General features: G+C 42.9%; 3 protein-coding genes across 11 annotated transcripts; 2 read left to right on the plus strand and 1 right to left on the minus strand.

The window, feature by feature from the left end:
• Positions 1–27,521: 27,521 nt before the first annotated feature.
• On the minus strand, positions 27,522–49,047 carry TMC8 (transmembrane channel like 8). The gene is made up of 16 exons (XM_054978421.1): positions 48,963–49,047; positions 47,839–48,011; positions 47,034–47,182; positions 46,232–46,384; positions 46,020–46,099; positions 45,590–45,729; positions 44,263–44,410; positions 42,822–42,980; positions 42,010–42,158; positions 36,003–36,126; positions 35,244–35,341; positions 33,365–33,548; positions 32,056–32,186; positions 31,813–31,968; positions 30,450–30,528; positions 27,522–30,306 (listed from the first exon to the last, which is right to left on the minus strand). The coding sequence occupies exons 2-16, from the start codon at positions 47,997–47,999 to the stop codon at positions 30,244–30,246; spliced, it is 1,974 nt and encodes a 657-aa protein (XP_054834396.1). The 5' UTR covers positions 48,000–48,011; positions 48,963–49,047; the 3' UTR covers positions 27,522–30,243.
• Positions 49,048–51,179: 2,132 nt separating this feature from the next.
• Positions 51,180–91,631, plus strand: TMC6 (transmembrane channel like 6). 7 transcript variants are annotated; one of them, XM_054977008.1, is made up of 21 exons: positions 51,180–51,256; positions 56,563–56,833; positions 61,528–61,661; positions 63,550–63,672; positions 63,863–64,021; positions 65,227–65,332; positions 65,694–65,787; positions 67,272–67,526; positions 68,527–68,720; positions 68,981–69,125; positions 73,058–73,213; positions 75,425–75,597; positions 77,683–77,764; positions 80,528–80,625; positions 81,305–81,400; positions 82,929–83,004; positions 83,798–83,931; positions 86,885–87,061; positions 88,466–88,544; positions 89,812–89,890; positions 90,866–91,631. In XM_054977008.1, exons 2-20 carry the CDS (start codon positions 56,790–56,792, stop codon positions 89,866–89,868), a joined length of 2,382 nt encoding a protein of 793 aa, XP_054832983.1. In that variant the 5' UTR covers positions 51,180–51,256; positions 56,563–56,789; the 3' UTR covers positions 89,869–89,890; positions 90,866–91,631. The 7 variants fall into 7 exon arrangements, 6 of the variants coding, with proteins under 6 accessions (XP_054832983.1, XP_054832986.1, XP_054832987.1 ...); XM_054977011.1 differs by having other exon boundaries at positions 51,234–51,252; XM_054977012.1 differs by lacking the exon at positions 51,180–51,256 and adding an exon at positions 51,380–51,397.
• Positions 91,632–101,252: 9,621 nt separating this feature from the next.
• LOC129328491 (uncharacterized) lies at positions 101,253–110,916 on the plus strand. 3 transcript variants are annotated; one of them, XM_054977595.1, is made up of 5 exons: positions 101,253–101,386; positions 103,489–103,608; positions 105,091–105,149; positions 106,828–107,213; positions 107,691–110,915. In XM_054977595.1, the coding sequence occupies exons 2-5, from the start codon at positions 103,547–103,549 to the stop codon at positions 107,760–107,762; spliced, it is 579 nt and encodes a 192-aa protein (XP_054833570.1). In that variant the 5' UTR covers positions 101,253–101,386; positions 103,489–103,546; the 3' UTR covers positions 107,763–110,915. The 3 variants fall into 3 exon arrangements, with proteins under 3 accessions (XP_054833570.1, XP_054833571.1, XP_054833569.1); XM_054977596.1 differs by lacking the exon at positions 101,253–101,386 and adding an exon at positions 102,274–102,325; XM_054977594.1 differs by lacking the exon at positions 101,253–101,386 and adding an exon at positions 106,524–106,701 and having other exon boundaries at positions 103,501–103,608; positions 107,691–110,916.
• Positions 110,917–139,952: the final 29,036 nt, after the last annotated feature.

Consider the following 139,952-nt stretch of genomic DNA (forward strand, 5'->3'; position numbering starts at 1 on the left):
ATTGTTAGTTTTACGGTGTCTGGCTTTTCTGGGAAGGCAGGATACCTCTCTTTCCAATAATAAAAAAACTTCTTCCATAATGGCCTGTATTGGTTTTCTGTACAAAGTATAATTGCAAAGATTTCCAGAGCTATGAAATGGCCTGGTTGTGAATTTATAAACCTGGATTGCCTCTGTCCTGTGGGTAGATCAAACAAATGGATAGCCCAGATATAGGCATGTGTATTTGGATGTAATTCTCAGAGAATTCACACATTGAAACTCCACTGAATGTAGAGAGTCTTACTTCCAACCAGGAAAAAACTGAACTGTGCGGTTCGTAATTTGTCACATTTCACAAACCACGAACTTTTATGAACCTGTCCTAGTTCTCAAACCGGTTTGTTTGGTTCATGAAAATGTGACATCTAGGTCAGCAAACTGTCACTTCCAGGTCAGCAGAAGGTCACTTCCAGGCCAGCAGAAGGCCACTTCTGGGTCAGCAGAAGGTCTGCAGGAAGTCAATCCCCTGTTGCCTAGGAAACTGATTGATCGGCACCAGGCTGTCTGCAGTGACAAACAAAAAAACCCGAACCAAACAAACCAGCCTAAAGTTCATGGCGGTGCATCAGAAATGGGCTCTGACGAACCACCGGTTCGCGAACTATGAACCAGCCTGGTTCATCGCAAACTTTGGTTCATATTTTGGTTCGTGCCCATCTCTAGTTCCAAGTAATCATGTATAGGGTTATGAGCCATAAGTGTGTTCAGGAATACAGGCCAGGAGCCTTCACAATGTTGCAGCATAATAAGGCTCTGCATAGCAGTGAAAGCCAACTCCTAAGCTTTGACTACATGCCTTGAATATTTCCTCATCTCAAAGGGTTCTTGACAATGCGGAAAGTGGGAACCTAGATCTTTACTCACTTCAAAAGTCTAAATGCAATCAGAATAAGAAACTGGAATGCAAATAAATTGGCACCAAAAATAACATTTGAATGAAGCGAAACCATATATAATACAGGCTGTATGTCGCTGCCCAGTCCCAAATCTCTTTATTATGCAAAACAGTAAGCAGCGCTCTCAAGTATGTTTAAGGGGTGGCATCATGGGAAATCCCATGTCCAACACTGGAAACAGATTAGAAATTGGGATCTAAATAGTTCTGCACTGCAGAATCAGGAGCTGTTGTACCTGCTGATGTTCAGTCCAACATTTAGTTCTTGGGGGCAGGTACTGAGAAGCAACATACTGCAGACTAGGGGTTATTGTTGTTTTTGTTTATAATACTTTTATTCCTCCTCTCTTTCAATCCAGAATCAAAAACAATTTACAGGTTTTTTTCAAAGCTCCAATGGACCATAGGCCAAAAAATTTAAAAAGCCTGTCTAATACAATAGCACAATCTATGCAATACCTTTTACTATTGTATTTTTGGCTTTTGGACTAACATGGCTGTAAACAACTTGTCTATATTGCAGTATCAACTGTCAAACCTGGGGCATTTTCCCTGGAACTTGACAACCTGTGCAGGAGCCTGCCAATGAATGTGTTTTCCATTTGAACACTTAACTGCTTTACGAATACCCCACTTCCTGTTATGCAAATGTTGCAGTGATAACCGATATTGCATCTGAGATTAAACTACCTTCTTACTCTGCCTGATGAAGAGTTTCTGTGTAGTGTGAAAGACTTCACATGTCTGCACTGTTATGGGCAACTTTGGTTCAGGGCTGTTCCATCACCTAGCAGCCATAACTGTAACTGAGAGTCACATCTCCCAGTCCTCAGAACACACGTTTTGCCCTGGCAACAACCTATAGCCAGATTATGCCAAGTGTACTTATTCTTACTTTGCTGTACAGGGTAATGTAAATGGCTATAAAAGCTTTGTAACCGTATCGGTACAGGGTCTTTGAACTTTGGTTCTTAGGCTCATGCATATACATAAAACTGGTTCTTTTTGACCTTTTGAGTCTCTGGTTTAGGGTGTCAGTTGTTTCCAGATTCTGCCAACTAGAATAGCCCAGCATGCTTTCAAATACTCAGAACAACACTGACAGATGTAGATCCTGTTCACAATATTGTGTTACCTATTTTACATTATTGGTGCAGTAATACAGATGTGCCCTAACTCCTCTCACCTGCTGCTACACAACCCTAAGGGCCAATTCATAGTGTGTATTTAGAAACTCGCACTGCAAGGTACTTTGACCAGAGTGTTAAGATTGGCTGCAGCTCCTTGTTAAGTAACACTTCTTTGCAAACTTGAGTTAGCTGCAATATAATATGTGCACATCAGGGCTCATTTCAAGGGGGAACGCAGTTCCGGCAGCTCCAAAAAGGTCACATGTCAGGTGGCCCCGCCCACCTGACTCTCAGCCATTTTGGGCCCTTCAGCCTGGATTGAGACCGAAACAGCCCGGATCAGGCCTCTGACAGGTGGTGGATCACTCTCCTGCTCATCAGTGGCCTGATCCTGACCATTTTGGGCTCCTTTTCAGCCATTTTCAGCTCCTTTTTGCCATGTTGGGCCCAATTTCGGCCCTGAATGGCCAGGATTGGGTCCAAAACAGCCAGGATAGGTGATGTCAGAGGGTGTGGCATATGCAAATCAGTTATAGTAATGACACATTTCCAGTGATGGCAAGAGGTGTGGCGTATACTAATGAGTTATGCTAATGAGTTCCTCCAGCTCTTTTTCTACGAAATGGCCCCTGGTGAACATAATATGAAAAATAAGTGCCAATAAGCATGCTCTTCTAGAAGTCTGCTGTCTGAGAATGGCCCTGCCTTTGCCACTACTTCACGGCTCTGTTTCTTAGATCCTGCAATTTGCCTGCATTTCCCTGCATTACCAGGGCATTCTGCCAATGACATTGGTATTTAGTGATATTTAAAGTCATGGGTACAGGGAAGGTGTCCGGGGACTAGAAGAAGATAGTTTGTTTTTCTGCCAAGATGTCTGCATTCTGTCCAAGAGGCTGATGAAAATAGAACTATGGAAAACCTGGCAGGGAATTTCTGCTCTGCAACATTTGTCATCCTCAGTGGGCATTCGCTTAGTGATATCTGTAAGCCAGAGATAAGAGCTGTAGAGAAAGTAAATAGCTGGATCATCAGAAACAAACACTTATCTGTGCCTGCTTTAAAGGCTTTTTTGCTGCCAGGCAATAAAGAAAGCAAAATTGTGCAAGTAGAAACCTCACATCCTTCATACTGATTATCTTAGGCAAATTAATTTACACCATTTTTCCAGGCAAGGGAAACCTTGAAGTACTGTCCCAGTTGGTAGCAGCTACCAGACTGAAGACATTATGTGGCTTCAGTCTCAGCCAGGATTCATAGTTCTGTAAAAAGTGCAAATTCTGAAATAGCTGTCACAGTATGGAAACAGTTTGCAATCACAGAATTGCAGGATGCAATTAAAAATGCCTCCAGAATCCACAGGCATAGTATGTATGTGTAAGCAAATGATCACAAATGAACACATATGATGCAGCCTTGTCCTGAGTCAGAACACAGATCCATCTAATAATATTAATAACTGCACTTATATGCCGCTCTTCTAGACAGATTAGTGCCCCATCCAGAGCAGTGAACAACTTAGTGTTATCCCTAAAATGCAGCTGGGGAACTGGGGCTGAGAGGAGTGGTTGACCCAAGGCCACTTACTGAGCTCGTGGCAGCAGTGGGACTTGAACCAGTAAAGTACTGATTTGCAGCCAAACCACTTAACTGCTGTGCTACAGCCTAGTACTTCTAATGGCAGCAACGCTCCACAGCCATAGGCAGAGGTCTTTGCTAGCCTTTTTACTTGCAAGCCAACCTGCATGACACTAACAGTTGTCTGCAGCTTTCTCATGAGAAAGCACCTGTGGGAAGTTGGAGGGGAAGGGGGACTAATATATGCTGAGGCTGAAGGAACGTATAAATGAAGGAGGTGTAGGTATAACAGGACCTGTGGGGTCCACGTAAGGGAACTTGGAGCTCAGGAAATGGACTGGGAAAGGGACTGGAATTCTTACAATGCAATTCTATGCAGAGTTACTCCAGTCTAATCCCATTAATTTTAATGAGCTTAGTACACTGGAGTAACTCTGCATGGGTTTGCACTGCTAGAGGGATGAAATGGGAGAACGTTGAGGAGGGAGAAGAGATGGTGATGGGGAACTGTTCTGCATCTCATCATCATCGTGAAGATTTTAGTATTAAATTCTTAGGAATAATGGTATTTTATATGACTACGGTGGCTAGGATAATTTATGCACAGCTGTGGAAGACAAAAGAGATACCATCGGTGGAAGATTGGGTTTTAAAAACATTGAGCTTGGCTGAAATGGATAAACTAACGAGGAAACTTCGAGAGGAAGATATGGAAGAGTATGTAACAAGTAGGAAGAAATTCAAGAATTACATAGAAAAAAAGTAGGACATTAAAGGGAAGGTGTGGTCTTTAGATACTTTCTGAGGGGAGGATAGTGTTCTGTTACTTTGAATTAATATAGAGGTAGTAATCATTATATTATATTAGAGGTAAAAAATCTAGTTTGTGATAATATACCATTTTATTGATATATGTAGGTACAATATGTTATAATTTAACATCATGAATTGGATAAAAATATAAAGGATATTAATAATGTTGAACATTATAGATATGATAGATATATGTACTAGTGCTATCTAAAGATATGCAATGGTATAAAATATATTACTATGACCCATTCTTAGAATGTAGTATATAGCTATTAATATAGGGGACATATTATATTATAGGTTATTGGATATTATGGATAGATAGTACTAAAGGATATGGAATGTTAGATAATGGTATTTATCATTAGATAGGTATTATTATATTATATATATTTTAGCTTGGTTAAGGTTTTATTTAGAGGTAATAAAGGGAATGGAAAACTGTCGGAAGTCAACAGAAAAGGGGGGGAAAGGGTGGGGGGGTATTACAATATGATGGAAAGTTAACTGTGTATGTTTTTATATTTGTGTAATGACCCATCCAATAATTTTTTTAAAAAAAAATAAATTCTTAGGCTTAGAAATGTTGGCCATATTCTAGAGGTCTTCAGTGTGTTCAGGAGTTGTGACGGCACTTCAATCTTCTACCCCACTGCAGCTGACAGTCTGACCCTGATTCAGCAGGTGCTAGACTGCAGTATGTAGCCCAACATAAATTTTGAGGTTCCTTTGAAGAATTCTATTCACAATTTTTGTCGTATTTTTAGTGTGCGAGTCGAACTTCAGAAAAGCCCATATTGGGGGGTATGAGTGTACAACACTGTGATATCTTGAGGTGATTAAAAATCTCAGTAGTGATCATAAAATATATAATTTGGGGATAAATGTGTTGATATAAGGGACAACTTGTTCCACCTCAGTTAGGAAGCAGTTAATTGTCTTATCAACAGAGGTTATATATGAGAATCAAATAATTGTTATTTATGTGGGGGTGTGGCTCAGAAAAAAAACAACTACAGGCCACTAGTCTCTGTGGGGCCCCTAGGCTTCGGCCTAGTCAGCTTTAAGAATAATGTCCTGCCTCAACCACAGAAGTGCCCTTTCTACGCATGGTATCGAATCAACTCCACAGTTCTGTCACTGATAAAGGTTCCTATTCTTCACATAGTTCTACCTGTGGGTTATGTCTCAAATTTCCACTGGGCTTCTCCCCCTTCTCCTACCTTGTCACTCTGTGTCAGTTGGTAGCCAAGAGAGCCAAGACATCCAGGAGGTTTCAGAGTTTTTGTGGAATCCCATCTTCCCTTGGAGGAATTCCTCCATACTTCCCCAAGAATCCTTCTGAGCCCGTAGGGCTATCAAAAAGCCCCCCCCAACCCCCGCCAAGCATCCTTCTTCTCTTTGCCATCCCTTTGGTGTATGAAGAGGCACCAGAAAGGAAGCATTACAAAGCATTACAAAAGCATTGCCAAGTCCTCGAATGTGGCCTCCCTCCAAGCACCCTGTATTAGACATGGCTTTGAATAAGGAAGTGGTGAAAATATAAGCCCTCTGAAACCCAAAACAATCTTTGGATCACCCCAAATCACACACCCCTGAACTCCAGAGACTGTCCCCTACAAGAGGACATGTGCTGGTGCTGATCCAGTCTCTGGTTCTGGACCTAAGTCCTCGAATGTGGCCTCCCTCCAAGCACCCTGTATTAGACATGGCTTTGAATAAGGAAGTGGTGAAAATATAAGCCCTCTGAAACCCAAAACAATCTTTGGATCACTCCAAATCACACACCCCTGAACTGCAGAGACTGTCCCCTACAAGATGACATGTGCTGGTGCTGATCCAGTCTCTGGTTCTGGACCTAAGTCCTCGAATGAGGTCTCTCTCCAAGCACCCAGTATTAGACATGGCTTTGAATAAGGAAGTGGTGAAAATATAAGCCCTCTGAAACCCAAAAAAATCTTTGGATCACCCCAAATCACACACCCCTGAACTGCAGAGACTGTCCCCTACAAGAGGACATGTGCTGCTGCTGATCCAGTCTCTGGTTCTGGACCTAAGTCCTCGAATGTGGCCCCCCTCCAAGCACCCTGTATTAGACATGGCTTTGAATAAGGAAGTGGTGAAAATATAAGCCCTCTGAAACCCAAAACAATCTTTGGATCACCCCAAATCACACACCCCTGAACTGCAGAGACTGTCCCCTACAAGAGGACATGTGCTGGTGCTGATCCAGTCTCTGGTTCTGGACCTAAGTCCTCGAATGTGGCCTCCCTCCAAGCACCCTGTATTAGACATGGCTTCGAATAAGGAAGTGGTGAAAATATAAGCCCCCCGTAACCCCAAGTTGGCAACTACTGTAAGGAGGTGCTTCAGACACCCCAGTTGCCAATACCCAATACCACCATTGTCTCCAATTTAGGTAAAATAGGACATATGAAGTTCAGCTGAAATGGAGGGAGATCTCCAGGTACGGCAATCATAATATGGAGGGTCCTCAGTGGGGTATAATTCCACAGGAGCCACACTCCAAAGCCACCATTCTGTTTGAGATAATTTAAACTTGTCATTTGAAAGTCATTTGTAACTCTCAGAGTTCTCCAGGTTGGTTGACATCAATTGTCAGGTAGTACCTATGTGGGGTATAATTCCACATAGGCCAGCCTAAGAAGCCTCCATGTCTTGGAGAATGTTAAAATCTGTCATTTGGAGATCAGTTGTAATTTGTGGGGATCTCCAGGAGGGTTGGCAACCACAGTGTCATCAAGACAGGTGGCCTTAGCATGGACCTGCCTGCTGCCAGACCTGCCACTGTCTCCCAAAGAACCCCAGGAGCAGCGATGGCTGAGGGTAAGGGCAGAGGCATGGACCAAGCACAGGAGCGCATGCCTGGCAGCCCATGGCCTTCCCCCTGCTGAGGAAATGTCAGGAGAGCCAGTACAGGATCTGATCTACTCCTCCTGAGTAGCAGGGATGAGCCAGCTTGGAGAAATAAGCTTAATGAACCCAGCCTCACCTGTAGGAGAAACTCTCTTTATAAGGCCACAGCTAGCATGGGATTAGCTAGTCACAATTGTGGTATTCAGGACTTGGCTGTTGGTGAGCTCTTAGGTTCTGGCTGCCTGAGCCTTGGTGGGTCACAGTCTTTGATTTTGGAATCTGTTACTTGACCATGGAGTTTGACCTGAGAATCTTTGTTGTTGGCCCTGTTGTTGTCAGAACTTGCCTCCAACCTGGTGAGCAGGATACTTTTAATCCTTCTGTTTCTGTTTGTTGCTCGGCATTATACTCTTAGATTATGTTGCTGCTGTTTCTGTGGGTTTGTCATGAAAATATGGTTTAGAGCACATTATACTAAGTGATACTTGTGTATTCTAATGAACTTTGTTTTAGAATTTCATTAGGCTGTCTTGGCTTGGGGCATAAATTTAGCCAAATGTGTAAGTTTGGTTTTCTGTAGTGCCTTTAATAAATATGAATCTGCATTTCGGATCTCTTAGTGTATCTTTACATTGGAAGGGTAAATATTTTTATTTTGCCCTTCCAACATAAATCTTAAATTTCAGGCATGGGAGAGACGGAGCTCTTTCAATGTGCTATCATTCTCTTCAACACTGACACCACACCCTCCGCTTTTCTCCATTTCTCAGCTTCTTCTGGTGGTAGCTAGGATAATTCACCCCATGAAGTAGGTTCAGGTATTTCTGCTGTTCTTAGTGCAGAGGTAGTCAAGTCAAGTTTATTATTACAGTCTGCGACCAGTACATATAAAACCATTTGCAAATCAGTTTAAAAACAGTCGAGACTGGATACAGGGGAAGAACGATGAATAAATATAAGATTAAAAAAATAAGATCATTATAAATTAGTTGTTTAAAAGGTTAAAATACATTCAGTCTGCCTTATGCGATTTACGTTGCTTGTAGACCTGGCCACAGAATCTTGCTACTTGATGTGTTGTCTGGTGATTCCGATCAGACAAAAGATAATCAAGTTTGATTTTATTTGAACTTCCAGGGCATCTTTCTACTAATGGACTGATGGTTTCCGCTCTAATTTTACTATGACTTGGGCAGTTAAAGAAGATGTGCTCCATTGAGTCAATTTCTCTTAGGGGATAGGAGCAAAGCCTAAGAGAGTAAAGGACAGCTTTAAACTTTCCTTCCAGAAAGGCAGAGGGTAGAGTTGAACTTCTAGCCCTTCTGAAGTTACTGGATTCAAGAAAGTAAAAGTAGGCTGCAGGAGCGGCAATATATTTAGTAGTATCTGAAGAAATAAAACCTGGTGCTCTAAGTAAATCTGTTTGTCTTTCAATGTCTGTCGCTCTCTGCTTAATGAGTGATTTTGCTCGGTCTAACCCCATGACTAGCAAACTTTGAGGGGAAAGACCCAATTTTCCCAGGGATTTCAGAGTCGCCTTTTGCCAATTAGATTGAAATTTGTCTTGGAATAACAGAGGGAGCAGACCTTGTGGGTTTAGACGTCCTGACAGCCATTTGAAAATTGAAAGGATGGTGATTCTGGGCTCTACCCTTAACATTCCTGTTTCCAGTCTAACCCATGAGTTAGGCATGCATTTGGGTACTTGTAATAGGGCTCTAAGGAATTTGGACTGCACTCTCTCAAGTTGAGAGAAAGAGGAGGATGGCAGCCCTAAGAATGATCCGTATACTAATTGGGCCAATGGTTTGGCTTTAAACAATCTGAGTGCAGCCGGTACATACTGTCCCCCTTGTGATCGATAGAATTTCAGTATACTGTGTGCTGTTTTTTCTCCCACATCAGCAATGAAGCTGCTATGTGTTATTTTGGTACCTGAGGCTTGCAAAACTACACCCAAATATTTGAAGCTGGTAACTTGTTCTAACTGATGCCTCTGAAGCTCCCATTGTCTGATCTTTGGATTTTTACCGAAAGCCAGGATCTTAGTTTTTTGGTAATTAGTTAGAAGGTGTTCAGTATCAGAGAATTGGGAGAATTTTTTTAGGGCTCGTTTCAGCCCTATGGGGGTCCTAGAAAGTAATATAGCATCATCTGCATAGAGCAGTACGTGAATGTGCCTATTTGATAATTTGGGAGGGTGCAATCCAGGGTCATTCAAAAGGTTTACCAAATTGTTGATGTAGAAGATAAACAGAAAGGGGGCTAGAAGGCACACCTGCCTGTAAGTTTGAATGGGGTCAGTCAAATGTCCAATTCGGCTGCACCTTACTCAGGGCAGTTTGCTTGTGCATAGCCCCAAAAAGGAACAGCAGTCGCCTATCAATAGAGGAGGCCTGCAGTTTCCTCCAAAGTCTATTTCTAGAGACTGTGTCAAAAGCTGCTTTTAAATCAACAAATGCCCGGTAAAGTGATGCTTGGTCTCCTGTAGCATATTTCTCTACAAGGTGTTGCATTACTAGGCAGTGATCTATTGTTGACCTGCCAGCTCTAAACCCAGCTTGCTCATCAGCAATTATATCCTCCTGTTCTAGCCAGTCTGAAAATTTCTCCATCAGATGTTTTGTAGACAATTTGCTTACAATGCTTAGTAAGCTGATGGGCCTATAATTGGATGAATCCTCCTTCTTTCCCTTCTTACGGAAGGGGACTACTATAGCCATTCCCCAATCATTGGGGATGTAGCCGGTTTCATCAATATAAGTAAATAGGGAGGCTAGGAAAGTTGCCCACCAGTCCTTATTTGTTTTTAGTAATTCTGGAGATATTCCATCAAGCTTTTGCATTCTTTAACTGGCTAATATAAGCTTTTACCTCTTTGGCATGAACTGGGGGGCATTTGGCCAGATTTTCTATTGTTAGGGCAGGAGGGGGTTGAATAGGATCATCATACATTTTTTGGAAAAAAGAAGTCCATTTATCTGGGGGGATACAGGAAGCCAAGAAGGAGGCGGCTATGGAGGTGCGGTTTGACACTAGTTTCCAGAACACCACTGAGTTTTTGCTCGTAGCTGCTTCAATTATATTGGCCCACAGTTTTCTGGTATGTTCTTTCTTACAGCGGGCAACCAGTGATTTATATTTCTTTTTTAAAAATGAAAGAGAACGATATGCATCCTGTCTGGTCTTTTCATCAGCTCTCAGTGCTAGCTTATAGGCATAGATTAAAGCATTTTTAGCACAAATACAGCTTTGATCAAACCAAGGTTTAGATGACAAATTGGTCTTGACCAGTTTTCCCTCTCGAGCACCTACCGAAAGTGGCCTTAAGGATTGGACGAGGTCATCATAACTCTTTAAAGGATTTTCAGATTTTGAGGAAACCTTAAAAGCTTGACTATATAGTTGTAGGTTCTAGTGCAGAGGTATTTTTCCCTGCACTTGTTCCTCTGCAGCAAGTATGCTCTGTGCATTGCTACAGTAGAATTTCCCTACTTTCCTCCCTTTTATTGCAGCCGTGAAGCTGACTTTCTGCCCATTTCTTTCTAGACACAGCAGAATAGCTGCGAAGATTTAGTGTTTTCCACTCTGCCGCTTCTCTTGGTGTTGCTGGGATACAGTTTGCTCTATGAAGTGGGGGTTTTTCTTAGCTCTGGAGGCAGTTTCCCACCTTTTCCCTTTTGTTTTCCTTCTCACTTCTTGCTTGGCTTCCTCAAGTTGCTGAAAAGTTTCTTTTTGTAGCATTGGAAGCTATTTCCCCACCTTTTTCCTGGCTGGCACAACAGAGTGTCTTCTACCCCCACCCCCTTCTCATGTTTGCTGTGAGACAATGAGAGAGAGAATTATGTTGTACTTGAAAAGGAGATACTTTTGTCTGCAGTTACTTTGTTTGTTTGCTTTCTTCTTTTTAGCTGGCTCTCTGGAGAGCTAAAAAGGAGTAGTTTCAGTAAGGATTGTTCTTCTCAAGTTGACTGAGACTTCTGAGATAACTTTGTGTCTCCTAGACTATTTTGAGATGCAGCAATGACTGGCAGTATTATCTGAAAGCAGGATGATATGACTCATAAGGTTTGCCTTTTTTGAGAGTTAATGATCTCATATTGCCTATCCAAAGCCATACCAAACTGCTGTTATTCAAAGAACAATATACACGAATCGCTAGCATCTTTTTCACCTTAATAATTACTTCAACTGGTCCACTTTGTTGGGGAAAAAGGTTAAAAAATAGCTTTTCTTCAGAGGTGCAATGGATCTTGAATCAATAGAGAGTCAGCACACGAGTTTAGCTTTTAAAATCATTTACTTCTAAAGGAAAAAGGTTAACAGGATTGCCTACAAAATAACAAATGCCTGGAGCTACATTCTCACTACTGGTTACAAACAAAGAGCTGGGATAACTGAATGGAGAATCTTCTTATTCCTCTGTCTTCTTGACCCTGAAAGAAAATCACCTGACCTGTTGACCAATAACAGTTTACAAACACTCTCAAGTTTTCCGGGCTTGCAGATTATTATTTTTTTTGAAATTATATTTTATTGTAAATATAACTATGTAAACAGGGTATAAAGTACAACAACGAACATTCAATAAAACTTGTGAACTTTTTCAGTGTGAAATTAACCATACATAAATATTAGTCTCAGTTAACAATTGACGACCAATTAGCACCAGTCCAACTGTTGTCAGTGTCTTGATCCAACTACATAAAAACAATAACCAAAAAAGAAAAAAAAACCCAAAAGGGGAAACAGAATTGTCACATCTCCCAATTCTGATATCTAGGTATCGTTATAGTAAGAATTAAGTATATAACAATTAAAGATAGGCCATGGAAAAGTAGAGGTCTTGTTTCACCTTATTATTTGTCCATTTTTCCTCTTTAGTCAAGTATTCCAAAAGTGGAAGCCACTGTTCTAGGAAATAAGATTTGTAATTTGGATTTTCCCTCTGTGCTATTTGTTCAGTAATTTTCTGCATGATGAAATGATCCCATATTCGGGCTTTCCAGCTCTCAACTGAAGGGGCAGATCTCTGTTTCCATTGTGCAGCAATTGACAATTTGGCGAGTGCCAAGAGTGAATAAATAAGATTTAGGCTATTAGGTGGGATCCCTGGGTCTTCCCAGTAATTTAGTAGTATTATTTCAGGGGCCTTTGGAATCAGATGCCCTGTTACAGTTTTGATTTCTTTGATTATTTTGTCCCAGAATGAGCTTACATACTTACATTCCCACCAGCAATGCATGTATGTGCCAAGCTCACTGCATTGTTTCCAGCAATTGGCCGACTGTGTCTGGTTGATGTGGTGTAGCTTGACTGGGGTCATATACCAATGGGAAATCATTTTTAGAGTTTGCATTTTTATATTTACAATGTTAGTTCAAAAATTGTGTGATTTCCAAATCATTTTCCAGCTGTTATTTGAGGGATCAAAATTGCATTCCTTGGCCCACATTTTTTGATAAGACAAGATTTTATGCTTCTGTTTGTTTTCTAACAGAATTGAATAAATTTTAGATAATATGCCCCTATGACTCTCTATACTTTCTTTCAGAATCCCTTCAAAATGTGTTAGGGGCTTATCCCGTGCTTCTTTAATTTTTGGAGATTCAACAAGATGCTTGACCTGCACATATTCGAACCATGGGACGTGTGCTATTGTATTACTTTCTAGCTGTGTCTTCTTTAAAAGCTTACCTTTATCCAGAATATCAATTATTCGTGATTTGTTGTTAAGCCTCTACCATTTATAAGACTGTATATTGAGAGCAGGTAGGAACCAGTGTTGTCCCACAAAGGGCGATACTAAGGAGCATGTCTGTGTCAATTTGCTTCTAAGATTGTCCCAGATTTTGATATCGCTTAGCAAGAAAGGATTATTTCTTATATTGGGTGGGCGTTCAAAGCTCCTATTCCATATACATTCGTTTATAGGTCTTCCTAGTAAGTAACTTTGCTCTATGGCCTTCCAGTCCGGCTCTGACTTAGTACTAGCTAACACTACCAAATTTTTAAGGTGAGAGGCTTCGTAATAGGCTGTGAGATCTGGTAGATTTAGTCCACCCCTATTTCTAGTTCTTTTTAGTGTCTCCATGGGTATTCTAGCCTTTTTATTATTCCATATGAATTTGCTAATTTTGGATTGCCAATGGTCAAAGAATTTCCTTGGGATTGTGATGGGGATTGCTCTGAACAGAAAAAGAAACTTTGGAAAAATGAAAGATTTGATGAGGTTTACCCTTTCTATCAAAGAGAGCCCAGATTTCTCCCACTCCCCTAATAGGGAGTTAATAGACTGATTTATTTCAGAGAAATTAATTGTCAGCAAATCGTTTAGTTTGAGAGGTATCTGAATCCCCAAATGTTTCCAGCTGTTTGTGATCCATTTGTAATTACAATTTGTTTCTATATAGTTAATTAGGTCTGGTTTTAGGTATATTGGGTAGATTTCACTTTTGTTTCTATTTATAGTAAGACCTGAGGCAATTGCAAATTCTCCTGTGATTCTCTCTAGTTCCTTGATTGAAGGTACAGGATCAGATATGTAGAGTGTCATGTCGTCAGCAAACAGAGACAACTTGTACTCCTTGCTGCCGACACTGAGGCCTTTTATTCTTGGGGATTGCCTAATATGATTTGCCAGTGGTTCAATTGCCAACGCAAAAAGGAGTGGGGAAAGCGGGCACCCCTGCCTGGTGCCTCTGTGCAATTTGATCTTCTCTGATTTGTTTCCGTTAATTTTGATTTGGGTAGAGGGGTTAGCATATAGGGTATGGATTGCCCTTAAAAATTTGTCACCAAAATTCATGTTCCTTAATAACTCTTTAAGATAAGGGATTTCCACGCGATCAAAGGCTTTCTCAACATCGAGTGACAGAATGAGAGAATTTAATTTGTTTTGTTTTCCAAAATTGATGATATTAAGGGTCTTTCTAATATTATCCGTTAATTGTCTGTTTGGTATAAATCCTGATTGGTCTAATTCAATATAATTGGAAATAATTTTATTCAACCTAGCTGTTAGAATGGCTGTAAATATTTTCATGTCTTGGTTCAACAATGTAATGGGCCTATATGATGAAGGGTTAGTGGCATCTTTACCTGGCTTTAGTATGACCACCATGTTTGATTCCGTCCAGGAAGGTGGCATTTTCCCACTCTCTAGAATGTTATTACAGATTTTAGTAATATATGGGGCTAACTGAAAAGAAAATTTTTATAGTATTCAGCGGGAAACCCATCGTTGCCTGGGGCTTTGTTATTTTTTAGGTTTCTAATTATTTCTTGGGTTTCTTTAACCGATATTTGTTGGTCTATTAATTGTTTGTGTGTTTCAGATATTTTTTGTATCTCCCACTCCTTCCTAAATAATCATTGATTGCTTTCAAATTTGGGGTATCTGATGCGTACAACTTTTCATAGAAGTTATGAAAGACTTTGGTAATAGATTCCAATTTTACCTGAAGTTGCCCAGCCTCATCTCGTATGTGGTTTATGAGCCTATTAGCCTTCTTTTTACCTACCTTCCAGGAAAGTATTTTCAAGCTTTTTGAGTTGTTTTGCCAAAATTTTTGTTTTAAAAAAAATTAGGTTTTTCTGAATATCTGTAGTTTCCAATGCCTCTAATTTTTTCCTTTCAATTGATAGTTTTTTGTAGGTATTTTTACTACAAGTTTTTTTATGCATCTGTTCTAGGTGAGTTATTTTTTCCATTAGTTCCAATTTTGAACTCTCCTTTCTTTTCTTGTAGGCAGAGGCGATTGAAATACATTTCTCCCTGATTACCGCTTTCATTGCATCCCATACTATTTCATCTGGGACCTCTCCATTTGAATTAAGTTCAAAGAAATGTTGCATTTCTTCTAAAATACTCTTTTGAGCAGCTAAATCAAATAAAAGGAATTTATTTAAATGCCAGTTTGGTGTCCTGGTTATTTTTTCTGCTAAACTTATCGAGCATTCCACCCATGCATGATCAGACCACAAAATTGGACCAATTTTTGAATTTGGGATTTGTTGTAATAAATTTGGTGATGCCAAAATATAATCAATTCTGGTATATGTTTTGAACCTGGGTGAAAAATAGGTAAAGTCTTTTTCCTTTGGGTGATGATTTCTCCACACATCAATTAAATCGAATTGTTTCAAAATATTATCTAATTGTCCAATCTTTATAGTGTTGGTCTCTTTCAATTTGGAGTTCTTTTGTTTAGGGTTAGAATGGTCTAGATTGGGATTAACTATTAAGTTCAGGTCTCCCCCCAAAATGATATCTCTGACCTGAAAGGCTTTTAATTTGGACAAGGTTTCTTTCAAAAATAGGTTTTGATTATTATTTGGGGCATATACTGATGCTATTGTTAATTTCCGTGAGTCAAAGGTGCCTTTAAGAAACAAATACCTGCCATCCTTGTCCTGCTCCGTAGCTATATTTTCAGATCTAACCCTTTTTGAAATAAGGACTGCCACCCCCCTCGATTTTGAATTTCCAGGTGCTAAATATTGGAGATCCCACCATTTGGATTTGAATACCTTTTCCACTTTTGAAGACAGGTGTGTTTCTTGTAAAAGAAGGAAATCTGGACGTTGTTTTGTCAGCATTGACTGGATTCTCTTGTATTTAATTACGTTATTAAGCCCTCTACAGTTCAGGGAAAGTACTTTGAGTTCCATTTCCTAGAGAATAACAATATAAGTTAATAGATCATGCAATTTGAATTGCTAGCGAATCTTCCGGTATCCCTTTGATTCTTCCCCTGATCAATAGAAATTTACCTATATATATATATATCTACCCGTATATACTTAAGCTTATATTTGAAAATGTTCCAATCTATAACAGATAATCCAGTTGGTTTCTCCTGTTTGCTCCTGTAACCACTTTTGTCTTATTTCAATTTTTTATTATTTATTTATTTATTTTATTTATATATACATATACATATACATATACATATACATATACACACACACACATAAATTTACGGTCTATGCATATTCCAATCAATTGTTCAATGTGTTTTGAATTAAACGATATTTAATCAATTTATTATATTTTTTAAAATTTAATTATTGTTATTTGTTATTTGTTATTTTTTATTTTTTATTATTATTTTTCAATATAATAGATATGAGCCAATCAAACAAAAGCACCAGCAACACCAACAACTATATCAATTCAAACTTTTCGTTAATAACAATTATAAGTACTTGTAAAATCTATCTAGGAAAATAGTTCAAGAAGGCATCTGAGAAACTAAAACAAGGAAAGTGAGACAATAAAAGAAAACAAATAAATAAAACAAGTGAAGAAATGGAATAACAAAGAACAAGTGAAGTATAAACTCAACAAACCTCCCTTAGTACCACTAAGGAGGAAACCACCAGAATTCTTTCCTTATGGGAAAGAATATGTCTTAAGCAAAGTTCTTGTTTAGGCAATCCTCTGGCACTGGGCTAAAACTTGAAAGAAGAGCCCAGTCTCTGGGGTTTATTCCAAATCAGAGAGCTAATTAGAACTCACAATTGCCCCCCTCCCCCCCCCCCGGCCCAGCTTATCTTTGATTTATGCCTTATACACTGTGGATAAGTGTCAAATACATTAGCTTGAGATACTCAGATCCCTTCATGAGTCCTCCTATTTTTGGCAACTTGTTTCTTCTTTGCTGGAGGAGTCTACAGATGACAAGATAATTTCTCACTCCTTGCTTCCTTGAAATCCTTTCATATTGGTTCTCTGCGTGATCCTTTGTCGTCTTTCTTTATTGGTATTTTACTGCAGTTATTAAGAGGTGATCTTGCATTGTGAGAGTTAGTTGTATTTATGGGGGTGTCTTGACTATCCAACTGTAAAGCTTTAAGCAACAAGGAACCCGTCTCCATATCGTGGGCTTGGTATGTTTTCCCTTGCCAGTGCACCAGGATTCTTGCTGAGGATATCCAGCGATATCTAAATCTGCTTCATTTAATTTGTTGATGATTGGTTTAAGCTCTCGTCTTTTTGCCAATGTCTCACTGGAGAGATCTTGGAATACATATATTTTTTTGTTCTGGTATAGAAAATGTCCTTTTGCTTTAGCTTCTCTCATAATTTTTTTCTTTTGATCTGTAATCTGGGATATGTAATATTATGTCTCTTGGTTGTTGCTTCACTCTTGCCTTATTGTAGGGGCCAGTTCTGTAGGCATGGTTGATTATAGGGACGATTCCCTCTTCAAGCTTTAATTCTTTCCCAAGCCACTCTGCCATGAATGCTCGCAGATCAGAGTTTTGTTCTGCATATTCATCAAAACCCCTGATCTTTATATTATTAGATCTCATTTTATTCTCAAGGTCCAATATTTTTTCTTGAAGTTGCTCATTTTTGTCATACAGGGTTCTAAGTTCTGCTTGATTTTCAGCAGCTTGGCTTACAGCTCTTTCTGCCATCTGTGTAGCCGGGCTAATTGACTCTTTTAGTTCGCTGGTTTGATTTTTAATTATTCCCTCCAGCCTGTTCACTATTTTATGTTCTAGTTTTTCTAGTGCTAGCTGGATTTCGCCTTCCCTCCCTAGGGCTTGATTTCCCTCCGTTTCTGCTGCCAATGTTGTGGCCGCCATTTTGGGCAGTGCGTTTTTGTGTCCCGAAGGGGCTTTTTTTGCTTCTGCCTGCTCAAAAAACGCATTTAGAGAGGAGCTGCACCAATCGGCAGGCTTGGCTTTCACTCCTCGGCTTTTCCCCATGTTTTGTGTTGCTTACCACGTCAAAGGCGCTTATTCAGGGCCGCGGGAGGAATCTGGGGCTCGGAGCGTGAGATCTAGGCAACTGCCAGCTTCGCGCGATGCCCCGCCCCCCGGCTTGCAGATTATTGACTTTGAGCCAGGTTCCCCTTCCAGGTCAATCTAAACGATAGCATGGTAGGTAAACACATTAACCCCATAATGACTGAATCTCAGACCTTGCAACACACATATATTCCAACACATTTATGGTACAGGTTTCTCATATTTGTTTTACATATTGGGAAATGTCTTGTTGGGGTAGAGGTGCTCATTCGAGAGTCTTTCTCCATCAGGCTGCTCCCCTTGCCAAAGATTGCTGGCATTGGTTGTTGTGGGTTTTCCGGGCTGTATTGCCATGGTCTTGGCATTGTAGTTCCTGACGTTTCGCCAGCAGCTGTGGCTGGCATCTTCAGAGGTGTAGCACCAAAAGACAGAGATCTCTCAGTGTCACAGTGTGGAAAAGATGTAGGTCATTTGTATCTACTCAGGAGGGGTGGGGTTGAGCTGAGTCATCCTGTAAGAGTTTCCCAGGGTGTGGAATGCTAATGGCGGGAGGCTTCACTGTATCCTGAGGAGGTTCTTTTGCATATGGATTGGTACTTGATGTGCTAATCTTCTCTGCAGGGCTATTGTCGGGGATAGAATGTTTTGTTAGCCTGATGTCTTTCAGAACTGGAAACCATGCTCTGTTCATTCTTAAGGTTTCTTCTTTCCTGTTGAAGTTTTGCTTATGCTTGTGAATTTCAATGGCTTCCCTGTGCAGTCTGACAAAGTAGTTGGAAGTGTTGTCCAGTATTTTGGTGTCCTGGAATAAGATACTGTGCCCTGTTTGAGTTAGATTATGTTCAGCCACTGCTGATTTTTCAGGTTGTCCAAGTCTGCAGTGTCTTTCATGTACTTTTATTCTTGTCTGGATGCTACGCTTTGTGGTCCCGATGTAAACTTGTCCACAGCTGCAGGGTATACAGTATACTCCTGCTGGCGAAACGTCAGGAACTACACAGCTGCTGGCGAAACGTCAGGAACTACAATGCCAAGACAACGGCAATACAGCCCGGAAAACCCACAACAACCATTGTTCTCCGGCCGTGAAAGCCTTCGACAATACATTGCTGGCATTGATTGTGTGGGCCTGGTGTGGGATGCCGAGGAGAGTATAGCCATCTGTCTGGCGTACCGATCGCCCGGCGCACCAGCAGATGCTGTGCCAGGCCTGTTAGAGGCGGTGGCTGGCTGGGCCTTGGAGTACCCCAGGCTTCTGGTCTTACGGGACATCAGTGTCTATGCTGATGATGCTACCTTCTCACAGGCCATGGACATGATAGCCTCCATGGCAGCATTAGGACTCTCCCAGTTTGTATCAATGCCCACACATAGAGCAGGACACACACTGAATTTGATCTTTGGGTTCGGGATACAGGTGGATCTGGATGAAGCTATAGCAGTGCCATGGTCAGACCATCTCATCCTGAGGGCTTGTCTGGGCACCATGACCCCCTCCTGCTTGGGCAACGAGCTGATTTATGCTCGCCCGTGGAGTCAAATGGATCCAATTGAATTGCAGAACGCTCTGCAGGATCCGATGCCCCCTGGTGGCACATTGGATGAGCTGATAGAGGATTGGAATGCCCGTTTCTCTGAAGCTATTGATGAGATCGCTCCCCGTCACTCTCTCCGCCGCCGAACTAGAGTAGCTCCTTGGTATACTGATGAGGTACAACAAATCAAATGGGAGCTGAGACGGCTGGAGCGAGTGTGGCGGCGACTTCATGATGAAATGACAAGAACATTTTATAGGACGTTTATGAAGGCCTATGAGATGGCACTGAAAGCTGCAAAGAGAGACTACTATGCAGCTTCCACTGCGTCCACTAGTTCTCGCCCGGCACAACTCTTCAGAGTGATTTGGTCTTTAACGTCCCTCACGCATGGGACAAATAAAAATGTAAATTCGGTAATAAGCTGTGAGGCTTTTGGAGACTATTTTGCGGATAAGATCTTGTCACTCCGCCGGGATCTGTCCACCACAGTTGATGCAGTGTATGTACTGGAGGCCCCTTGGTTGTCCTCAGGGTAGATATTAGATCAATTCAGGCCACTCTCCCAGGAGGAGGTGGGCAGGGTCCTGCATGCTGTGAAACCTACCATGTGCCCACTGGACCCATGCCCATCATGGCTGGTGAAAAGTGGTGGTGATGGGATTTGGGCACCATTAGCAGACATCATTAATCTTTCTCTGAGTTCTGGGTTTTTTCCAGACTCACTGAAAGAGGCAGTGGTGCAGTCCTTATTAAAGAGCCCATCACTGGATCCTGTTGATCCAGCCAATTATCACCCAGTTTCGAATATTCCATTCCTGGGTAAGGTAATTGAGAGGGCAGTAGCGGAACAGCTGCAGGTATATCTGGGTGATGCCTCTATCCTGGATCCATTCCAGTCCAGCTTCAGGCCTGGCCATGGTACAGAGACGGCTCTGATTGCCCTCACAGATGATCTGCGGCGACACCTGGACCGGAGTGGGTCAGCACTGCTGATACTTTTAGATCTTACAGCAGCATTTGACATGGTCAATCATAATCTTCTGACCCACTGCCTTGCCGATGTGGGGATTCATGGAACAGCCCTGCAATGGCTGAACTCCTTCCTTCACAATCTAGGACAGAGGGTGGCATTCGGGAAACAGATGTCTGCTTACCATTCTTTGGTATGTGGCATCCCTCAGGGGGTGATTCTTTCCCCGATGCTATTTAACATCTATATGTGCCCCCTTGCCTGGTTAGCCCGCAGGTTTGGGCTAGGTTGTCACCGGTATGCAGATGACACTCAGCTCTATCTGCTGATGGATGGTGTTATGACTTTTACTTTCTTTAGGGTAGATTTTTCTTTTAATCTATCCCTTAACCCTCTGGGTAGTCTGCTGCCACCAGGAATATTTTATTCCAAGATATTTTATTTACATTTTCCCTTTGGTAACGTTCCTAAGCGTCAGGCTCCTTCGTGGTTCTATGTGGCCCTGAAGATAGGAATGGGATATAGCAATAACAGCTACACTGGGATATAACAAAACAAAAATAAACTTTTATTTAGTCAAGAAGCGTATCGGTTTCATAAACGTAGTTCTCGGTTCTTAAAGTTACTTCATTTACTCACATTCACACAGCTGGCCTCTCTTTCCCTGACTGAGTGTCCTTTCACAAACATGCTCAGTTCAGGTTCCACACAGGTTATATTTCTCTCATAAACACTTCAACATATTCAGGCAGCACACAGCTAGCCTGTTTTCTTCTGACTAAAAATTTTCTCTCTACTCTCAGTCTCAAACTGCATTCACTCCGCCCACCCTCTCAGTCCTCAACCAATCATATCACTCACTCATCCATCTCCTTCACCCCCCACTCTTCACCTATCTCATCAAGCATTTAAAGATACATTTACTTGGAATCATTACAGATGGCCAGTCCGATCTTGCTTTGGATTCCTTGGTCAAGGGTCTTGAGGCTGTGACGGTATGGTTACATCAGAGTCGCCTGAAATTGAATCCCCTGAAAACAGAGGTTTTGTGTCTGGATCATGGGGCAAACGAGCTGGGAACCGGCTCCCAGCCATTGATTGGGTACAATTGAAACCTTCGCTGATGGCGAGGAGTCTGGGTGTGACCTTGGATGCTACACTTTCAATGGAGGCCCAGGTCATGACTGTTGCCAGGTCTGCCTTTTTCCATCTTCGACAGGGCAGGCAACTGGCACCCTATCTTTCACCACAGGACCTGGCCACAGTAATCCATGCAATGGTCACCTCCAGGCTAGACTACTGCAACTCACTCTATCCTGGACTGCCCTTGGGCCTGACCCGGAAGTTACAGCTGATCCAGAATGCAGCGGCACGCATCCTTACCGGAACGCCCATCCAAGCGCACGTTCATCATGTGCTGTGCCAGCTGCACTGGCTTCCAGTGGAGTTCCAGATCTGGTTCAAGGTGTTAACCTTGGTATTTAAAGCCCTTCATGGACTGGGACCTCCATACCTGCGGGACCGCCTCTTCCATTACGTCCCCTGCAGGGTGTTGTGCTCTGCAGACAAGCAACTCCTGGTGGTCCCTGGCCCAAAGGACATCCATCTGGCCTCAACCAGGGTGAGGGCTTTTTCTGCCCTGTCCCTGGCCTGGTGGAATGCTCTCCCGCTGGAGATCTGGGCCCTGTGGGACCTGTTACAGTTTTGCAGGGCTTGTAAAACGGAGATGTACTGCTGGGCCTTTGGCTGAGTGCCAGTGAGTGTCCTTCTTCTTCCATCTAAGACCACCATTTCTTCCAGAGCTGCCCTCAGCCATCTGCCATGCCTGTATACAGACTCCCAATATTTGTTTAAATAGCCTGCTCCTGGGCTATTTTAATCATTTTTTAAAAAATATTATTGATTTTATGTTTCTGTGATTTTAATGTATTTTTTAATGTTGTTAGCAACCCTTAGCCCATCTGTGGGGAGGGCAGGGTATACATCAAATAAATAAATAAATAAATAAATAAATAAATAAAGTTACGGTGAGCTTTTGAGCTGCTTGATGTCGGTGGACAGGACCATTTAGGGGGTGCTCAATAGGTTTTCTCAGTTGCATTTTTTTCAAGAAAGTAATCTGTATAAAACTATGCCCCTCTTGAGGTCTGCGCCTAAGGCGGCTGCCTAGTTGGTCTAATGGTAGCACCGGCCCTGTCTATAGTTATGGCAAACAGAAATGGGGAAAGGGGACAGCCTTGTCTAGTTCCCCTTGCTATATGGATATCTATCGAATGTACATTGTTAGTCCTAACTGTAGCTTTTGGAGAAAGATAAAGAGCATTAATGGCATTTTAGAATTGGTCGCCAAAACCCATTTTTTGAAGTAAAAGTTTTAGATATGGTATTTCCACTTAATCAAATGCCTTCTCTATATCAAAGGTCAGAAGTAATGCAGGGGTTTTGTATGCTACACAGAAATTAATTATAGTTAAAGTGTTACGTGTATTGTCAAAAAGATTCCTTATTGGCATAAAGCCAGTCTGGTCAAGGTGAATGTAGTTGGTTATTTAAATTTAGACAATGTTTTGGCAAAAATGTTTGTAAAGATCTTTTGGTCTTGATTCAGTAAGGGTATTGGTTGAGAAGATTTAGTATTTGTAATATCGTTGTCCTTTTTTGGAGTAACTACTATTTCAGCCTCTGACCAAGATAGAGGGATGCTACCTCCTATCATAACAGAGCTGCATGTGGCAGTTAGTGGAGTTGAAAGTAGGTGAATGTATTTTTTTGTAAAAATTTGGCAGGGAATCCATCCCTGTGTGAAGGTTTGTTATTTTTTTCAAGGATTTGATAGTGACTGTAACATCTTCTGTTGTGACTGGCTGGTCCAGATATTGTTTATGTTCTTGTGAGTTTTTTTCCAAATTTCCTGTGATGATAAAAAAATTAAAATATAATTAGTGTCAGGATTGTCTGATGTACAAATGGTTTGGTAGTATTCAGGAAATACATCAGCTAATTTTACAGAATTAGTTTGGGTTTTTCCTGGGTGCCTTTAATAGCTTGTATAGAATGTGAGGAGGTTTCTCCCTCTAATTTTATGCAAGTAAGTTTATAGATTGGGTGGCCTTTTTTGTGTTCATATTCTAGTTTTCTTATTCTAGATATCATTTCATTTCTAATGTTTTCTTTCTGCTCTTCATGACAGGAGGCAATGGAGATTAATTTCCCTCTAAGTACCACTTCCATATCATCCTACACATGGATTTGAGGAATGCCACATAGTTTGTTTCTATTGTTTAATTTCTAAAGAGACTTCAGAAGAAATTTATTTGTTAAATAAAAGTGATTTATTTAGTTTCCAATTTGTTTGATGTCATTTATTCTCAGTGTACATTCTGTCCAAGCATAGTCTGTCCACAACTTGTCACCAATCCTTGATGTAAGAGTTTGACTAATTAATTAGGAGATAAGGATGTCATTTAAATATGTAATTTAGAAGATAAGAATATGTAATCTATCCTTGTGTATATATTGTGGATAGAAGAGAAGTATGTATAGTCTGTTACCAGTGGGTTTTGAAGATGTCACTAGATCAATAAATAAAGCCTAAGAGCCATTAATTGATCTTAGCAGCTTAGTAACTGTATTGTTAATTTTAATTGCTTTGACACGATAGGCAGTAAAATTTAAAAGGTCATTCAGAGAGGAGTGATACAAATGTTTACTGCTGACACATTGATTTACCCATGCTGAACGAAAGCAGAATTGAAAGCCAAGAGAATCAAGTGCACTCTACATGAAGACAGCTCTCCAGGTTGTTTTGATCTACAAGCAGCTCTCCACACTGAAAGCAGTGAAAGCAGCTTTCTCAGTAATCAAGCTTTGCGGTATTATCCAATACGATTTTTAAAGTTTGTATATGTACACTCACACATTATGCAATGCATTTATATTTTGTATCACTTTCATATTTATCAAAATACTTAATTTCACAGGTCAAGGGATGGTGTCATGGAAATATAAATAATAATAATAACTGTGCTTATATACTGCTCTTTTACACATATTAGCGCCTCACCCAGAGCAGTGAACAAGTTAGTGTTATTCTTATCCCCACAATGGAGCTGGGGCTGAGGAGTGGCTGACCCAAGGCCACCTACTGAGCTCATGTCAGTAGTGGGATTCAAACCAGTAGACTGCTGATTATGGTTTAGAACACATACTTAGTGAAACATATGCATTCTAAATAACGCTGTATAAACTTCACTGTAGTTCTTTTTCCAGTATGGTGTATAACTGGTGCTTCTTTATCTTTGACAGCCAGTTAAAAATAGTGAACAGTATCAAATACATGTTCTTTAACTGTTAGCAGAGACCAAGGATGATCTGGTCATGTAACTTTTCCTGTCATTTTTACTATCCATATCTCTTATCTTGCAGCTGGGCATAGTGGTACTTTTGGCTAGGTAGAATGTCACGTGATTAGAAATAATAAATAGTGGTTTGATATTTATCTATGTTATCATATGAAAAGATCTTAGATTTCTGCATAAGATAATATATAAAAATGGTAATCCAAATAGCAGATCAGGGTTTTGGCCAAAAGAAATCTCATGAAGATCTAGGCAGGAAACTTACCCTTGTAATATGTGCTACGGTAACTTGAATGCATTTCATCGTTAATCTGACTGAGTAAGATTTCATTAAGAAATGTTAGGAAACTTAATTCTTGTTGTGTTCATCTGTTCTATTTTTCAGTTTCATTTAAATGAACATTTATATTTTGATACCTCACTTAATGAAAACAACTAGTGTTTGTTAATGAAAGAAGCCATTAAACTCTTAGGAGCAGTCTGTCTCCTGGTTGGGAGAGTGCAACAAAAACATACATCCCATATATTTTGTATTGAAAAACAGTTTCTCTAAAACAGAGAAATGTGTTTTCAGTTCTCACTTGAAGGTTTCAAGCTGGTCAGGATTTAAGAGAAAACCTTCAACCCATCTCTACTGAGTATTTAATACTTTTTACTTAATGTTTAAGAAGACGAAGACGAAGACGAAGACGAAGACGAAGACAGCTGGGCCCCCGGGGGTCGCGGCTGCGCCGCTCCCCCCGACGCCCCCCGCCCCGCCTTCGGCGGGCCGGGGGCCCCCGGGGGTCGCGGCTGCCCTGATAATAATCTTTGGATCACACACCCCTGAACTCCAGGGCCTGTCCCCCACAAGAGGACATGTCCTAGTGCTGATCCAGTCTCTGGTTCTGGACCTCAGGCCTCACATGTGGCCTGCTTCCAAGCACGCAATATTAGACTAATACAAGGTTCTTGCCAGCATGCCACATAGGAGGGCTCAGCTCCAAAACTAGAGAATAGATCAGAAACAGCATATTAGCTGCGGCGGGGGACAGTCTCTGGAGTTCAGATCTGTGTGATTTGATCCAAAGATTATTTGGGGTTGCAGGGGGCTTATATTTTCACCAGTTCCTTATTCAAAGAAACTCTAATATTGGGTGCTTGGAAGCAGGCCACATGCGAGGCCTTAGGTCCAAAACCAGAGACTGGATCAGCACCAGCACATGTCCTCTTGTGGGGGACCATCTCTAGAGTTCAGGGGTGTGTGATTTGGCGTGATACAAAGATTATTTGGGGTCGCAGGGGGCTTATATTTTCCCCATTTCCCTATTCAAAAAAGGTCTAATACTGGGTGCTTGGAACCAGGCCACCTGCGAGGCCTTAGGTCCAGAACCAAAGACTGGGTCAGCACCAGCACATGTCCTCTTGTGGGGGACAGGCTCTGGAGTTCAGGGGTATGTGATTTGGGGTGATCCAAAGATTATTTGGGGTTGCAGGGGGCTTATAATTTCACCATTTGCTTATTCAAAAAATGTGTAATACTGGGTGCTTGGTGGCAGGCTTTGGCTTTGCGAATAACGAATAAGGAATAAGGAAGTGCGAATAAGGAACTGGGAATCAGTAACCAACTTCAGCTTCGTTTAACATTGCGCAAAATCACGCAAAACTCACGGAACGAGGGCGTCTTCGTGACACGATTTCTGACGTCACCCCGTCATGATTCCATTTTTGTGACACGATGTCAGAAAGCAGGCCACGAAGATACCCTCGTGAGTTTTGCACGTTAACGTGTGAAAATGACCCTGGCACCCCCCCCCTTTGGGTTAAAAAAGTGGGTCGAGAGGATGCTGACATTTCCTCCTGGCAATCACAATCTCTCTCACACACATAGAGGATCCCATAATTTGCCCAGTTACATCTTTCTGTGCTTGACATGCGAAGAAGGGGGACGCTCCAATAGCCAAAGGGTAGACATGTGTAGACTATTTGGGTAACAACTGACAGAACTAATCTGACTAACCAAGCAAAATCAAAGACAGCAGATGAAGTCTCATGATCACTGTGGCAGTAAAGATGTCTTTGGTGTAGAGTTTCTTCTTACTGCCAGCTGGCAAGTCTACTACTTAGTCACACTTTACAGACAGCCAGAGACTGTAAGTGCCACAATGTGACAGCATTTGGGTTTGCCATATCTTAGCATCCTTTATGGAAAAGTCTGTGGCTAGCCTTATGATTCAAAAAATTCACGATCATCCCATATGCTGTCATCAGACAGGTTTGTGCAGAAATGGGATCTGGATTATGAATGGCTAAGCTTTCTTCCATCTATACCAGACTTGCACTCAATCACATAAAACACATACTGAATTTTGTTGCAATAACACCAACTGCAGTATATGATATCAGTGAGATTAAAGGTGAAGCATGTAAGGTGTGTACCCTGACCTGGATAGCCCAGGTGAGCCTGATCTTGTCAGATCTCAGAAACTAAGCAGGGTCAGCCTTGGTTAGTAGTTGGATGGGACACCTCAAATGAAGACCAAGATTGCAAAGGCAGGCAATGGCAAACCACCTCTGATAGTCTCTTGCCATGAAAATCCCAACGGGGTCGCCATAAGTCAGCTAAGACTTGACGGCACTCTTCACCACGACCATATGTAAAGTGTGTGACATTCTGAGTTTTACAAGTTTGCATGTATCCTGGAAGGAAAAAAGTTTGGTGACAGCCAGAAAAGGAAGGACATCACCCTAGAGGATGCACAACAACCATTGCTGTGTCAGGTTTCAGTGGACAGGGGGGGTCTTGTGAAATCTGAATTTTACGTATCCTGCTAAAATACGTGCATATATACTAGTAAGACGCTGGCCTTGAAGATGGAATGCAAAGAATAAGCTTGCATTTAACCATGAGTTAGCAAAACTGGTCTTTATGGTTTTAGTTTCTTTGTATTCAGTATTACGTCATCCTTATCATCCCCGTAGCTACTCAAACATGCAACCCAATCAAGCTCCTATGCCTGATGCCCAAATGCTGATTGCTTAAGGTGAACTAGTATCTTAGAATGCCTTATCTTCTTGGAGTTAGTCATTCCAAAGCCACTATTGTCTGTGGTTCCACAAGATGCTGTTGGCTACACGGAAAATTCAAACAGAATAGGGAGTAGTCCAAGAAAAGTTACTTGCTGATTAGTAGGACCAGGAGACAGCTTTTACATTGCCTAAGTAAAATGTAAATTGCCTTTTTACAGAGAAACTACTCAGGATTGCCTAGTCCATGACATGGCCCCATTCCCCAAATTCAAAAACATATACACCCACAACATAGAACACCACACCTGCTCCTCCCACAAACAGAATCTCCCATGCACATGTGTTATGTGCCGTCAAGTCGCCTCCGACCTATGGCGACCCTATGAATGAAAGCCCTCCAAAACAACCTATTATTAACAGACTTTCTCAGATCTTGCAAACTGGAGGCCACTGCTTCTTTTATTGAGTCAAGCAATCTCATATTAGGTCTTCCTCTTTTCCTATTGCCTTCCACTTTTCCTAGCAGTATTGACTTTTCCAGAGAATCTTGTCTTCTCATGATGTATCCTCAATTTTGTCATTTTAGCTTCTAGGGAGAATTCAGGCTTGATTCGATCTAGTACCCACTTATTTGTCTTTTTGGCTGTCCGTGGTATCCACAAAACTCTCCTCCAGCACCACATTTCAAATGAATCCATTTTCTTCCTGTCAGCTTTCTTCACTGCCCAGCTTTTACATCCACACATCGTAATGGGGAATACCATTGTTTGGATTATCTTGATCTTGGTTCCCAGAGAGACATTGTTTGGATTATCTTGATCTTGGTTCCCAGAGAGACATCTTTAACTATCTTTAATACAAACCTGCATGCCCCATTCCCTTTGACATTTGACGCACAAAATACATTCATTTGATTTTTAGTGCATGACCAAGACATTCATGATATGGATAGTAAATAGACCACTTCCATGAAGACTGATGACAGGCCCCACTCAATAAGTTTCAAATATAGAAAATACTGTTTTTCTTATGCCGTTATCATAAGCATGAATACCTTCATTGACATACACGTTGCTCCCAAAATAGCAACATTTCTAGTATGCAGTATCAGGTTTGCCAGATCTTGTTCCAGTGTGAGACCATGGCTGATTCCGCACACTTTGGATAATGCACTTCCAATCCTCTTTAGAGCTCATTTGGAACTGAGTTTTTCGTGTGTGAAATAAAAAATCCACTTCTAAATGATTGCTAAAGTGCATTGAAAGTGTATTATCCAACATGTGCGGAATCAGCCCATAACTCTACCAAAGGGTGAAACCCAGGAGTAACTTTCAATGCTACTGTTAAAAAAACTCCCGGTCCTGGATCTCTTAACCATACAATAAATATGATGGATTAGCTTCTGGGTGTTTCTCAAGGAAAACAGTCTCTTAGGTCCACAACTGATGCGTAACCCTTCCTTGGAAAAGATGAGGTAGATGATGCCAAACTGCAAAGTGCAGGACAGGTCTTCACATAACCATTCTATACAAGCTGTTTTCCTTCTTCAAACAGACGTCCACGCCCTACAGACTATTGGCCACATCTCTTTTGCACATCCATGCTTCTTCAAGGGCAAATAATTAATCCTAAATTCAAGGAACATACAATGAAATCTCTCCACTCTATTAAATACTAATTTCAAATATAGATTTTCAATACTAACTGTAAACTCACACTTCTCTATCCCGAGATATATCGGCTTATATACTTGTATCTCTATATATATTTGTATTGATATGTATTTGTTGTACTTATTGTTATTGAGTAGGACATATGATTGTTTTCTTGATGCCCTTGTAGCACTGAAGCACTTTCAAAATATAAAATTCCAAAAATCATATTTATTGCATGGTCAAGAGATCCAGTACCGGGAGTTTTTTGAACAGTACCAGTGTGAGACCAGCCAAATAGGCTGGGAGGGAAGGACCAATACTAGGTACAAAATTCAACACACAGGCAACCTCACAGTGAGAAAATAGATATTATACCTAAGGCTATGACAGAGTGGCTGCAGGAGTTGTTTGTGTGCATCACGAGGCCTTGCTTTGTATACAATCCAGCGAGATAAAAGGGATTCTGTCGTCTTCTGTGATTAGTTCAAGCATGTTCCGGCCATTCTGTGCTCTCTGCCCTCCTCAGAAGCAAGGCAAATTTTCCTACTGTTGTCATCTCACTATAGCCCTTTCACATGAAGTTCCTTTCCTGCTGAGAACTTTCCCTACCAAATTCATGGAAGATGCACTAGGTGTGAAGCCAGCTTCTTTACCAGGCACCATTTTTCCTGGACACACTAGATAGATGCAAATGAGAGACAGATGGTTACACAGACTGGACACAGCACATCAACCAGTCACAGGCAACTAGAGATTCATTGATGGATGCTATTATCACAAGTCAGCTAACACCCCTCTGTACTACCTGAGCACCACTCACCTGAGCTCGTTGCCTCTTGAGCCTTTCAATCACTTGTCTATTTGCTTGTGCCTGAGAAATGTACACTGTGAGGATGAGGCTGTGGGAGAGGAAGATAATACCACATTAATGGCAACCTTTCTTGGGGTTCTTTACTCCCGCCCAAACACCTCACCAGAGAAGGAAAAATGAAGCCCGCCCTAGTCTCTCAGACTGGAGAGAGAAGATTTGTGAATAAGCTTCAATGGCCAGACTGACTACCTTCTTAGAAAATAGACTGATAACCAAGTTCTGGAAAAAATAGAAGGTTTTCTTCGGTTACTTAGGCTAAACTTATTGACACAAAAGTTTAGAGACAGGGAGGGAGGGACAGAGAAGGAGAAATGTTATGTAGTTAGGTTTAAGGAAATCTGAATGTATTGTTTGTTTTACTCCCAAAGCTATAATACATATATTGTTTATATGTTTATTGGTTGTATAACTTTCAATTTACTGTCTGATTTAGAATCTGTAAAAAAGTATGTTTTACAGCATTTGAAATTATAGATTCTCTCTTTCCTGTTGATGTTATCAAGGTATCAAAGCGGCAATAAGGTGAACTGGTGGATGTTGCCGCTGATGAATGTTGTGGAGGTTCATTATACCTGTAATATGCTTTAAAAGGGTTGGGTATTCCAGACAAGTGAATCATCAGGACTACACACACAGCTTCAGGATTTCTACAGCATCAGAGATACTCTTAGATCATTCACTACAATGTCAACAGAATTACCAACAAGAATATTGATGGGCCCTTGGCAAGATTCTGAAATTTTCTAAAACTTCTGTAAATTGGTTTCTCAAGCATGTCTTTTGATGGTCACAGTTAAGTGTCTTTCTATAATTAGAAAAGAATGAGTTCTTTCATTTTGGTTGCATTGATTCCATGGGGCCATAAATTCAACCTAGTAAGTAGAGTTAAACCAATGGAAATCAAAGAATCTGAAGACAGTTCTGTGTTGCAATGATCACAACAGGTCAAGTGGATGGTCTGAATTAAATCACAGAGAGCAATAGGATGAGACATGGCAACCAAGGTTAATCACTTTAGTGTGTCATTATTCCTACTGAATAACTAACAAGCAACAAGTGAACTTGCTTTGGCTAATAAGCTTAAGCAGACCACTTATTTGACTGTTCAGTGTACAGGACTAGTTGGTCACAGAACTAGTTGGTCAGAGATATAAATGCTCCTAAAGCATGATCTCGTGTAGTCTGAAACACAAGACTGAACAATCCCCCCCACCCATTCCCAAATGGCACCTCTTCAGGGAGGATCCAGGTGTCATCAGCCCCCTCCCCCACCACTCTCAGGTATTCTAATCATGTCTTAAATGGGGCTCACCTGAGCAACATCAAGAGTAAGAAACAAAAGACATTGGATGTGGCATAATCCCAAATAAGCAGTGCTGAGGTCGGCAAGTGCGACATAGCTTTAGGCAGTACTTGCCAAGGAGTCGAATAGTTGGCAAATAGCCCACAGGGCTGGGATGGGCGGACACTGAAAGAGAAAAGAGTGGCTGTCAATGGAAGGCTTTACCAAGCTTTATACCAAAGTTGTTTACTCCTCACGTTTCCTTCCACTCACCTGCTGATGACGTAGCCCAGAGATGTGCAGGCCAAAAACAGGCCTAGCAGTAGCATAGTCTGGAAGAGGAATTTAGAATGGGATGCTCGAAACAGCTGAGCCGAAGGCTGGCAGTTCTGGAACAAAGTGTACTGGGGCAAGAGAAAGAGAGGGTGAGAGCAGTTTTACATAGGGCTTTGGAGCGTAGGTAATTTTTCCTCAACCAGAGAGATGAAAATCACAAGGTTTGGCAGAATGAGAGCCTGTGTACCAGCTAATTAGCCAGGGCATTAGGGAAGGGGGGCAGGCTTCACTGGGGAGTACTGGTTTCTTCAACCTACTTCCCCAGGATCCTTGGATTCAGCCAGCTTCAGTTTCCCAGAGATACATTTCTGCTTAGCACTAGACAGAATTCACTCCTACCACTCCTGTATATTAGTGCCAAAGTCCTTCATTACCAGCAAGTGTTGATATAACATTCCACACAGGGGCAATGCCAGGGTTTCTGGCGCCCACAGCTACCCCTATGTGCGTGCGCATGTAGTGCGCGTGTGCCCCCCCCCCGGACTGCGTGATAACATCATCACACAGCAAGCCAGCCCTATTGGCCGGCAGGTGGCTGGGACGGCACACAAGCGGCTGCCCGCGCTCCCTGTTGGGCGTGGCGGGTGGCTGGGGAGGTTCTGCATGCCGGCCTGGATGCCTGCCATGCCTGGCCCATGGCTGCTGTGCCTGGCCAGCAGCGTGTGTTGGCGGTGGTGGTGGTGCGGGGCTGGCTGGCTGCAGCAGCTGCAGGCCAGGCATGCCAGCTCCATGGCACACGCCTCTGCCCCCAGCACCCCCTCCAGCACCTCAGCGCATGTGACGCCCACCTCACCGCCTCAATGGTGGTGCTGGCCCTGACTCCGTAATGCCCTGTCACAGGTTTTGGGCTATGGAGGTGTGCTAATCCCTCCTGCTGATGTGTTCACACTGCTGGAGGCGGATGAAGTTGCTGCCTCAGGTACATGCAAGCTGGAAACAGCTATATTTGAGCAGAACAGAGTCATACACAGCTGAAAACTAGATAAGGCTGCCTCAAAGAGAGGACAATGTTTGGATGTTGCCTGGGAGAGGCGAAACTCCTTTATATACGTCTGATCTTCATGTTAGAGCTGCTACACTGGCACAAGAGATGAAAAATCTATGGCTGATAAGGTAGGATGATGCCCCCTCACTCACAAGCCAAAAGGACTGAGGGCTCCTTTTAGGGCTGAACTCCAAACCTACTTGGATCCTCTTGTAGTATGCGCTATTTAAGCATGTATGCTAATACAGACGATGCCTTTACCTTTTTTATATAGAATGTAAGGAAGATGGAGACACATCCGAGCAAAGGCAGGAGTGGGCAGAAGAAGATCCCAGTCCATATGACTGTTTGAGCTGCTACAATATCCAGCACATTGTGAGGCACCAGAAACTCCTCTTTGCCAAGCCAGCGAGCCAGTGCACAGGACGAATGCTTAGCTAACAGTCTGGGAGAGAAAGAGAGATTCTTCCAACGGTAGCAGGAGGTCTGCATGCAGCTGTCTCCCTAAGCCCAGGGTCCCCAACCTTTTTTGAGCCTGCGGGCACATTTGCAATTCTGGCACAGTGTGGTGGGTGCAGCAACAATATGGTTGCCACAAAATGGCTGCTGTAGGAGATGGATCCAGCTACAAAATGGCTACTACAGCTTACCTTCACTCACACAGTGAAGATTTTTCTGCTGTATAAGCAGTTTTTAAAAAATGTTTTTAAAAAATCACGCAACCAATCAATATTCCAATGGTCAGTTGGAAGCCATGCTTTGCAAAAGCTTCACCCACTTTCTAAAAACACTTGGCGAGCACCGGAAAAGGTGTCAGTGGGCAACACAATGGGGACTCCTGTCCTAAATTATATCCTTAGAAGTGATGCACAGCACAGTAATGCGTTTTGCTGATTTCTCACAGGCAATACATCTTGCTTTACAAGTGAGATAATAACATCATAACATTCTATTTATATATTGCCCTTCAGGTCAACTTAACATCCACTCAGAGAGATTTATAAAGTATGCTAGTATTATCCCCACAACAGTCACCCTGTGAGGTGAGTGGGGCTGAGAGAGCTCTGGAAGAGTTTTGACTGACCCCAGGTCACCCAGCTGGCTTCGAGTGGAGGAGTGGGGAATCAAACCCAGTTCTCCAGATTAGAGTCCTCAGGGCTCATTTTGAGGGGGAACATTCAGGAACGCAGTTCTGGCAGTTCCCCAAAGAGGTCACATGTCAGGTGGCCCCGCCCACCTGACTCTCAGTCATTTTGGGCCTGTTTCAGCCTGGATTAGGGCAGAAACTGCCCAGATCAAGCCTCTGACAGGTGGTGGATCACTCTCCCGCTCAGCAGCGACCCGCTCCTGACCATTTTAGGCCCCTATTCGGCCATTTTCAGCCCCTTTTTGCAATTTTGAACCCAATTTCAGCCCTGAATGGCCAAGATTGGGTCCAAAACAGCCAGGATAGGTGATGTCAGGAGGTGTGGCATATGCAAATCAGTTGTGCTAATAACACACTTCCCGTGATGTCAAGAGGCGTGGCATATGCTAATAAGTTATGCTCATAAGTTATACTAATGAGTTCTTCCAGCTCTTTTTCTACGAAATGACCACTGAGTCTTGCTACTCCTAACCACTACACCAAAGTGGGATGATCCACTACCTAATACCTTCAAATGAATGGAGCAGGGTTCATTTTGAGGGGGAACGCACAGGAACGCAGTTCCGGTAGTTCTCCAAAGAGGTCACGTCATGTGGCCCCGCCCACCTGATTTTCAGCCACTTTGGGCCCATTGTGGTCTGGATTGGGGCCGAATCGGCCAGGATTGGGCCTCTGATGGGTGATGGATCACTCTCCTGCTCGGCCCTGAATGGCCAGGATTGGGTCCAAAACAGCCAGGATAGGTGATGTCAGGGGGTGTGGCATATGCAAACCAGTTATGCTAATGACACACTTCTGGTGATGGCAAGGGGTGTGGCAGATGCTAATGAGTTATGCTAATGAGTTCCTGCAGCTCTTTTTCTACAAAATGGCCCCTGGAAAGGAGTATCCTACTCACTGATGCCATGGAAGAATACTTGCTTAGCCTTTGCTAGGCCAGCCATCAAGGAAATCTTAGGGAAGACAAACTCCACTGGTGATGTTGTGCCTTACCTTCGTGGCAGACTGATAAGAAAAGCAAATGCCAAGGTGGTCAAGAAGCTGAAGAAAGTCATCTTGTACATTTCCTGTCCAACGTGAGTTTCCCAGCACTATATGTACAGCAGAATGAACACAAGTTATCATTAGAGTGAAGAAGCAAAAAAGGAACGCTGTTTCTAGGCATGTTATCGTATGTCAATATAATATGCATAAACTGGAGCATGATAGCTCCAGTGGTGCAACAGCATGTTATGAGTGCAGATGGTACAAATGCAGCACATGTTTGCCTCTTATTCCAAGTTTATGGATGAAATCAACCCTTGATTTTCATCTTATCCAAGTCAGGCACTGGTAATGAATTAAGAACCAGAAATCAGGCAGTTTTAATGGGTCGGGAAGGATCATCCAGGAGTTCCTTATTGCAGGATGAGGATCACTCAGAACTGAGGCCAATCAAGAAATCCTGGGTATGTTGGAATCAATAAAACAAGTGAAAACTAGACACAAATGTCCATGGAAAGATGACAGGGAAAGGAATGCCAAAAGACATCAGCCCAATAAAAGTGCTGCTGTTAAAAAAACTAAAAAGTCTCATACACTGGCTGGATATACAAAGGACCAGCATATCTGTTCTGCATCAGCAGCAACAAGCCCTCTAGCATATAAACAGATACCTCATTCCAGAATATTTCACATCTGAACACACTGCTTGGCAAAACTTGCTCCAGACAGAGAAGGTGCACCCTGATTATCCCATGCATCTCCAGTCACCTGATAGAGTTTGTTGTAACCACATGGCTGGCATTGAGGAGCATTTATGCTCCCTGCGCACAGGACCCTGTGGCCCAGGAAGAACAGGAACATTCCCAGGCTGGACAGCTTCAGGATCACACACCTGTAAGGCAGAAGATATTTTTAGCCTACATGTTACTCACAAGGTTATTCTGCCCAACCACCTGAACTATATACTCCTGGGTCTGAGCTCCTGACTATGAGTGGATACTATTTACCACACACAGGGCTTTTTTTCAGCTGGAACGCGGTGGAATGGAGTTCCGGAACCTCTTGAAAATGGTCACATGGCTGGTGGCCCCGCCCCCTGATCTCCAGACAGAGAGGAGTTTAGATTGTCCTCCGCGCAGCGCGGAGGGCAATCTAAACTCTCCTCTGTCTGGAGATCAGGGGGCAGGGTCACCAGCCATGTGACTATTTTCTCCGAGGGCAACCCACTGAGTTCCACCATCTCTTTTCCCAGAAAAAAAGCCCTGACCACACATGATTCGTAACTGATATCCACAGCTAAATCCCTTTGCCATTTGGCAAGATGATACACACAACCAGTTTACCAAGTGGTTACATGCACACCATGATCAATTACTACCTGGTAAATGAGTGCCTAATCACACACTATGAAGTTCTTGTGTCCTCCCCATGAGTCCACTCTGGTCCGGTTGACAGGGTACTTGGGGCATAAGCTTTCTCCCCTGTGCCTTTTTCCCAAATGGAAATGGCCACAGAGAATAACTGTTTGTCTTGCTTGGAAAAAGAAAACAGTGTAGGGTGGAGGCTTCAGCCTCCATTTCCCACACACCATGGTCCCAATCTAAATCAGGCCAACACATGCCTGGGAATTACATTCTGAGCATAGAACTGAGCATAGGACTGAGCATAGGACAAAGAAGGACATGAGGAGGACACAAGGTCTTTGTAATGTCTGATAAGGCCTCCTGAGTGTCTCCACCCACCCTGTCTCCAGTCCACATAACATATTAGGGTCAGGCAAACTAGTCTGAAGACTGTAATTGGTAGAAGTCATAGTTATGGGGAAAAGGTTTCTCTTTTGGGAAATTCCTGAAGCCCTCAAATACAAGCGTCTGATTTCTAGCATTTATTTGGATCAGTATAAATCGGATATTAATCCATCTCAGGTGAACATAAGGTTGTGCAGACCACAGTCTTGGAATTATTTGAACTGAAATTTTGGCAGACAATATGAAGATGGGAAACGCTATAAAGGAACTGAGACAGGTAAAGAAGACATCTATTTTTCAAAGAAATGTTACGAAAATGGGCTTTTAAAAAAAAATTTAAATCGATTCGGTTTCGTTTTCTCAGCCATGCCGGACGCTCCTCTCGGCTGGTCTGGGAGGAAACGACCGGGCACCCTGACCGGGCGGCTGATCCGCAAGGATTAGCCCCCAGGACTCCCAGGGAGGGAGCCAGGGTCCGGGACGCTGCGGGAAGAACTCCCCGAAATCAATGCGGGGGGGGGGAATTGCCCGTTTGTCCCTATGGAGGCCGGCAGACGTGCGCGGCGCCTCGAGTGCCGCCGGGCAACGAGAAACGGCAAATGAAAGAAACAGGCGGAAGCCCGTAAACAAGCGAATCCCTTCTGTTCTACAAGCGTTTGTGAAGGAGAGGTTGATCTGAAGAAGAACTTCGCTGAGTTCCAGAATTTTGTTGGCGCCCCCCCCCCCAAAATGGCAGCAAAGAAGCAAAGTCCCGCTCTCGGTAAGTCAATCTCGGCTACCTTGAAGGGAGAGTCGCTCGAAGAGTTGGTGCGCAGGGCGGTGGTGGAAGCCATAAAACCCTTTGTTGACAAGCTGAACGAAACTGATCAAAGGGTGGGCTTAATTGAAAGTGAGGTGAAAACCATTAAGGAAGCAGCGGGGGGGGGGGCAGAGAAGTCTGCTCTGGAAAGTGCGTCACTTGTGAAGGCTACAAAAAAGGAGCTGAAGTTGGTTGAGAACCAGCTGATCGGGCTACAGATGGAACGAACGCAGACAATTTTGCGTCTCCAAAACGTGAAAGAGGAGGAAAAAGAGGATCTGTGGGAGGTGGTCTCGGAACTATTGGTGATACCTGCGAGGACGACTAAAGAAGAGGTTAAAAGCGCCATTTTGGAGGTCCGTCGGGCTTCTTCAAAATATGCAACAAAGCGACAGTTGCCTCGTGAGATCATTATTGACTTTTCATTTAAAAAGATTCGGGACACCATCCTATATAACTCATACAATGCGGATTTGGACTTTATGGGTTTGAAAGTCAAGATTTTGAAGGACGTTCCATTTCTAGTCCGGCCTATAAGATACTATCAGAAGATCAACTAAAGGATTTTGAGAATAAAAACCCAGAACTCTGCTGCACCGAGAACGAAGAAAAGGAGAAGCCGGAGGGGGGGGGGGGAGGAGGAGAGCACCGCAACAGCGATTGCACAGAGAGAATTGCGTCCGGGACCTAGAAGGGGGAGGAAAGTTTAATCAGAATTTGAAATGTTTATTCTCTGTATGATTAACCACTCCATCATTATCCTATGGAGCTATTTCTGTATTATGACAGTATGAAGGGAAAACATTGAAGTGTAGTGTTTAGTGTTTGTAGTTCATTCCCTCCCCTTTTTCTTTTTCCACCCCCCTTTGTCCCTTCCCTCTCCCCTTTCCTTGTGATAGTCTTGTGTAGTGCTGTGTAGTGTTTTGTAGTTATGAATTAAATAAAATAAAAAATAAATAAAAAATAAAAAAAAATTTAAATCAGGACTTTATGTCAGAACAAAAATAAGTTATAATGAATTATAACTTCCGTTGGAAGAGGAAGACTAAGCCTTGCAAATTAATGAATGTATCACAATCCTTATGAAGAAGTATGATTTGGAGGGGCCTTCTAAAGTCCCAAGCTGAATAAACTTGAAATTAGCGCACTATAGAAATGGACAACTGTGAGTTCTCAGGATTTTTGTTCCAATTTTTTCTTAAAGTTGCTAATTTGTTTTTTAAAACATCACAAAAGTATGTAAAGTCCTTCATATAAAACACTGGAATAAGATAAAAAACAAACATAGTATTAAAGTGTCACAAAATTACAAATATATAAACATGTATAAAAAGAAACCGGATGGGATGATATGAAAAATATATTTTCAGAAAAGTTATATGGTGGTGCATATTAAGCAAACAGGAAATGTTTTCTATATTTCATTCATTTGTAATGTGATAGTCGTATTTTGTATTGATTAGAAATATTGTGTGAATTGGGAGTCTTATCAATAGATGAGATGATTGTGTTTTTAAAGGTGTTTTTAATGATGTGTATATTTGTATTCTGTTATCTGCCCTGAGCCTGCGAAAGCAGGGAGGGCGGAATATAAATACAATAAATTAAATTAAAATTAAATTAAATTAAATTAAAGGATTAATAGCAAACTATAATTGTTAGCGATGCAACAGGCCACAAGCAATGGTGTTACATGCGCTTTGGAATTGCCTTTTGGAAGATGTCAGTGAGCAAATTAACATGGTTCTGTGATTGAAATAGACATTTTACAGAAACAGTCTACTACTAGTTCACATTTCAGTGTGATTGGTCAATGTTCAGATTGTACACTACTATTCAGGTATGGGCAAGATACAAGGTTGGGTCCACAGCTGCAGACCCACACTATTGAAGTGACCCCACGTGAGGACCATTGGACTGCCCAAAGGGTTGCCGGTATCCGAGTATATCCAGTTTTCTGCTTGTGCAAAGCCCAAAGGGAGCTACGTTGATGTGTCCCACGGTCACATCCTGCAGTGCAACAAGGCCTATCCTCTAAGATACAAGAAAGGATATGTTGAGCTCCCATCCAGCTGGTTTATGCTATGCGGAACTGTCGCCTTTTCTTTCATCCCTGAGCATTCAGCGGAGGGACCATGCACAATTGGACGCATGGACTGGACCACTCCCCACACTCTTGAATCACATATCAAGAAGCTGCCGGACTTTGCAACTGAAATCACCAAGAACTCAGGGTACAGTGCTCCTTTACTAATTGAGCCAAAACAAGGTAAGGTACCAAACTTTGTGCAACAAAGGTAATCCTTTGCTAATGCATTGCTGAAAACCCTCCCACTTCCCTGCTCCTCAAACTAGTCTGATTCAATTTGGCTATAATTTCTAGCATTTGTGCATCTTGAGCTGTATAATTACCTGTTCCTTGAACATCAGAACAGCTGTGCTGTATTAGGCCAATGGCCCATCTAGTCCAGCAACTACTTGCATGCAATCATATATCCCAGAAGGCCTACACACAGGGCATGGAGGTCAGTGCCTCCCCCTGTTGTCCTCCCCCCTGCATTGGAATGCAGAGAGGTTCCTGTCTCTTTTCATGGAATTTCTATTTAGTCATCATGGCTAATAGCTATTGATGGATTTCTTCACCATAAATGTGTCTAATCCCCTTTTAAAGCCATCTAAACTAGTGGACATCCTGTGGCAGTGAGTTCCATGAGTTAACTGTTTGTTGAGTGAAGAAGTACTTCCTGTAGTCTGTCCTCCTGAATCTACTGAGCGCCACTTTCATTAGATGCTCATGAATTCTAGTATTATGGGGGAGTGGGGAGGGGGAGAAAGTTCTCTTTCTAAAAACACCTTCTTGGAAATAAGCCCCATTGAACAAAATGGGACTTCTAAGTAGACCTGTTCAGAATTGCACCCTTTATCTACTTTCTCTACTCTATACATAATTTTATAAAATTCTATCATGTCACACGTGAAGGTACATGAAGCTGCCTTGTACAGAATCAGACTATCAGTGCATCAAGGATGGTATTATCTGCTCAGACAGGCTGCGACTCTCCAGGGTCTATCACATCATCTACTGCCTGGTCCTTTCAACTGGAGATGCTAGGGACTGAATCTGGGAGCTTCTTCATTCAAAGCAGATGCTCCACTACTAAGCCACAGCCCCTCCCCTCCCCATAGTCCTCCACTAGTCCTCTTTTCGATAAGCTAAAAAAAACCCAAAGCCTTTTCTCAAAAGGTAGATGCTCCAACCCCTTGACCATTTTGGTTGACTTTTTCTGCACCTTTTCACTGTTGCAATATCCTTTTTAAGATACAGCAACAAGAAATGTACACAATACTCCCAACATGGATGTACCAATACTGGTCGTTTTGTTTCTATCCCTTTCCTAATAATTCTCCTAATTTTCCATGTTGTTACCTACTCACACACTTTGAAAAGATCTTGTTGGCACTAGAGGTGGGCACGAAGCGGGAAAATGCTGGTTCGTTGCGGTTTGTGGTTTGTCGTGTTCCACGAACCACAAACTGGCATGAAATTGCCCGGTTCATGAACCAGTTCATTTGGTTCATGAATATATCACTTCCAGGGCAGCAGAAGGTCTGCAGAAAGCCCATCCCCCTGTTGCCTAGGAAACTGATTGATCAGTGCCAGGCTGTCTGCAGTGACAAACCAAAAAATGAACCAAACGAACCGGCCTAAAAATCATAGCAGTTTGTTGCAGTTTTTCAAAAATGTGCCCTGACGAACCGCTGGTTCGTGAACCAAAAAAAACCCCAGCCCATTTCGTGATGAACTTTGGTTCGTATTTCAGTTCGTGACCATCTCTAGTTGTCACTCTTCATAATCCATTTTCACCATACTGAAAACTGTTGTGTCATCTGCCATCCTGGACAGTTTGCTGCTCATACTCAATTCTAGATAATTTATGCACAAATTTATGCAAATGGCACCAGTCCCAATACCAATCTCAGTGGGACACTTACTTCCATTGCCAGAACTGCCCACTTACTTCCACTTTCTACTTCCTGTCTTTTAACCACTTTCAATTTCATAAGATTCAGGACTGCTTTATCAAGGGCTTTGTCAAAAGTCCAAGTATATAATGGTTCATTCACCATCCACATTCAACAAGATGGTTGTTGTTATTGTTGTTGTAGAAGACTGGGGAATTGTCTTACCATACTAATTATCTGTCCCTACTGGGATCGAAGCACCTACCTGACTAGTGTGAGGTTGACTTCAGTGTTGGGAGAGCAGCCCTCCAGTTGGACCAGAGCATGGAAAAGAAATGGCAGGAAGACATTCACTATGGAGATGACCACAGGTGGCAAGTATTGGTTCACTACGCTGAGGCTGGCAGCATCTTGCTAGGAAAAAGGAGATCAGAGATGGGCACTGGATATTTTTCTCATGGTTATATTTCCCAGAATGCAGGGACTTCTTCCCAGTGGGGCTGCTATGCCAGAATTAATTTTGCCATTCATTGCATCGTGGTCCCGTGAAGGTATAATCACTTGCGAAAAGTAATCTATCCTGCACCATGCAGATCCAAGTGGCTGATTTCACATATGATTACAATTCACCACTTCCTGTCCCACGGCATGTGAGTGAACTAATATGAAGGACAATTCAAGTAAGAGGTCTGTTAAGGACCTGGCTCTCAAGGATCTGGAAGGGAAATTGGAATACAACTGAATGAGCTACTCAGCATTACATGAGGGTTCAAGTCTCAAAGCCCCTTTTAGACACAGAAAGAAAAAAGAGTGTGCAACACGGACCATTGCAACTGGCAGTCAATGAGAAGCATTTATATTGGCCGCTCTGGTATATACTCTAAGAGCTCAAAGCCCCCGATCCAGCTCCATCAACTGACCTGCCTTCTCCTACAATATCTTCTACTGGCTTCAGCCATTGTGCCAGCTCGAGCCCCTAGATGAGCTCTAGCAACTGATCTGGATTCAGATTTAGGTCCAGCCACTAACGGACCTGTTATGGAGCTGGCACTGACTAGGAAAGAAGAGCTGGCCTACCTGGGAAACCTCTGTGGCCAAGTGAATACAATAGAAAGCAGCAGCCATCAGTAGCAAGATGACACCGTTAATTAGCAAGCGCAGCAGATACAGCTGAGTCAGTTGCTTCCATGTTCGCTGTTGCTTCAGTATACGCCGGATCTGCTCTGCCAGGTCAATCTGTCCCATGTAGAAGAGACATAAAGTCAGTTCTATCCGTGGAAGGAATAATTTGTTTCCAAGGCATGAGCATGCAAAGGGGAGAACATGCAAGGGCACTCCAGCAGACACATGCTCAGCCCAGCAAAGCTCTAATACCTGAGCACACAGGATGGACAATAATCCAAGGCTGGAAACAATGATCACAACAATTATCAACAACTCTAGCCTTGGGAGATGACCCTAAAGGCAGGAATTCAAGGATTTATATTCTGTTTCTCTGGGCTGCTCCTACAGTTCTCACTCTATTTTCTTTCACCCAGGTCAGGAACTCTTAACGGCTACAGCATGGCTTTACAAATAAGCTAACAAGGAGGTGACATAAGAGCTGGATGAAGACTGGAACCCAGGGCCAACCTACAAGTGACGAATGACACTTGAACTTGAAGTGAACAGACTCACATGTATTCCTCCCTGTTCACTTGCACTCAACTTGCACTCCACTCGATCGACTGGAGGCAAGTGGCGGGCAAGTGAACAGGGAGGAATACATGTGAGTCTGTTCACTTGCCGTTCAAGTGTCATTCGTCACTTGTGGCTTGGCCCCCCTTGGGAGACCAAGAACATAACGACTCAGCCATTCTTCCAGCTCTATGTCAAGAAACCATTAAATGTGATGTCCTTTTCTAAACACAAAGTCAGAAGGGGTTCAAGGGCATCAAGTTTGGTTTATGAGAGGGAAAGGAGAGAGAGAGACAGACAGACAGACAGACAAACAGACACCAGTGTGGTATAGTGGTTAGAGTGTCAGACTAGGATCTGGGAGACTGAGGTTCGAGTCCCTGCTCTCCCCTGGAAGCTCGCTGGGTGACCTTGGGCCAGTCACACACTCTCATCCCAACTTACCTCACAGGTTTGTTGTGAGGATAAAATGGGGGAGAGGAGACTGGTGTAAACAGCCTTGGATATCCATTGGGGAGAAAGGTGAGGTATAAATGAAGTAAATAAATAAATAGATGCTTTTATGTATGTGTCTCATACTTCAAAAAAGGTTATTTTTTTCAGTGCAGCCAACAGCTTGCATCTGACGAAGAGAACTGTGGGTCTCGAAAGCTTATGCTACAATAAAGTTGGTTAGTCTTAAAGGTGCTACTGGACTCTTTACTATTTTGCGACTACCGACTAACACAGCTAACTCCTCTGGATCTATGGCCAACAGTTTAGACAAAAGTTTTATAAACATACATAAATTCAGAGGATGACTTGGGGAAACATCATATTCTACAGGCAAACTACACGGCACCTTGAGGTCATTGTAAATACTCCGCTGTTTGAGGGTAGCCACCTCAGGGCTTTGGATGCAGAAATCCCATTCAGTGAAGATTCTGGCACTGTTACATGGCTTGAATTCACATCGCCGCATCAGCCACTGCACCAAACTGGTCACAATCCTGAATATTAGAACAGTAGAGGGGTCTGTCACAACAAGTACGCAAGACCTTTCTCCTAGAAAATTGATATGTTTGTCCTAAGCAATATAGAACCCAGATGGAAGTACAAGAAGTCAGAGATTGTCACAGCTACTGGGATCAGCCCAGGGGTGTATGAATCAGCCCCAGTAATGCCAACTTTCTTCTCAGATAGAAAGAGATTTCAGGAATGGACAGACATGCTTGGCAGGCCATGAAAATGGACAAACCATTTGCAATGGTGATGGTAGAAGTCCCCCTGAGCTATTGTCAGGGAAGAGAGGAATAGAAATGTAATAGATTATTCTAGAATAGGGAGGAGATGGGGGGAAAGCAAGGAGATTTTACTTATCCTTATCTAGTAGCCAAGGACTGGCCATTGTGTGCATCAAAAAATCTGCAAAACAAAGCCAGCCTTGGCTACGATTTCAGATTCTGCAGAATCTGGAGAACCCCTAGATTAGCAGAAACAGCTGACATTTTTAAAAAGTGGACTCGTTCTCCACCCCCAAGGTAACAGCATGAACAGGTATTGCAAAAAAGAAAGGTTTGGATGGCCTGTTAGGTTGCCATAGAGCCGTATTAGGTGGCCTCAGAATCCAACATGCTGGCAGTGATCATCACAAAAAGGACAGGAAAGAGGTGATGAAAGCACAGCTGGAGTCAGGGGAGAAGAGCTGTGGGAGGGGAGAAGATTGGGGGGGTGGGGTTGTCAGTGACTGAGCCAGAGCTGGTGGAGGAGAAGTGAGTGGAGCCAGGAGCAAAGTAGGGGCTAGACGGGGAGCAATATGACCTCCTCCATTACAAGTCCTAGCAATTAACATTATATTAGATAAATGTGTCTAACTGTGAGAATTATTGGGCAGCGGTACATGCTGTCCATAGAAGATGTAGCATTTTCTTCACTGAGAATGTGTCAAATATGTCAAATTTGAATGTCAAATGATGGGCTAGCCTGCCTCTTTGTGATCGATTAATAGGGACGAGATGACCTTTTGAAGTAAAGGAGAAATTAATATTTCCAGAGCCTACAAGATATTACATAAGCAAATCCTTCTCTATCTCAAATCTTTTGCCCCACAGCTACTTACTTTTTGCCTGTACTCCTCCCTTCTCACACTTTTATACCTTGTCAGTTCTGAGGCCTGATCTCCATCTTACCGTCGGAGGATCCAAAGGAAGCAAGCAAAGAGGTATCCCAGGATGCTAAGCAGGTAGGCTAAGTGTACACTATAGAGGCGGTTGTTATCTTGTTTTACATTGTAAGCGCCATAAAACAGATAGGAATGCTCCAGATAGCCCTGAGAGGAAATGAGAGAGTGCTTGTAAATTGGCCCAGCCCACAATCATTTTCTAATTTTTAAACTCAGAACGCTAAGAGGACAAGAATGAGCGGGAATCTTCTCCCCAGTTTACTTTGAATCCAAGAGAGGCCGCTATCTGCCATTGCCCAAACTTTTCTCTCTTCTCCATCACTAAATTTTCCACATTTCAGGTACATTCCATCCCAAATTTCCAACCCCACACGTTTGTCTCCTCATCATTCTTCCCCAGCACAAAGACTTCCAAACCATATTTCCTGAAAACTCACTTCCCCAGTGAAGATGTCCTGGAGGTGCTGCCAGGCCGATCTATGACTGATGTCCCTGCTATAATTCATGCACTCCAGTCCTAGGAGAAAGGATGCTGTGGTTTTGCGTTCATTTATCCTTCAACCCTTCACTATAAACATGGATTCAATCCAGGTGGAGTGCTGAGGGAAACCCCACTACGTATGTTTTTGAAGGTACAGCCAGGACTCACCTGCACCCGGACCCTTCAGAAAAATGGTTGTGTCATAGGAGACGGTAACAGGCAGCAGTATAAAGCCTGTGATGAGCAGCACAGCCAGGAAGTTGATAAAAAACAGGAATTTCAGGAAATGGAAATAGGACTGGATGCCTGGGCCAAAAACCCCTTAGAGGAAAAGAGGAGGTGAAGGTCATATACAAATTGTGTCCCAAATTCACAATCACATATGTGATCGCCTCCTTGTTAATTTTAGTCTGGCCTGATCAGAGATTTTGTTAATCACTGGGCATGTGTAAATATTCATATATTTACACTTACTTAATATCCAGAAACATAAACCAGAGGCAGGAGGAAGGGTTCCCTTTTTTAAAAAAAGTGGCAGCCTTACCCACATTCTATTTTATTTAATTAATTACATTTTTTTCATCATTACATTAATTCTAACTGCCTCCTCCTCCTGATCAACAACAAATCACACAACAACTCCATGACCATCTAAGGTATTTAGCAGGATTTAAATTTTCTTCTGTGTTCTCAACAGCTTTTGCAACCGGGCAGCCTCTAGAGGCCCCTCTTGCCTAACACCTGCTTGCTTGGTGGTTATAAAAAACATTAGCCTAGCTGGTGTGGGACCCTGTGAGACGTACCAGATGACAGAGATAATTTTCTTTTTCCTTCAAGTGTTCCAACTGATCTATATGCCACAAACACATTGTCATTAGCCCCATCCCCAATTTTAAGATCGACATAAATACCAGTAAGTAGACCACCAATGTTCTTTCAATAGATCTATTTACAAAACTGAGTGCCTCACCCTCAATCTCATCCAGAGAAGCCTTCCAAAGCTGACAGATCCTGGTAAGGTTCCTGAAGCCTTCTTGAAATTGTCTATAGGCTCTGTATCGTCCTTGTTGCCATGTCACCCAACTGGACACCTCTCTTCCTGTGGATGCATTCAGCTGCCTGCTCAAAAGAGATATGTTCCATTTTGTGAATATGTGAGGGTTAGGCCAAACTCTAAGTAACAAATGACACAGGTTGGACACTTGTCACCTTCCCTAAAGTTTTGATAGGAAATGTAGACAGCTTGGCAGAATGTTGGACAAGTGACAGTTGAAAAGTCCATTGGACAGCAGTTGGAGAGCCAAGCTGCAAGACCAGGACGCCTAGGTCTAGGGAGATGTAGATAGAAGTCAGCCACATTCCCTTGTTCCTGATTAGGCTATTTCTGCCCACCTCCAAATAGGGACACATTATCTCTCTGCTCAACTACCACCATCAACACTGCCAGCTATGTGGGATAGCTCTTTGGCTCCCTGTTACCAGGTAAGAGGGAGACTTAATTAAAAATGGATACATAATCTCAGATAATAAATATAGACTCTCCCCTGTCCCTTTCTTGGTAGTTCATAACCAGTCTGCCTACAGCAAATTCCTTCCCCCTTGCCCCTGGGACTGTTCTACCCATTACAATACTTTTCCTGAGAAAAAGAGGCACATTTCCAGACTGACTGTGTAACTGGGCTGCGGTTTTAACCCAGTACCATGTCAGCAGCAATCTATTGCAGCTAGACAGTACATGTGCTAATTATGATTTCCCACATGATCTTCCTCCTAACCTGAGTAAACGCTTCTCTTGCATGGAACAAGGCATGGCTCTGAGCAACACCTGCTGATTATTACCCAATCCCTCCGGTGAAGTTTCTGTCTTGAAGTATGGGTGGGTGGTTAGCACATCATGCTGAGGAAGCCTACGCCGTAGGTTCTGAGAGTCCTCCATCTCTTCAAAGCCCTATAACAAGAAAATAATCAGGCTACGGGGTATAGAGAAGAGTCCCTGGGATTAGCCTCTTCCATCATCCTTTACTCAGATAGGAGAGGGTCTCAGATGCTTCGCTAATGAATTAGGGACCATAGACTTCACCACTATGTTGCCTTATATATTATCTCTGTTACTTTAAATATGTACTCCGATGTACTACCTGTGCTTCAGGTTGTCTAATGTCAGTCCTAGAATTGCTTATGTTCTGTTTCAGCATTTCTTCAACTCTGTATTGGATCCTTGCTAATGCTATGTCTTTATAAACTTGTATTTATTTACCTTATCACATTGTTTATGGAAATATCCTTGATACTGTAGGAAATGTCCTTGATACTGATTGTACTAATCTCACACTGTGTAATCTGCCTTGAGACTCAGTGAGAAAGGAAGACTATAAACAAACAAACAAATAAATACTACCCTTCCTGTGCTCCACAATTGCCTTTACTACCACACACTATAGCCTAATTCTAAATTGTCCTTCATATATTGTTGGGAATTTGGAAGACAGCAAGTAAAGTCAGGTTGTCAGATCATACAAGGAAAAAATATACATTGGTTATTGTACTTTAAAATTGAACATTGAAGGCAAAGCATTTAAAAACAAACAAACAAACTGAACAGGTTCTGTAAAACATATCCAAGCCAACTGCAAAACAAAAGTGGAGCAAACATCTGATGGGAAGTTCACTACCTGGAACCAACTGGAATCCATTAGCACACTCTTGTTTACATGGGCAGCTCCGGTGCATGTTGCCAAAAGCCACTTTGGGAATAACCATGTCACTGTTACTTCACATTTATTCCCGTTATTCCCTAGGTAGTTGTTCCCACTCCCCGGATTTACATGTGTGAGTCATTCTGAGGTACAGGGTATAAACAAATGGTTTCATCCCAATCTGTCTGGAAACTACTACTCACAGATGTTGGTTTTTTTTCCTGAGGTCTCCTGAGAAAGGAATTAAGTCACTCTCGTTCACGACACCATAGCCCTTCTGTTCCAGCAAAGAGGCTCTCTCAAGAGATAGGCAGGAAGTACAAGCTGTTTACCCCAGATATGACTCTTTTTTGCTTGTCAGAGGGGATGATACAGAAACATTGCCTTGTGACAGGAACAGGCAACTTCCTGTACTGCAGTTGATCAGGGTATGAGGGGTGGTGTTATGCAATATGCGGGTGTGGGGCAGGCAACCACATCTCACTCAAAGGTATCCACTCTGGGCAAAATATTCTGCACTGGCATCCCGTATCCATGACAGCTTGTTCCAAGTGCATTGTGCCTGCATGGATGAAACACACTCCAGTGTCTTTACTCTATGTGAAATTAAGGTTGCCAGGTCTAGGTTGGGAAATTCCTGGAGATTTGGGGGGTGGAGCCTAGAGAGGGTGGGGTTTGGGGAGGGGAGGAGCCTCAGTGGGGTATAATGCCGTAGAGTTTACCCTTCAGAGCAGCCATTTTCTCCAGAGGGACTGGTCTCTGTTGCCTGGAGATCAGTTGTAATTCTGGGAGATCTCCAGCTACCACCTTGAGGATGGCAACCCTGTGTGAAATGCAGGAATGCTGCATGCAGCATGTGTATTATTCAGCAGAGGCGGCCCCTTTGTGTACACTTTTGAAAACTCCTAAAGGATTACACTTTTTGTACCATGGCACTGCATTCTGGAAAAAGATAAAAATGCGTTGATGGGCTTAGCCGAGTGTTCTTGTAACATAGCCAGTCAACATTACATTAAAATTGTTTACTTTTCAGTATTGAAATTCAACCATATGTTCCTTTCATTTCCAAAGTTTCCATGGGAATTACCATTTTATTTAGATTGAAGATGGACTGTGAAAGTCATTACAGCATGCCGCTAAGGAACAGAGACTAAACGCTGAAGTTGTTACTGTAGAGTCTACAGTCTTAAACTCGTTTCACAGAGTTTTGTCTTACTCACAGAACTGTAGTTCTGTGAGGGAGAATAGGGAGTTCTGAGAGAGAACGCTCAAGAAGACCCTCATGAAACTACAGTTCCCAAGATCCTCCAAAGAATGCCATGATAAGTAAACGGGCATAAAACCTATATAGTTTTAAAGGGTAGGGACAGAGTTTTAAGTTGGATACGGATAGTTAAGGAGAATTTAGTTAAAGAGAACTTACAGCTCTGATCAGAAATAAAACATTGTCTACCTTTATGGTTAATTGGAAACTCCTTATTGACTTTCTGTGTGAGCTGAGAAAAAAATGAACTGATGATGTGTGGATTTGATTTTTAAGAAGATCAATTTTTGGAAAAATAAATAGAAGGTGAGTAGTATTGAAAAGGTAAATTTTGAAGGTATCAGAACTACAAGTATGTTTGTAAAGATATTATAGGTGTAGAGAAAAATGGAAATGTAATATGTATTATTTTTCTTTGTTTTTTCTTTATATTTTTGTTCTCTTTTTCTGTCTTTTTTATTCCTTTTTCTTTACTTTCTCATTTCTCTACTTTTTAAATTGGGTTTTTAATCTTATCAATAAAATAAAAAGTATTCTTTTTTTAAAAAAGGAGAATTTCCAGGGGCGGGGATGGGGACAGAGATGGGGCAGAAAACTATGCAAGAAGCTTCCACCTATATTGGCTGAGACTTAAGATCCTCACAGGGCATTCCTTGAGGACCTAGCTTTAGTTAGCTAAAGTTGGGCTGCTTCCTGTGTTGAAGTGCTATGCCCACAGCATGCCTATAGGCACTTTGCTTTGTGACTGCTTTTTACACACATCTTCTTAACACAAGAAGTTTGTTCTAAATGCTGCTCAGGTCTGTTCAGTGGGACTTACTCCCAGGATTGCATGGTTATTGTGGCATATGCTTTCATGAGTCAGAACCTACTTCATGAAATACAACAGACTGTCAGAACAGTCCCCCAGAGACCACATAGATGTAACTCTATTGGGAAGCCCATTTGAACAAATGAATTTGTTGCTCCCTCTGGAAGCAGTATCATTTGTCCTTTTAACAAAATCTCAAATAATTCTAGGAGTTTTCCCCAGGAGGATGCCTAAGAAAAAGAACTACAGCTCCCAGTGTCCTTTGTAGTACAGGTGAGATACAGGGTGTGGTCTGATTACAAGCACGGAAGGAATTTTGGAAAAGAAGTTTCTGGGAGAGTGTTAAGCGTATTTAGTTTTGTGATAAAACACAAGAAGTCACAAGGTCAGTGATGCTTGGGAACACAGGATATTTTGAGTAGGTGAGATTATTAAATAGCTGTTTTTCCCCCTTTGTAAACTTTGAAATATTATGTTATGTTTTACCATTTCCTATGTCTGATTAGTGATCTGTGTCCTGAATGAGGATTGGCTACACGCTGGGAACTGATCCCATTGCTCAGGTACGTTAATACAGTATAATTCTGGAGAAGGCGGAAAAAGTTAGACTGAACTCAGAGGAACCCTTCCTAATAAGCAGTGCATGTGGACTGGGCTTTTCTTACTGTCAGAATGGTAAAAATACATTCCTTTCCGTTCTGTAGCAATGGTGGTTATGTCTATCTGATCCCTGGTTAATGAAAAATGCTTCTGGTGTACACAAGGGGTGCAAAACACTATTAGAGGCTCAGGGTCCTAAAACTGCACGTTTCTTCAGAGTCGAGAGCAGGAAGTAAATGGGAACAGAAGCCAGACAGTTTATCTTGGAGGATTAGGCGAAAGGTCATTGTCAAGTGACAAACATGAAGGCTTTAGTATACAGTTCTTATCCTTAGAAACTCTGGGCTGTTCTGCCTTTTAAGACCTAATTTGTTTCAACCCATACTCTGCATTATTCACTTATTGTAAAATGCCTTCTGAGATATAATGGTGCTTGCATATTAAAGAGAGTTCAGAGATCTATCCATTATGATGAAAAACATAAGAAAAAAGCTACATCAGTTATGCCAATATCTCAGACACAAGAAAGTATAACATGATTTTAAGGCCAGTTCTGGAATTTGCAGGAGGGGGGAGTGTCTGACTGGGAGGAGGTGATGCGCCCACCTTCTATTCCCTCCCCCTACACCTGATTGGCGTTGTCATTCAAACCGTTCTGAAGCCTTGCTCTGATCCCAAGGACATTCATTTGAAAATAAGCACTGGCCATTTAAATAAAATGCCTTGGCAGTAAGTGTGCATAGGCCCCCAGCTTTAGTGTAAGAAAGCAGAACTGGGGCACGGGATGCAGTAGGGCAATTGCTTTGCTGAAGCCTTCTGGGATCCCAAATATATCAGAGAAGCTGGAGACATGTGAAGAAAGTGCATAGCTAAGGGGGAAGGGTGGAAGATGAGAAGGCAGGCTGTAATGCCTGGCACAGCAGGGGTGGAGATCCCTGGAACATTTCCTTGGCCCTGCAGGCTAGCCTTGGGCAGGCAGCATTTCCATTGTTTCAGAAGCTACTGCATAGAAAGGGTATAAGAGAGAATGTAGAATTGCCAGGATCCTTGCCAAGAAAGTAGGGTGTAGGCTGTGCCTACTGGAAGCATGAAAATTTCAGTTGAATAAAAGATCTTCCTGGTAGCCTTATACTGCACAGGTAAGTAAGTTGCCTGTATTTGGAGGGTGGGAGCTACCAGTTACACTAAGGGCACACCTAGACAGCAGCTTTCTTGTTACTCTACTGATCAGGTACTCAAATGGCAGCATATGGGATTTTTTTTTCCTTATGGGACCTCCTCCAGTTCTCTCCAAGATGTCATTGGTGTCACACAACCCATATTGATTGGCAGGGGATTAGCTCAAACTTAAGCCTCAAGAACAATCGGTTGTAGCAGGGAAGAGTGCTTCCAAATTATGCCATGACCTTTTGACAATAAGAGGGCTGGTTATTTTCTCCTTTTTAGGGTTTCTGCCTGATGGTTGAATAGTCCCTGACCAACAACTGTCTGTATGGTTGATTGCCAAGGAATGCTTCATTATAACATGGTGACAAAAAATCTGACTTTGGGCCCCATAGGGCTGTTTCAGATGTAATGGATGTCCTACGGACAGCCCTTGCATGGAGAAGGAAAGCATGAAACTGTGCACAGATACTTATGTGACAATTGCTTATGTTTTTGATTCTTTTTCTCTGTGTTGGGAAGATGTGGGAAGACGCAGCTGATCAGAGATTCACAGATTCCCTATTCCATGCACACAAAGGGATGCATGCATACACGTACAAATGTTATGCATAATGATGTATATCAGGTATACTTTTTTCTATACAGAAAAGTTGCTCTGTAAAGAAAGTCATATAATAGATCTAACCCAATTCACTCTCTGCCTAAACTTGCTGCAGAGTAGATGGGTGAAGCACTGTGAATTTCTTGCTCCTGGGGGCTGGGAGGAGGAATTTGCTCTGTTTAACTCCTGTTTAGCTCTGTTTAACTCCTTCATGTCCAGCTGTGACGAGGCCAGCTAGAATTATCCCTCCTTTTTATGAGACTTCCAGTCTGCATGATGAGGTTGTTCATGAACTTTGCAGGGAATAAAACTGGATGCAGCTCTTCTCATCAAAAGCCATGCACAATCTAGTCTTTCTTTACCTCCAACAGAACAAAACAAAGGGTGGGGGAATTGCTTCTCTGTGGTTTGGCTTGAGTTGGCACTACTTCCAAAATACAAAAACAGCACAATTGATCACTAACATGTGCAAAATACCCTTTTACATGTGCATACCTTTGAAAGTGTCCATTGCCTAGTTTAATGAATGTAACATAAAAACTGACCAGGGGGAAATCCTTCTTGAGGGTCCAAGACAGTACTACAATAAGAGTGGGGGATAGAAACAGTTTCTGGGAGGTGAAGGATTTGCAGAAGTTAGAAACATTTCCAGGAATTAGACTGAGGGAGATGGGTTGGCTATTTGCTTGGCTGCAATAAGAAGTTGACAATCTGTTGGGCTGATGCCAAAACAGGACAAAGCCATTTAATTCACATGGTGGGGGGAGCGTAGAGGGAAGGGGGTGGGTTGACAGCCCGGACTAGGCAAACAAATGCCTTTTGTTTGCCTCATGGGCTGGGCCTCTGCATTCTGGCAAGGAATAAAGGGGAGTAAGGCTTAGCACTTGAGGTCTGCTTCATTACTGTTCATGCAATTCAAATGCAAGTTGAAGGGCAACGATGCGCTAATCTGAACGTTTTTGAAGTGGATGAAGAAATGCCAAATGATTCAGAAAGCAGCACTTTCAAAGAAAAGGAGACATTGGTTTATTGTTATTTAGCGCATTATCCTTCCCTTCCTCTAAGGAGGTCATGGTTCTATCCTCCTCCATTTCATCCACACAACAATCCTGTGAGGTAGGATAGGCTGAAAGCCGATGATTGGCCCAGATCACCTGGGAAATTTCATAGCAAGCAGAGATTTCAATGGTCTTAGACTGGAGTAAGTCTTTTTAGGATTGCACAGCTTATATGAGGTGGACGGGGCAGGGGGAGGAATGGCTCCAGTATAATAAAAGACTAGAAGAAAAAGAAGGCAGGACAAATTTAACTACAGGATTTAAAAGGTTAAAAGTAATAAAGGCAGAAGTTTGGGTTTCTAGCTGTGAGGTTAACTGATCAGTGGAAGAAGTACCTCAGACAAGAAAACTCCCAGCATTGTTTCTTGGCAGTTCACATAAATACTTGCCACAAATTATTAGACTCCATAGTTTTAAAGGGTTTGGGGCTAATCAACGTTATGTAGGAAAATGGAGGCATCTGGGCCATCTCCAGGTAGGGTTGTCATCCTCCATCTCCAGGTAGGATTGTCATCCTTCAGGTGGGGGCTGGATTTCTCCTGGAATGACAACTGATCTCTGTACGGGAGATCAGTTCTGGAGACAATGACATCTTTGGAGGGTGGACTCCATGGCATCACATTCCTGCTAAGCTCCCTCTACTCCCCACGTTCTGCCCCTGAATCTCCAGGAATTTCCCAACTTGGAGTTGGCAACCCTAGTTCCAGAGGGTGGCAAGCTCAGCCATTTGCCATGCCCAAAGTTTGGCAAAGGATCCACAGCTCCCAACAGCACCACTATTCTGATTTTGCACAAAGATTATTACAGGTGATGTGAGAGAATTCTAAAGTCAGCATGTTTTGCTACTTTTATGTTAAGAGAGCATACTTTTATCTCTTTTAAAGATTTGTTCCCTGTTCTTCTATTAGTAGAATAGTAGTCAGGGTGGCTTACAACGAAGTTAAAAAACAGAAAATACAAAACTTCACATTACAATCAGAATTGTAAAAATAGCAGCATGCAACATTAAAATGTGCAGTAAACCATCCACGCCAATAAAAGCAGTAAAATCTCAAAAGCATTATCATAAAGCCAGCAAAATAAATTCTGAAGCAAGCTGAAAGGACACCAGTATGGCACAGTTCACTGCTGCTAAAAGATCCCTAGAAATGTGATTTCAGAAAGCCTTGTGTGAGGGGACAAGAAATTCCCAAGGCTGAGGGGCCACAGTTGAGAAGCTCCCGCCTCAGGGTATGATTCTAAGGATCCTCAAACGACTGGAGCTAGTACTGTCCTGAGCTGTTGTTAGAACCATCAGATTATCATTTCAAAAACAAAGGACAAAACAATCACTTTGCTTCTTTTGCGTTGTTGATGCAGGATTGTGAAATAAAACGTCCGACAAAAAAAACCCAACAGCAAGAACCATGTTGCAACTTTTGCTGAACCGAATCTTAGAGGAAAGTGAAAAAGTGACAGCCTAGGCTGAATTTAGTGTCTCCCTGGCTCGAAACGCCCGCTCTACTGTCCAGACAGGCGTCCTTAGACTTTATCTTATGTAAAGCCTGTTACAGGCACCCAATCACTTTCCTAGTTCATGCTCTGCAAGCCCTCCCAAGTAGTTTCGGCTCTCTTCTTGTAACCTGCAAACAGATGGTGGCGAGAAGAGGTTTCCTGTCAGCCAGGAAGCGCCAGTTGCCCTGTTTGCTTGCAGTTAAGGGCCTGAAGCGAGTGAAGCGTTCATGAGGGAGATCTTTACCAGAGTGGGGAATAAGCCATGCTCCCCCCACCTCTAAGAATGCAAGGGCTAGGCTCGCCTTGTGCTCTGAAGCCACACAGCTTTTGTGCCTCCAACTGCAAAAAGCCTTATCTCCCTGGCAACATACGGAGAGGGTTGTTTAGCGAAGACTGAGGATCAAAAGAAACTTTCGCCTGGGATAAACTCTGCTGGTGTCCAGTCTGGATGAAAAGCATCTGTAGGTAAACTCCGTGGCCTCCCCGTGTCCCTCCAGTTTTATTCCCAGAAATGTAGGACGTTCCTCTCTGTTTTCCCACCCAAAGGGCGGGAAGCGCACAGGCCTGGAACTAGCAGCTGTGTTTGCATTATCTGAGCGTCGAAATGCCGAGCAAGGTTCCTGCGCCACCATCCTGAATTGGAGCCTTTGTCTGGACTTTGCTTCCTTCCTCTTCCTAGGGCTTTGTTCACAGCTGACTGGGCAGCTGTTGCGAGATGCAAACGTGGTCTTTTGTAATAAGTCCCGCAAGAGGAGATGGTGGAGAGGTGTTTATAGTATTTCATTCTTTCTCTTTATGTTCCTTGTAGCAGATAGACTTAAATGTTGCCCTGGCTTCCCGCTGCTGATTTTCTGGCCCTGGAAGTGAACGGAAAGTCAAATCGGTTGCCTTGACCTCAAAGCCTCATACGTTTGGTGTGATGAGGCCAAACAGTTCTCAGAGAAGTAATACAATGTGGAATTCCGATGCCTGCAACTGAGAAATGAAGAGAGACACGAGCTGATAGGCAAGAGGTTGTGGATCTGAGAATTCAGGATGGCCCACACACTGACCTTCACCTTTGGCCCTGAGAATGGCAGGTGAGTGTTACAGTTTAATATATATTTGATGCTAAAGCGACATTCCCTCTGTTTTAAAGCATGTTTTAAATTGTGCTTCATGAGCATAAACAAGCCCTGAAACTGATATATATGTAGCCCAGGGCATTTCGATTGCTTGAGAAACCTGAAAATGAAAAAAGCTACTCTTCTGTCCTTTAAAATGGGGGAGTCATAGCATAACTCCAGGTTGTTAAGACATAAGAGAGCTGAAAAGTGGTACACACATGGCGGTACATGCCCTCATGGTGGTGGAGAATGCCCTCAAATCATAGCTGACTTATGGTAACCCTTGGTGGGGTTTTCAAGGCAATTTATTCGTTTGCTCTTGCCTGCCTCAGCAACTCTGGTCTTTGATGGAGGTCTCCAATCCAATTACTAACCAAGACTGACTCTGCTTAGCTTCTGAGATCAGATGAGATCAGGCTCACCTGGGCTATCCGGGTCAGGGCCAGATGCCCTAATAACTAGGGGACGTTTCATTCGTCAGTCTGTTTCACGTGGAAAACCGTTTGCACCCCCAAGTGGTTATCTACATTAACTAGAAAACTGAGATTTGGTACACAGATAGCCTGCCCATTTACTACAGAAGTCAGCCATGGAAACTTCGGGGTGCCTCATACTAGAAATGAAGACAAATGACAAGAAAAGGTTAGCCTGCTTCTGTGTCACCTAGAAAGCTGTAATTTAGTAAGATGCACCAAGTACTAGAAAAAATTGCTCAGTCCAGATAATTCTAAAATGCTGTTGGTTGGTGGTGATGGAGGAGTTTGAATTTAGCCTACCCTGGATGGATTTATACCCACCCCCCTGCAGGAGCAGGTTCACAACTTGGGGATGCTTTTAGATCACCTTCTATGGATAGAGAGATACCCACACTGCATGATTTTAAGATCTTGTCATGCCTGGTGGATCTCCTGGCAGGCAAAGAAGAAGGTAGTTTCAAATGGCTGCAGGCCAGGAGCCGTAAGTTAATACATCAATTAAACTAGCTCTGATCCTTCCTCAAGAAGGAAGGTCTGACCAGGGTGACCCATGTCCTTGTCACTTAGCCTACTGTAACGTGCTCCGTGCAGAGCTGCCTTTGAAGTTTGTCTGGAAACTTAATTTTGTTCAAAATGTGGTTAATACAGGAAACACATTCTGCTGGTGCTTAAGCAGCCTCCCTGCCTCTCCGTTAGTTTCTGGGCTCAAATCAAGGTGTTGCTGTTGACCTTTAAAGCCCTAATGGCATGTTGTTGTTTTTTTTACTGACTTGTGTAAGCTGTCTTGAGCAGGATTTGTAAGAGGCCACATAGAAATATTGTAAATAAATAAAAAAGCAGTCTGGGAAGAGGATAATTTAAGGACTCTTCTTGGGAGATTTTTATAGCCTCTTCTTCGTTGGAGGTTTTAAGCAGAGGCTAGATGGCCATCTGACAGCAATGCTGACTCTGTGAATCTAGGCAGATCATGAGAGGGGAGGGCAGGAAGGGTTACATCAGTGCTTCGTTCTCGTGGCCATTTCTTACACGTCTAGGGTAATGCTGATCATCACTTTGGGGCCAGGAAGTCATTTTCTCCAGGCCAGTTTAGCCAAGGATCCTGGAGGGGTTTTTCTCCCATCTTCTGGACATGGAGCAGGGGTCACTGGGGGTGTGCGGGGGCGGGGGGAGGTGTGGATTTCCTGCATTGTGCAGGGGGTTGGACTAGATGACCCTGGAGGTACCTTCCAACTCTGTGATTCTATTCTATGATTCTGTGACTAGCTGCTAACATAGGAACTTGCCTGAGCTTAACAACTGCCATTGCATGCAGGGCCAGCACCAGAATACCTTGAGATGGAGCAGGTGCTGTGGCCCATGGATTCTGGCAAGGCCCTGTGCTGCTGCCCTCCCACCCACATCCCCTACCAGACATCTGTGTGCCCTTCCCCCACCCACCCACTTGCTTGCAAGCCTTCACTCTCTGTGCTTCCAGCCACACATTCTGCCCAGCTCCACTGGGGTAAGAGCACATGTGTGTCTGGGAGTGTGAGCGGTGGAAGGACTTGCCAGTGAGCAGGTGGGGAAATGACCATAAGAGGGGCATGCAGATGAGTGGGCAGAGGCATACATTGGGGCATTGTGGTGGTCAAGAGAGGGGTGTCGGGTACTCTCTGCCTTGGGTCCCCAAAACATGGGAACGCTGCACTGTCTGCCCAGGGTCCCCAAAACGTGGAACTGATCCTGAGCACAAGCCCTGCGTTGTGTCCCTCACACATTTAGTGAGGGGCAGGGAGTAGGAGGGATAGGACTCTTGGGGTTATGCATTTTACTTTTAGCCTGGTATTGTATCTCCAGTAATAATGCATTATTGATTGTTTGATGGGAAGTGTGTAATGCAATGATGGTACTACAGTGTTAGCGTGTGTTCCTGTCATTTTGAGATTTTCAGAGTATTAAGACGCTGAGTGTTATATCTAAAAGTCTGGATATTCCTCTCTTCCATTGCCTGACTGTTTGATGAAAAAGGAAAACAAAGTCTATTACTGAAACAGATAACAATTACTGCCACAGTTTCTGCAGTACAAATAGTAAAGTTTTGTGTTGGGAGCCTGGAAATACAAGATTCATAAGCTCTGAGAAGGAGCTGGAAATGGTACATACAGATTTAATTAATCCTTCTTCCATATTAGACTTCTCAGAGCTCTTTTCAGCTCTACAGTCTGGTATTTAATTGAATACGTTGCCTAAAGTTGGGAATCTTTGGTTTCTTATTGAAGGCAGAGTAGCCTGGTAGGTACAGCTAAACATGAGCATGTGTACTATTCAAGAATAAGATTACATGGAGTCTACTTTATCTTAAGTAAGGAAATAGTAGTCATATAGCCCAGGTGAGCCTGATCTCATCAGTTCTCAGAAGCTAAGCAGCGTCAGCCTTGGTTAGTAATTGAATGGAAGATCTCCAACAAAGACCACAGTTGCAGAGGCAGGAAATGGCAAACTACCTCTGTTAGTCCCTTGCCATGAAAACCCCACCAGGGGTCGCCATAAGTCAGCTATGATTTGAAGGCTTTCCACCACCATTACAAGAAACTACACTTTGGATAGGAAAAAGTAGAAACAGCTGTCATGGAACAGCCAGACCCTGAAGACAGCTTTGACTCCTCTGGTGAAGAACAGCTGGATTCCGTGCCTATCAGCCAACAAACAGCTGCATCTGAGCAATCAGATGAGGAGTCACAGGTAGGAGGTGTTGAGGTGTGTATTTTGTCCTCCCAACTGGAGGACAAGTGGGAGGACAACAGTTCAGGGTTAGCCAGTTGCACTATCCCCAGGTCTGCAAGAGCAGGTGCAGGGTGGACATACAGGTCCAATGCTGGTCAGCACACCTCAGAGCTCAGCACCGGCAAGCAGTTGCAGAGGAAGGAGGGGCATCATCAAAGAAGAAGTGAAGTCGCTGTCGCAGGCATGACGTAGGACTCACAGTGTATAAAAGTATGAGGGAGGGGCCCTTCGGCGTGGCTTCAACATGTTCCCTGAACATGGTCTCACTGCTACTGTCAGACTTGCTTTCTTGGAAAACTGACCTTGGCCTGTTTAGACAATTCTTGGGCGATTGACAGACTCTGTTTATTCTACTCTGGCATCCTGCCTCTGGTGCGCTACCTCTGATAAGCCAGCTCCCGTTATCTGTCTAAGTTAACCCTGCAGGTGCTGAAGCAGAACAACAGCGTTCTAAACTAATTTTCTAAGCTGGGATGCCAGAAGATGCAGGAGATGCATCCTGCTGTCATTGCTATAAGATGGAGAAGAAGAGTGAGGAAGGGAAGGTGAAGATGGAAGTCCCTAAGGGTATCAATCTGCAGTTCAAAGTAGAGAGCAAAGATTGACAGACCCTTGACCTGTCCATCTTGCTGGCTGTCTCATTGTCCTCTGAAACCTGAGACAGCATAAAGTCCTCCACTTTCATCATGTATATGTTCACACACATCTCTAGCACTGCAATCAGTTCTCATGGGCTTTACAGATATTTTATGTTCCACTCTTGTGCCCATCCTGCATTCCTACTTAAAACATAGTCAGCTAAAGACCCTTATTCAGAGACCCAGGAGAAGCATGTAAACACATTTGCAAGTCTTGTATTGTGGCCTAAATAGATTAGGAGGATTGGTCCTTCCAGTTATAAGAGCAAGGGCACCATACTTGCAGAATGATTCATTGAACCAACTCATACTTCCTGTCTTCTTCTAGTACACTTGGGTCTCAGGATCTCTCACTTTTCATTCAAACAAAAAAAGATCTTAACACTTTTCATTGCTGAGGAAAGCTTCAAAAACTAGAAATACTCATGTGTTGTATGCAGATCTTGATGGGACATAAGAACTCCCAAGGCTGAGAAGGCATACAGCCTGGTAAGATTTCTTCCCTGCTTAGGCTTTTGCTTTATATATGGCTGCTTCCACACACGTTGGATAATCCACTTTCAATACTCTTTAGTGAACATTGGGAACTGCTTTTCCATGTGCAGAACAAAAAATCCACTTCCAAAGGATTGCTAAAGTGCCTTGAAAGTGCATTATTCAACGTGTGTGGAAACGGCCTATGTCTGACGCCAAGATGATCTCGTGTGAATCCACTGAAAGATGGAAAGCTTTCATCTTGGACAGTCTGCTAGTTGAACGGATCTGAATGCTGGTCCTCTCATTCCTGCAGCCAGGCCCCAAGTCCCTATGATGAAGGAGCTGTGCACGACTCCTTCCACCAGCTAATCCAGGAGCAAAGCTGGCTGGCTGAACGGGAGATGGTGGAGATGGAGGAGATGACAAATGTGGCTTCCAGAGGAAGAGGTGAGTCTGGGTTGTGTATGTGCAAGGTAGTTTTCCACGACTGTGCTTTTCTTCATAAGCTGCCGTTTGTTGCAGAGACAGACAGAAAGAAGAAAGAAGAAAATGTTTCTAATGCACACCCTGACTTGATTCTCACTTCCCCCACTTACAAAGTCAGGGTGGCAGTCGTTTCGTATTGTAAACCATTATCCTGCTGTTGGATTGTTTTTCCCTCTGCAGACTAGGCACCAAAGCAAAGTGCAAATTACCATTGAGAGTTTGATCTTTTCGACCCTACTTCTACATAATGAACGTAGAATGAGAACAAAGCATGCTTTTTTTTTTGCATTTAATTTGCAAACAAAAGCCAGTCATTTTATACCGTTGACTGACCTTCAGTTAATCTGATGGCCTTTCCAGATATTATGCTTACCCCAGGGGAGTGTGACAGTGTCAGTTAATCCTCTAGATGGTATCACCTCAGCAAGTTCTTCCATTGCAAGGGAATCACTGTTCAACTGGTCACAAATTGTCAACAAATCACAGTTCTTGTAATAGCAAACACCTTATAGCTATAACACCCTCTAAGGTGATACTTGCCTTAGTGTAATGGAAGTTGTTGGTTGAGCCTTGGAACATCCCTTACTGGGTAGATTATTTCTTCCCTTCCAGATGCCTAATTTGTTTTCAGTGGCTTTCCTCCGACTCCCCCACACCTCCGACTCACCCACACCAGGGGTCATTTCATAGAAAAAGAGCTGGAGGAACTCATTAGCATAACTCATTAGCATATGTCACACCCCTTGACATCACCAGAAGTGTGTCATGAGCATAACTGATTTGCGTGTGCCACACCCCCTGACATCGCCTATCCTGGCTGTTTTGGACCCAAGGAAGAAAAAAAAGGGGGGGAACCCCACAGACTCAACCTAAACAAGCAGGGGAACAAAAGGGGTTAAGTAACAACTTAAAAGTGTGTGTGTGTGTGTGTGTTAAATATTTAAAAGTATTATAGATGTGCACCATTGTGAATTAAAACAAGTTTAAAACATAAAGCCTGAATGGCAGGCTACATATATATACTAAAACTTGCTAAAACATCTCAAGATACAGATGATGGTACAGTGCAGTGACCAACAGAAATAGACCAAGGTACAGTACAAAACTGACCAGACGCGTTTTGGCCCTTAGGCCTTCCTCAGTGGTCAATTGTAAACAATTTCTGATCAAACACACCCACACATATGGAAACCATATGTATCCATTGTATCTTTACTGCAGATTGATGTAACACACTCATACATTGGAAACCAAGCCTCAGAGTGCAACAATAAATGAAGAGCATTGTGTGAATGCAGTCCTGGGTCTACTGCAATGTTTGCAGTTTATCACACAATACTAGAGCTCTAGATAAAACACCAGGAGCATTGCATGATTGGTTTCCATATGTGTGGGTGTGTGACACTGAGAGATCTCTGTCTTTTGATGCTACACCTCTGAAGATGCCAGTCACAGCTGCTGGCAAAACATCAGGAACTGCAATGCCAAGACCACGGCTATACAGCCCGGAAAATCCACAACAACCATCGTTCTCCGGCCGTGAAAGCCTTCGACAATACAGGTCTAAGATATCTTGATCTATCACCCCAATCTCCAGGCCTTTGGACAAAGCAACACGATGTATTGATGTATGCACATTATTGCATGTAAGGATTTCTGCATGTCATGTGGTAGAATGAAATAGGTGCAGGCAGAAAGCAGCTTGAAAGGTGGCGTTGAAAAATAATTGAAAAAAGGCCAGTGTCTGCTAAGCTAGAGAGTAGGCTGGAGGATCCCAATTCTGACAGGACAGCAAAGGGGAGAGTGGCTGCCTTCAGCCACACAAAGAAACCTGTTTTTCCCTTTCCAGAGAATCTGGCCTATACGGCTTCTCCTGCCCGCCGGAGTGACGCTTGGGAAGCGACAGAGGAACACCCTGGCTTCTCCTCAGCTACGCTGCGCATCCTAGCCAGTATGCCCAGCCGTACAATCGGTAAGTTGAATGAGCCTACAAGAAAGTCCCCTTCGCAGCCTTCATCCCAGTCTAGCTCATTTTACGAGAGAGGCTTTCAGGACAGAGTACAGAATGTGGGGACTGAAAGTTGAGGAGAAGAAACCTTCCTTCTGACAGGCTCCTCATTTCCCCGCCGTCCTCATTGTACTACTTTGCCTTCTGCTTGCAGGTCGCAGTAGAGGAGCCGTCCTCTCCCAGTATTACAACCGCACTGCCAGGCTGCGTCGTAGGAGTGCCCGGGCCCCATTGCAAGAAGTGTCCCGCTCCGCACGGCCAAGCCTCCGGCAGCTTGGAATAGAGCTGGATTCCAGTCACGAGGAAGAGAATAGTAAGTCTGTGAAAAAGCTAGGAAGATGGTGTGTGGTTGTACCTTGTTGCAGCAAGAAGCAGATGGCTTGAAAGGATAGGAAAAATGAGACTCCAATGCCCATACATCTTTGTAGCCTCTCTGGTGGATCAGCATAATAATAATAACAACATTCAATTTATATACTGCCCTTCAGGATGACTTAACACTTACTCAGAGCAGTTTACAAAGTATTTTATTATTATCCCCTCAACAACAAACACCCTGTGAGGGGGGGGTGCTGAGAGAGCTCTGAGAAGCTGTGAGTCTGACCCAAGGTCACCCAGCTGGCTTCAAGTGGAGGAGTGGGGAATCAGACCCAGTTCTCCAGATTAGAGTCCTGTGCTCTTAACCACTACACCACAGTTTGGTGTAGAAATAGCTGGAACCACCCAGTATCATTCATTTTATGTTTTCATACTTAGCCCCTCTCTCCAGATATTAATGGAACATTGCACAAAATGAGCTTTCCTGCCAGTATAGATGGGGTAATTGATGTTTTCAAGTAATGATACCACAAGGTCTGAAATAGCCACTGTCCTTCAACATAGCAGTATCAAGTTATGGACTTCCCTCCTCTCTCAGAGCGGGACCACAAGTGATGCCTGACACAGGTTGGACACTAGTCAGCTTCCCTCAAGTTTTGATGGTAAATGTAGGCATCCTGGTCTTGCAGCTTGACTCTCTGACTGCTGTCCAGTGGACTTTTCAACTGTCACTTGTCCAACATTCCGCCAAGCTGCCTACATTTCCCATCAAAACTTGAGGGAAGCTGGCAAGTGTCCAACCTGTGTCAGGCGTCACTTGTGGTCCCGCTCTCAGACTCTGGCCTGAGACCCTGGAGAGCCACCGCCGGTCATAGTAGACAATACTGACTTTGATGGGCCAATGTTCTGTTTTTGTATAAGGCAGCTTCATGAGTTCTCCTTTGGCAAGAAATTGCACAGGGCCAGCTTCACAATAGTATCATGACAGGGTTCTATTTTCCTGCTTTCAACCTCCATCTCTGTGTGGTATGTTTGAAACTGAGCTGCACTCCAAAATCCAGAGGCGGCAAGATGGCCAACCTTTTGACATTTTTTTTTCTTTCGCTGCCTGAATATCTGAGAAACCTTCACTGAAAATGCTGTTGCTTTTAACTAGTCTGATATCTTCCTTTTTAACTACCAGTGTGCTTCTTTCTCTAGCCAAGCGCAGCCTGCTGGTGAAAGAACTCCAGAGCTTGCCAGCAAATCAACGCGTTAATATGTTGCAAAACATGCCTCTAAGCCTGGCAGAGAAGCGTAGCCTCAGGTGAGTGCTGTTGGGAACATGCGCATCACTTTTTTTGCTCTTCTTGAACAGGAATTCAAACTAAGTTGCAGATGGTTTTGTGCTGGAAATCCATGCAACGAATCTGATTGCCTCCGGAAGCAATTGGAAAATCTGATAAATGTAAAGTTATCTTCCTATTGGCTACTCAGAACCAAAAAGTTATTGAAACTGTAGCTAAATTTTTGTATCTTGCATCTATGAGGCGAGTTGTGTATTTGTAGACTGAGCGCTGGTTGCGTCGAGTGTTTTTGTTAATATGGGTGTAATGCCAATAAGGGGTGCTGCTGCTGCCTCCAGAAGCGCAACTTTTAAAAACTTCTGTCTGTGTTTGGCTTTGTAGGCAGGATTCAAGTGGGCATTCGGGTACCTTGAGGAAACCCAAGACAACAGCTCCCTTGTCACATTGCAGCCGGCTTAAATACTACATCATCATAGTAAGTCTTGAACCCTGTCCCCATACTGCATAGGTTAGGAATAGTTTTCTTTAACCCAACCTGAGAGAAAAACCTGTGCTTAGGCCCAATGCATATCTTGCCAAAACGGAGGCATAACTTCATCCTTATTGAAGATATGCTGCCTCTACCTCCCTCTTTTGCCCAGGGAGCTAAATTTTTTTGGACAATGAAATCATTCCTCATTTTTTGGACAATGAAATCATTCCTCATTTTTCCATACCTCAGCTGTACAAACACTCTAAGCAATCAGATTTAAGAATACATATGTCTTCCGTGTGAGGGAAAAACAGACACGGAGGTCACTAACTTCTGTGGGAAAATGTGGCCTCCTGTACCATTCCTCCTGGAGGAAGTGTCTCTGAAGTTTCTTCTAGGATTGTCACAGTTATTTGGAGAGCCAAAGGAAGAATTTTAGAAGGCTTTGGCTCACTATGCTATTTTTTGGGGCCAGATATGAAGATTCTGTTGATGCCAGCAGGGCTAAAAGGTTGTTCTAACTTTTAAGGACGGTCTTGCCATGTTGTTATACTGAGTAAATAAGCAAGCATTTATTATCAGGACGGTCTTGCCATGTTGTTATACTGAGTAAATAAGCAAGCATTTATTATCAGTCATGATGGTGATAAAAGGTGTGTGTGGAGGTTGGGAGGTGAGGTGGCTCTGGAATAAAGTAGGTCCACAGTGCTCCATAGTTGTTTTGGCAAGAGTTGTCACTTCTGCAACACTTTTTAGGAGCTGCCCAAATGGCAACTGGGCTAGAGTTGCCAACCTCCAGGTGCGTCTGACAGTCTCAGAGAATTACAGATGAACTCTAGGCTACAAAGAAAACAGCTGCTTTGGAGGGTGGGTTCTATGGTATTATACCTCTCTGAACACCCTCCCCAAACCCCTCCCTCCCAGGCGCCACCCCCAAATCTCCAAGGATTTCCCAACCCAAAGTATGTCATAAGCTGGACCCAGAGTGTTCCACAACTGAAGCAGAACTGCCTGTCCTCGTCTTTTATCTTGTATAGGTATGATGGGAAATGGTTGCCAAGGGCAACATCCTCTGCAAAATGGTGTGGCAGCTTACTTTTTGTTATGAGTACTTTAGACCCTGCTTCCATTTTTGAGAATACTTTTTCCAAAGAGATTTAATTGTTATCCCCATAATAGCAAGCTGGTCTGAGGTAAAAGCTATCTAATATTAATGGCTTTTCTCTTGTGCCAAGGGCTTCCTCTTTTTTCACAATACTCTGTCCGTTAGATAATTCTAATTCCCCATTTCAAGAAGGAGACCTAGCAGCTTATCCAAAGCAGCTCAGCAGAGGCCATGACTACATATCTGATAATACTAGACCGCACTAATTTACACTATCCTGCAGAGATCAGGAGGAAGGAGTTCGTTGTTTGGTTCCACATAGTTCAGGTGCTTCTGGCTAACATCTGTTCAACTAAAGAGAATTCTCTTGTTTTCCTTACAGGGGTTCCGAAATCTCTGGTATAGTTTGCTGTCCTTCCTTCATGCTCTCCAGCCCTGGCATTATTCCCTTAAGCAGATCAGTGGTCGCTTTGGATCCAGCATTCTCTCCTATTTCGTGTTCCTCAAGACCTTGCTCATGTTCAATCTCTTTATATTCCTCATCCTGCTAGTCTTTGTGGTTGCCATGCAGGCTGCTTACCCTCCTGCCACACCTAACAACATAACCTTCACAGGTCTTGAGCCCCTTACTGGAGCGGTGAGTATTTCTCAGATGAAGTCAGGCTCTCACTAGCGTCAAGAGATGACTTTCCAGTCATATTGTTCTCTCTCCCCCTTATCTCTGACCTGGACGAGAGGTGTATCCATTATAGGCTTATAGGTCTGTGCTGGATGATATACCTTAGTGCAGCCATGTATCCCAGGAACAATGGAATAGGTTGCTTAACCAATGAACAGTGTGTTTTTTAAAAAATCCAGACAAAACACAGCATATAGTGGAATTCCACACACGTTGGATAATGCACGTTCAATGCACTTTATCAATCGTTTGAGGTGGATTTTTTGTTCCGCACACGAAAAAATCCATTCCAAATGATCTATAAAGAGGACTGGAAGTGCATTATCCAACGTGTGCGGAATCACTCCTTGTGTGAGACAAAGCCTGGGGTGGCCCAGTTTAACCCTCTAAGTCCCATCAGAATGAAATTGGCAATGTATATATGATTTTATTGTTGTGATTAAAAAATACACATTTGTATGTTCATCTCTTATTTTTGTTTTTAACAAGTGATAGGTGAAAGTGTATGAATGGAGAAAAGCACTGTATTTTAGATGATATCAGGATTTCTATAAATTCTATCTGTAGTGTTTTATCTATGAAGGCCCATTTACATGCATAAATCAGCTTGCGTTAAATAAGTGATAAGCATGCATGTGTGAAACAGTCCTATGATGCATCAGGATTTTAGTCCGGTCAGTGGCACCTTAGAGACTAATAAGATTTTCAGAGTGTAAGCTTTCAAAAGTCAGGGTTCCCTTCTCCAGTGGCGTCTGAAGCTCTGACTCTCGAAAGCTTACACTCTGAAAATCTTGTTGGTCTCTAAGGCGCCGCTGGACTAAAAATTCTGCTATTTTACTGTAGACCAACATGGCTACCCACATAACAAGTCCCCTGATGCCACATCTAGGGCCCCCTCCTCTTGCAAGAGTGACTGGTCCCACAGCTGCAGCTATCAATGTCCATCTTCTCTTTGCAGGGCTACTTCAGTCACACGCTGATGTATTATGGCTACTATAGCAATTTCACTCTGAATGATCCATGTGCTTCTAGCTCTAATACCCAACGTTGCCAGCAATCCAGGGATGTCCGTCTGCCGTACAATATGCCATTGGCTTACGTGTTTGCCATTGGGGTCTCCTTTATTGTGACATGCATTCTATTGGTGTACAGGTGAGGTGTATCCCCTACTTGTTTTCCATGGGGTCAAGGCATTTCTCCCTGTCTTTTCCTACAACATTCTGTATCTTCTCAGATAGGACTAGACTATTGCTTCTCATATTGACCTTCACTCTCCACTGCATTTAGAAATTATCTGGGTATCTTATAAATTCTGCATCATGTCTTGATTTTGGCCTCTGCCTGCAAAATATAACTACCCTTTGTCATATAGGTGCCAAAATGTTGATTATTGTCGTATCTTTTCCCTACAGCATGTCTCGTTCCTTTGGAGAAAGCTATCGTGTGGGCAGTGCCTCTGGCGACCTGGCAATTAAAGTCTTTTGTTCATGGGACTACAAGGTGATCCAGGCACGCTCTGTTCGAATTCAGAGTGAAAACATCTGCACTCAACTGAAAGTGAGTAGTAGGCAGAGGAATTCGGGCTGTAGAAGTGAAATTGCCAAGGGCCTCCTTGTGAAAGTGTTGGCTCTCTGGAGGTCGAGTGTCTTAACTCCTGCCCTACTGCAGCACAGATCGTTAATGAGGAGCTACATTGACAAGAAAGAGTTCAGGCCATTATGCCATAATGGTGATATCACTACAAACTGATTGTAGCTTTTCTTTACTTTAATGACACTGCTCATACTGCCACTTCAGCTCTGAACAGTGTCACACTAGAATTAAAATAAAAGAGAATTTATTAATACATAGATCTTTATAATATAAAAATTGAATAGGCCTTAATCAACTGAGAGAGGAACTTGGCAACTGCCAATAAAATCCACCCCTGATAAAAGGAACCTCAAATTGTCCGCTATACATCTAGAGTCCTGGGTATAAGGTTTTATCTATCTCTTGCCACATTGAGCATGTCACAGTCGAATAGACAATATGGAAGAGTGTCTAGTTGACCAGAGCCGCATTGGCACAGAATAAGGCACTTTATTTAGATATCCCAGCTGCTCTCCTGATGGGATGGTATTCAGCCTATGTATAACGTGGAATTGTCAGGAAATCAAAATAAATTGGGAGAGATTGTGGCAATATAAAGCTGAGCATACTCTGTGTGCTCTTATCATAGTACTTTCAAGTGACCTGGAAATTGAGGAAAGAGCTGCTGAAGGTAGTTTTTCACCAGTGTTAGCTCTAAGCTACTGTTTGTGTAGATCTCACCTTCAGAGCAGATTTTCATTCAATCTAAGTCCAGCATTTCTTTGAACTGTCAGATGTAATGGTCTCTGATCATAGATTCCTGTGTTTCTTTTCCCCCAGTTGTATGCTTTATGTTCCCAGCCTTTTGAGGCTTCAGAGATACATCTTTGGTAGGAAAATAAAAAAGAGTCCAGTAGCACCTTTAAGACTAACCAATTTTATTGTAGCATAAGCTTTCGAGAATCACGTTCTCTTCGTCATATGCATGGAGGGCAGAAGGAAACTGGTCAAATATAGAGGAGGAGAGGGGAGGGGAGGGGAGGGGGGAGGAGGAGAGGGGGGATGTAAACAACTCCTTTGATATGGAGATGCAGACAGCTCCTTTTGGTGTGGGGATCAGTTTGCTTGTGTAAAGGTTCAAAGGAGTTTGCCGTGTTAGTCTGTAGTAGCAAAATCAAAAAGAGTCCAGCAGCACCACCTAGACTATCCAATTCCACTGCAGCACAAGCCTTCGATAACCACAGTCCTCCCCGCCAGATGCATCTGACAAAGAGAACTGTGGTCCTGGTGCTGCTGAACGCTGTTTAAATGGCCATTTCCCCGGGGATTTCCCCCCTTGCCAGCTGATAGTTTAAAGGGACCTGCCCCTTGCAGAAAAGGGCCCTTTAAACAATTAAATGCCCCCTAAGCAGCCAGAAAGGGGCATTTAAACCCCACAAATCACGAACTGATAGTGAACTTACACCAGTTTGTGAGAGTTTGTGGTTCGTGGTTTGTGAAAACTCATGAACCACAAACCCCATGGTTCACCTTTTTTTTTTGTCCGTGCCCATGTCTAGTCAGTACTTCACTCTTTGATGTGAGGCTGTGTGCTTGGGGCAGGATCTCTCACTTTCTGGTAGCTAGGGCAAAATAAGCTTAAAGCAGTCTCTCAAAGCCAAACTGTGCAGATTTATTTCCACACACAAAACAAGCAATGGGGAAAATCTGCAAAGTGAACTACAGAATACATAAAAACAAAAGGACAGCAGTTTCTAGATAGCTAGAGCCAGTTTGATGTAGTGGTTAAGAGTGGCAGGACTCTAATCTGGTGAACTGGGTTTGATTCCCCACTCTTCTGCTTGAAGCCAGCTGGGTGACCTTGGGTCAGTCACAGCTCTCTGGAGCTCTCTCAGCCCCACCCACCTCACAGGATGATTGTTGTGAGGATAATAATAATGTACTTCGTAAACCCCTCTGAGTGGGCGTTAAGTTGTCCTGAAGGGCGGTATATAAATCAAATGTTGTTGTTTTTGTTGTTATAGCTAAACACTTAAAATCTTCAGCACATCTTACCTCCATGGGAAAAGGGTCAGCCTTCCCCTCAGTTTCTGTTTGGGTTTGGCAAAAGTTGACTAACAAGACTACTCAGAATCCTACTGAAGTCTGTTCAGTGGCGTTGATTCCCAGGAAAGTGTTTTTAGGATTGCAGTGAAAAGCTTGCTTCTTTGGGACCAGTATTTCCTGAGGTTCTGAAGGACAAGGTGTACCCTTTTTGGATCAGTCAAAAAGTAAAGGGTGGCAGTTCAAAAACTGCTAAGTGGTAAGCTGCAGTACTGCAGCCCAAGCTCTGCTCACCACCTGAGTTCGATCCTGGCAGAAGCTGGGTTCAGGTAGCCAGCTCAAGGTTAACTCAGCCTTCCATCCTTCCGAGGTTGGTAAAATGAGTTCCCAGTTTCCTGGGGGTAAAGTGTAGATGACTGGGGAAGGCAATGGCAAACCACCCCGTAAAACGTCTGCCAAGAAAATGTCGTGATGTGGCGTCCCTCCATGTAATGGCTCGGAGCTTGCACAGGGGGACTACCTTTATGCAAAACATTGTATGGGGATGCAAAGAGGAAGGGAGATATATTGGATTGGCTAAATTTTTCATTGTTCCTCATCAAATTTACAGGTTATTGTGATAGATGGCCAAGGTGTGACATCTCATGCTGTGACTATCTCCATGTAATGGAGTTTTATGCTTTACTGCAAACTCAGAACAAGAGAGGCTGTGACCATTCTATATTACAGAGGCTCAGGCACTGTTAGGGAATTCTCAGTGAATTTAAATCATCACAAGTTTCCAGGCAGATTGACTATGGGTGATAAGAATGGGACAGATGGAAAGAACTTAAGCTGCCACTAGTGGCTGAAAAAGGATTTTAACCAGACTGCCTCAAGGTATTTTGTCATCCTAGGTGAGACGAACATTGTGTATATATGTTTGTTATTGTGCCAGATACTACAGGCAAGCAGAAGAACAAAATTTTAAAGGCCACACATCAGAAATGAATGCACATTTTTCTTTGTTTTCAGATCCTCCTTTGTAGAAAAAAATAACACTTTTACTCATGATTAATGAATCTGGTATAACTCCTATCCCTGCCTCATTTAAAAGGTCATATTCTTGTAGTCTGTGCTAAACTAATCACTATTATTGCCTGTTCCTGTCCTCACAATTGATAAAAGTACATTGGACTCCTTGTTTCATCCTATTAAAAAGGCACATGAATTAAGAAGAGTTCATACTCTCAGTCCCAGACTGTGATTACAATAGGGACCTAAAGCATTGGCCTCCAGTTCCACACTCATTAGTCATCAAAGATAATAATTTATTCCATTATATATGTAAACTGAAATAGTAGGAAAGATCCCCACATTCCTCAATAACCTCACTTACGTCTATGAAGGAGTAACTAGTCCAGAATCAACCCACAATTTAGCATCCATGTCCCATCTCCTCTATTGCTGAAAGGGGGTTGAAAAATTATTTCACGTGCCATTGCCTGGGGAGACCTGCTGAAGCTCGAAGGCAGGGCCCTGGACTTTCATCCAAAAATCCAGCCCTGATAACTTTAAAGTGACACAAGACTAAGTTGTTTTGGGTATAGTAGACTTAACAAGATAAGATGTTATGTATTCAATAAGATGTTATGTCTTCAAGACCATCGTCTCCTTTGCCTCTATCTTTTCTTAAAATTTTGTTTTCACTTCCTGTACTGGATAGGCCTATAGCTTGTTCCCCTGGGCCTTGAAGTCTTTCAAGGCATTTTCATCAATAGAATTTCTCCTAACCCTTTATGCATGGGTGCACTTTCTTTGAGAGCCACTTACTTCGGAAGTCATGTTGCAGGCCTGTACTCATTGACTATTCTGGTTGGCTTTTCCTTTTACAGGAGTGTCTAGCTGAGCAACAGTCCAAGTCACACCCATTAAACCTGTGTAAGAGACTGCAGAAGTTGATAGTCCTGCTGCTGGCCTGGATGATATCGCTGGGCACAGTTATGGGTTGTGTCATTGCCATCTACTACTTCTCGGAATACATTCACCAGGTAATTGAGCTCTGTGATCTCCCATTCCAATATATATTATGCTCTTCGCTAGAATGGGGCACTGTGAATCATGGTCTCTGATCTACTGGAAGCATGATGGGAAATTCTTTGCTTCTCTTGGGAGAGGAGCCATTTCACTATACTTTCAAGCGTGGCTTGCCAGAGCAGGAGGAGAAAGTTTGCTCCGAGCCAGTCACCCTTTGGAGTAATCCTGTGCCCTGCAGTCTGCCCAGAGGAAGCAGCCCATGGTTGCAGAGATGGAGGAAATGGTGTTCTGGGAACGGTACACAGTGATACTCAATAAACAGACAGATTTTGCACAACTTTTTCTTCCCTTGACAAAGCTAATCGGAACAAGTTCCATAGCTAGCACATTCATTGGGCCTGTAAGGCAGTTCTTCAGAGCTGTTTTTCAGTGCGTGACACACTGTCTACACATTTGAAGCAAGTATCTGTATGAACAAAAAGAAAAGATCATTATTCATTCAGTACATTTTTCCAAAAGGATTTACCTCTGGCATTTATTGGAACTTTACGACCGGTTGGTTTTGTGGTACCTGTAAATAAGGAGAGATATGAGCATTATGAACTTGTATTCTTCAGCCAGCACACACAGTATTTGATGGACTTTTGTATTGACTATCTTGTATTTATTGTATTTATAGTTACTATATTTATATGGACAGTGAAACTAGGAGGGTTATTTACATAGGTTTGTGACACTAAGCACATGAGCTCTTTCTATCTATATGGGATTTATAAACTTGTTAGATCTCTCTTTTTGAATATTGTATACCATATTTATTGAGTGTGCTCCTCGGTGAGGTTTCTGTTTGCTTTTGGTTTGTCTTTGGACTGAGGTTGCCTCTGTGTACAGTTGGTTCACACCTTTCATACATGACCACATTCTCCCTCCCCCCTCCCCCAGCCCTCCATGGAGTATGTTACTTAGTAAAGTCATGTGACAATATCCCAAAGTTTCCCCCCCCTCTGTTTTCCAGAGATGACATTAGCATCTTTTCAAGCATTATGTGTATGCATACACATGCAAAGAGGCTGTTGAAAAGTATGGCGTATTTCTGGCCACTTCTGCCCTAGAAGCTCTCTGTACAATGAAGTCCATGCATTTGTTAAGCAGGTTTTCAACTTTAACCTGATAGCATCATCCTGAAAATGTTTTTTGATGGCTGTCATGTGGATGACCTACCACATTATCCTAACCACCTTCCTAAGCTAATTGACTTCAGTGGACTTAGAAGGGTCTAACTCTGCTTAGGATTGCATTGCTAGCATTTAAATTGGAGCAGTGACAACCTGGGAAGACATGCAGAAGGCCCTCCTCTAGGACCATACACTGGGGCAAGCATTTGTGGAGCACAGAAATTCCTTCATCTTTGAAGTCCTTGCCCCTGCTTTCTCATTTTAATTTCAATTTGTGTGTGAGATCAGTATCACATATTAAGGTAAAAGGGGGACGTCGCATCATGACGTTTTCTTGGCAGACTTTTTGCGGGGTGGTTTGCCATTGCCTTCCCCAGTAGCCGGCTCAAGGTTGACTCAGTCTTCCATCCTTCTGAGGCCGGTAAAATGAGTACTCAGGTTCCTGGGGGTAAAGTGTAGATGATCACATATTAAGAGTTTGTTAAATTAAAATAACCATTTATGTGGCTGTTCTCAAAGTAATAAATAGACTGAGTTAGAGACTAATTTCTCCTCTCCTGAGGCTGCCTAGCATGACTCTTATTACAATGTAAGTGACTCTTCAGTAATATGGGAAATCTCCTGGGGCCTAAATCCTGTTCTAGTTCAGTTTGAGTTAGATGTGGGAAAGTGTAGCGTATGGGGAACTTCAAGCAAAAAGGCTTTCATAGCAAGGTTCTGTACAGCTGCATTCCGATTGGCCGTGTTGTTGAGCCAGCCAATCAGGATTCCCCTACAGACTAATGAACTAGCGAATAGGGTTTCTGGATACCAGGTGTTTGCTATTGGTTGAGTTTAGTTGTGGGCGTGTTCTGGAGGGGGAGGGGAGTGTTCTATAACTGCTGTTTTGATGTTTGTGCTTTGAGTGGTGATGCTCCTGTTAATAAAAGAGTTATTGGAAATCACTTGAACTGTTGTACCCACTACATAAGATGTATGTCGGAAGGAAATGGGGACTCCCCACTCTACACCTTGTGGGACCAAGTAACACACTAAATGTCTTCTCCTTAGGTTCACCATGACAGGCTCGCAAGAAGCATCCAGACTGGGAATGAAGCCTTGCTCCTGGCCTTGCCTCTGCTGGTCTCTCTGATCAACTTGCTCATGCCGTACATGTACAACCTCTTGGCTGCTTGGGAGAAGCAAGAGTCTCCAGTCCTCGAGGTATACATAGCCATCTGCAGGTAATCTGGAGTCTCTGGACATTTAAATCAAGGGGGTAAAAAGATAACAGGCATTCTGCTTCCTCAGTATTTTCTGGGCATTTTGTCGGGCCTGACTACATGATGCATCGTTCCTGGAGTGCCCCAGGGACTGTTAAGCAGATGCGCTCAAGGAGTTCCGGAGTAAAGTTAGATTCCCAGATAGGCAATGACCCAGTTCAGATCAGGACCATGTCATACTGGGAGAGGGGGTTTATTACCCACGTGTGCACACACACACACAGTTTTTCCAATCTGCAATGGCTCTGGGGAGCTGTTATTTGCCCCTTTGGATAAATTTATTTCTAACTGATCGGTACCCATGTATCCCCTAACAGGGCAAATACACAGTTCCCTGGTGCCATTTTGGGTTGGGATTCGGGAAGCCATAAATTCACGTTTCCTATATGCAGAGGTTCCAATCCAAACCGGTCTCCAACACACCTGGAAATCCTAAAGTTTTACATCGCGTCTCCCAACACACACTTGCTCGAGAGTCCACAGGGGCTTTTAATGTATTGTGTAGTTAGGTATTGTCTTAGCTGCTGCTACTAAAAGCCATTGGCACCAAGGACCCAGGCAGAATGCTGGAATTATGCAGATTTGTGGTCTGGGAAAAAATAGTAATGGTGCAAAAGTAAACAGGCTATTTCTTGCTGATACTTCTTGGTGCTTGGAATGAGGAAACTACCGGCATGGTTTATGAGGTCAGACCTTGGAGCGATTCTCTGTGTAGGGCAGATTCATAGATGCAGAAGGCAGAAGCTGTTGATGCAGAAAATGATCTATTGCCAACCCATTTCAAGCATACAAGTTCCCTTCAGGAGAAGCTAGCATTTAAGGGATGGAGATAAGATAATAGAGTCAATATTCTAACCTTTTAAAGATCTTCCACGTTCCTACAAAGCAGAAAGATTTTATTTCGAGGAGAGAAAAGAGATGAAAACAGCACTTCTAGTAAGGTTTACAGTACATAAAAAGTGGCTATCTCCAAACTTGCTTTTATATGCCTTCAATTATTTATTTATTTACTTCCATTTATACCTTACCCTTCTCCACAATGGGGACCCAAAGCCGCTTACGTTATTCTTTCCTCTATTTTATCCTCAAAACAAACTTGTGGGGTTGGTTAGGCTGAGAGTATGTGAGTGGCTCAAGATCACCCAGCAAGCTTTCATGACAGAGTGGGGATTCGAACCTGGGTCTCCCAGATCCTAGTCTTACACTCTAACAATTACAGCACACTGGCTGTCTATTGAGCTATTAAATAAGTCTTTAGAATAATGCGTAGGCGAAGAGAAGAAATTGGACTAAATTTTTAATATCTTTTATCTCATTTGTTGCACCAGATGATTTCTGCCTTCTGCATCTCTTTGCTGTATGGTGTAGTCCTTCCTCTACAATGGTACCAACACACGCCAAGATGGCAGGTTGACTTGGTTCGCTGCAACATTGCGATACCTTCCTGCCTATCAGAAAATCAGACCTAGAGGATATCAAAATGCCATCTCATCCAGTGCTCTGTAATAAGGCAGGGACCACCCATCCATAAGGGACACCCCCCACCCCATTTGATCGTCAGTCAATGAATTCTAAATCAGTAGGAGTCAAAAGTAGCGAGCATTTCAGAAAGGAACTTTCAGATCAAATAATTGAGATGGCTTGCAGGCACACGCCAAGCAGTATGCTACAATTAGGATGACGTAGTTTGTAATGTTGAGACCCTCCCTGCCTCTTCAGTAGCCTAGCAGCAGTCAAAGAGAAGTCGTGTGGTTATCCTGCCCTGCTTCCTTGTCTTGTTCTGCTGCTCACACACGGCCTCCCATCTGTGGGACCAATGAAATCCTGCTTGCATCAGCTGAGAAAAGTACGGGCAGGAGGGCAACCAAACAGAAAGAAGGCCCAACTACATGCTTTCCTGGGGCTGTGGAGCTAACAGGATACAGGAGGTTGTATCTGGCAACCTTCACAATAAGGGAAGAGGAGGAAAGTCACAGCCACTGTTCAGTCTGACTGGGAAGCAAATTTCTTCTCTGTAAATTCCTTTTTCTCTTTTTTCCTATACAGGAACTTAATCCTGAAAATGGTTGTTTTGGGCCTGCTGTGTTACCATTGGCTAAGCCGGAAAGTGACATCCTCAAAGATCAAGGTTGGTGTCCATTTTTGACATACGAGGCAGTTGCTGTGACGCTTCTGACAAAGCTGGTCCAAATTCTTACCTCACAGAAAAGTAGGAAATGAAGCACGAAGGAGTGGCTTTCTGAGCATGGAACGAAAGATCTTTTCTCTGTCCTTGGTTCAGCATCGGGCTACCAACAGTGAGCAATTAACTTCCAGCATGACAGCTCATGGATGCCTGCTCTGAAAAGGGGTGGGGGAGCTATTGCAAGCAGTGAACAGCCTGTCTTTTTGCTTAGGATGACCCAACTTTATATTGAAGACTAGGTTGATACCCGTGCTTTGCCATGGTATTTAACTATTTTAAATCCAGTTTTTATACTTATGGGTATAATCTTTTGGGTATACTTATGGGTATGTAATCGTTTGGTTTGTTTGTTTTTGAGTTGGTAACCCTAGTGGAGTTTGAGGGGAAGACTGGGAGGTGCATTTTTACCTCAGGACACATTCAATGACTTCCAATAGCACCTGCATACTGTTTAGAATGTGGGGAATGAAGACCAATCAGGCTGCATATGCAAATGACCTCTGTGTTCCAGCTGTCTCTGCCGGGGATGAGGTGTGGAATGTGGTGTGCCCCAATCATCCCACATATGTAAATGATCTTTAAAGGCTGGCCCAATCAAGGAAGAGTGGCCGAGCTGGCAGTGGGCGGGGGCGCAAGCAGGCAGCAGCCTCCCAGCCACACAGGGAAGCTGTATCCCTTTGGGAAAACACATTTTACCCCTTTTTACCTCCTTAGGGGGCGAATTTCTGAAAATTACTTCTTAGTGGGTGTTTACATCATGAAAAGAATGGACATGTGATCTATATATATATATATATATATATATATATATATATATATATATATATATAGATTAGGTCTCTGGATCAGTGTCATGCCCTGTTTTCTCAAATGCAGATCTTGTGGCTGTCCATCCAGGTTTTAATAACTTCTCATTTGGAGAATTATAACCATGTCTTCACTGTGAGGCTTCCCTTGAAGATGATTTGGAAGCTGGAGCTGTAACAGAATTTTGTAGATCACCTTTTAGTGACAGCAGGCTGCACATGAATCCGTTATTGAATGTATTATTCTTTTACATATTACTTTTATGTATTGTTGACTTGTTGGTAGTGTATGGCTGATTGAGGATGGCAGCCAATAAAAATGAACTCTATAGCTGAACTCAGCTTCAGAGTACAGGCTGCAGGGGCTGTGGTTCAGGGACAGAACACTTCTTTTGCATGCTGAAGGTCCCAGGTTCAGTCCCCAGCATCTCCAGTTCAAAGGATCAAGTAGTAGGTGATATGAAAGGCCTCCGCATGAAACCTTGGAGAGCCACTGCTAGTCAGGGTAGATAATACTGACCTTGATAGACCAAGTTTCAATATAAAGAAGCTTCATGTGTGTTATATTACTCCCATTTGTGTTTTTTTATTTCCCCTGCTGGCTATTGAGTACCTTCTGGGTCTGATTCTAAGTGCTCTATTTAACTTTTAATAACCTACATAGTCCTGCCTATCTGAAAGAGTACTTTCTTCCACAGAGTCCCTCTGTCCACTGTGGTGGGCTGGGAAGGTTTTGGCCCTTGCCCTTCTCAGAGGTTAGGTCAATGGAGGCTTGAAGTAGGTACTTCTTTGTGGTTGTGCCAATGTTACGGAACTCATTAATCAGGATGTTCCTCATCCAGCCAAATACCTCTGTTCTTTTCACCTGCAAGTGAAGACCTGGTTGTTTCAACCAGCGTTGACATCTGTGTTACACCGAAATGGACGTGTGTCATGTATTGCAAATTCTTTGCCTGGTGCATTTTTAATATGTTGGGGTGTTTATGGATTTATCAGTGTGGATTTGTTGGGAAGAGTTGTTAGATTGTTCCACAATACCTTTGAGTGCTACGTTGTAGAAAAGCATGTTATCAATCTGATTTCAACTGAAGTGTTCAGTTGAATACCATTTCCCGTACCAAGCTGAGAAGCTGCTCGGCAGGCAGAACTCCAGAAGAACATGCACAAACAGGCCGAGCATCTCATGACTGAGGGCAAGGACATTTTGGTTTGTGCGTGCATGCACACCTTGGATAGTTGCACACACATGTGGAGGAGGATGGGAACGGTCCCTGGTTTTGTTCCTACGATGAGTGCATGATTCGTAAAAAGAAACAGGCAAGCGCTGTCACAAAGAAGTCATTCTGACCAAGGGATTGGTCTGGCCCCCTAGCACAGTCTCTGGCCCCAGTGACCCCGCTCTACCTGCAGCATTAGATGCCCCTGGCTGAGACATTAGCAAAGAGCTCTTGAGATCGCTTCTCCCCAACATGAGTAGCAGCAGAGGCGCTAACCCAGTCCTGCCCCCCACTTATACGCCCATGCACCTCATCTGTTGTGTGTGAGCCAAGTCATCAAGCAAATGAGAATGATCAGGTCACGCTTCTGGAGAGCAGGGGGCGGGGCCACCGGCCATGTGAACATTTTCAAGATGTGCCGGAACTCCGTTCCACTGCGTTCCTGCTGAAAAAAAGCCCTGGCTTGCCAGAGGTGTACGGGACTGAGAGCCAGAGCTCTAGTGGCTAGATACAGCAGGAATGATAGCTAGATCATGTACATGACCACTAGTGAACACAAAGGTTGCATGGGTGGGTGAGAGTTTGGGGGCTGCTCCCTGCTCATTTGCCTGTTGCTGTGTGAGCAGTGCTGGGAAGAGCTTTTCCTTCAGTATGTTATAATGTCTTAACCCATCTTTCCACAGTGTTGGGAGACTTTTGTGGGGCAGGAGCTGTACCGTTTGGTAGTGATGGATTTCATTTTCACCCTCTTGGACACCTTTTTTGGAGAGCTGATTTGGAGGTAGTACTCAGGCAACCCCTTTTCCAAAATTATTAAAATTTCCTCTGACATGCCAGGAGAAAACATCCCCTCTCCATCTGTCATACGCTCCATGTCATTTAGTGCAGATTGTCTATGCTTTAAAGCACTTACAGTCAAGACGTAAGAGACTGGTGAGAGGCATAGAACTGTTCCTACATTTTTAATGTATGTGTATGAAAAGAAGAATCTGACCATGGGGTGCTATCCAGATGCATTAAAATAGCAATTAACTGCAGTGGAATGGCCATTCCATCCTTATATTACAATCCTAAGTAATGGATTCTTTGGTATTTATTTCAAAGTAAACATTAATAGGATTAATATGGTTCTCCCCATTAGTTTCCCTCTCTGTGGATAGGTTCAAGAAAATGTCCAGCTGGTGGATCAAGGCCTTTAAGGATGTGAGAAGCACCTTTTACTGCTTGGTAGATGTTTCCATTAAGAAAAATAAATTTACTGGAAAAGTGGGAATAGAAAGTGGCCTAGGAAGGATTGGGGGCAGGAACAGGGAAAGAATGCCAGAACATGTGCTGAACTTCTGTGAAGCAGAATTGAAAACTGCTGTCTGTTCAGTTGCCTGTTGCCAGGGATGGTGAGGGGGGCCAAGTTTTTAATTTTTGACAGTTCCGTTTTGTTAATCTGTGTCTCTGTCACGCAGGATTATTTTGGAGAAGAAAAAGCAGAGTAAGCAGAGGCCAGAGTTTGACATCGCTAGAAATGTGCTGGAGCTGATTTATGGACAAACCCTGACCTGGTGAGAAATCCTCAGATCAGACAGCGCCTCCCCCGTATGTCAAACCTCCTCCACTGCTAAAGTATACAGCTTAAAAACATATACACAAGAGCTCTAAAAAATGATGCCAAGTTCAGTGGCAAACCAGAGGCTAGAGTGGGTGGAGATCTGAGGGGAAACTAAAGTTCAAATGTGTCAACAGGCTTTTGATTAGGGCTGTTTAGTTTTAGTACTGGCCTGGGTGTTTCTTTTTTTAGTATTATCACTACTGCTTATGGCTATTCTTAACATGTTGGATGCTAACTTGAACACTGTGGATGAGGTGGGGTCCAAACGTTTTGAATTAATAATAAAGGCATTCTAAAGATGCTCAGCTTTCTGCAAAAAAATACCGAGTGCTTCTGTCTATTCAGTGCAAGAAGAACTGAGCAAACCTCAGTATGAGTGAGTAAATTGAGAGAGATCCTGCAGAGGATGGGAAATGCAGGTTGCAGGCTGCGAAGTGTTTTTGATGTGAAAAGCAACTTGAATTGAACTTGGAACCTCACCGGGAGCCATAACAGTGTGTGCTTCTGCCTCCCTACATTTGTGAGGTTGGAGGCTGTGACTTTCTGCTTCAGTTTCAAACTATCCAAGAACAGCTTCTTTCCTACACGTGGTAAAAACTAAATCCTAGAAGTTACAAAAACATAATGGCCAGATCTAAGCTTTCCAGGAAAAGGGGTACAACTGGCTTATTGGCAGATTCTTACAGAGTTTTTTGATAGAGAAAAGCCTCCACTGCAGCGTCACACCACATTTGATAGCCACTTCCCTTTCTCAAAAACATTGCTTTGTTTAAAGTAAGATTCTGTGTGTCCAGTTCAGAGTACAGCGGCTTAGAGAGCCACTACCTTTGCCCAGCGTTCCCAGCTCCATTGAATAAGCATACCCTGCTTCAAATTGCTCACCCTTGTTATATGTACATATCCATTTTGTACAGGTAAGAGTTGTGCATTCATAGGATGCCTGTGAAAGTGTAGAAACTGGCATGGAATTAAAATCTGGAAAATCTTGGCTTGCTGTTTTTTTTAAATCCAAGTTTCTAGCCCTCAATATTGTAGAGAGAAGCGTGCAAAAAATGTGGGCAGTGTCTAATGGAATCTCAGAAATGAAAAGAGCAAATGGCTAAAGGTGCCAATGGCTAAAGGTAAAGCTAATGGCTAAAGGTGGAGAGGAATAGACCCTCCATTTAAAAAATGGTTAATGTATATTAAAGCCTTTTACATCAGGCCGCAATCACAAACGCCTCTGTGTTGGGGTAGTGCCTCAGTATCCAACACAGTTCCTTATCATTGGCCCCTGCTGCCGACTTGTCTCCGTATTTGTGCTTTTCTTTCCTTCAGCCCATGCCTGAACATTCCATAGTCCACGAAAATCCTGGACCTTGATGGAATTATGCAAAATAACATGCCAGGTTCTGATTGCAGAATCTGAGTGTGTTTCATGCAGATGTGTGTGAGTGCCCCGCCAGCTCGTTCTAAGTGCCTTTCGTCTCCCTTCCTTCCAGGCTGGGGGTTTTCTTTGCTCCACTCCTCCCGGCTGTCCAAATTCTCAAGTTGCTGCTCCTGTTCTATATTAAGAAGGTAATGAGCTGTCCGTCTCCCAGCAGTTCTTAATGCACTTTCCCTGGAACTGAGATAGCCTTGGCAGGCACAAGCAGAGGAAAGGATCACAGAAAAGGCTGCAGTTCGGAGAAGGGAGGGGGAGAGGCAAATTATCAAGCCAGGCTGAATGGGTGGAGGGAGGGTCACCTCCAAATCTGTAGCTAAGGGCTAAACTAGACATTTGCTTTTTTAAGAGTTGGGGCCAAAGAGCAGCTGTAGGGAATGGCTTTTTAAAATAAAGAAGAGTCCAGTTGGGCTTGGAATGCTGCCACAGAGGGAGGGAGGGCTCCTGCCTCTCCCAAGCTGTTTTTCATGCCGTGACAGTGTGTGGGGCGGAGTCATTTCCCTGTTTTTGTTGCTCCGCATGAGAAGCTGAACTAAACTCTTTAAAAAACAAATGCCCAGTTTGGAGATAGTTTAAAACAGTGAAAATCTGCCCGGGGTTCCTCTCCTGCAATATTGTGTAATGTCATTGATAAACTGAGAGGCAAACTGCATATTATCTACAAATGCATCATGGGGCCTTGATGTTTCTAAACTGAAAAGGCAGCTTGCGGTGGTTGCAGTTTGGAATGGAGTAACAGCAGGGGATTAACCCTTTGCCTGCCATCTGAACTTTCCAAATGCTTTCAAAACACAGGTACCAGCTGTTGGGGGTTCCAAATGCGTATGTTTCCCCTTTATAGTTGCTTTCTGATGAAGCTCCATTCAGAATCTTTTGCAGGTAGGAACAAGTGAACCCCTTTAAACCATTTGCATTTTCTCCTCTCAGACCAGCTTGATGAGAAATTGCCAGTCTCCCAGTAAACCCTGGCGTGCATCTCACATGAGCACCATCTTCATCTCTTTGCTGTGCTTCCCTTCATTCCTTGGTGCATCCGTATTCCTCTCCTACACCATCTGGTCGTGAGTAGCTGTTGTGTGCTGTTGTTAAAATACTTCCTAGGTGTATATGTAATAGGACAGGCAATGACGGGAACCTGCTTTTGCCATTCTTCTGAAGCCTAATTTTGTCCCCCATTGTGTCAGTCGTATGTTCTGTTCCTCAATAGTATGTTAAGACTTATTCTACTGGTACCATTCTCCTGGTACTAGATCAAATCAAGCCTGAATTCTCCCTACAATCTAAAATGGCAAAACTGAGGCTATCGTACTTTGGTCACATCATGAGAAGACAAGATTCTCTGGAAAAGTCAATAATGCTAGGAAAAGTGGAAGGCAGCAGGAAAAAAGGAAGACCTAAAATGAGATGGCTTGACTAAATAAAAGAAGCCACGTGCTCCAGTTTGCAGGATCTGAGCAAGTCTATTCATGATAGTCTTTCCTTCATAGGGTTGCCATAGGTCGGAGGCAACTTGGCGGCACATAACATGACACACACACTGGTACCATGTTTCTAAGACTCATATTACTGATACCATGTTCCTAATCTGAGATATTTCTCCATTCCTCAGAAAAGCTATTTTCTGTTGGGATGTGCAAGTGTCATTCTCTTCTGTCATGAAAGGGTTAATCTGTTTTGTGTTTAGCTAGGCATAATTAATTAGCATGAGGCCAGTTAAATGTTGAGTAACTGTTCCCGCCAGTGCAAAGGGCAGTTGCATGCCTAATGAACTAATCTAGGATCGATTATTGGCTGACCAGGTTTATTGGGGGCAATTAACATTCTTTCTTTTGTCCAGGATGCCATTGCTCACTCGTCTGTTGCACCCTTACCTCCAGCATGTAAGGACGTAGAAGCTAGTTAGCTCTTCTTTATTTTATCACCAATGTAACCCTTATTATTTCATCCTTTATGTAGTAAACATTATTTTAGAAGCTGAACACAAGTCTCTGTGATTCTTTATCTGCTGTGCTGTATCCTGAGGCTTCACTGTATCCTCAGGATACAGTGAAGCCTCCCGCCATTAGCATTCCACACCCTGGGAAACTCTTTACAGGATGACTCAGCCCAACCCCACCTTCCTGAGTAGATATAAATTACCTGCCAACATCTTTTCCACACTGTGACACTGAGAGATCGCTGTCTTTTGGTGCTACACCTCTGAAGATGCCAGCCACAGCTGCTGGCGAAACGTCAGGAACTACAACGCCAAGACCACAGCGATACAGCCCGGAAAATCCACAACAACCGTCGTTCTCCAGCCGTGAAAGCCTTCTACTGTATCAGATTTGGCACATTATCACCTCCTTTCGTATATTGATAAATAAATGAGAGGAGGAAGAATTCCCTTAAATAGGTAGGCATGTGCAAAATCAGATTTTGCTGCATATAGACATGAACACAGTTTATCTTTTAAAAGAGATTCACTAAAGGTAGAGGAAAAGAGTGAAGCTTCAGTGAAAAAGGAATTTACCCAGACAACATTTGCTGATACCAAATGACATTATGGTAATGTTGGTACCTTTTGGGGAGGTACACATTTGTACATTTTGTGTATGTATATTCATTCAGAACAAGAGATGGAACAAGCTAAGAGCCAAGCTACAAGTGACAAATGACGCTTGCCTGGCACGTGAGTCTGTTCACTTGCCAGGCAAGTGTCATTCGTCACTTGTAGCTTGGCTCTGAGTGAGTTATTGGAAGGATGCTGTAGAACAAATCTTGCAATTTGCACGGTTTCTACTATGATCTCATTCTCATTTCAGACAATTTCATTCTGTGATCATTTCCATGTTATTTTACAGCATAGGAGCCACGTGTTGTTCCTCAGGACAGCACTTCTGAAGGAGGGAAGTTGCATTTTCTCAGAATTCATGTGGCAATCTTTTGTAGCTGCAATAGTGCAGTTTGTTCCCCTTCCACTCAGCTGATACAGTAGAAAGTGCTGTGTGGACTCTGTCGAATGAGTGTAATGGCCTAACATTTTTACTTTTTACTCTTTCACCCCCAGTTTTTTAATCATTGTTAATTGATTACTTTTTTTTATCCAGTTCTTCATCCAGGGAGCTTGCAAGGTCAAAAATGCTCCCCTTACTTCATTTTATCCTCAGAACAACCATGTGAAACAGATACGGCTTAGATAGTGACTGGCCGATGGTCAGCTGAGCTTCATGGCTCCGGGAGGTTTCAAAGCTGAACTGGTCCAAACTGGATATTCTGCCCACTACAGCATACTGGCTTGGCTTTCTCAATAGCCCTGATGTCATTAGTGATGTGACAAAACTTTTGCACTATTGGGGGAGGGGAATTTGTTATATTTATATCTTGTGTTACTTTTAAAATCTTTTTTTTTAAAAAAAATTAAATCTTGGCATGCTCCTTATTGTAGGACTTTATCACGGAAGTGTTCTGTTATCCCTTTGAAGAGTGGCTGCTCTTTCCCATCCCTTGCGGCAGGGGCGTGTACTTTGCATTACCCCACTGTCCTCTATCACACAGAATATTGCACTGCGGGTGTCATATCAGGACTTATTTAAGTTTCATACTATGAGCCAGAACTGCTGTTTTTTTCCCCCCTCCCGTTTTCTGGAATGCCCCTAAAACTCCATTTCTGAATTTGCTTTTCAAATTGCGCTGGGCTGCTTCAAGAAGCACATTCTCATCTAATCGTTTTAAAACCTGCGCTGGTGTTGGCATAAGATCTGGGAAAGCAGGTTCAAATCCCAACTCCGCCATGAAGCTTCCTGGGTGTAATGTAAGGCCAGTCACCCTCTCTTAGCCTAGCCTACCTTGCAGCGTTGTTGTTCAGTTAAAATGGAAGCAGGGCAGATGATATTGTAAGCTCCTTCAGGTCCTTATTATGGGAGGGAAGCAGGGTATAATCAATCAAATAAGCACGTAGCCTGTGTGTGCCAAACAGCGTATCCCACTTCTTTGAGTAGTTCTGCAACGCTCATCTGTTCTGTGTGTATTCAGAGTGAGACCATCGAAGATATGTGGGCCCTTCCAAAGCCTGGCAACTATCTATGATTCTGCAAAGTTGTGGGTCACACAGCTGGAGAAATCTAACCCAAACCTTACTTGGTTTACATGGATCCATCAGCACATGATTCAAAACACCTTCTTCCTGTTTGTCATCTCTGGAATTTTACTGTAAGTATGAAGAATTTCATTATGTATCTAAGCAGAGGATTTTTTTCAGCGAGAACGCAGTGGAACGGAGTTCCGGCACCTCTTAAAAATGGTCACATGGCCTGCGGCCCCACCCCCTGATCTCCAGACAGAGGGGAGTTTAGATTGCCCTCTGCACCGCTCGGCACAGAGGGCAATCTAAACTCCCCTCTTTCTGGAGATCAGGGGGCAGGGCCACTGGCCATGTGACCATTTTCGTCGAGGGCAATTTAAACTTTAAAAAGCTCCCCCCTTGTTCCAGCTGACCCAAAGTGACGTCATTGTGCGGTCCTGAGTTCCACCACCTCTTTTCCCAGAAAAAAAGCCCTGTATCTAAGTCTGAAAATCTAAGCAATTCCTCCTCCTCCTCCTCTCTCCTATACCGGCAGTTTGGGAAACACGTTTTTTTCCACGTATGGAATACACTTGAACCCATCATATAATTAAGAAGAAGAGTGAATGTGTGCCCTTTTCCTAGCCCACCTCCGTAACCCGCAAACACTCTCTGATGGTTTCCGCTCCTCATTAATCAAACTGATTAACTGTCATGAATGGTGTTTGCTAAAGCAAGTTCTTAAAAGATTGATAGAGGCGCTGTGACCTAATGATAGAAGTTAATTATTCTAATTTAAACTTTGTACTAATGAGGCCCCCATAGGCTGTTCTAGGCACGTACGTTTCCTGCTACACAATATAATTGTAAACGTGCAAACAACAAGTGCTCTGTGCTCAGGCAAGCATATTCCTTGTGGATTACAATGGCTGAAGCACCAAGATGTGCATTCGAAGGAGAATTCCAATGAGCATCTTGGGTCAAAGCACATAATGAAGAGGATCACAGATCTCCATTCACTCATGAAAAGTATCTTGCACATCCCAGCACACAACACAATTCACACACACAGTAAGGGGGGAGGGGATTTAACCTTTCAACCCCTGCTACAGAAACAGCTCCCAATGTTTTTATGAGCATTTTAAAGGGAAAGAAAGATGGGTCACATTCCTCCCTCTCGTGGAGAGACAGTACAGCCTACTTTCAGGCTAGCAGCAACAGAATAAGATCTGGCTTAGTTGTTTCTCTTTTACTTGCAGGTATTTAAGGAATCGAATTGCTTCTCCATTCCCTGTGTGAGCCAAATCTGAATCAGATTTGCACAGTTTACCATTAACAGACAAAAAGGGATCTCTGTGATTTTTGTCATGTTTGTTTTGGCCCTTTGATGTACCAGCAGCTGGGGTTGCTAATTGCCTAGCGAATCCTTGCCTCTTTGAGCGGTGCTGTTTGTATAGGGACGGACTCATTCCTGCCAATCATCATCTCTCGTGTGAATGTTGCTTTTAGCTGCTCGGCAGTGATTTTTACATTCTGCACACTTGCCATTTCAGAGCTGTGATCTACCTCAATATTCAGGTGGTCAAGGGTCAACGGAGAATCATTTCCCTGCTGAAGGAGCAGATTGCCAATGTGAGTTGTGCAGAGGGTTTTGCATTCTTTTGAGGGTTGGTCGCTGATATTGAAAGAGCTTAGAAGGGCAGAGAAGTACGACTTGGATTTAGGGCAAGAATGGAGGGGTTTCGAACATGTCTCTGCCAAGCTCATAACCTCTCTGTTGCTTTTCTGTAAAAAACAGGATTCTATATAAACACAAGATGTCCTGAATGTGGGACAGAAGATGATCCTGTGCCCTGGCTTCAAACCCTACATTTCTTGGGGCTATGAAAAATCCTGCAGGAATGTCACAGTGCTAGGACTAAGACACTTAGGGCCAAGCTACCAGTGACCAATGACACTTGAACGGCAAGTGAACAGACTCACGTGTATTCCTCCCTGTTCACTTGCACTCCACTTGCACTCCACTTGATCATGTAGTGATCAAGTGGAGTGCAAGTGAACAGGGAGGAATACACATGAGTCTGTTCACTTGCTGTTGTAGTGTCATCGATCACTTGTAGCTTGGCCTTTATTATGTTCCTCGTTTTATCATGCTCCGTGGCCTATTACAAAGCATACCAGGCATAGCAGATGTCTCCCTTGCCTTAGACTGGGCATCTCCAGTTTCAAAGCTCTGCTCAGCCATCAAGGTCAATGCATGACTTGCAACTTGCTGATCTTAGCATGTGGTTGTGAAGATAAAATGAGGCTGTTCACATATAAGCCAGTCCCTTGCTTTTGTACCACTTAAGCATTAACAAGAAATGAAATCCAGGTTGGGCTGTGAATATAGGAGTGGCTTGGTTCTCAAAATGGCTCCCATCAGAGTTTATGGATCAAAATGGATCTTTCTCTATTAGTTTCCTTGAATTCACCCGTTTCTTCTTCCCTTGTGAGTGGCAGCCACTCACTGGTTGAAGGGCGCACGATACAGAAACTTTTCTAAAGCCAAAAAGCCTTGATCAAATTGCCTCTGAATCCTGTGTAAGCCTCCTGGAATTCTCATGGCGGAAGAAAGTCTGACAATAAATGTAATAAACATAAATGCATTGTACATGGGAAAAGCATTTCTATGGGGTCAAAACCCAGCCACTGACCCTGAGACAAGGTGGTTGAACTTCCATTGAGAGGTGGGGAGTGGAGTGCATACAGTGTGCTGTGCTCTGAGGTTACAAATCCGGAATGCCTCTCACCTTGGATCCCTGGACATCTCTCTTCACATAAACCATGCCAGTCATAATGACGCATACAAAAAGAGCCCATTTCCTGCTGCTCACCTTAAATATTTTTGCTGTTCTAGGAAGGGGAAGACAAGACATTCCTCATCCAGAAGCTTCATGCTGTATATGGGAAATGAGAATGCAGCAAATGAGGATGAGGTAAGCCTTTGGCGCCCAGTCCCACGCCAATGATGAGAGATAATGCAGGAGTGCCTGGTTGTGTAGTTTCACCCACAGCTGAATGCACCAGAATTTTAGCTAAGCCTAGAATACATTTTGTCTGGAGTCTGTGAATTCTTGGCTGTGCGTGTCATGCCCAGAGCTAGACTGGTTGCTAGCAGGGCAAGGCTTCTGTCGGTCAGTTACCCTTTATTGGCACCAGTTGGCGCAATGTACACAGTACATAGAAAAACAAAGTTACTTCCGGCAAGGCTTCTGAATGACATGTCATGGTATGATTTCTTTTTGATTTAGTCCCATCCGGTGAAGATAATATCAGCTATAGCAGTGGGCAACATGGGGGAGTGCAGTGAGCATGGATTCTTCCTCCATCTCACTGGAACTTCCCAAAATCCAGCCACAAGTAGGTTTTCATGTTCCATGTAAGCTGTATTGCCCACTTCTCTTGTTCTACCCAGTGGCGGTGCGTATCCACGAAGGGGAAATGCTGACCTGCTTCCTTTGTGAAAGGTCTTTTTCTAAAGTATCTTGATGGAAGCAAGCTACGTGATTGGGAGACTAACTCGATGGAATGGGTAGTAGACCCGTTAGGGAGAATTGGGAACACGGCTTAAAACACAGCATGGTTGGGTGAAAAGAGTTGCTGAACACTTTCTGTGCCTTTATTTTCTCATCTGAAATAGCCTCTTCTATCTCCCCCACCACCACCACCACCTGTGGAACTGTTTAAGACCAAAAAAAAAATCCCTGCTGAAAAAGGGTGGTGAGGTGGTTTGAGAGGGGGAAGCACAGGTTCAGCACCCCTTCCTTAGCCCTCCCCGTGCTATGTTTTAAAAGCTCCTGCCGGCTTTTCAGCACCACCCACATTCTAACACTTGAGTTATGCTGCCGGACGTTTGTTTCATTATTTTTAGTTTGCCTCTCAGTAAAGTCTGAAATTCTTCTGTTCCCCAGCTGAGACACCAGAGGGCACAAGACGTCATTCCCTCCCATCAGAGAGAAGAACTTCAGAGCAAACAGAGGTTGAAGATCTTTCGCTAAGAGCCATTCTGGGAAGAGAGGAATATAAAAGGAGCAATAAAAGAAACTGGAAAAAAAATAGGTGTGTGCTGCAAGCGGCTGAGTGGTGCACGAGAACCATTATCTTGATTATAAAATCACCACCGCCATTTAGCACTGCCAGTAACAAATTTCCCTTTCAGTCCAGCAGTTCCTGGCTGAACATGCAAGATGAGCCGTGCGCTCTGCCTGAAATGCTGCCTGTGTGCTGACAGTAGAGCATAAGTGTTGGACTCTCCAAACATGTCCTCAGGGTCCCATGCTGCAGAAAACTTCGGCCTGCAGTTGTTGGACTTCAAATGAGCTTCACAGAAACCTTTGATGCAATTAATTCCTTTCCTAGTGTTTGGTGGTGGTCCCAGCTTCAGCAGACAGGCAAATGGAAAGCTTCCTTATATTAGATCCCAGGATTCCTAAACTACTTGAATGATAGCGAAGCTGATGGTTTTCAGAAGAGAAGAATCAAACTGACTGAACTTCTTTTGAGCTTAATTACTTTTTTGATCCTGGGGTTTCGATAGTGAATTTATTGGGTTATAGATGTACACTATGAACATTATAACAGGGGTTGTTTTTTTCCCCATAAGGACCATCATTCACTGCTTTTAAAAACAATGTTATTTTTTGCAAATTTGTCATTTAAATAAGGGTGTAAAAACCACTCCCATTTCATATTCTTCTTTGTTGGTAAGTGATTTAGCTGGTTTGTCTACATTGTTGGGTAAAGTATGCACGACTGGAATGTGCAAAACACTCTAGCTTGTAGCCACAAACGCGGATGCTTCTATCCATTTTAGCGTATTTTTAAATGAATAAAAAGGGAAAAAACAACGATTGCAGTATGATCAGCATAACTTTATTAGTACATTACTGACTTAATAGGAAAAGAACAGAGCAAGGTAGAATTCAACATCATGTCGCCTGGTGTGGAGAGGCAAGTTAAACAGCCCAGGAACCAGCTGAGTAGGGTAAAGGGCCCTTCTGCCCTTCCTCCCAATTGGGCTGTACTCTGTAGTGAAAACTAGACTGTTGAGGATCTGTGACTGTATCTCCTAATAACGTACTTTGACCTGAAAAAAGCAGATAAGAGGTGGTACTGGATGGGGGCTGCAACCCTAGGGAATGCGGGTTAACTCCCTGAGCTGCTATTGGCTCCAGTAGGCAGGAAGAGAAAAGATTGTATGTCTGTATTGTATGTACATACGTGCCGTCAAGTTGTAACAGACTCCTTTTGACCCCAGCAGGGGGCTTTCAAGGTAAGTGAGAAGCAGAGGTGGCTTGCCATTGCCTTCCTCTGCAGAGTCTTTTTTGATGGTTGCCCATCCACATACCGACCCTACTTAGCTTCAGAGATCTGATGAGATGAGGCTATACTGTGCCACCTTCTCTCCCTTCTATATTATACACATCACTTTTCCCCTGCTGAGTCTAGTAGCAGCTGGTTAATTTTCTCCCACATTTTTATAAGGTTCAGGGCATATGGCACTTTACCTCATCTAGACAGTCTCCTGTTTGCCCATAATGAATGTTCCTGCAATCAAAATGTCAACTGTTGATGAGGTCCTAAACCAACCTATCAACATCATGCAGTCTCTGCAGTTGCCCAAGATTGTGTGTATGTTTGATCAGGTTCTTGATATGTATCTGGGTAATGATTCCATAGTTCTTCATCTGACAGGCTGAATTATGTCCACTCGGCCAGCGCATCCATTGAGGCAGGGCCGGCAGCTGCCTTGAGTGCTAAGGCACTGGAGGGGGCGCTGGGGGCAGGACACATGCTGCAGAGCTGGCGGCGGCAGCTCAGGCAGCTGAGCAGGAAGACTGGGAAGCTGCCCGTGCTGGCAGCGGCAGCGTGGGGCAGTCTGAGCAGGCAGCCTTCCAGTCCCCCCGCTTACTTGCCCCATGCTGCCGCCGCCGCCAACACACAGCTGCAGGCCAGGCATGGCAGACGGCCGGGGTGGCATGGGGAAACTGAGTGGAAAAGCTGGGAGGCCACCCATGTGCCATACCAGCTGCCTGCTATGCCAATGGGGCTGGCTCGCAGTGGCATGCTGCATGATGATGTCACACACAGTGACATCGTGTCACCCAGGTGCACGCACACGTTTTGCGCATGTGCGTGGGGGCAGCAACAGCCCTGAAGCTACCCTCAGCCTCAGGCACCAGAAAGCCTGGCACCGGCCCTGTGTCCACTACCATCCATACTATTGTGCCAGATGACCACTCTTCCACTTGAACATCCAGACGTACATGAGTATTTCATGCAAGGTGGATTTTCAGTGCAGTTAGGATCTAGAAATCCATTTGGGTGAATTCCTTATAGACCAGACACTAGAAGAAACAGTGAACAAAGATACTCAAACACCAGGAGGTACAAAGGTGAACCTCAATCCGGAATTACTATCTGACCTCAGGTTTTTGAAGCAGCTGAGAAGCATGATTCATCAATGCAGCAGTAAGATGACTGTCACGACACTCTCTGGCCAGCCCTCTGCCCATGCCAGTGACTCAGACCTGGAGAGCTCAGAGGAAGAGAGCCAGTTTGGTGCAGTGGTTAAGAGCAGTAAGACTAAGCTGGAGAACGGGGTTTGATTCCCACTCCTCCGCTTGAAGCCAGCTGGGTGACCTTGGGTCAGTCACAGCTCTCTCAGAGTTCTCTCAGCCCCACCCACCTCACAAGGTGATTGTTCTTGTGGGGATAATAATAACACGCTTTATAAACTGCTCTGTGGACGTTAAGTTGTCCTGGTGGTGGAGAGTGCCCTCAAGTCATAGCTGACATATGGCAACCCCTGGTGGCAAGAGACTAATAGAGGTGGTTTGCCATTGCCTGCCTCTGCAACCCTGGGTCTTCCTGGGAGGTCTCCCATCCAAGTACTAACCAAGGCTGACCCTGCTTAGCTTCTGAGATCTGATTAAATCAGGCTCACCTGGGCTCTTTCCAGGTCAGGGCAAGTTGTTCTGAAGAGTGGTATATAAATCGAATGTTATGGTTATTATTAAGAGTCTGAGGACCAGCAGGATCACGATAGGCCTGACACGGCAGAGGCACCAGCTAACCATGCAACAGCTTTGCCAGAGACCACTCTGCTGAGCCTGCACGCAAGGCACTGGTCGACCATCACCCAACAGCACCAACCACCCCACCAGACCCCGCAAGTGAGTCCTCACCACTTACCTCAGAGATTACAACTGCCCCCCCCCCAGGCTCCCACCCATAGCCCCTACAGATTGCCTCCCATGCTACAGGAACAGTGGTGGCAAAGGGCCCAGGCAGAGGTGGTGCAAAGGAGGAAAAGATGATCTCAAGGCTGACTGAAACACGTATGGGCATATGATCCCTGTAGCCCAAAGTAGACAGCTGCACATGAGAAATGTCTTTGCTCATCCTCTGGGACCTTTGCCTTGGGCAACTGCAAATTAGAGGGATCAGTCTGGAAGTCTAACAAGTCTGTGCTTGCCATACTGTTGGGGAAAAAATGTATATCCAGCAGAAAATATACCAGTCCCATCTAGTGCAGAAGATGAAGGGCAATAACATTTGATCTGCTAACAGAATCTATATTCTGTGTTATATACTTCACTCAAGTATCCATAGTGAAAGGACAGATGTTGGTTCTGATGTATACCAAGAAATATTTCCCAAAAATGATGAAAGATGGAGGTGAGGAACAAGTGTTTGCCCTCAGGTGAAGTATATTGCACAATCTCACTTAAAAAGATACCCGTATGGTTTATTTAATAAGTCTGAGCTCATCAAGTTCTTAGAACAACAGTGAATGGTGCTAAAGTACATGAACAAGTTGGAAAAGAAAACATTTGTTGCAACCACTAATGAGAGCCGTTTCAACATCATCATAGACCACTGGGAAGAAGTATGTGAGATGAGGTCTACACAAGAAGAAGTTAGCACTAGGATGTTGCTGGATTCATTATATGTAGCAAAGAGTGGGTCAAATGCCATTGTTTCAGAAGACACCGATGTATTTCATGCCATGCCTTGAATTTGCTATGTTTGTTAAATGCAGAAGTCAAACCAAATGTACTGACATAAGCACATTCTGTTCCTTTGGACAGAATGTGCCTGCTCTCTTGACCGGACATGCCTTTTGTAGATTGAGGTAAATTAACTCCCTTGAGAAACATCAAGAATACCCAGTCACATTCAGTCAATTAAGGACAGTACAGGATATCTCTACAGAGTTGTTTGGGAAGGTACAGCAATTCACCTGTTAAACATATGTCCCACCCACCTACACTACTGTAAAGGAACACCGCTATGATTTTTTTTTTTGTGCCAAGCATGGAGAGATGGAGTTCAGCCAGCTTCCACCATGCAAAGATTGCCTATCCATGCTTAGGGCCAATCAGTATCAAAATCTAAGGCAGCTCCTTGGTATAAACTAATCAGATTTGACCACTTAAGATCTCCCTACCTAGCCACTATTTCTCATTATAACCTCAGAGTCTCTTTCACTGCTGTGCTGTTTCAGATGATGCAAACAGCTCTCTTGGCAGGGCGTTATTCTCACATCCCTATGGAACACCACAGCTGCATTTGTGGATTATCTACAGTGGAGAACCTTTCCCACTACCTACTTTATTGTCCATTATATAGTGTACCCAAAGCTAAATTCTTGGCCAGAATTCTATCAGTCACAAACACATACTCTGAAATCGAGAAGATTGTGTTTTTGTTATTTGACACTGATAACCATGTGTCCTACAGAGTCTCTCAGTTTGCACTTGCGGCCAAAAAGATAAGATCTAAGGTGGTATTGAATGAGGCTGTTTCGTGATTCCTGGGATAGCGTGGTATACTGTACTCTTTTAATTAATTTTAATTAACCTTTTCAAACTGTGATACTGGATTTCACTGTTTATTACTTGATGTTTGGAAAATTTGTGATAGCCTATGGCTATAGATGATAAACACTTATTGGACATATAAGATTTGTTAGCAGTTAATAAATGATAATGCAATATTTGAAAATAAAAACGTGCATGTTTGAACATTTGTTGAATTCACAAAATTAAAAGATGTTTCTTTGCTGTTACGTGCATAGGTGTAAACTACGGGGGGGGCTGAGGGGCTCAAGCCCCCCCCGGATTTGGCCAGGGGGGGCTGAGTCCCCCCGGGCAGCCAGTGAACTACATGGGGGCTAAGGGGCTCAAGCCCCCTCAGATCTCACATGAGGGTCTCAGTTACAATAGCCGATGAAGCACAAGATTGTCCCCCCCTTCCTGTTATATCATATTATAATTTCTGTGATTCTTTGGGGCTTTGTTCCTGTTTTTTGCTTGTATGTATTAGTGTGTTTATTAAGAATTCATCATTTTTAAAGGTATTGCAGTTTGTATAAACAATTTACAAATGTTACAGAAGAATTAAGAGACTCTGATAGAAGATACTTGATTTTGAAAATCAGGCTCCTGGAAGACAAGATTTACACACTAGCAACAATATATGCACCAAACAATGCAAGAGAAAGTTTTTATGAAAATGTTTTCCAATACATTTTCAATTTTCAAGAAGATAATGATCTTCGGAGACATGAATGGGGTAATGGATCTAAGAAAAAGATAGGTGGGGGAAAAAACCAAGAAGGCAAACTTCCCCAGAATGTGCTCTCTCCCCTCCTATCAAGAAACTATTTTTTGAAGTAATATCTTAAATAGTATATGATGGCTTCAGTGGGTTAAATGTCTAAAAGATTTTTGATCCTACAAATGGAACACAAAGCTTACAAACTGTCAACCAAGCTTGTGTCTCTTTTACATTGTGAGCGACTGAAGCGGTTTACATAAATAAAAGGAAGGACCAGAGAGCCTGTGAGATTTTGACAACCGTAAATCCAGAGAGCATTTACCTCTTTACTTCCCCCCATCTTCTCCAAAATGTGTTTAATTATACGGAAATGTTACAATTGGAAGATGCTTGTAGGATCAAAAATCTGAATATTGGAGACTATACTTTCTTTTCTGAATACATTCAAGGATTGATATGTGCTGGATATAAAAAACATGAGTTATTTATATTGTTTGTTATATTATGTTTACTCTTTCTTTTGACATAATTATAATTGTGCTATCGTTTTTATTTTTTCTGTTCTGCTTATATAAAAATAACTTTTATATAAAAAAATTTATACACTGCCTTAAAATACCTTTGACTATGACACACTAACTAGCTTAGTCCTTAAACCCTGGCTGGCTCCACCCATTTTCAATGTAGCAACAGTCAGATTGCAAGACCTCAGTTGGATAGAAGTGCAATATAAGTGCATGGCTACAATTTACATTCAGGGAATGTTAGAAGATTCCACTTCTAATGCTGTCCCATGCCTCAGGTTTCAGAGGGGGAGAAACCAGAGAGTTAGAAAGATAGACAGGTCAGAGCATCTGTTTACTGTTTATTCCTTTACTACCCTTTAATGTGTAGATTACTACTCAGGAGTAGAGATGGGCACGAACCTAAATATGACCCAAAAAAACCCATGAACCAGGCTGGTTCGGGGTTTGCGAACCAGGGTTCATGGAAGCTCCTTTCCACGGAACTTCGATGAACTGTATGCTGGTTCATTGGGTTGTATTTACAGGGGCAGTTAAATGGCCATTTAATCTGCCCCTTTAAGGGCCCGGCTGCAGCAGGTCCATCCCCCCTCCACCTGCCAGCTGATAGTTTAAAGGGACCTGCCTAGCATGTCCATGTCTACTCATGAGGACTTCCTCCTCAGAACTGATCTGTAGGTAGGAAGCTCTCTTCACTTTCCTATCAAAGTATGGAGTTTCTATAATAAAGAACTCTGACTTCTTTTTTAAAACTAAAATTTTTCTGAAACTTATACATTCACACCAGCCAGCAGGCTCCAGCCACCCATCATCACGTTTGCTCTGCAGTCAATGCTACTCTGTTAAGGACCAGTTTCTATTCCTTTTAACATGGAAAAAAGTGAGTATCTATTTTACTTTCCAGTAACCTTATCATTACACTGTATTTTGGAAATGGAACACTGGGAAAGGGTAGGCCTTATGTTTCCTTGTTGAAATAGCTTTGTTTGTTTGTGGCTTTGGGCGGGGGGGGGGGCTGGGTGTGGGTGAACAGTTAGTTTTTTTCATGGTAATGTATGGGGGGGCTGCTTCAGCCACTCCTAAGCTCCTCTTTCAATTTCCATTCCATGTTTAAATGGAGAAGTGATATCTACTGCAGAAAAGGACAGTTCCTAAAAATCAGTGCTGTCTCTCTGAAGCAATGAGAAGCCCTATCTGCATGGACAAGATTGGAAGGGGGGGGATGCAGATCAGAGGCCATTTAAAAATTTCCTTTTGCCCTGTGTCCAGGGTGTGATTTGGTTAATAATGTCTTTTAAGGTGGATTTTAAGCAGTGTGCTAAGAAAGCAAGGTATATAAAATTCTAGGTAGTATAACTGCGAGTTTTCTTTGGGGTCATGACTAGCACTGTTCTGAATTGCCTCAAAATGTGCTTGTACTCACTTATAGGATATGAGTTTGAAGTGAGAAGATGGGAGTTTTCTACTACTTTACACTCTGTACACTGCTCAGAAATCTAGTGCACAGCAACTGTTTTGTATTCTGCCCTGGTTCAGACTTCAACCATGCATTTATCAAACTAAGGCATCTGCAATGCCATAATTTAGTAAATTTCAGTACTAAGTCACCCTTATGAGTAAGGCAGAATCAAGACTCCTATGAACATCCAGGAAAACTTAAAAAATGTTCCCTTACAGGCTTTTCTGTGTTGCCTTTCTTAGTGTCAAGTTTGTGACCATTAGTTTGTCCTATACACACAGTATGTAAAATTACAGATCATAAAGTGACTATCATAAAAGTGAATTTCAAAAACAGGACACAGCAAGAGATCGCTGAGATAGCAGCATTATAACCACTGACCAACTTCCACATTTTCCTAGGTTTGGCCCAGCTCAGGGGCATTGTTAGGGGTGTCCCCATGGGTGCCTGGGTCCCCCTAAATTTGTGCGGAGCCCCTCCCTAAATCTCCCATGCCCCCGCCTCCATAGATGGAGGCAATGGAAGCCCCTCCCTGTGATGTTATTGGCTCCTCATTGTGATGTCACTGGCATAGCAATACCGTCCCCCCCCCCGGGAAATTGGAAAGTCTACACCCCAGGTTACGTGGGATAAAAATCACATAATTCATGGATCTGTTCTCATGTACCTAACTGTGACATATCAAAAGGAATTTCTTCATGTTGTGGCTCATTAGAAAGACAAAAAATAAGCGACTATTGTCTAATATTCTTCAAGTGACTATTTGGATGAGATAAAGCTCCGTATGTCATAAGTCATATAAAATGTAGAAAAATGGCTTGTTCTTTTATAGCTTATATCACAAAAGCAATAATGGATAGAGGTGTTATTAATAGTAATTTGTAGGGGAATTTATTACAGTGCTTTAAAATGTGAGAAACTGGTCACTTGGTTTTCAGGCTACAGCTCAAATTAGAAAAGGTAGGAAAAATTGGCTTCCGCCACCTTGATGTCATTGTAAAAAGCTTAAGGTATGCATCAAAATGAGTTATCACATCAAAACAGTACATAGACATACACGTTTCTGAAAATTGTAAAGTGTTGCCAACTTGCCACCTTCCTGATACTGACATCTAGTGTGGCCCACAGACTAAAGAGAGGCAGCCTGCTTGAAAACTACTTTATTTGCACACACCCTTTCCTTATTGTTCAGCTTAAATCTTGAGAACTATCCCCCTTTTCCTAAACTGCACATCAGAACTGCTGAAGGATATTATCTGCTTTCAATCACCAACATTCAAGGTAGTTTGAGTACAGCATGTGAGTGTATGTATCATAACCATCTGGGTTTTTTTGAGTGAAGGTGAGTATGCGCAAACAGCCTTTGTCTGCCTCCTAAACATCATCTGTCTAGTTAAAAAACTAATGGATATGCAATTTGGGAAGCTAGTGTTGGTACATATGCTACCTTTTTACAATTTTTCATTGGTAGCTCATTTTAGGTTGATGTATATCCCTTATATTTTTTAAAATCCTGTTAATAGGAAATACATAACAGAGGATCTTCTGGTGGACGGCTAGAAGCATACCAAAATGGATAAAAAATACCTGAATAATAAAGACATGGTGGAGTGTCACCTATTAAAATCTCATTCCGCTGCTCTGCCTCCAAAGACCCCCAAAATGTGATGAATGAGGAGATGAGTTTTGCTGCAGGAGGACAAGCATCTTTGCTTGTTAAGAACATCGTAAAGCAAGGGTATGGGCTTTACTTGATTGCATTATTTATATGGACACTAGCCAATGGATGCCTACAGAAGTAATGTGTAATTTTTTGAATTAGCTTTTCCAGGGCTTTTTTTCTGGGAAAGAAGGTGGTGGAACTCAGTGGGTTGCCCTCAAAGAAAATGGTCACATGGCTGGTGGCCCCCTGGTCTCAAGACAGAGGGGAGTTGAGATTGCCGTCTGCACCGCTGAGATGCGCAGTGGTCAATAGAGACAGGTCCCCTCTGTCTGGAGATCAGGGGGTGGGGCCACCAGCCATGTGACCACTTTCAAGAGGTTCCGGAACTCTGTTCCCTTGAGTTCCCCCCCTGAAAAAAAGCCCTGAGCATCTTTTTCTGAGGAGGAAGAATTGGCTGTTTCTCAGATTCAGCCTTCATCCCAACAAAAACCTGAAAAATGTGTTACAGCTGTGAGTCAATTTTAAAAGTTATTTTTTTTAAAAAAAGAAGAAGTAAATGTAAGACATATTGTGGAAGGCTTTCACAGCCAGAGAACGATGGTTGTTGTGGATTTTCCGGGCTGTATTGCAGTGGCGTGGACATTGTGGTTCCTGAAGTTTCGCCACCCGCTGTGACTAATGTAAGACAATTCACGGCAAAGTCCAAAGAGTCCATTCAGTTGAATTTGAATTTCAAGATCTATACGGACTTGTGTTTCAGACGAAATGACATTTTATTCAAACAAATTATAATAAGTACGTTTGTTGTTTTTTCCTAAATGGACGTCGCAATGTCATTTATTTGTGACTGTGCTGGGTAAGGAGAGGGGAAGGGATGAGGTGTGGATTACATCAGGAAAGTCCAGTGGCAAATAACAAGATCTTAACTTGGAGCTAGGGGAAAAAATTTCTTGGCTGGGTCGGGGGTGGGGATTGGAAAGAGTAAACCCCCTCGAGATTAAAATGCATTATTCAAAGTCGCTGGGAAGTTTTCAGGGCTCGCCTCCTCCGCTAGGCTTTCGAAAGCAGTCACAAGACGACTTCCTTGTTGACTACTATAGCCAGCAGTTTCCGCCCCGGTCTTGTTCACTTCTGGGGATCTACAGCCAGCGGCGCCCGGGGATGCAAGAGGCGAGCCTCGGTCTTGGGAAGCGGCCCTACTGCTGAGCTGGGAGTGGCCGCGGTAGGAACAGGGGCCGGATGATGGCGGGCCGGGAGGGAGACGGCGAAGCCCGAGTTGTTGCGGAGAGCAGACACGAACCGTAGTGAGATGATAGGGCAAGAGTCCAGCAGCACCTAGAAGACGATCAAGATTGGTGGTAGGGTGTGAGCTTTCGTGAGCCACAGCTCACTTCTTCAGATGTTCTGAAGATATTCTTTGGTCTCTGAAGAAGTGAGCTGTGGCTCACGAACCGCCTGCCATCCGTTCTGTTAGTCTGATAGGCCTTACTGGACTCTTGCTCTTTTCCGCTGCTACAAACAGACTGAACACGGCTTGATGTATCTCTGTATTGGATTGATCAAAATGGGTAGCCGTGTCAGTCTGTCTGTAGCAGCGGAAAAGAGTATAAGTCCAGTAGCGCCTGTAAGACTCTCAAAATTAGTAGGGTGTGAGCTTTCGTGAGCCACAGCTCACTTCTTCAGATACCAAAATATATCTTCTGAAGAAGTGAGCTGTGGTTCACGAAAGCTCACACCCTACCACTAATTTTGTTAATCTTACAGATGCTACTGGACTCTTGCTCTTTCCCACTATCTGTGTAGTGGGATGGAATCGTTGGGAGACGCCGAGGGGCCTTTCAGCCGGTAAACGCAGCTGGGGACAGGCTGACATTAGCCGGCAGTCGGCGTGAGCGGCGCTGAAGCTCTCGGATCTTACCTGAGCAGGGCTTCGTCTCCGCTTGAGCTCCAAGGGGACGGGGTGGCGAGGCGAGCAGAAGGGGCTTCTGACCCAGGGCCAGGGGAATCCACATTACCTCCGCGCGTCCCGGTGTTGCACTAAATGTCCGCGAAACACCCGGAAGTATAGCGTCTTTCAAGCGCGATTCAGAAATCGCGCTTGAAAGACGCTATACTTCCGGGTGTTTCGCGGACATTTAGTGCAACACCGGGATGCGCGGAGGTAATGTGGATTCGGACCCTGAAAGAAGGGGCCGGGGCTGTTTTGATCCCGATTGGAAAGCCGCCCGTCCCTTACAGGACTCGATCTGGGCGGGAAACGGGAAGTCAAAAGCGGTGCTGCTGTTTGTTCCTTCTTCGTGCCTGCGTTAGCCAAGCCCACGAAGGGGAGCAGACGAAACCAGGGATTTCCGCCCTGAGCTTGAAACACTTTGCAAACTTCCCCTTCGTTAAGCTTGTGGATGCAGCCGTATCTCTTTACTGGATCTAATGAGGGTTTTTCCACTACTGGGCAAGTTCTGCTTCTCCCCCTCCTTCTCGTGGTTGCGAGATTTACAAGTGACCCCTACACAGGTTGGACACTTGTCAGCTGCCCTCAAGTTTTGATGGGAAATGTAGGCCTCCTGGTTTTACAGCTTGGCTCTCCATTACAGCTGCAAGACCAGGATGCCTACATTTCCCATCAAAACTTGAGGGAAGCTGACAAGTGTCCAACCTGTGTACAGCATCACTTGTAGCTTGGCTCTTTAGAAGCATTAAGATGTTTTCACAGTTTGACAGGCGTGAAGCTTCTATCAAAAGGGCAAAGCGTAGGTTTGAATATTCTGAGAACTCGGCTCACCACAATAGCTCAACGTAAGAGCATGCACAGAGGGCCTTAGAATTATTAGTAGAAAGGAAAGTTCCATTTGATAGATGCCAAGTAAGCATGCATGGAAATATTGTTTACTCAACTGTATAAAAGATGTGAGAACCGACCCCGGGTGGGCTCAGAAATTTCTGTGCACTATCCTTGGTCTCAGCCTTAGGTGACTGATTGGTTTAAAGTCACACCAAGGGAACTCAGAGCGTTGTCACTGACTTGAAAATAATTTTGAATGAAGTATAATATGGATTTAACATGTGCCAATAAGGTTGAAATCATATATCCATTATAAAAGCTCATTTGGAATATAGTTGGCCATCAGTTGGTTTCAGAAACCTGACAGAAGCATTGTCTTTTTGTTTTTCATATGTGCATAACAACAAGGAGAAAATAGCTGGAAAGCCCTTCAAATAGCCCATGTGACATTCACCAAACTGTTGGTAAAACAAGGTGAATTCATTATAACTAATTTTGTATTCAATTTTTAAACTTAAACCAGTTTTCTTTTTCTGGTTACCCAGATGATATTTTCCTGTTGTTACTGACTAAATTTTGCAAAATTTTGCGACGTTGAATACGATGTCACTGACGTTTGCTGAGCAACAAGCTGCATACTTGCCATGTACTAAAGGAAACAAAAGGTAAAGTGATTTCCAAGTGCTACCTCATTAAGAATAGCAAAAATGTATGTATGGTGGTTTTCCTAGTCCAATAGTTGGGTAAACAGAAAAATGTGATGAATGAGAAGATGAGTTTTTCTGCAGGTGGACAAGCATCTTTGCTTGTTATGAACACCTTAAAGCAAGGGTATGTGCTTAACTCGATTTCATTATTGACATGGACACTAGCCAATGGATGCCTACAAAAGTAATATGTGATTTTTTGAATGAGCCTTTCATCTTCCTCTGAGGAGGAGGAATTGGCTGTTTCTCAGATTCAGCCTCAATCCCAACAAAAACCTGAAAAATGTGTTACAGCTGTGAGTCAATTAAAAAAAAATTTTTTTTTTAAAGAAGTAAATGTAAGACAATTCATGTTAAGGTCCAAAGAGATTAGCATTCAGTTGAATTTGAATTCCAAGGTGTATACAGACTTGTGTTTCGAACAAAATGACATTTTATTCAAACAAATTATAATAAGTAAGTTGGTTGACTTTTTCTAAATGGATGTAGAAATGTAATTTTTTGCCACTAATGAATCATATTTATTTGTGACTGTGCTGGGTGAGGGGAGGAGATGGGAGAGATGAGATGTGGACTATATCACAAAAAGTCCTGGATAAATAAAATGATCTTAACTTGATGCTGAAAGCTCAATGGTATTGGTACAGATTACATAGTGGATAGAATTCCACAGCCAAGGTGCCAGCCACTATAGAGAAGGCCCCATCCCTGTCAGCTACCCACCTTTCTAGATAAGGTGGGGGAACGTGAGAATATGGCCTGTAGTTATGATCTTAACAGGCAGTCTTTTAATTTAATTTAATTTATTGCATTTCTAGCCCACCCTCCCCATGAGTGAGCTCCGGTTAACAACTTTAATAATGTAAAAAAACATAAAATACAATATAAAATCAATATACAAGATATAAAAATTAAAACAAAATCCAAGCAGCAATGTTTGATGTTAATACACGTTATCAAGGATATGTTCCTTTAGATACCTCGATCCCAAGCCATGGAGTGTGTTAAACTGCAGCCTGCTGAATTCAGTCTAGAAGCCCTTCAGCAACTGTTGTTTAGTGGCACACTCCCTCTGAATGTGAAGCTTCACTTTAGTCACTAAATCTAATACCTATTGACAGATCTATCCTCCCTGAATATTGTCTAATTCAGGTTTAAAGCCACCTCAGCATCTGAATGTAATGAGACTTATTTCTGCATAAACAGACATAGAATCAATAGGCTAGACAATCTTTTAAAAAGTTGTGTTAATGTGTCTATTTTAGAACAATTAAGAGAGGTGACAGGATATATGTTTTTTATCCCAGCAAGATCACATGAAATAGAGGTATATTACATGATAATAACTGATGTTGTGGTTGAGTTTCTGGCACTAACATTGGTTTACAGGTATTATTGTATATTATTGTAAAATGACAATGTATGTCATTTTTTTTAAAGGAAAAAAGTAAATGGACATTGTCCCGGGAAGCACCTCTTACGGCAGCTGCAAGGCAATTGTGCGTAACTTTCCATCCTTAGAACCTAAGAGTTGTCACTTCAGGACTCCTGCAATTTTAGAAGTATAATCCTAAAAGCACTTTCCTGAGAGTAAGCCCCATTCAGTAGTTGTGAGTAGGAGTCAGAGTGGAAGGATTGCATTGTAGAAGGTGTACGACATATTCAGCGCACATTTCCCTTGCATGGAGACGTAGTGATAAGGAAAGCATCAAGCCCTTCTAAGACAAAGTAAGTCCTACGCAAACCAGCACAACAGAGAGAACAGTTCTGCCCTAGCCTCCAACCTGATGCGCCAGTTTTTCTTTGCAGGGGAAATTTTTCATGGGACTTCCCACTCATGCTACAAAGTGATTCAGTTCTAGAAAGGTTGTGTCATAAATTTCTTTGGTCTATCAATCCATTTTAATCCTGCCAATCCATTTTAATCCTGCCCTTACTTCAAGGTGTCCAGGGCAGCATCCATAGTGCGCACCCTTCTCTCCAGTTGAAACCCCACAACAAAAGCTCTAAATATACAACACTGAAAGCTTTTCATGTATATTGTAACTTGCTATATGGAGCAAATCTACCCAGTTCTGAAGGGAAAGATTTCTGAAGTAGCAGGAATGAATTACTAATGATCTTTTGGGTTGCTTATTATGGAATGTAGCAAACATCTCTTGGCTTTAGGGAAATAATTGTTAAGCAATGTGACTAAATTTTTTCTTCCGTGGCTATTCTTCAATTAGAGGAACTCTAGTGATCCATGCGTAGTTTGGTGAAGATTGAGTGTCTCTTGATAAAGCAAAGGCATATTGTTACGTTCACTGGTAGCTAATTCTAATGATTTATTAACATCTATACATTTTGCAGTGTTTGTACTGTACACTGCCTGTCAAGAGAGTAGAATAATGTTGGCGAATGAATCTATAATATCCTTTCTTGATATTATGACAGGAAAACTGAGGGGGGGGCATCAGAAGATAAAATATGTAGAGAAGAAGCCTGGCGGGGGACATGAGTATGGCACAGGATATAAAATCAGGATTGTGCAGTTGTCATTTTGTTTCATCTTTCAGTGTGCATAGACAAATCCCCTTGTTGACAGTGCAGCTTTTATGACTCTACCCAGAGTTTGTCCTGCTGCTTCACCATATACTTCACCTGGTAAACTCAAAACTATTAATTTATTGCGGTACTTTTGCCAACTTCATATAACTAGATGTGCTGATATCCGCCCAGATTCAGTCCATTTCTGTTCTTCACAAACCAATTTAGTTATGTGAACTCTTTAAGTTGAAGAAAAGAAATATGCGATTGTAAGCCAACTAAGATCTATCAGTGTACACAGGGGAAAATAAGTGCAAATCCATGCTCCACTGTTTCTTTGGTAGCCCTCTGACAGGACACGAGAGCTCACCCTAAAGAACCCCATAATGCAACAGGGGCTGTGGAGCTATTTCCTATTTTCTGCTGAGAGGATGACTACAAACAGCAGAGTGTGGCTTCTTCTCCAGCAGGGCTTAAAGGAGTGCAAAGGAATGTTGGGATTGAATTTCATCAAAGATTATGGTAATTCTATGCACCAGAAGAAAATCCCTCCGAGTTCAATTGGGTGGGCATAGGATTGTAATCAAAATGAGACTCAACAGAACTAACAAGGCCTCCAGATTTTTAATACATTTAATTCTTTTACAGCAAACAGATTGGATGTGATATCAAAGTTTGTGGAAACCCACAAAGACGAAGAAATAACCTTTACAGTAAAGCAGCGCTTCAAGCTGCGTATTTGTGGCCTTGATGGCACTTTCTATGCGAGGAACCAACACATGATGGGCTACTGGCAAAACCTTTATCTACCAACCCCCACAAAGATGGCGGTCTTTGGTATTGTGGAAGATGTGCCATGCTTGGCCCCTGCGCAGCAGTTGGTCATTCTTGTTGCAGAAGATGAAAAAGTTTATGCATATGAGGAGGAGGAGATGCATAAAGTCGGAGACAGTGTACGAGAATTCTTGAACGAAGGACTCCGTCTCTTTAGGCAGTCTGTTTCTTATCAGTGTGGGGATGGAGTGGAATTAGGGGTAAGTTACATTATTGGTAAGGTTCTGGGAAGGTAACAACAATAACATTCAATTCATATACCACCCTTCAGGACAACTTAATGCCCACTCAGAGCAGTTTACGAAGTGTGTTTATTATTATCCTCACGAGAATCACCATGTGAGGTGGGCGAAGCTGAGAGAGCTCCAAAGAACTATGACTGACCGAAGGACACCCACCTGGCTTCAAGCGAAGGAGTGGGGAAAGTTTAGTGTTGTGGCCTTGTAGTACGAGATACGCATTTTTGCTGCTTTTAGAGTTCATTTAATTAAAAATGCTGATAACATTTCTTTCTCTGTTGGTATCCCCCGTCTTTTTAGCAATTATATAAATCATGAAGTAAACGTTGTTCATGTTTGTGTTGCTGGCCTAATTAGCATGTTTCAGGGAATCCTCAGCAAAATGAGCCTTGACTGCCTTTCTGACAATTTACCAACTGCATATCTCCATTTTTTTAGAGTGAAGATGAGTTGGAAACAGATCAGAAGTCCCAGGAATCCATCAAAGAACCGTGGAACTCAACTGAGTAACAGAGCAGAAGTGTGTGTGTGTGTTTACTGTTGATTAATATTCCTGTGGTGGTGGAGAGTGGGGTTTTCATGGCAAGTGACTAACATAAGTGGTTTGCCCCTGTTAGTTAAACTCTCCCATGCCCCAGTGGCTCATTTCGGCATGATTTGGGCCCGAATCAGGCCCCCTGTGAAGCACGGGAGTGCTCCCAGGGCGGCCACAGCCTGCATGATGACATCACTTCCTGGTTTATTTTATTGCAGCTGCTTTCAGGCTGGCTCCAGCTTGGATCTCTCATTTTCCCTTTTTAAGCCGCATTCCTCTCTACAGGCTCACATAGCGCCTCTTCGCCCTGCACCCCAAATCTTGATCTGAAGCTAAAGTGAGCCTCCAAGGGCTGCTGTGTCTGACTTGCCTTTTCTCCTGCAGCAGAAGCTGAGGGAAGGCCTCCTAGTTCACAGGGGAGTCATAGGTGAAGAATTAAACAGGAAGCCTTAAAGATTTTGCAAGGTTTCAGTGGCACCTTAGAGCCCAACAAGATTTTCAGGATATGAGCTTTCCAGAGTCAGAGCTCTCTTCTTCAGATACAAAGAAAAAGGGAACTTTGATTCTCAAAAGCTTATACCCTGAAAATCTTATTGGTCTCTAAGGTGCTACTGGACTCCAATACTGCTGTTCTACTGTAGGCCAAGATGGCCACCAAACTGAAACTCTTTTGGTGCCACCATGTTTCCTCTTTCACTTTGTCCAAAACCAGGGGTTGCTGGCCGATTCCAAAGGTTTAGGTTTGATCCTGTTCGTGTTAACAGGCTTACAACCTGCTGGGCCGAGTTTTAGGGTACCCTAAGGATGATAGATGGAAGCATTCTGGAAATGTTTTCTCCTGTTATCCTGACTTCTTTAAAATTATGTTGTTTTTTGTTTGTGAGCCACCTCAAGCAGTTCTCTGCACAGGGGGTGCATAAATATTCTAAAGAAAAATCAAAGCTTGCAATCCTGTATTTGGACGTCCTGTCCCTCTGAGCTGCAACACTGTGCAGATCTTGTTTATTTGCCCCAGAAAACTGGCAAATGGACTTCAGGCTATTGAAGTTGCATGCACAAAGTTACTAAGGCGCCAGGTTTGCCATTCCTGAGCTTCTGTGAAAAGAATCAATGAGCCACGTTTCATTTGTGACGTGGAGCAGAATAGAAGTCTAGGAGCGAGATTCTACATTTATTTCAGGATGAGCTTCTGTGAGTCACTGCTCACTTCTTCAGATGCAGGAATCGAACTTAAAATCCTTCTTATGGGGCAGGTTGGGCAGGACTGGGATTAAGATCAAGAATGAATTCTGTTTCTGGGAGGAGATACTAAAGCAAATAAAATTAATAACGAACTACGACATACCCCTGGAGCCCCAATTAATTTTTTTGAATCTATGGCAAGGGGTAAACGTGCCAACGCCTCAACGAGATTTAATTACTAATCTACTTGCCATATTAAAATCATCAATAGCATATTTTTGGGAAAACCAGTCTCCACCATCCTTGAACCATTGGTACTCCAGAGTGTGGAATCAGCTCATTATAGATAAAATAACAGACAATTTATCGGCTAATTCCTCGACATCTAACTATTATGAAAAATGGTGGTCTTTCTTAAATTTCATTGACGAAACTGAAACACTTCCTCCCAACCTTCTATACCAAGATATATTGAAAGTCTAGCACTATGAACTAAACCAACTATACCAATATACTGTGACTTATTCTTGTGATATATGAACTACAAATTATAGTAAGCAAGTGTTTTAAACGTTTTTCTTCGAAACCTGCAAGCTTGTATAACCAATATATTACTCCATGTATTTGCAATTTAATGTTTATTGTTATTGTTTCTGTTTATAATTAATAAAAGTTGTTTATTAAAAAAAAAGAATGAATTCTGTCATGAGTCTTTCAAGTGCAGATTCATTATGTGGGGAAAAGAAAATGAAGAATGATTCTCAGGTTGATTTTCATACATATCTGAAAAAGTAAGCACTGACTCACAAAAGTTCATCTTGAAATACATGTGCTAGTCTTTAAGGTGCCATTGCGTGTCTGCTTTATATTGTAGCAACAGACTAATACAACTACTCCTTTGTTTTTTGTTTTTTTTAATTATTTTTATTTCAGACTGTTTACAATATGAAACACAACATAGATAAATTGTTAAACTACATAACAGAGAAAGGTAAAACATGGAAAGACAAATTCAAGTGGAATGATCTGATATATTTTGGATTATAGATTCAGGATTGTTTGGTATATTTTATTGGGAGGATATAGATTTTCTTTGGAAATGTATTCAAAAAAGGGGAACCATTTTTCCATAAAATTTGTTGTTTGGGGGAAATTTTCAGCTTGATAGATTCCATCATTAATTTTTTCAAATAAAAATATTTTTTTATTTTGTAGAATACCAACTTGTAATTGTCATTTTATATTTTAGAATACCAACTTGTAATTGTCGGTACAGTATGTAATTTCCATTTTAGAGCAATTAAATTTTTTGCTGCCATTAAGAAGATATTGATGAGGTCTCGTCGAATTGGTGGGATCTCTATATCATCCCATTGATTCAGAAATATCAGCTCAGGTTTCTTCGGTATTTTGTAGCCAGTTAACAAAAAGATTTGGTGCAAGATTGTATTCCAGAATTCTTCTATGTAATGACATTTCCACCAACAATGTATATATGATCCTGTATCCCCACATCCTTTCTAACATAAAGATGAACTGTGAGAGTATATAGCTGCTAATTTTTTTGGCCTAAGATACCATCTACAACTACCTGTTTGTAATCAGCATGAACATACCCATTTTCATACGGAAGTATACTCTGATTTTTGTGGATCTTTCACCTAACGGCTTTTATCGTTAAATTTTTTTGATTGTAATCAAAATGTATTACATACAAAATGTATTTACCTGCAAAGTAATTTAGTTTGGTATTTAGAATCCATGTATGAATGACTGCTTGCATTATTATTTCTAAGCGAGAAACAATACAAATTAAAGTAGTTGGCAGTTTGTATGTTTTGTATGTTTGTAGACTGAAAAATATTTTTTTTAAAAAAGGAGGTGCACTCAAAACTTTAATGAAAGTTGTTGTTTCGGCTCACAAAGTAGATTTTTAGATCACAACACTGCAAAGCTTAGAGGGAACACCAGCCATGTGACCATTTTCAAGACGTTCCGGAACTCCATTCCCCTGCGTTCTCCCTGAAAAAAAAGCCCTGCGTAGGAGAAAAATAGTCACATTATCATTAAAACCAGGTTGCCCAGGATGGCTATCAGTGTTCACAATACACCCCATCACTCAAGATGTTATGGGGTAGGGCAGGCAGATGCTTTATGATGTTAATAACAGGTTACCACAGATTACAGCAAAGGAGGGCAGTTGGAATATTCAAGTCTCAGTCACAACCGTAGACCTGGCGGAACATCTCTGTCTTACAGGCCCTATAACAAGTCCCACAGGGCCCTAGTTTTGACGAAGAGGAAGTTCCACCAGGCCAGTGCCGGGACCAAAAAGGCCCTGGCTCTGGTCAAGATTCGGTGAATGTCCCTTGGACCAGGGACCCCCAGAAGGTATCTGTCAGCAGAGCAAAGTGCTCTCTGGGAAACATATGGCGAGAGACAGTCCTGCAGGTATGTTGGTCCCAATCCTCTAAGGCTTTTAAAAGTCATAACCAGTACTTTGAACTTGACCCGGAACTAAACCAAGAGCCAGTGCAGCTGACAGTGAATAGGTCTTACATGCATCCTAACTGGAGTTCCGGTGAGGGTCTATGCCACTGCATTCTGGATCAGTTGTAACTTCTGGATCAGTGTCAAAGGCAGCCCTGCATAGAGTGAGTTGCAGTAATCTAATCTGGAGATGACCGTTGCTTGGATCACTGTAGTATTGAGGGCTGGCCCAAGCAGAGTGGTCAAAGTCCATTTCAAGGTCAGAGTCCAGAGTCACAAGCTGAGGGTGAGTCTGGAGGTCCGAGGTCAGATACCAGGAAGTTTGAGGGACTGGCAAATTCAGGATGCAGTCCAAATGTCAGTGGAATAAGGCAAGTTTCAATGGAGTGGTCACAGTGAAAGCAGGATTCCGACATGTTGCTTCCATGCCCTACAGTTCCCTTTGGCTGGTCTTTATAGCCATGCGCTGTTTGCAGCCAGCTGCTTGTGAGTTACCCTGATGCTACTCATTGTCGCTATCCCCAAGCAGCTGGTGTTGGCCCAGGAGGTGAGCACTGCACTGTCTTTCCTGCAGCTCCATATGTTGCCTTTGTCTGCGGCGCTCTCTGGGTCAGTGAATCTGGAAGGTTGGAAGCCCCTGGCTGAGCTTCATCTGTGGTGTTGGGGCTGGAGGGAGCCAGTGGCTCTGCCGCAGCTGCTGGCTGTGGACTCTGCTCAGCCGGCAGCTGCTCTTCCTGATGGTTGGCTTCTGCTGAGTCAGAGCTGGCTACATGCAGCTCCTCTCCTCCTGAGGAGTCCCCACTATCACTGAGCCCTGTGACACCAGCTTGGTTGTGGGGCACGAGATAGGGAATAAGCTGCTTGGTCTGGTGGAGATAGAAAAATGCTGATCTGATAACCGCCATGACCTAGGCCTCCATTGAAAGGGAGGCATCCAGGACCATCCCCAAGCTGCTCACCCTCAGCAGAGGTATTAATGGTGCCCCATCCAAGGATGCAAGCTGAATTCCCAAACTCGTTGGCCCACGGCCCAAATACTGGACCTCCATCTTCTTGGGATTCAGCTTCGGCTAGCTCTGCTTTAAGCATTCAGTATCAGCTCCCAGAGCCCTGGCTAAAATGTCCAGGATGGCATCTGGTTGACCATCTAACTGTAGATATAACTGGGTGTCATCCACATATTGGTGATGCCCCAAATCGAAACTCCGAGCCAGTTGGGCAAGGGGGCGCATATAAAGGTTGAATAGCATAGGGGAGAGTATCACCCCCTGAGGGACACCGCACACCCGTGGGAAGCATGGTGACATCTACTCCCCAAGTGCCACCCTCTGTCCCCAACTGTGGAGAAAAGAGATCATCCGCTGCAAGGCAGACCCATGTATCCCCACGTCAGTGAAATGGTAGGTCAAAAACTCTTAGTCGACGGTGCTGAACGCTGCCGTGAGATCTAACAGCAGCAGCCGTGCTGACCTGCCCTGGTCCAAGTGCCTGTGGACGTCGTCTGTCAGGGCAACCAGCACCATCTCCATTCCCTGGTCTGGTTGGAAGCCAGATTCAAATGGAACCTGGCTAGAGGCATCTTCCCGGAATACTTGCAGTTGTACTGCCGCTGTCTACTCAATCACCTTACTCAGGAAAGAGAGCTTTGATATTGGGTGGTAGTTGGACAGGTTGGTGGGGTCCAAATATGGTTTCTTAAGGAGGGGCCTCACCACTGGCTCCTTCAAGGCTCCAGGAAAAATCCTGGAGATCAGAGACAAGTTGACAATGGCCTTCAAGGAAACCCATGTCAACGCTGTCAGCGCTGGCCTTCACCAGCCATGATGGACAGGGGTTTAATAGGCAAGTAGTGGGTCTCACTGCCCACAGGACCCTGACAACCTCATCCTGGTCGAGTCAGCTGAAATTACCTAAAACAGATCCAGAAGACAGTCAAGGGGTCTGCAGTTCCTTTAATGTGTCAGCTGTGGCCAGCAGGTCATGGCAAAGGGACAAGACTTTACTTGCAAAATAGTTTCTAAAGCCTGTCAGCTGATAGATGAATTAACAATTTGACGATGTCCCTGTGAGACGGAGACCAGAGACTGAACTGTTTGAAATAATTGTTCCAGTGTGAGCTTGCAGATGCATAACAATAATTATTATGTATTGTCGAAGGCTTTCACGGCCGGAGAACGATGGTTGTTGTGGGTTTTCCGGGCTGTATTGCCGTGGTATTGGCCACGGCAATACAGCCCGGAAAACCCACAACAACCAATAATTATTATCATTACCATAATTATAATAACATTCAATTTATATACTGTCTATCAGGACAACTTAACACCTACTCAGAGCGGTTTACAAAGTATGTTATTATTACCTGGGTGGGGCTGAGAGAGCTCTGAGAGAGCTGTGACTGACCAAAGGTCACCCAGCTGGCTTCAACTGGAGGAGCGGGGAACCAAACCTGGTTCTCCAGATTAGAGTCCTGCCGCTCCTAACCACTACACCAAACTGGCTGCAATTGAAGCAACATAAAATTCCTTCTTTGTCGCTTTCACTGCCATCTCATAGGCTTTCATAAACATCCTATATTCTTGTCACTTCATCTTGAACCAGTTGCCACACTTGCTGTAACCATCTTAGTTCCTGCTTCATCCATCATAGCTCTTCAGTATACCAGGGAGTCAGACTGGTGCGAGAATGCAGAGGGCAACGGGAGAGCGATCTCATCAATGGCTTCGGAGAGACAGACATTCCAGTTCTCCACCTGTTAATCCAACAATCTATCAGGGGGCATTCTGGAAACCATTTGGATCCATAAGTTTCCATGGTCAAGCATAAATAAGGTTGCCATCTAGGCGGGGGAAGGGGGATGGTAGACCCAGGCGAACCTTCAGGATAAGTGGTCCGACCGCTTCAATCACATATGTCCCCATCCCAAAGATCAGATCCAGCATGTGGCCCACTTGATGCGAGGGGACCGCTACAAACTAAGAGAGTCCCAGTACTGCCATGGAAGACACCAGGTCCACAACTTGTACCAAGGTGGCATCATCAACATGGACATTGAAGTCCCCAAGACCAGGAGCCTGGGGAACTCCCAAAGTCCACTTGGTTACCACCTCCAACAAGTGCGACAGGGTAGCTGCTGGTGCACTAGGTGGCCAAACTCTCTTCAGCACCCCAGGCCCATACAATCAAGGCCAGCAATATTTGGAGTGGAGTGTGCCCTGAAGGAGAAAGACTCTCAGATGAGTATTGCAACTCCTCCCCGCTCCACCTGTCTGGGGACTGATGGACTGAAAAACATAGGGGGGTCAGTTCCTTCAGGGCGACCATCTCGCTCTCCTCCACCCATCTTGCCCTCTCGGTCACACATAACAGGTCCATATTATTCACTGCAAAATAATGTTGCAATGTTCTGGTCTTGTTAATAATGGTCCTGGCATTGCACAACATCAGTGCTGGAGAGGGGCTTTCCTTATTCCTAGCCCCACAACCAACATATCTTCGGATGGGGCGCAGGTTGGAAAGGCACTGAGCCATACTGTATCTCCATGTCCTTCCTTTACAATACCTTGCCCCATCGTCATACCTCCCATGTCCCCAGAGCACTGGGATCCCTGACTCCATTTTGGCTTCCCCACTAGTGGCTACTGCATTCTGCCCTGCCTATCCCCCAGCAATTTGCTGCAAGCTCCAATAATAAAATTAACAATGCACAATCCAACAGTAACTCAGAGCCTTCTACAGCTCTGGGAAATCCAACCTAATCTGTGCCACTAGTAAGCAGCTAGTTGGTGGCCAATCAATGGCCACAAGGCAACAACCACTGGTCATTCCCATAGAACAGATGACTGTCTCATTGATCAAATACAAAACATATAACAGAAGGCAGGAACACAGTCCAATCCACAGTTGGAAATTGCAATGCCTGGTGTACTGCAGCAGCAAAGGGAAGATGAGCCTTCTATGCAGGGGGCAGCAAGGATCACTTAGTTAGGACAGTGAGAACAGCACCTCTCTTGTTTCCTGGGGGTCATTTCCTTGTCTTGTCTCCTATTGGGCTAAACAGGGCAATGTCCTGCTTCTTCTCTCTCCTGCTTTTATTCATTCTTCTACAAGATGTAGTCAGATAGCAAGGACTCTCTCTCTCTCTCTCTCTCTCTCTCTCTCTCTCTCTCTCTCTCTCTCTCTCGTTTGTATTTCCTAAATAAACGTTTTTTCGCCTCTTTAATCAGCACAGTGTAACTTCTCTGCTCTGTTTGCACTCTGCTAACACATAGGAACAACAATGTGGCTATAATAAAAAAGCAATACAGAGGCGCCTATAAATATAAATTGTATAAAATATAAATCAGGGCAGATAAAGATAACCATTCCCATTGGTGCATAGGTATTTGCTTTCTAAAGTTCTGCATTCATTTAATCGTTTTTTCATTTATTCTTCTTCTGTTTCCAACTGTAGCAATAATTTATATAACCATCGTAATAAATGATCTTTTTGCTTTGTAATCAGCTGTTCAAACTCAGTCATCTCTCTTAGAGATCCACTTTCCATATTAATAATCTTCTTTAATCTTGAGACTGATCGGTCATATGGTAACCGTTGAATGTTAATTCCTTCCTCTAATATCTTGCCCAGGGCTTGAGTTTCCCCTGTGCATTTACTGTATTGCCATACGTTTAAAAACCACTTTTCTTTCTCATATTCTTGTCATAATAAGTTTCTATCATGGACATGAGTGGAGAGTTTGGGTGTTATTTGATATTCTTGTGTGTGTGTGTGTGTGTGTGTGTGTGTGCGCGCGCGTGCGTGCGTGTGTGTGTGCTCTACCTTTCTCACTGAGACTCAGGGCAGCCAGTTTAGTGCCAGTGAATGGTTGGAAAATCAAAAAGAGTCCAGTAGCACCTTTAAGACTAACCAATTTTATTATAGCATAAGCTTTCGAGAATCAAGTTCTCTTCATCAGATGCCTGATCAAAACTGGGCCCCTCCCTTTTCTCTCTCTTTCCCCCTCCTCTTCTGTATCTGCCCAGTTTTGATCAGGCATCTGATGAAGAGAACTTGATTCTCGAAAGCTTATGCTATAATAAAATTGGTTAGTCTTAAAGGTGCTACTGGACTCTTTTTGATTTTGCTACTACAGACTAACACGGCTAACTCCTCAGAGTGAATGGTTGGGACGTCCAATAAACAATGCAATAGAGTCTGGACTGCAGAAATCCGAAAGCAAGCAGAAATCTGATACAGAGCTGAAACAATTCTGAAATAAAGCATAAGGAATTAAAATATGATGTGTTAAGTGATGCAGAAATTACCTATAATAATAATAATAATAATAATAATAATAATAATAATAATAATAATAATAAAATTTATATACCGCCCTTCAGGACAACTTAATGCCCACTCAGAGTGGTTTATAAAGTATGTCACTATTATCCCCACAACAAAACACCCTGGGTGGGGTGGGTGGGGCTGGGAGAGCTCCAGAGAGCTGTGACTAGCCCAAGGTCACCCAGCTGGCTTCAAGTGGAGGAGTGGGGAATCGAACCCGGCTCTCCAAATTAGAGCCTTGCACTCTTAACCACTATGCCAAAGTGGCACCAAACTGGCTGTAAGTATGCTATTAGGAGCACACTTACAGCAACTGTAGTATAGTCTACAGTTCCTCCCATCCCTTTAAACAAAGCTTGTTTCTGAAGTATTCCTTACAATACAGTCCTCCTACCTGCATAGAAATACGATCTTGAATAATTCAGTTTTGCATAGTTTGCAGTAAGCCAGGAGAGCGGAAGCCATCCTAACGTCATTAGGCAGAGCATTGCATAAGGTGGGGCCACAACAGAGAGTGTACATGTATGGACAGTTGTTGATTTTGCCCATTTGCTGGGTGGCACCTGCAGAAGGCCCTGTTTAGATGAGTGAAGCTGTCATGGTGAAACATGCGGGAAGAGGTGGTCCCACAGATATGAGGGACCAAGGCCATGAAGGATTTTGTACGTGACACCTAATAACTTCAACTGAGTCCAGTAAGCGATGGGTACCCAATGGAATGGCTGCAGAATGGGAGTAACTGAGCTATTGCATTCTGCACCAACTCGAGTCTCCAAGTTGACTTTGAGGGAAGACCTATGTAGAGTTCATTACAGTAGTGTAGTCTCAGTGTTACCATGACGTGGATCCAGGTGGCCAGATCAGCTATGTCAAGGCAGGAGCCATATTCCAAGCAAGACTGAGTTTGTAGAAGGCATTTTTAGCAGCTGCATTAAATTGCTTCTCTAGCAGCAATGTTGGATCCAGTAGAACCTCAGGGCTTTTAACTGAGTCTGCAAGGGTCAGCAACTCCATCAAAAGTGGGAAGCTCAATGTCCTTCAAGATCTCCGCCAAAAAACTTTTTTTAACACCAAAAAAGTTAGCTAATGGTAATAATCAAATGTCAGATAAATGTTGGAAGTGTAAGAAGCATGAAGGTTCATTTTATCTTATGTGGTGGACTTGTGAAAAAGCTAAACAGTTCTGGGGGGGAATTGTGGAAGTTATGTCAGAGATTTTACAGAAAAATGTTGTTAAAAACCCAGAACTGCTATTATTATGTATGAACCTGGAAGGATTTGATAGAATGGACAGAGTAATGGTTTTTTATATGATTACTGCAGCTAGAATGTTATATGCACAGTTGTGGAAGACACAAGAAATACCATTGGTAGAAGATTGGATTCTAAAGCTATTAAATATGGCAGAAATGGATAAGCTTACAAGGAAGCTTAAAGAACAAGATACAGAGGAATACATTATGAGTTGGGAGAAACTTACGAAATTTGTGGAACAAAAGTGGGCCATGAAAGGGAAGATGTAGTCTTTGGATAATTGTTGAGGGGAAGATAGGTCTTTATTTTACTTAATTTAGAGGTTAAAATAAGGTATTATATTACATATTATAAGTTAGAATTTAATAATAATAGAAAGCGGGCTTAAATGTTGTAGATAGTGATATGTTATAGCATATGCTATATTATATATAATATATAATATATAAATTAGAAGTTTATATTATAAAGGGTAATTTGTTAAGCTAGGAGATAGTTATGGAATGTAGATGAAGATGGGTATGTTATTTATTTATTTATTTATTTATTTATTTTATCGTATTTATATTCCGCCCTCCCCGCAAGCAGGCTCAGGGCGGATAACAACATCAAAACATTTAAAACATTCCATTAAACATTAAACATAAAACATTAAAAACATTACATAAAGATTAAAAATATATGCTACATATTATACAGTATAAAGTAGAAACTAATATTATAGAAATTATTATTTTAGGAGATAAAGATGTAATGTGATGTAATGGATATGAAGGGAATGGAAAACTGTTGGAAGTCAATGAAAAAGGGGGGGAATGGGTGGGAACAATATAATGCGATGGAGATTGATATTAAATATTATGATTTGTATATATTAACCCATCCAATAAAAATCTTTAAAACAAAAACAAAAACAAGATCTCCGCTTTCCCAACCAGCATCACTTCTATCATGTTTGGGTTCAGTTTCAATTTGTTCACTTTCAGCCATTTGACTATAGTGGTATGGCTGTGATTCAAGACCTCTACTGCATCGCCAGGGAATTTAGATAGCAAGGTGTCATCCACATACTGATGATATCCACTTTCAAAGCTACGAATGGTTTCTCTTAAAGGCTTTACATAGAGGTTGAATAGCATGGGGGATAAGAGGGTGCCCTGCAGACCCCTGCAAGATAATTCCCACACTTTCAATAGCTGGCCCGTTTCCACACTACTCACTTTCATCCGGAATGCTGTGGAACGTTGCGAAAAAACCATGGAAAATAGCGTCTTCTCGCGTGAGATTTGCACGATGTCACGCAAAACACGCACAAGAAGACGCTATCTTCCACAGTTTTTTCACAACGTTCCACAGCATTCCGGATGAAGGTGAGTAGAGTGGAAACGGCCCTGGTTTAGTTCAGTTATGCCCCACTTTTCTCCCCAATATGGACCCCAAGTGGCTTACATCATTCTCCTATCTTCTATTTTATTCTCATAACAACCCTGTGAGGTAGGTTAAACTGAGAGTATGTGACTGACCTAAGTTCACCCAGGAAGCTTCCATGATGGAATGGAGATTCGAACCATAGTCTCCTAAATCCTAGTCTGAGTCGCTAACCACAACACCATGCTGTCTCTCTAATGTGCTGCCTAGATCACTATTCAGTATTTTTCCTTCATTATACATATCTTCTAATGGCTGAAGCAGTTTTTCTGACCAAGTTAATTGATCAAGACCATATTAACCATTTGATTCCTGCTAGGTATCTAGGCCTATAATTAAATAAGAAAACTTACAACTTTTTATGTAAAAGTGCTTATTATTATCTGAAAAAAACCTAAAGGAAGTATATGTCTTTTAACTGTATAGTTTTCCTGTATTGCTATTTGGCTAATTTATGGGAAGTGGAAGAAGTTGCTATGCCATTAATGTAATCTGATCTCTCTTCCAGGTCCGGTGTACTGAATTTAGAAAAAGGATCTAGCAAGGTAGAACAAGAGTAGTTAGTCTGATCTACTGGTAATAGGGTTGCCAGCTCCGAGTTGAGAAGTTCCTGGAGATCTGGGGGGTGAAACCTGGAGAAAGTGGGGCTTGGGGAGGGAAAGGACCTTGGCATGGCATCATTCCATAGAGCCATAATTCCATACATTTCATAAACACAGTTCACAAATTTCATGAAGGAGATTTGCAACAATGTTTCTCTAGAGTCTGTGCTACATGGATATTATTCATTGTGGCTGCTTTGAAAAAAGCAATGAAATGGGACAAATGCACTGGACAACCCGTTAGCCAGTCACAGCGGATTGATTTTTGGACTCTACAAAGAAAGCAAGAAACTCCAAAAAAAAAATACAACAGCAACTTTGGACCTGAAACTGGACTTTGATATGATCCTCTGAAGATTTTGAGGGAAATACGGATTTCTAAATACGTATATTTCCTAGCATGCTGTTTTGGATCTTGGGACTGTAGCAGCATATGGACTAGTGCAACATTTATTGATATAGTTAATAAATATATCAATTGTTGTTTTTCCTTTGGTAAGCTCTTAATTGTAATACTCTCCGTTTGCATACAGTCCATTAGCCTAGTGACGGACAGTTTTTCTCTGACTGCTTTTCAGAGGGGGCGGAGGCATAGATATACAGTAGGATTGCTGTGAAATGAGGTTCAAACCTAGGTAAGAGATATCACTTGAGTTGGATGGGAGACAAGGTCAAGTAGGTACAGAATGTATTGGCTTATAATCCTTCCAAGAACAATAAAACAAGTTCTTCTTTGTATTGCTAAAATGCTCCTGCAACTCTAAAGCCAAGCCTCACAACCAAATTAATTCATGAAATATCCATCCTTACAATGTGTATTATGTATTCTCCTGGGCTGTGGCCCCATCAAGTTATTGTAAAAATACATCTTATTGTAAAAGGAAATCTTCCTAGTGGCTAAATTACAAAAAAGGCAATATGGGGTGGTTTTCAAACGTGACGGTTTCCGGCTCCACCCAAGTGTCTTGGAACAGCAGAAACTCCTCTGCACTCACTGCCCACGAAAAATGGGGAAATGAAACGTACTTTAGTCTAAATGATCCACTCTTTTGGCATCGACATCTGGAGAAGCTGTACATTGATAAGGTAGGTTCATGGTCTAGCAAATTATTCCTTCATTATAACTCTGACCCGATTATTGCATTGCTGATACACTTAACGAAGTGAAAGATCAAAAGCAGGTATGAATGCTGGTGAACCAGAAAAAAAACCTAGGAGGACTAGTTGATGGTCTTATATAAATCAGAATAAAACAGGAGTCCAATGGCACATTTAAAAGTAACAAAATTTATTCCCGTATAAGCTTTTTGTAAGTCAACGATCACTTCATCTGATGCATCGGAGTGTAAAGAGATGAAGTGAACTCTGACTCACAAAAGCTTGTGCTGAAATGAATTTAATTTTATTCTTCTGCTGAGGAGGACTAATATCTCTTCCTTTGCCATCTATTCACACACAACTTGGGGTGACTCCATAGGGTTTCCAAAGCAAGAGACATTTAACAACCCAGGACTTCCTTGGTAGTCTCCCATCGAAGCACTCATCACGGCTGACCCTGCTTAGCTTCCAAAATCTGAAGAGATCAGTCTAGCCTGGGTTATTCAGGTCAGGGATATTTAGGTGGAATTATATTCATAATGCAGGAAGTTTTCAAGTTTTAAATGGCTGGCCGGCTGGCCCTCTCTCTCTCTCTCTCTCTCTCTCTCTCTCTCTCTCTCTCTCTCTCTCTCTCTCTCTGCAAACTGCAAGTTTATATGAACTTTGTACTAAATGAGGAGGATATTGTGATTGTGTGACTTTTTAAAGGGAATGAATGTATGAGCAGTAATATATGCATTTGTCTGGGGTTAGGATAGCATAGGCAGCATAAGTGATTTGTCACTTATTGTTCACATACCTGACGAAATATCACCAATAGCACTAAATACAGTTGGTGATGTTTGATACTGATGGTATGCCCCCTGGGCAATTGCAACATTGAAATGCTAAATGATATTTACATAGGAGCATTACCTGGTGTTCCTTTGCAAATATGTGATTTTTCTTTTCCAGACCTTTGCTGATTGGGGAACATTCTATTTATTGTCTAAGATGTGATTTACCTCTCCCCTATGTTCCTTTTTTTGTTTGCTCAAGTCATATTTGCAAACATATAGCTCCACAATAGTTGCCTGCCTTTTATTCAGGGAAGATGTACACGTTTGCACAACTGTGGGAAAGAGGGGCACACAATTGTGTGAGTTGTATTTTTTTAGAAGTTGTGTATTAGAAGTTGCCTTAGGAGTTGTATGCTGGAAATGGTAGACATTTTGTATGGAATAAGTACTTGTCCTCACTAAAAAATATAGGCATAAATGATCACACTGATCATATATGAGTATCAGCAAAGCAATGGTGCACAGAATGGGTTATGCTGCACAGTTGCCTACAGGAACAACTGGAATCCAGGAGGGCATAAGGGAGGTTTCATCTTTGATATAACCAGGATCTTTGACTCCTTCAGGAAATTAATAAAATGCCAGCCTAAGGTGAGGCAACCAGGTATCTATAAGAAACTATGCAACCAAGACTAAGGACTTGTCTTGTGGCTTCATGAGATCATTACCAAATTCTGGCATCAAATGAATGCTCAGTGCTTGTGAGTTTTTAGTAAACATCCCAGAACTCTTAAACTGATTTCCAAATAACACCATCCCATCAGACAGGACAATCCAGCTGCCCACCAGACAGGACAATCCAGCTGCCTTCCTGAGTTAATTACAAAGATAGGGTCATCTCTCGTCAAAATAAATTTGCTCCCAATACCTGGTGAGGCAATGTTTGAGCCCCTACAACTGCAAGACCCTAAGAATCAGCATGGAAATACAGGGAAATACAGGCTTTTAGTCCAGCATTTTACATTAGGTTCATCTTCCACAACTGGTTATCTTCCACAAAATCTGCATGGTTAATTGTGTGATCAATTACCAATTAAGGAGGCCACTATAGACATCTACTATGAGTAATCAGGCAATGTCAGTTTGTTAACCACAAAAGATGGGCACGAACCGAAATATGAACCAAAGTTTGAGATGAACCAGGCTGGTTCGTTGTTCGTGAACCGGTGGTTCATCAGAGCCCATTTCTGATGAACCACCACGAACTTTAGGCCGATTCGTTTGATTCATTTTTCAATTCGTCACTGCAGACAGCCTGGCACCAATCAATCAGTTTCCTAGGCAACGGAGGATGGGCTTTCTGCAGATCTTCTGCTGACCCAGAAGTGACTCAGAAGCAGGGTTTTTTTTCTGGGAAAAGAGGTGGCGAAACTCTCAAGAAGAAAATGAGGAAGAAACACATTGGATTATTTGAAATCATATTATTTTCAAGCACTATTGCTGAGTATTTTCAAGAGGTACCGAAACTCTGTTCCCCCGCATTTCCCATGAAAAAAAAGCCCTGCTCAGAAGTAATGTTTTCATGAACCAAATGGACCAGTTTGCAAACTGACACAGCCTGTTCACTTGCCAGGCAAGTGTCATTCGTCACTTGTAGCTTGGCCCTCAGGTTTGTAAAAGTTCATGGTTCATGGTTCATGAAACATGATGAACCACGAACAGCACAGGTCGTTTTTCTCCTGGTTCATGCCATCTCTATTAACCACTTCTGTGTATGCTGATATAGCTGTTGGATCTGAGAAGGGGACCAAAAACCTCTTCACTATGTTTAGGTCACATCACAATGGTCTCTAACGCTAGACATGTAAAAACAGAAATGGCACAAAAATAATAAGGAATGGGGGCAGAGTCTAAAACTGAGCTCAAATCAGTTTTCCCTAATAGTCATGTAAGGGATATGGCAGAAAAGTTTAGCTGAGAAAAGAGACACAGTGATAGTGAAAATGCAGATTATGAGTGTGAGTTTCAGAAATAGTGAATGAATCACTCCTGATTTTTTACAGTATATAGACTTGACACCCTTGTTCACTTGTTTTTCATCAGGTCTTGTGGCTGCGTTCGGAATTAGACATTGTTTGCGATCTGCTTGTAAAGCATATTCCTGATCATAAAATGGTGAGTTCGCTATACTTGGGCACTGGACAGAGTTAAACGAAGCTCCATCCATATCATCACATCACTGTAGGCCCAGCCCTATATCCTTGTTCATACTGGTGGGATTAGATGCCATTTGTCCTTAAAGACCTACACATCCCTCACACATTTTAAGTAGCTGTTCTGAAATGGTAGGATATGTCCGCTCTCTGATTAAAAGATGTGTTTTGTTGTCATATGTTGTTCTAGAAAACCTACTGGTTTCTGTCTGAAGTGATGGAGTTCAACTGAACTTTTGTCTTGCCACTTGCACTCCCCACCCCCCAAGTATTTAGTGCCTGTCAGGGCTTTTTTTCTGGGAAAAGAGGTGGTGGAACTATTATCACATGCAGCATGCAAAACGCACACACGCTCCAAGAAATGCGTGATGACATCATTCCCGGAAGTGATGTCACTCCCGGAAGTGACACAGCTTCCTGGAACCCAGCACAATGCATTAAGGCAAGATAAATGCTAGTAAGCTTGGGAAATTACACTATTATGAGAAAGGGTTTTTTTCCTTTCTGTATCCTCTACAAAAAGTGAAATCTTCCATTCCCTTTCTGAAACATTTCATTTCTATGAAATAATTTTTTTAAATATGCAAGAAGGAGGGGGCCTCTAAAAATCCAAAAGCCATCTCACAAATCTAAATTCTAACAGATTCCTCTGCCACAGTAGAAAAAAAATTCCAAAATTCTTTCTCAAAATTCCAGAGAGTCTGAAATTCCTAATCTAATGAATATTGAATTTTCAAAATTTTCAGGGAGGGTTTTGCTTTCCTGGAACAATTCAAAATTAGATACTCAACTTTAGCTGCATTAGATTTATACTTAGTTTAAAATGGCTTTTTTTGTTACCTGCCAAATCTACCTTACCAATGACTAAGCTGTTGTGTGACACTGAGAAATGCTCATAAATATTCCAATGTCCCACACAAACAATATTCATAAAAACTTCCTTAACGCCCATATGTCCACTGCAATTTCAGTGATGTTAATCAGCTGCGGGTGGGGAGAATCATTTGAGTTACAGCTATTAAGACATAAGAACACCTATATGCTGATGAATATATTGATGAAAGCCTTCTGTGACTTGGACACAACTATCCATTCCTAGCATAAAACTGGAATAACCATAACTGATATTTTAACTAATACAAATAACCATAACTGATATATTTAACTAACGCAGAACCAATCTGCATTCAAAAGCTGTGGGAACCATAACAACGTCAACTTCAGTCAACAAAAGAATGAAAGCAACACACACACACACTCGCACATCCTCACCCACCCCCATGAAAAGAAAGTAGAATGAACTCAAAGTAGCACATGCACACACACAGCCCCCCACCCCAATGAAAAAAAAGCAGAAAAGAAAGCAGTACTATTTTAGAAGCTATTTCTCCTTCCTCTTTCCTGTTGCATCAAGACTTTTATTCTTATCTGAACAGTATACAGCTTGTTTTACAAACTACTTAAATACTCTAGTAATGACTATAGGGAAGATGGGATGTAAAGTCAGTTGCTACACTGCAAGCCTTAATTTAGTTGGTCTGTTTTTGTTTTGTCTTCTTGCAGGCAGAAGCTGAAGCACAAAGAAAAAGGTAATCTTTAAATCTGCATTCTCTCACCCCACCCTATGAGTCACTCATGACTCTCGGTTAGCACTGAGGGCCAAGCTACAGGTGTTGAATGACACTTGCCTAGCAAGTGAACAGACTCACGTGTATTCCTCCCTGTTCACTTACCATTCACTTGCTCTCCACTTGATCGCAAGTGAATGGCAAGCGAACAAGGAGGAATACACGTGAGTCTGTTCACTTGCTAGGCAAGTGTCATTCATCACTTGTAGCTTGGCCCTGAGATTTTCCAAACCAGGTTGCCTCTTCTACACAATAAACAAATGTCCCTGGATAAAGCAGGAGCATTGGCAGGAAACTTTTCCTCAAAGGCTCCTTAGGGCAGGAGAAAGAAGCCCAAGTGTCTTGACTGAAGGCTTCATCTACTCCTTCGGCATTAGAGCACCATAACCATGGTGAGCAGAATAATCTACCGAGTCTAACTGCAAGTGACATAGCAAGGACTTTTGTATTTACCACAATTTGTTTTTTAGGCCAATTCAAAGCACTGAAGACACTCCCTCCGCCATTAATCGGAAGGAAAGATAGTAGCGATCTGTTACTGTATATGAAGAGTTAAAGGATGACTCCAAATTGCCCCTCCAAAATGCTGTTTCTCCTGTGAGACGTTTAATTTCATTTTGAAAGTTGCATGTAACAGTAGGAGACCAAGGCCGTCGTCACACGGGCTTTTATTCCGTTAAATATGCAGCATGTAGCGTTACAATCGCTGTCGTTACATGACGCATTTTTCTGTCAGATTTCGTCCTCCTTGCGCTTCCAGCTGTTCACACCGTGGCGCTCTGTGCCGGCATATCGAGCAGGCACAGATAAAACTCCTCCTTTTTTTTAAAAAAAAATTTCCGTTTAATTGCGTTATAGCGTTATAGCGAAATAACAATGAAAAACCTTGATGATAGCCCAACCTCTAACGAGCTTGATAGGCGGGCCAAGTTTTCCCGCTCATTGACCAGCCACATCATTGGATGAAAATGTTTATCTGGAGAATTTTGACTTCCATAAAGATCCCATCGTCCAGAGAAAAATCCCTGTCTGACGTGATCCCCCAATGAATCTATATTTTACCACGTCGCAATAGCGACATAAGGTCAATTTTTTTAAAAAAAAATTACACCGCTGTATGGGAGGGGCAAAATGCCGTGCGTGGCGAGATAACCCGTTATGAGGCGGTATGAATCGCTGCTGGGTGATCGCACGGATACTGATTACAGCGCAAAAAATGAGTGAGAAATAGAAATCAGACACTCGCAACAGTGACGGAATAAGGTGGGTTTTTGCAGGGAAAGAGCGCCATTTTAGCGCTAAATAAAAGCCCGTGTGACGACGGCCCAAATCAAAGAATAGCCTGGAAATGTAAGACTTTGCAAATCTTGGATGAGAAATAGTCCCAAAATTTTCAAGAGAAACGCTGGAGAAAGTTTTGAAAATTAAGCATATATACATACACATACAAATGCATGTGCGGTTACTCACATTTATTTTGTCCCATTTTTTGAAAAGCATATTTGGCAGGCCTTTGAAACAAAACAAATCCCTGTCAAACGTATTTATCAAAGGAACTCTGGAAGTGAGAATAATGGAAGTGAAAATAATATGTCACAGATGTTTGCTTTATATAATATGTTGCAGGACTGACGCTCCACCTGCTTACGAGGATGTACATGTAAGATGATTGGTAGGTTTTATCCATACACTGTAATGGAAAGAATAATAACAACCCTTTTCTTTAACAGAATATACAAAGAAAAGAGAAAAAATGACAAGGATAATTTAATTCAAAGTGGGGCTTGTTTCATTAAAAAATTCAATCAGCTGCTAGAAGAAACCAATGTACCTGATGACGTAAAGAGGAAATACATGTCGAAGGTAACTTTCTTATACCGCTGCAACCCTCGCCCCTCTGAAGTTTTCTTCAATCCTTAGTAGATAAAATTATTTTCTTTTTCCAACCAAAATTTAAGAAGCTGTTTCGGTTATTTGATCTAACACAACCCTCTGCTGAGGGATACCATGATCCCTCAGCAGAAGGCGCCAACGGTCATGATTTTCCTGGCTTTCCCCTCTGCCTTTCTGGCCCTTTCCAAGTCTGAGAAAGTTTATTCCTGGGATTTCAGGACCTGTGTGGAGTAATAGCCATCCGCTGTGGTGGGGAGGGGAAAGAGAGCAAAATCACTCCCTCCTTTCTCTTCCATGAGGGGTACTCTGCTGACAGAAAAGACAGAAGGAATTTATTTGCCCCTTCCCCACACCTGCAGCTTACCATCCCACATGGCCAGGGCTTTTTTTCAGCAGGAACGCGGTGGAACGGAGTTCTGGAACCTCTTGAACATGGTCACATGGCTGGTGGCCCCGCCCCCTGATCTCCAGACAGAGGGAAGTTTAGATTGCCCTCCACACCACGGCCCGAAGGGCAATCTAAACTCCCCTCTGTCTGGAGATCAGGGGGCGGGGCCATCAGCCATGTGACCATTTTCTCCGAGGGCAACCCACTGAGTTCTCCCACCTCTTTTTCCAGAAAAAAAGCCCTGCACATGGCTATTATTCCACATAGGTCCTGCATAAGATTCTTGTGTGATCCTCACAAAGTCCTTCTACTGCATCCAACCCCTCATGTCTAGACATGTTGCTGTAGACTCCTCCATTAGTGACCCCTTTTAATGTTTTCTTTGGATCTTCCACAACTGTTAGATGTTAAGTATGTGTGTCCAGAGTTATTTCATCTACTCCAGCTGTGCAGGATGCTTGCGTCCCCCAACAGGTGCTGCACGCTATTTTTTTCTTTGGATGGATACATAAACCTCAAGTGAAACCTGAAGAATTTTTGAAGAATTGTCCACAAACCTTTCAAGAACGCTTCCCACAACCATTTGCTCAATACAGGACTCATCTTCCCACACAGACGCCTTACTCCATTCTTCTGGACTATGTATGTATCTAATAGTTCATTATGAAGCACCTCTACACTGTATGCAGTGATTAAGTTAAAAAGATCAAAGCTTGCCCACAAGTTTACAATCTTTTTTTAAAAAAGACAATTGATAAAGAGCATGTAATGGGAAGAGATGAAGCAGATATCAGAATTTATAAACTCAGGAGCATGTTTTTAGGTGCTGTTGTGGAGTGCATGTTATGGAGCGCATGTTGGTAAACCATGGCTATCAGAAAACAAATTCCAGAGACTGGGAAAAGCAAGAGAAAAAGTATGAAATAGTAGAAGAAGACTGGATTTTAAAAGTGAGAAGTATATTGGGAGAGCAAGAATGCAGAGATCTGGGCAGAGGGAGATAAGGAGGAAACAAGGAAAAGTTAAAATAATAGAGAGTTAATGTCAAAAAGAAATACACAGGTAACATGCAAAGAGCCGCTGTAACACTTTCCATTTCCAGCTTTCAGGTTTTTTTTCATTTGGAAAGGTTTTGCTGGAAGACAAATTATTTGAGCTCTTCAACTTATCTTCCCAATAAAATACTCTCCATTTCTGAAGTAAAATACACAATATAAAAAGTTTCCACTTAAACAACTTCTGCAGATTAAATTGTAGCCATAAAACTGAGAAAACAAATTGCCCAATCTGAAAATACTGGAACCACGATGTAGTCCACTCATGTGTTCAGAAATAATTTCACAGGAATAAATCTACTACTTTCCGCCAAACCTTTACACTTCGTAACATTATACTTTTCCTAACTGGTTAAGTATACCGTGTTCCCCTTCATATTAAACCCAGGACACCTAAAAAAGGTATAGAATGGGAGACCTTATTAAGGTATTTATCCCATATTCTAAACAACAGTTACAGTATAAACTTCTATGTACATACCCTATCTCTATATCTTTGCTGCCACCAGATTCCAATTTTTTGTTGTGTAAACTACTGACCAAGCCAAAAGGGAGGGGAGTGAGAGAGAAAAAAAATTAGCTGACAATTAAAGTAAGGTGAAGATAGAGGTACATCTCCCCAGGAGCAGGTAAGGAGTTTTTCTACTGCCGAGTGAACTTGGCTTGTCACTCCTCTACCACCCTGGCTCTGACTCCAGCACAGATTTCTGCTCCTGCCCACCTTGCATAGGCTTTTATACCATTTTCCACTTAGACACATATAAGGGGGAAATGCTTCATTTTTTTTTAAAGACACTACATTCTTTGTTCAGTTTGAATAATTTTACAGGAATAAATCTACTACTTTAAGACAAAGGGGGTTTTTTTTGTTTCAGTTTGAGAGCCAGTTTGGTGTAGTGGTTAAGAGCGGTGGGACTCTAATCTGGAGAACCGGGTTTGATTCCCCACTCCTCCACTTGAAGCCAGCTGGGTGACCTTGGGCTAGCCACAGCTCTCTGGAGCTCTCTCAGCCCCACCCACCTCACAGGGTGATTATTGTTGTGGGGATAATAACAACATACTTTGTAAACCACCGAGTGGGAATTAAGTTGTCATGAAGGGTGGTATATAAATCAAAGGTTATTATTATTATTGAAGTTTGTAGCTCAGTCCAAAAAAAGGAGTGGAGATCTGTAGTGGGCTTACCACTCAAATTGTGCATTGCTATCTTCATCCCTAAAATCCCTTTCTGGAACTAAGAAAAGAAGGCAGTTAAAGATAAAAGGCATTCTCCAGTTACATAAAGAGATAAGATGAAATATGAGGAGGCGTAGTATATAGTAATGGGACTTAATATTTGCAATTTTTATTACTATGTGGATAAATATTGGAAAAGATTAGGTTTTTGAGCATTCTGTATTCTAAGAACTCTTGTAGCGATAAATCGCGGTTTTTTTTTTTACTTTACTAACTCCCCCTCCTTCTTTCTTTGTGTATCCCTGCTTAAGTTTTAGAAATCTGAATAAGATTATATACTGATATATTGTTAAATATTGAATATAAGGCTATGATAAGATAGAGATGGTCAAATATTAATGACGAGGTAGATTGCAGGACGTATTTAGTTTGGGAAGGTAAATGTGAAAATATATAGTAGCTGGAATAGTATGTGTATTCTTCACTTCAACACCGATTAACTCTGATTAAGATAAGTTTTTGTGTACTCTGTATTTTAATAACTCTTGTAGTGCAAAATCTTACTGTTCCTCTGACCCTGTATCTCCCCCTCCTTTTTCTATACCCCTTTTATTCTAAATATAAAATATATATATAAAAAAAATTTTTTTAAAGATAAAAGGCATTCTGCACATATAGCGGTAAGTAAGGAAGCTAGATTTCACCATTCTAGACTAACGTCGATGAAAAGCTTCAGCACTATTTTACTTCTACAGAAAATGTCTGTGTACCCAGATGTACCACCTCTTTCATGAATGAAAATTGGAATATAATTAGTTCTGGAGTAACATACATTACAAACGGTGGTGCATTTCTTAAATCATTAGCCCGAGCAATCAGCCACAGCACAATATATGGTGTTATTACTCAATTTTCTCATTAAAGACCTCTTTAAAGAACTTCAATCCCCTTAATACCCCATTCCCTCACTCTCTTATGATGGCTGTTATTCTTCATCCACTTTCTTTCTTCAAAGACAGCCTTCAGCTATGGGGTCAGAAAGACATGGATAATTGGATACGAATGTATCGGTTATTTATAAGGAATGGTTTTATTTCTAGATGACAGAAGAAATTGGCGTTACGGACCCAGATGAACTGATGACACACTTGAAAGATGTTAATGAAGATATGTACAAACTCTCAGCCAATAACAGCGGTCAGCTGTCACAGAGTACTTTTTGCTTTATTGCTAGTGTTGTTGGTCGCGCCTATCGAGATCTTTATGACACAGAGAACCATGTAGTTGTCTTTGGGGCATCCCTCTCGTGCAGGGGGAAAGAAGCAAAGCTAATAATGATTGATTTGTCCTGTATCAAAACCTGGCACAAGGCTGTAGCATCCGCTGTTTACAATCAGGGAAAGGGCAATGCCACTGTCTCCTTTAATGCAGTGACAAGCCAAGCCTATCAAATTAAAGAAAATGGTTGCATTATGAAGCGTCCCTGTAAGAAATGTCACGAAATATTTAAGAATGTGACATTTGACCCTCCATTCGAAGTCTCTCAAGATACATCAGATACACCTTGGATGTATGGAAACTGTGCTGAGACCGAGGCCCTTAGCAAACTCCTATGGCAATATCCTGATGCAGCCAAAGGAGAACTCTCAGATAGCGACAGAGAAAATATTGATAAGAGACTTATTACGAAGCTAGCATCAAACAACTTTTTAGTCAACACATTAGAGTATTTTCAGGCTGAGTAATAAGGACTGTGAACAGAATGAAAGAGCCATTGCCTATCATAGGTTCTGGGCATAGCAGTAGACGAATAGAACTCCCTTGCTTCAGTCCCAGCCAAGATTCCATAACGCTAGGGTTGCCAACTGCGGCCTGGATCTCTTCTGGAATTACAACTGATTTTCAAGCTAGAGCGATCAGTTCCCTGGGAGGAAATGGCAGCTTTGGAAGATGGACTCTGTGACATCACATCACTGCTAAGCTCTACCCCTCCCCAAACTCCAGCATTCCCAGGCACTACCCCGCAACTCTCCAGGTACTTCCCAAGCCAAAGTTAGCAACCATACATAACATCCTACGCTCTGCTCTGACTGTACTAAGAAAATTATTAAGTTTCCAGCAGTAGCTAAAGCATCGCTTCTTTATCCAGGCTCCCTATTGATTACATGGTTTTTAAAAAGTGATTATTTTATGCTGTGCTTTTAGATTGTTTATGTTGTTTTCGGTTGTTTACAAATTGCCTCAAGTGCTTTTGGTGGAACGGGCGAGAAATTATTTACATAAATAAAATGTTGTACAAGAGGCAGAGGCTCTCAAAGGTGACGATGGTAAACTGTTTGGAAAAACTGGTCAAAGAGGCCGACGCAGCTTTTGTACAGCCACAAAGTAACAAACATTGGAGCTTGCTAAACAGATCTGTATGTCACTTCATAACCAGGGCTTTTTTTCAGCTGGAATGAGGGGTAACAGAGTTCCGGAACCTCTTGAAAATGGTCACATGGCTGGTGGCCCCGCCCCCGATCTCCAGACAGAGGGGAGTTTAGATTGCCCTCCGCACCGCTCAGGGCGGGGCCACCTGCCATGTGACCATTTTCTCCAAGGGCAACCCACTGAGTTCTACCACCTCTTTTCCCAGAAAAAAATCCCTATTCATAACTGACTGTGAACAATTGATTGAAATAACCCACTACACGCATAAGAGAGAAGCTGCCACATGGTTTCATGCTGGTAGTAACCTTGGGCACGTCACAAACTCTTCGCCCCAACATCTTCTTTATTGTGTGAACAAACTATTATAGAGAACTCCAGGCACAGAAAGAAAGATAACAAAGTCAGAAGTATTTATTGTCTATAGCCATACGCCATCACAATTCACCAAACATTGACTAATAAACAATTAAATCCCTTATCACAGTTTATATAGATTACTAAAATTAATTAAAACAATACGGTATGCCAAACTATCGCAGGAGTCACGGAACAGCCTCATTCAGTACCACCTTAGATCTTACCTTTTTGGCTGCGAGTGCAAACTGAGACTCTATAGGACACATGGTTATCAGTGTCAGATAACAAAAACACAATCTTCTCGATTTCAGAGTATGTGTTTGTCACTGATAGGATTCTAGCCAAAAATTTAGCTCAGGGTATATAATGGACAATAAAGTAGGTAGTGGGAAAGGTTCTCCACTGTAGATAATCCACAAATGCAGCTGCGGTGTTCCATAGGGATGTGAGAATAACGCCCTGCCAAGAAAGCTGTTTGCATCATCTGAAAGAGCACAGCAGTGAAAGAGACTCTGAGGTTATAATGAGAAATACTGGCTAGGTAGGGAGATCTTAAGTGGTCAAATCTGATTAATTTATACCAAGGAGCTGCCTTAGATTTTGATATTAATAGCCAATACATCACAGAAACAAAGACATGAACTGCTAGAAATAATAAACGTACAGCTAATCAGGCCTTACCACTATGAACATGTATTTTTAATATGTTGTTATCCGCCCTGAGCCCGCTCACGGGGAGGGCGGAATACAAATTTGAAATAAAATAAATAAATAAATAAGCAAACCTGTGCATCCAAAATCCTCTATTCGAAATCGATCACACCATCGAAATTCGATGGTCCTCCCTATGCATGAGGTACAGATATGGAATAATTTGATAGGAGTGTGCAAAATTTGTTTCTCCATGGTTTCCATATTAATTTCACATAGTGGGAAGCCCTTAGAGATGAAAGTGTAATCTAGTTTTCAGTGTTTGTACATTTTTTAACATTTCGATTCTCTACAGGCAAGGCAACCCCAAAGGCATACCTGTGCAGCACTCCCCGACTTCCCTCTGCTTTGAAACAGTTTTTGGAACACTTTTTAAAGTGCTGTATCATTGGTACATCACACAATTCCATGTCACACTCTGCAGTTCAATTTACCTTTTTTAAAAGGGGTATATTTAGGTTTTAGTTTCATTACACCGTTTTAATCATGCATGCATCCTACTTGGCTCTTTGGCCATCACTAACCCTTTCATTTTTGAGTTGGCCAATGGGTGATTCCCTGATATGTGCTTGGCCATGCTAACATCCGAAAACTGCATCTTCACCAGGCATTAGCCAATTGCTTTCTGGCATTGATTAGGCAAGCCAATGAGATCATGTATGTAGGCGGGATCTTCGACTGAAAAATGAAAAAAAAACAACGGTGGGGTGGAACTCAACCCAAAAAAGTGAGAAGGGTGAGAGGGTCAAGCTAGCACTACAGAAGTGTAACAAAATTACATATATTTATTATGGAGTGTACACAAAGGTAATAATGATTAAAACGCTGGTTTATAAATTCCATAAAAACATGTCAATAAGTTTTAAATATATAATAATTTTGTTTTCTCTTCCTCTCTTTGACAGTTGCAGACAGCAACACCTGGCTTTTAATTTTTAATTTTAGTATAACTATTTTTGGTTCTATTTACTCCTGGAAGTGAGTGGCTTTTCATAATAACACATTGACCACGGTGGGATCTTTGAACCCAGGGGAAGCAGATTGTGCACAGGGGACATTGCTCGGCCATTTTCTCAGACTTTTTTGCCTTGGCTGGAAAATGTCCACACAAAGCAAGCCCACCAGTGGCCGTGGGGTGTTTTAGAAGGAGTGGGAAACCCTGGATCTCCTGTATATCTGTAGTGAGGAGAAGGTGCAGGAAGCACTGCGCACCTCTCACCACAACATTGACGTATTTGAGAGGACAGCTGAGCAGAGCAGATGGCTTTGCAAGTGCAGAAGCAGTTGGCATTTGAATGCAGATCAAAGACCAAAGCCGGGAGGCAGGACTACAAGGAACCATGTGATCTATCACTGTCATTACATTCGAGTTCTTTTGTCTGTAAAGGTATTTAATGTGTGCTGGAAATGTGTAATAGCACTTACAACTCCTCAGCTTCCTAGGCTGCTAGAGTTGTAGGTCCACAGCTGTGAAATTCTGTGTATGCGTTTATCTGTCTCCTTGTGAATTTTGTTTATTCTGAGCTTGCTCCTGTTTGCAATTCAAGGGTCTTTCACAGATCACTGTTTTCAGGTCCACGTGTTAAAACTGCCGCTACAGGTGTAGGGGATAGTTGTGAAGCTGAGGAAAGACCCAGAGTTTTCCTTCCAGTGCAACTTGATCAACTTTTAGTTAGGAATAATAAAAGTCACATCTGAGATAGGGCCAGGGATACCAGTCCTCTGGGGATGGGGGAGGTATGGCAGTGGGGCCTGGTTTAAAGGGAGAAGGTCACGGAGATGTGGAGAGGCTCAGTGCCCTTCTAACCTACGCCCCCTCCCGAGGCACGCCGGTGTTGGAGCTAGGAAAAATCCTCCTTCGACACTGATGTTGTGCAATGCCAGGTCCATAAATAATAAGACCAGTATGCTGCGTGATATATTTATGACAGCTAATATGGACCTGGTATGCGTGACCGAGACTTGGGTGAGGGAAGGCGAAACGGTTGCTCTCAGTGAGCTGACCCCACCCCCAGGTTATGTGGTCCTTCATCAGTCACGGAGTGTCGGGGGGGAGGGGTGGCAATCCTTGTCTGGGAGGGTTTCTCCTTCAAGCCGCTTCCCGCCCCGAAGATCTCTGGCATTGATTGTGTGGGTCTGGTGTGGAATGCCGAGGAGAGTTTGGCTGTCTGCTTGGTGTAAGGACCGCCCAGCGCACCGGCAGATGCCTTACCGCGCCTGCTAGAGGTGGTTGCTGGGTGGGTCTTGGAGTACCCCAGGCTGATGGTGCTGGGGGATTTCAATGCCCATGTAGATGATGCCACCTCGATACAGGCTACGGACCTGGTGTCAGCCATAGCAACACTGGGACTCTCCCAGTTTGTATCGGCACCCACACATGAAGCAGGCCACACGCTAGACCTGATCTTCGGGATGGGATTGGATGTGGTTCTGGATAGAGTAGAATTGGTGCCATGGTCAGACCATGCGGTTGTGAAGGCCTGGCTGGGGGTGCCACCCCCCCCTGCAAGGGCGGTGAGCAAATTTATGTTCGCCCGCAGAGACTCATGGACCCTATTGGGTTCTAGAATGCTCTGCGGGAACCAATGCTCCACAGTGGTTCATTAGATGAGCTAGTGGAGGGCTGGCAAGTCCGGCTCTCTGAAGCCATCGATGAAATCGCTCCCCGTCGTCCTCTTTGCTGCCGGAGTCACCAGGCTCCTTGGTATACAGAGGAGCTGCGGCGACAGAAACGGGAGCTAAGACGACTTGAGCGCGTGTGGCGGTGATCTCGTGACAAGGAAGCAAGAACATCCTATAGGCTGTTTATGAGGTCCTATGAGATGGCGGTGAAAGCTGTGAAGAAAGAGTATTATGCAGCTTCCATCGCATCAGCTAGCTCACACCCAGCTAAATTATTTAATGTGGTCCGTTCACTGGTCTCCCAACTAGGTGGAGACCATCAAAAGTTGAATTCGGAGATAAGCTGTGAGGCTTTTGAGAGCTTTTTTACTGATAAGATCTTGCGTCTCCGCTGCGACTTACCAGCCACAGTTGATACGGTAAATGAACTAGAGGCCCCTTGGCCATCTTCGTGACCTATATTTGATCATTTCAGCCCTCTTTTCGGGGAAGAGGTGAACAGGATTCTGCAGGTGGTACGGCCTACCACGTGCCCCTTGGACCCGTGCCCGTCATGGCTGGTGAAAGCCAGTGTTGACGGGCTTCAGGATTCCTTGGAGGCGATTGTAAGTCTGTCCTTGAGCTCCGGGGTTTTTCCCAAGGCGCTGAAGGAAGCTGTGGTACAGCCTCTTCTGAAGAAATCAACATTAGATCCTGCTGACCCGCTCAGTTACCAACCGGTTTCCAATCTTCCGTTTCTAGGGAAGGTGATTGAGTGGGCAGCAGAGAAGCAACTGCAGAATTTCCTGAAGGAGTCCTTGGCCCTAGATCCTTTCCAGTCTGGCTTCCGCCTGGGACATGGGGTTGAAACACTGCTGGTCGCCCTTACAGACGATCTCCACAGACATCTGGATCAGGGCGGATTAGCACTGCTGATTTTATTGGATCCGTCAGCAGCATTTGATACGGTCGATCACAAACTTTTGACCCACCGCCTTTGCTGATGTCGGGATCCAGGGGACAGCTCTACAGTGGCTGGTCTCCTTTCTCCATGATCGGGGACAGAGGGTGGCGCTTGGGGAGAGTGTCATCTCGTAGGCCGCTGGTATGTGGTGTGCCACAGGGAGCGATACTCTCTCCATTATTATTTAATATCTATATATGCCCCCTCGCCCAGTTGGTGCGGAGTTTCGGGCTTGGGTGTCATCAATATGCGGATGACACCCAGCTTTATCTGTTGTTGGATGGGCGGCCTGGATCGACCCCTGATGTCCTAGAGCGTTTTTGAGGCTGTGGCTGGTTGGTTGAGACAAAGTCGGCTGAAATTGAATCCCACGAAGACGGAGATCTTGTATGTGAGTCGTGGGGAGATGGCTTCGGGACCCCAGCTTCCTACACTTGATGGGACACTACTTACATTGGCCTCGAGAGTTAGGAGGCTGGGGGTGATTCTGGACTCCTCCCTGAAGATGGAGGGCCAGATCAAGGCAGTTGCCAGGTCCTCCTTTTATCATCTTTGGCAGGCCAGGCAGCTTGCCCCTTATTTATCTCCCCGCGACTTGACTACAGTGGTCCAAGCAATGGTCACCTCTAGGCTGGATTACTGTAACACGCTCTACGCTGGGCTTCCCATGGGCCTGATTCGGCGGTTACAGCTGGTACAGAATGCAGCAGCGCGGGTCATTGCTAGAGCACTGGTGTGGGAGCACATTACGCCGATGCTACGCCAGCTGCATTGGCTGCCAGTGGAGTACCGAATCAGGTTCAAGGTTTTGGTGTTAACCTATAAAGCCCTATGTGGACTGGGACCGACGTATCTGCAGGACCGTCTCTCACCGTATGAGCCCCAGAGGACTCTTCGATCTAGTGGAAAATATCTTCTAAATGTCCCTGGCCCTAGGGAGGCCCGCCTGGCGTTGACCAGGGCCAGGGCCTTTTCGGTCCTGGCCCCGGCCTGCTGGAATGCTCTGCCTTGCGAGACTAGGGCCCAGCAAGATTTGCTTGTATTTTGCCGGGCCTGTAAGATGGAGCTATTCTGCCAGGCATATGGTTGACGCTGGGCGGTGCCCCCCCCCCCCGTGGAGGGGGGGGTTTAAACTATTCCCCCATGTGAACGCAGATGCTGCTGCCACACTTATTATGGTATGGATTCGCTCTGGGAACACCACTGTGTGATACACTAAACTTTTGCTATGTGCTGCTTTTAATTTTTTAAAAAAAATTATTTATATGTAATAGATGTAGATGAGATGATTGTGTTTTTAAAGGTGTTTTTAATGATGTGTATATTTGTATTCTGTTATCCGCCCTGAGCCTGCGAAAGCGGGGAGGGCGGAATATAAATACAATAAATTAAATTAAATTAAAATGACTTGTCAGAAGGTAAGCCATTTTACCTAGCATCTAGGATATAACTGTCATATGCCTCCTAGATATCTGCCATGAATGTATTGGGGTTCTCTCTATGACTTCCGAGAATGTGGGAAGTTCTTTGTTGCTATAATGCCAGCAGGTTATCTTGGAAATGTTTACTTCCTCTTTCTCGCTCTGCGGAGCCAGTGACCTTGATTGCCGGCTGAAGCTGGCTCAAAGTGTACTCTGCATGGGAACTAAAGATAAGCTCCTCCTTTCTCTCTCCCTGTTCTAAAACAGTGTCTTGCCCCCAAAGGGCCCCCCCCCCGTCAATGGTCCTTGTCTCAAAGGCAGGAATATTCCCTATAACTAACCTGGCTTGCCCCACCTACGTCACTTCTGCCAATTTCACTGCCTAGGCAACCTGTACTGAATGGATCTCTAATAAAATTACTTCAACTGGAACACCTGTGTGTTAACTGTGGAGAACTTGGGGACCTAACTGCCAGGGACTGACATTAACAACAACAGCAGCAACAACAACGTGCTTATATAACAGCTCTTCTAGACAGATTAGTGTCACACTCAGAGCTGTTAACAAAGCCAGTGTTGTTATTATCCCCACAATACAGTTGGGGAGCTGAAGCTTGCCCAAGACCACCTGCAGAGTTCATGGCAGTAGTGGGAGTCAAGCCAGCAGAATGCTGGCTCAGATCCCAGCCACCTAACCACTATGCTACATGTTAAGGGATTTTTTAAAGGACCTCTCACCTAATGCCCTGTGTGTGAGCACAACTGAAGCTGAACACGCACACAAGAGGCAAATTTGCCTCAGTGGCAGATTCTTTCTCCCGGGCTTCTGGAATTAAAACTACAGGTCATCTCAATCTTGCAGTGATGAAAGTTCCTTTTAACTATAAACATTTTCTTTTGCTTTCACTTTCCAACTAAGATTTTAACCTTGACTGTGTTATTTCCCAAATGAATTTCGAACCCAAGACAAAATTATGACTCCAGCATTGAAATGTTTATATTACATTAAGATCTTATTGTGCTGTCAATCAGTCCTGTTGGGTGCCATAAATCCTGGGGAATGTATTATTTGTTCTAACCTTTGATCTTTTACTCAGTAAAACAAATAACCATTATTCTGTAAACAATCAGTGTTAAGAGCATTTAAAGCCCTCCAATGCCACTGGTCT

This window comes from Eublepharis macularius, chromosome 4, assembly GCF_028583425.1.
Source record: "Eublepharis macularius isolate TG4126 chromosome 4, MPM_Emac_v1.0, whole genome shotgun sequence".
Lineage (NCBI taxonomy): Eukaryota > Metazoa > Chordata > Lepidosauria > Squamata > Eublepharidae > Eublepharis > Eublepharis macularius.

Bases quoted from the DNA above. Each gene is read 5' to 3' on its own strand.
- TMC8 (XM_054978421.1), bottom strand. From the start codon at position 47,999: ATGGAGGACTCTCAGAACCTACGGCGTAGGCTTCCTCAGCATGATGTG. The intron at 32,187-33,364 runs GTAAAGGCATCG...CTCTTGCCCCAG, and splicing joins TTACATTCTATATAAAAAAG to TACACTTTGTTCCAGAACTG. The intron at 30,529-31,812 runs GTGAGCCCCATT...CCTCTCCCACAG, and splicing joins TTACTCTTGATGTTGCTCAG to CCTCATCCTCACAGTGTACA.
- TMC6 (XM_054977006.1), top strand. From the start codon at position 57,450: ATGGAAACTTCGGGGTGCCTCATACTAGAAATGAAGACAAATGACAAG. The intron at 64,022-65,226 runs GTAAGTCTGTGA...TTCTTTCTCTAG, and splicing joins CAGTCACGAGGAAGAGAATA to CCAAGCGCAGCCTGCTGGTG. The intron at 65,333-65,693 runs GTGAGTGCTGTT...TTGGCTTTGTAG, and splicing joins GCAGAGAAGCGTAGCCTCAG to GCAGGATTCAAGTGGGCATT.
- LOC129328491 (XM_054977594.1), top strand. From the start codon at position 105,102: ATGGACATTGTCCCGGGAAGCACCTCTTACGGCAGCTGCAAGGCAATT. The intron at 106,702-106,827 runs GTAATTCTATGC...ATTCTTTTACAG, and splicing joins GAATTTCATCAAAGATTATG to CAAACAGATTGGATGTGATA. The intron at 107,214-107,690 runs GTAAGTTACATT...CCATTTTTTTAG, and splicing joins GGGATGGAGTGGAATTAGGG to AGTGAAGATGAGTTGGAAAC.